General features: G+C 39.3%; 1 protein-coding gene across 1 annotated transcript; it reads right to left on the bottom strand.

Annotated features, from left to right (window-relative positions):
• Positions 1-25,338: 25,338 nt before the first annotated feature.
• Positions 25,339-139,964, bottom strand: VPS54. The gene is made up of 19 exons (XM_077365554.1): positions 138,707-139,964; positions 134,439-134,501; positions 130,016-130,095; positions 100,217-100,334; positions 98,741-98,815; positions 94,255-94,411; positions 94,071-94,159; positions 68,741-69,000; positions 58,378-58,549; positions 58,218-58,301; positions 57,536-57,960; positions 57,246-57,399; positions 55,540-55,621; positions 50,737-50,816; positions 42,862-43,023; positions 40,284-40,351; positions 39,286-39,366; positions 38,615-38,880; positions 25,339-25,694 (listed from the first exon to the last, which is right to left on the bottom strand). The coding sequence occupies exons 1-18, from the start codon at positions 139,598-139,600 to the stop codon at positions 38,742-38,744; spliced, it is 3,183 nt and encodes a 1,060-aa protein (XP_077221669.1). The 5' UTR covers positions 139,601-139,964; the 3' UTR covers positions 25,339-25,694; positions 38,615-38,741.
• Between the last annotated feature and the right edge of the window lie 4,215 nt (positions 139,965-144,179).

The following is a 144,179-nucleotide window of genomic DNA, read 5'->3' as shown; positions in this document are numbered from 1 at the left end:
TAGTGAAATGACCGTTAGTGGATATAGGACTAAGTGTGGAGTTTAAACAATGCGTTAAGCTTTTATTTCGCTTAATGAAGCTTATCGCAGAGAGATTAGCAACACGGCTGGATCTGAACTGATTCCCAAACTAGCCGGCCTACTTGTCAATGAAAATGAAATTGGCAATAAATTCGTCCAAAGTTGGCTGGGGTTTTGGTGTCATCTCTTACATGGACATATCGAGAATGTGGGTCCAAATGATACGCCATTAGAAACGCTAGCTTCATAAGGATAAGTTCACATCCCATCTCTTTCAACTTGACATAGAACCAAAAACCTTTGTTGAGTACAATAAAAAAGTTTTCCAGCCTCAGAGAGACCAAACTAGCTTCCTAATTTTAGGACTAATGTTAGGCGATGGTGTGGTTGGCATGTGCTAAGATGATTTATGTCAAGAAAAAGGGGCTAAAGTTTGCATGACCTTGTTTTTATTCATTTTTTTGTGCTTACACTGTCAAAGTTCCAATACAAGAAATAACAGCTTTGAGTCTTTGACGACCGAACATTTCGGTCGCCTGTTACATATGTTATCACTGTATCATTTTCGTAATGGTCTATTCCATACCCAAATTCATTGTCGCTAAGGAGTTACAGAGCAGGAAGCACGATGATATCTTAATCGTCCCATATTGTGTGCAATGGCGACGGTATTAAGTATTAACCATCATGAATGGTTCATAAATTTTTTTTTTTTAAATGAAAAATAAGCACCGCTAGGAAAACGGGAATTTGTTTTGGAAAAAAAAATGGAAATGATTTCAGCGCCACAATGTTTTGATAAACATGCGCTCCACTTGTTTGTCGTGTAGCATTTAAAAGGTTTTAAGAGCTTTTTGAGAACCGTAATATCCTCTGACATCCCTTTAAATACTACACGACAAACAAGTGGAACGCATGTTTATCAAAACATTGTGGCGCTGAAATCATTTCCCAAAAACAAAGGGGCATCAATCAATAGAGCCACGTCCACTAAAAGACAAAAGAATGGAGTTCAAATCCCCATAAAAGCAATAAATAGACCTTTAAAAAGGTCAAATCAACGATATCTACATCCCCTTTTTATTTTCAACATGGAATCCAGTTTTCAAAGTGTTTTCCATGAAAAGTTTAGCAATGACAGTACATATCTGTTGCCACAAAAAAGTCGTCGCTAATAATAGAAGTTAATAAGACGCATGTGGCCGTCACAATTTCAGCTAAATAATGGTGACTGTCACGAATCCGTTGCGAATAATGTAACTTATTGAGTCGGCTTAGAGCCATCACAAATTATATGTAATGTAGCAGTGGTTAACTATCCGTCGCAAATATTAATAAGGAAATGATAAATTTGCAACCGTTGTAGGATTATCCGCACTCTTTTTTGATGCTTGATGTCAAATCACGTTAAGGGGTGTGAATAATCCTACAGGGCGCGTCATCTCCCATCTATTGATGATGGATGTTAACCGTCACATTTATTTATTTTGTTCAAAACATATATGTCGACGGAGAAAAAAGTTGCCAATTGTTAATTAAAAAAAAAAAAAAAAATTTACCCATTGGATCACCAAAATTCTACTGCCCTTGCAAAATAATCAAATAATAAAATATTAGTATAACATTACATGTGATGAATATAAATAAAAATTAATATTGAATGCACATATTACATAATTGTTGTTAGGGGTGCAAGTTTGGCCCTGTCAGCCCTGACCCGCCCTTAGCCCGAACAGGGTCTTGACTGTATTTTCCAACCCTAAGGGCGGGTCAGGGTTCATTTTTTAGGCCCTGACTCAGGTCGGGTCGGGTTCTGGGTTAATCGGTGACCCGTCCCGACCCTAAGTTTTCTATTATAGAATTGAACCATCTGTGCATGTTTCCTTTGCTAATATGTTTCTCTAGATTAATATTATTGATTGTCTATGCTGCCTGTCATGTTGTTGAATTCATATTGTCTTACTTCGTTCTCTTTCTCTGTTTATTGATCATTATGTTCGATATTGTAGACACCCCATTTTGACCGTACCCTAATCTCTCCATGTTTGTGCAAAAAACCTATCAAACCAATTCTTTAGGACCCCAAATTTCTCCCCAAGGTAGGGTAGGGTCCCGGCTAGCTACCTGCAAAATTTCATCGAAATTCGAGCGCGTTTGCCTAGCGAACGAGTCGAGCAAAGTCGTAGTGCAAGTTCATATAGGGGGGTGGATTATCCGAAAGGTGGTTGTCCAAATAAGAAAAAGAGGTCGAATTTATCATTTCAATATAAAAAGAATCCATCGTAAAAAAAAAAAAAAAGGAGGAGAGATTATTCTCAGATCTGAAAAATAGCAGAGAGAGAAAGAAACCCATTTTCCTTCGTTCTTCTTCTCCGATCATCTTGATCGGAGATCCGGCCTAATTCTGATCCGATTCAAATCGTAGATCTGCGCAGATGAGAGAGAGAGAGAGAGAGAGAGAGAGAGAGAGAGAGAGAGATCTGCAATTTGTCTTCTCCGGCATCTTCTCCGGCAACACCATAGCTCCGGTGAGTCTCTGTACCGAAGTAACTTACGATCGATCAAGTATACAAACCTGGTTCGATGATGGCAACAACACGTGTCCGACCACGATGCAGATTTACAATCCAAAGATCTCGTTCCAAATCACATTCTTCAGCGTTTGATTCAGATCTGGTCTGACTCTTCTCCTTCTTCTTCACCTCGATCTCGTTTTCATCCTTCTCAGTTATTGTCTCAAGAAAACGCTCTCAGATTAGTTAAAAATCTCTCTCAAGATCCTAATCTCAAACCCTAGCAGAGCTTTTAGGATTTTTCTTCTTATTCTCTTCACCAAAATCACAGACTCTAACCGATCATCTTCTCCGGTAAATCATTGCCGGAATCCGGTCATAATCCAGCCATCCTTCGATCATTTTTACACTTACAGATTTTTTTGAATCTCATGATTGTGGTGTTCTTGAAAAAATCGAGAAAAATCTGAGCATCAAATCTCCTACATTCTTATCTGCTGCTTCAATTTTTATTTATTATTTCATCTTCATCTCTGTTTTTTTATTTTTTCCCTAAAACAAGCAAGAGCTGTATATAATTTTTTCCTACAGATCTATCTCTCTTTCTACTTTTGATTTCTCCGTTGTCTTTTGATATTTGTGTTATGAATACAAACAGTTCCATGGGAATTTCCACCATGAAACCTTGCTGTAGAATTTTAATCTGAAACTCGTCCTTCTTCGGATTCCATTCCCTCGTCAACCATCTCTCCAATCGTGGATCCAAATTAGTCCGAGATCGGCGATTCCGTTTCCATTCTTCTGGAATTTTAGGGTTTCAACGTGCAATCGCTTCGAATCGCACATTTTTTTTCCTTCCTGATTCGAATTTGGGCCGATCTAGGGTTTCTGTAGGCCATTCTGTAATTTCAAATGTGGCATCTGAAATTCGGTATCTATCTGTGGAGCCGCAGATTGGAGAGAATACTTCTGAGAGGATTTACATTCAAAATGGTATGAATGTGAAGCCTCTAGTTGCAGAGAAGATTCAGAGTGGTGTTTTACAACAACAACAACAAGAAGCTAAGGTTAATGGGAGTAGGTTTGGTGTAGATACAGAGAATTTAGGGGAGTTGGAGGAGGAGAATGTGGGGAGCCATAAGAGAGAGATAACAGAGAGCGAGAAGGAGAAGATGTCTATTGATCCCAGCAATTTTGCCGGAGAGGAGATCCCAAACAGGTACATCAACATATCCAGAGGCATTGTATGACTAATCTGCTTATTCATCACTCAGGTGTGGCATATGACCTTTTATTTTATTTTTTTTAAAAAGTGCCATCTCATATCAGCAGCGAATTTACATTGGTTTAGCATGGGTAAATTAATGGTTAAGCATTGAGTTTTCACAATTTTATTCTTTTAAGATCAAAAGGGCCTTAAATGATTCATGTCTTGCTTGTAAACCTATTTCAGTTGTTTATGCCTTGTGATAGCAGATAGATTTGGCCAGCATAATGGGTTTACAAGGCTGGTTTATTGTTAATGCTTCTAGTTTTCCTTAATGTTTGAAGGTTAAATGCTAAGAAATGAGTCAAAGTTACTGTTGGTATTGTTTCAATGATTGACATTTTCAATTCTATATTTGATGAAAGCCTCAAATGAGATTTGATTCTTGGATTTTATTTTATTTTTTTCTTCTTTAGATCTGTCAAGATCTGTCCATCACTGATAAGTGTCAGGTTTGTGCCTTAGGCCAAGGATACTTCATTAGGCTTACACCTTGATTCCCAGCTGATCATATTCTCTGACCTCCATTCACTATCGCCATTTTCACCGCCTAGTTCCCCTACCGCTGTCACTCTCACCTTCCTCCATTGGAACCTTATTTTCTTTCCCAAGCTATCATCACTAGCTACCCCTTCTTCCACGTCTATATGAAGAATAGTGAGTACAAGATAAGTTGTGATGTTTGAAAATGAATTCTGTATTTTTAATGTGCTTGAAGGAAATCATTTTGACAATATTCCTGAATATTCAGCTGATGGCAGTATTGGCCTTCTGAACTTTGAGAAATGTTATGAAATGTTGTGCTAAGAGTAGCCGCTTGTTTTTTTTTTTTTTTAGTATTGTATAATTCAGGCTGATTAATTACACTGAATTGGAGTGATATATATATTTTTATTTTAGTGAACTAATATATGTACAGCCGTATTTTTATAGAGACTCAACTTTGTGATTTTCACATTAACACAATTGGTTTGGGTTATTGTGTATTCATGTTATAAACTTCATTCCCCCATTTTCCCATTGCAAAAGGGCGATGAAGGAGTTATCCCAAGCCCATCTTTTAGGGTGATGTAAATATCTTTTAGGAGTTATCCCAAGCCCATTGGAAATTTAATATTTCTCTTTCATCTTATAGTTTTGAGTTAGATTCTGAAGATAAATGGATTATTCAGGTGAGATTATATCAAAGTTCATTATACCCATTCCTTTTTTATTTAAATAAATTGTTAATAGGAAGAAGGAGATCAGATGACTACTCTATTCGATATTATCGACATGGGTACTGTCTGATCTCAAGGCGGGATTAGAAATATTATCATGTGTATATGATATCAGATGATTACTTTAGCATCATTTGATTTCATTGGAGTCCCCGTATTGGGGTTTGTGGTTGGTTTTGAAGTGTTTTGATATTGTTTTTACTTTATTAGGCTATCCAGCGGCTGGTCTGGACTAATTAATGTTATTTATCATTTTATGATTGCTATTAGATTGTATATTCTTCTTTGCTTAGCACTTGATTTATTCTTAGAATAAAATTTGCGATTATCTGGTAGCCTTTTCTTCTCTTTTTGATAGACTAACACAGTCTTATAGATTTTGTTAAAATTCTTTGATATTAGAATTCCCTCTCGTTGAAAGGGCGATGAAGGCGCTAGCCCAAGCCCATCTCTAGGGGACTTGCACAGTCCGAATAGCATTCTATTTTCTCAAAAGACTTGCCTAGTCTTTTAGATCCAAATCATTGGAGACAGGCATTGTCTCATTAATAAATCAACCTGAGTTAACCTCTAGAAGACTACCTCTAGTCTCATAGGTCTTAAACCCTCCTTTTTGTGCGTTGTTTAGTTTTGGGAGAACACCCTACCCGGCTTGGCAACATACCCCTTACCCTTATGGGTATTGGGTTGCACATTTGTTGCACCCTAGGGCTAGGTAGCTGTCCGGCCCGGCTGGGTGTTTTACCTTTGCCAAATATGCACAAGGTCTCTTTTTCCTTGTTAGTATTTTTCTCTATCCTACCTCTGTGTCTAAGAGACTTACCCAGTCTCATTCTCTTGCTAAACCTCCTCTTTGTGCATCGTTTGGTTTTGGGAGAACACCTTTCTCGGCTTGGCAACATACCCCTTACCCTTATGGGTATTGGGTTGCACATTTGTTGCACCCTAGGGCTAGGTAGCTGTCCGGCCCGGCTGGGTGTTTTACCTTTGCTAAATATGCGCAAGGTCTCTTTTTCCTTGTTACTTGTGAGTTTTATCTTAGCTTGATAGTCTCACTAGCACCCTTCTTTATCTTTTTTTCTTTTAGGAGACAGGCTTTGTCTCATTAGCACCTCCTTCTTAGAATCCTATTTTCAGAGTCAGTCCCTAGCATAGGAATCCGTCCTTAGTCTAGAGAGTCAGTCCTCTTGTTCAGGAATCAAATTCTATCATCATAGGGGTTAGGATTTTATCCAACCTCTCATCGTATCATGTTTTTTCTATCCGCTCTTGCAAGGTATAGGATGTTGTCCAACCCTTGCAGAGCTGTGTTTCTGTTCTTTTCCCCCGCAAAGCATAGGATGCTGTCCAACCTTTGCGGGATATCAGGAGTATGTCTTCCCCTTATGATGATAGGATTTGTCCCCTTTGAGTCAAAAATACTTAAAAACAACAAAAACATCTAAAAAACCAAAAATCTCAAAAATCTTGAGTCATTAGGAGTAGTTAGGAAATCTGTTCCGAACTACGTTGGCTTGATCCTCTTCCACGAGGTACGTAGTGCAGCTTGGGATCCACATCCCAAGTCCAGCCAAACCTTTAAAGATAAGCATTTTAAATCTTTCAAAATTACAAAAATCTTTCAAAATATTGTTTTTTCGAAAGGATCTTCCTCTAGAGTTAGGAGGTTGTCCTAGTTAGAGAGTTTTTGAGTCGGGAGTTGCTCCCTCGTTCGTTGTTTTGTTTGTTGTGTGTTTTATTTGTTTGTGTTAGAGTTAGGAGTGAGTCCTAGCTAGGAGTTTTACGCCTCCGTCCGGTCAATTGGCGATCCACATCGCCAATTGATGACTAGGTCTAAGATGCGATAGATCCTACTGTTTTTCTTAGGATATACAGCCTAGCTACACATAGATTATAGGAACCACCTGCATTAGCTTAGAGCTAACCTGCATTTAGTTAAGGCATATAGGGTGTCCTAAAATCTACAATCCATTGGAATTTAAATAATCACACAAGAAGCTTTAAGAACTAGTCCGGTCTCTTAGATCGAGTCTAGGATGGAGGTCTAGATGTCTTAGGCATCATAGCTTAGAATAGGTGCGAAGAACTACGTTGCCTTGATTCTCGTGGAGGCGGGGATACGTAGGCTTCTTTGGATGAACATCAGATCATCTAAAGACTCGGGCCTAGGTATAGATTAGAGTTTTAGGGTTGTATGGTATAGAGTCATTTTCTATGTTTTGCAGTGTTTTCTTACTTTATTGCGCAGACCTTATACTTTTTTGGTGTGTCATGCATGTATTTGTTCATCAGAACTTAGACACCCGTTAGGCATGTCACTTATAACCTAGCTATGCTTAGGTGACACATGTTTCTTTTATTTTATCTTGTATGCCCTTGATTTCATCTCCGAGACATGCATGATTAGATAGACGTCTTCTTGGAGATATTCATTCCCATTTCATATGATTTTCGCCCAAAGCTCTTCAAAATTATTAAGTAAATGGCATAAGAGACCAGGTGTTTGCACTTAGGCGGATGAGGTGCTCTTTAGACCTTCCGAATTCGTAACCAGGCACGAACCTTATTTTATATCTCTGGTTATCCGTTGCAACAGAGCATAGTATGGGATCCAAGGCCCATTTGCCTTTTTCCTTGGATGGCGACTCTTCTTTGTTTAAGGCACGCCTCGAATCTGGGCTAGTCCCCGAATCGAGAGGTATCTCACCTTTTATATCGCCACTCATGCTGTGAGGGGCATTTTTCTTTCGAGAGTTCCTTGGTAGAGATCTCCATTCACGTGGATGATCCATAGAGACCTGAGCGCGTGGGGCATGTCCCTCACCGCTCCTCTCTCTCGGATCGGGGTCCACAGATATGATATGTTGTTGCTTTATTTTTAGCACTCTTAACAGGTATTTGCAATAGGGTCAATCAGGGCCAGCCCGGCCCAGCCCTGCCCAATCAGGGACAATCAGGGTGGGCTAGGGCCGCACTGAGCCCTATAGGGCGGGCAATGGGTTTAGCTTTTTCGGCCTTGACCCTAGTCAGGGCCGAGATAATGGGAGCTAGGGTTGGGCTAGGGTTTTGAAAAACCCGACCCAACCCGACCATGTTGCAGCTCTAATTGTTGTTGTTCCTGAGCCTTTTTGAGTGGACAATTGGAGGTTTAGTGTAATTATCATAGTCGTTGCTGGTTGCTACCTTGAATAAAAGGCAACGGAAGATCAACTGAATTGGAGAAGTGCATGTGCGAAGTGTGTTGGTGAACATGAAATTGTTCAATTATCCTCTTCAAACTCTCAACTTTGGTCTTCAGATCTGCCATTTCAGTTCTAGTATTTTCTATTTCAACCCTATTATTGTTGTGAATTCTGCTGTGGAGATGGAGGAAATAAGATAAGAAAAAAGATGCTTCAAGGCGCGATGTCGCTGTCCTTAAGACAATATTCGCCCCCACTGGTAAGTGTGCAAGGGGTACCATGAATTTGCCTCCAAAATACAATGAAGCCCATTGCAATCTACACCAAAATGGTTGTTGACGCTTTGCACTAAGCGAAAACAAACCCATGAATCACCTTAAGAAGGAACAAGTATTTGAGACGCTAGTTACTGTTTCTGCAGAAAACAGTATACTAGAACAAGTTTGTAAAACAGTAGCTTTGGAAAGGCTTTTCAAGAGAGTAATTGCTTTGGAAATTGTCAAACATAAGTCCCACAAGTTTATTTCCGAATTCTATATGCAATGGGTCATTTCTGCTGTTTTTACAGAGTTTCTGGCACCCTTTCTGTACGAGTTGCACCCTTCAGAGCACCTATTCAGAGCGAAGAGCATAGTGCGCCACTAGCGCCCTATAGCACATTGCCTTCGCAGCACGTGCGTGAACAGTGCATTGCACCGTCCCGCGGGTACACCCAATGGCTAAAACCCATTATGCATTAAAGTAATAGAGAGAAGTGGGAAAAGATATAGAAACCTCTCTCTTACTTTTTTCCTAACCAATGTGGGACTATCTTTCCCAAGCTACTTTACTCTCTTTCTTAAAAGCAACCACTTTTACAAAACAAAGGTACTTTTCTTTGAAAACACTTTTCAAAGCTATTTTATTTTGAAAATACACTAACAATTATTTTGTACTAGCCCCAGTAATTCCACTTCCCGAGCATCATAAGTAATGGCCCAAGTGGCAACCAAAGAGGCGAGAGGTCTAAATTAGGATTTTAAAAATTAACTTGGCTCTTTTTAAGAATATTTCAAGAATAATCAATAACAATTTAAATGTTAACAACTAGGAAGATAAAAACTAGATGCAAGAATGAAAGTAAAGATGGAATCACAGAAAGTGCATCGAGTTTTTGTAGTGGTTCGGCCCAATACCGGCTTACACCCACTCTCATGAAGATGTCCCCTCTTCGTGCTTCCAGTATCTCGGTCTTCTTACGGATGAAGACCATATCGGTTACAAGCTTTCGCTCTCTCGAGGTTGATACGGTGCCCCGTCCACCAATCTGAAGTTTATCCCCAAGCTCGACTCCAAGGGTTGATATGGTTCCCTCCATCGCTTACAATAAAGAAATACAGAGCAAATGGTACAAGGGAGAATACACAAATGAAACTCTCTACAAGATCTCTCAAGATTTACAGGTAAATTCCTACTCTAATCCCTCAGTGGATATACAAATAATGGCACAAAGAGTTTTCCACAAGTAAATATGTCAAGATAGGTCTTAGGGGTGTTCCATCCAAGTTTAGGAATCAAAGAACGTCATTTATAGAAGTTTGGAACAAAAAAGTGCCATTATAGGGCTCTAACGGGTAGGACGGACGACCCCATGGTCGGCTTTCCTACTAATTGTTGGGACCTAGGATGTCTGTGAGAGTGCTGGATGGTTGGCTCTCTCTGATACGGTCAGCTCCCGCAGCTGGCTCTCTGAGGGGCGTTCTTCTCTCCAGTGTATTTCCAGTTTTGCACCAATTTGCAAAGTTAAATTTATTTTTTTATCAGATTTCGATGTTCGTGTGCTTTCCAAAAACCATTTAAAGCTTACATAAATCCATTATCTTTGTTTTAAATTAGCCCCAGTACGATTATCCACAAATACCATTGAGGAACTAGTTTTACATTCTAACTAAGACTTGGATATTTCAGATCTTCACTTGAATCATTGTTAGAATTTTTGAACAAAAATAACAATAAAAGATTTGAAAACTCAAAGATGCTTTTTCTTTTTGTTTAAAACATTTGGAGGGAAGATTCAAATTATATTTCCCTCTCTTGTTTTAAAGCAAAAGACTTTTGCATGTGTGGGGACTTGAACCCAAGATCTTGGTGAGTGTGCTTGTGGTGTGTTTTCAAAACCAAAGGCAAATTAATAGTCCCACATCGCCTTGGAAGAAAATTCTTCTCATCCATATAAGATGGAGAGTTGGAGAAAGGCTTGAGCCTTCAAGAGGCTTTAGAATTTGTTGGATTTTGGGCTTTTAGAAGAGCACAAGCCCATATGTAAATCACACACGCGCGCGCGCGCCTCGCCTCGCCGGGCCGGGCCGTGGCCGTGGTCCGGGTCAAAAAGGTTATTTTTATTGCCCAAAAACGGTTTTTCTTTTTACCCCATGTTTTTTATAAAGATACACCCCATAATTGCAAAACCGTTTCAAATCTCAACAGTCACAAATATGACTGTTGGAGAGAAACGTTTTTGTCTTTTAATGGTGATTAATTATCCTCCAACAGTCATATTCTCATCTATAAAAAGAAGAGAACAGCACCATTGGAGAATATAGTTTTTACAGAAAACATCAAAGTTTCTGCTTGTCTTCTTCCTTTCCTCCGTTCTGATCTGAGCACAGTTCTACGGTGATTCTGGGTGGACCAGTCAGCGAGTGCACGTGGACTGGAGCCAACTTTGGCTGTTTTATCTTGGAGCATCGGTTCGCGGATCCCGGTTTGCACCGGTAGGGGGCGGATACGATTCTTAAGGAGAGTGACCAGTGGCACGACTCGGCCTTCTTCTTCTCGATCTGTTTTACAGAAACGTTTTCTACAAAAGCTAAGTACTGATTTATTTACATTTCTAATTTCTGGATTCAATCAAACCATATACCAGACCCTACTGGACAACATCTAATTTGTCCAACAATCTTAAGAATCGTATTTTTCAAATCTGATCATATGGCTTCTGATAATCTGAACCCAACTTCTGTTGATACCATCTCTGTTGAGAATTCCAATCCAACGGTTGTTCGCACCTCTGTTGTGAACAGAATTCTCAACACCATTCCAGATTTTTCCAAGATCGAACGCCTTACTGGATTGAACTATAAAAGATGGAAACAACAGATCTTGTTTGCTCTACAACAAATTAGTGCCGCTTTTGTTCTTACACAATCAAAATCATCTGAAGATTCTGCTGATTTTGAAAACTGGAATAATGCTGATTATATTTGCAAGAACCATCTCTTGAATGGTTTGTCAAATGACCTTTATAACGTATACTATTCATTTGAACATGCTGCTAATCTTTGGAATGCATTGGTAACTAAATATGATTTAGAGGATGCTGGAAATAGGAAATATGTGATAGGAAATTTTTTAGACTTTGCTATGGAAGATGGGAAACCTATATCTGCTCAAATAGATGAGTATCAGTTCCTAATTGGAGAATTGGCTAAGGAATGTATGAAGTTACCTGACACATTCGTGGCTGGTTCTCTTATTGAGAAACTGCCTTTGTCTTGGAAAGATTTTAAAATCGGAATGAAGCACAAGACAAAAGAATGGACCTTAGACCAAGTAGTTGTTCGGATTAAAATCGAAGAGAAAAACAGACTAAAAGATAAGCAACAAAATGCCAAAGAGTATACCTCTAAGGCAAACATTGTTGAGACTAAGAATGATGGGTCTAAGAATCTGAAACCGAAGAAGGAAAAGAACTTCAAGAAATTTGGACCCAAAAAGAAAGGAGTCTGTTTTGAATGTGGAAAACCCGGACACTACAAGAAGGACTGCCGACACCGAAAGACTGGTTTGTCAAGTGCCAAGGTTAATTTAACCGAGGCAGATGTGATTGCAGCGGTTGTGACTGAGGTAAATCTGGTGGAAAATCCAAAGGAGTGGGTTATGGATACTGGTGCTACCAAGCACATTTGTGGAAACCGAAACTCCTTCTACAACTACACCTTAGTTAAGGAAGGGGATCAAGTTTTCATGGGGAACTCACAGACCTCAAAATTCGTTGGTAAGGGCAAGGTCTTGCTGAAGTTAACTTCAGGGAAAGTACTTGCACTTCAGGAGGTGCTGCATGTGCCGGATATACGGCGTAACTTGGTGTCTGGTGCGCTCTTGAACAAGAATGGACTAAAGCTCACTTTTGAAGCAGACAAGGCAATCATTAGCAAAAATAATGTGTTTGTAGGGAAGGGCTACAATGCAAATGGTTTATTTGTTCTTAATGTACTTGAAATCCTAAATGAAAAAGTATCCTCTTCTTCTGCTTACATTGTTGAGTCATTTGATATTTGGCATGGTAGATTAGGACATAGAAGTGCACCTTACATTAAAAGACTTTGTAATTTAGGTTTAATAAATGAAAAAATTGAACCTAGTAAAGAAAAATGTGAAATATGTGTTGAAGCAAAATTTACAAAGAAACCTCACTTTAGTTTTGAAAGAAAATCTGACTTATTAGAGTTAATTCATAGTGATCTAGCTGATTTTAGAAATCTTGAATCTAGAGGAGGTAAAAGGTACTATGTGACCTTTATAGATGATTACTCTAGATACACTAAAGTATATCTTCTTAGAACTAAAGATGAGGCTGAACAAGCCTTTATCAAATATAAAAATGAATTTGAAAATCAGTTAGATAGAAGAATTAAAAGACTTAGAACAGATAGAGGTACAGAATACCCTATAACTAAGTTCTGTGATGATAATGGTATTATCCATGAAACCACAGCCCCGTACCAACCTGAATCAAATGGTATAGCAGAACGAATGAACAGAACATTAAAGGACATGTTTAATGCTATGTTGATAAGTTCTGGTTTACCCTTGAAACTTGTGGGGGGAAGCACTTCTTTCAGCTTGTTATATATATAACAGGATACCTCCAAAGAAAAAGGGTCAAATATCATATGATCTGTGGCATAACAAAATGCCTAGTTTATCTCATTTGAGAGTTTGGGGTTGTTTGGCTAAGGTTGGAATACCAGAACCTAAGAAAAGAAAACTAGGACCTAAAACATGTGATTGTGTATTCATAGGATATGCTCAAAATAGTACAGCCTACAGATTTCTAGTTTTGAAATCAGTTGAAAATATCCTTGAATATAACACTATAATTGAATCTAGGAATGTTGAGTTCTTTGAACATCACTTCCCTATGAAGAAAGAAATTCCTAAAGAACCTAGTAATGATTCAAGAAATCAACCTGAAACTAAAAAGGAATTGGATTCTGAGTTTCAAGAACTCAGAAGAAGTAAAAGACATAGAAAAGAAACAAATCTAGGAGATGGGATGTTCACCTATCTAATAGATATAGATCATGTAACTTACTCTGAAACTGTAACATCTCCAGATGCTGTATTTTGGAAAGAAGCTATTAAAAGTGAATTAGATTATATAATAGAAAATCACACTTGGGAACTAGTGGACCTTCCACCTGGAACAAAAGCACTAGATAGCAAGTGGATATTTAAAAAGAAGCTAAGACCTGATGGGACAATTGACAAGTTTAAAGCAAGACTAGTAGCTAAAGGCTTTAGGCAGAAAAATGAGATAGATTATTTTGATACCTATTCTCCTGTTGCTAGGTTGTCCACCATTAGGATATTATTAGCTATAGCTTCTATTCATAAATTGGTAATACATCAAATGGATGTAAAAACAGTTTTCTTAAATGGAGATTTAGAAGAAGAAATTTACATTAAACAACCTGAAGGATTCACTGTGTCTGATCATGAAAACAAAGTTTGTAAACTAATTAAGTGACTGTATGGTTTGAAACAAGCACCTAAACAGTGGAATGACAAATTTGATAGTGTCTTAATTACAAATGGGTATAAGATAAATGAATCCAACAAATGTGTTTATAGTAAGTTTAATGGGGATAAAGGTGTAATACTTTGTGTATATGTAGATGATGTACTAATTATTGGTACTAATTTGGACATAGTAAAATCTACTAAGAGATTTTTAATGTCAAACTTTGAAACCAAAGATATGGGTGAAGCTGATGTAATCTTAGGGATGAAGATCATCAGAAAAGAAAATGAAATAATATTGTCTCAATCTCATTATGTAGAGAGCATTCTAAGGAAATTTGGACAATATGATAGTTCACCTGCAAAGACACCTTTAGATTGTCAGGTACACCTAAAGAAAAACAAAGGTGAGATGGTATCCCAAAAGGAATACTCAAGGATTATAGGTTCAGTGTCATATTTGATGAACTGTACTAGACCTGACATTGCTCTAGCAGTTGGAAAACTTAGTCAACACACTCATAGACCAGGACATGAACACTGGCAGGCTTTGACTAGGTTGTTAAGGTACCTAAAGGGTACAATAAACTTTGGACTGTATTTTAAGGGGTATCCTGCTGTCTTAGAAGGCTATATTGATGCGAATTGGATCTCTGATTCAAGAGATTCAATGTCTACCAGTGGATATGTATTCACCCTTGGTGGTGGTGCGATTTCTTAGAAATCGGTTAAACAAACTTATAGTACAAGTTCCACTATGGAAGCAGAATTTATAGCCTTAGCCCTAGCAGGAGCTGAAGCCGAATGGCTCAGGAATTTTATGGCAGATGTGCCTTTATGGCCAAGGCCGGTTCCCTCAGTGTCTTTACACTGTGATAGTCAAGCTGCTTTAGCCAAGGCCAAAAGTAAGACCTATAATGGCAAAAGAAGGCATATACGCCTGAGGCATAATTTGGTAAAGCAATACTTGAGTGAGGGAACAATAGCACTCGACTTTGTAAGGTCAGAGAGGAATCTGGCAGATCCTCTGACAAAGCCACAAATAAACAAGGTGGTTTATGAGACATCGCAAGGAATGGGGTTAAAGCTCGTGGCATGAACCATTAGTGATGGACACCCAACCAATGTGAAAGGAGATCCCTGGAATTTGGTTCAATGGGTACTAACAAGTCACCGGATGGTTTGTTAACACTATCACCCCCTACTCCTAGATGCAAAATGATGAAAGATAGTGTTCACTGCAAATGAGAGAGGATTAGTTATAGACTCTTAATCAGATCATAACCTGTATTGGGTGGTATGTTACTTGCAGTGCACACTTGATGACTGACCTAAGTGAATGTGGAGGTAAGGCCGCTTCCTATGAGAATTTAACGAGTAATTCTCTAGAACATTCATGAGAACCAAGAGGGGAACAAGGCCAAAATGTTCCAAAACTGTGAATGAATCACCAAGGAATCGAATGTAGAGTGTGGATAACATGTTAGTCAGTTACACCCACGAGGAAAGGTTGAAGGAGTCTAACTCTACCCGTACTCGGTAACGTAATCTGTTTATCCTAAATATCGGTTGAAGTCCAAAAGACACCGGTATGAATCCACTCTATTTTCTAATGTGCTCAGATACTTCCGTTTTCAATTTTCAACTGTATTTTGAATCTTGTGGGGGATTGTTAGAATTTTTGAACAAAAATAATAATAAAAGATTTGAAAAGTCAAAGATGCTTTTTCTTTTTGTTTAAAAAATTTGGAGGGAAGATTCAAATTATGTTTCCCTCTCTTGTTTTAAAGCAAAAGACTTTTGCATGTGTGGGGACTTGAACCCAAGATCTTGGTGAGTGTGCTTGTGGTGTGTTTTCAAAACCAAAGGCAAATTAATAGTCCCACATCGCCTTGGAAGAAAATTCTTCTCATCCATATAAGATGGAGAGTTGGAGAAAGGCTTGAACCTTCAAGGGGCTTTAGAATTTGTTGGGTCTTGGGCTTTTAGAAGAGCACAAGCCCATATGTAAATCACACACGCGCGCGCGCGCCTCGCCTCGCCGGGCCGGGCCGGGCCGTGGCCGTGGCCGTGGTCCGGGTCAAAAAGGTTATTTTTATTGCCCAAAAACGGTTTTTCTTTTTACCCCATGTTTTTTATAAAGATACACCCCATAATTGCAAAACCGTTTCAAATCTCAACAGTCACAAATATGACTGTTGGAGAGAAACATTTTTGTCTTTTAATGGTGATTAATTATCCTCCAACAGTCATATTCTCATCTATAAAAAGAAGAGAACAGCACCATTGGAGAATATAGTTTTTACAGAAAACATCAAAGTTTCTGCTTGTCTTCTTCCTTTCCTCCGTTCTGATCTGAGCACAGTTCTACGGTGATTCTGGGTGGACCAGTCAACGAGTGCACGTGGACTGGAGCCAACTTTGGCTGTTTTATCTTGGAGCATCGGTTCGCGGATCCCGGTTTGCACCGGTAGGGGGCGGATACGATTCTTAAGGAGAGTGACCAGTGGCACGACTCGGCCTTCTTCTTCTCGATCTGTTTTACAGAAATGTTTTCTACAAAAGCTAAGTACTGATTTATTTACATTTCTAATTTCTGGATTCAATCAAACCATATATCAGACCCTACTGGACAACATCTAATTTGTCCAACAATCTTCAATTTGATCTTATCCAAGTCTTAAGATCTCATCTTCTCCTCCATCCTTTGGCCCATCTAATCTTTCCCTTGATCCATTGCCTTTGTCCAAGCTTCAATGCTCTTTGATGTGATCTTCAAACAACTTGCTCAAACGAACTTAAACACATTTTACACATAGTATAAAATACTAATATAGTGTCAAATTGTGTTTGGAATCCTCAGAGTATGACTTGAAAAGCTACCAAGGTTGAACCTTTGGTCTAAAAATAAGTGGATTCTTACGTAGGACCTTCAGAACTAGCCTAATGGTTACACGTCTGCTCCCAGTGCTCGATCGATGTGTAATCTAGTGGAACGTCGGCCTACGCTATTGAAGTAGAACAAGACTTGGCTCTGGTCGGGGTCTGAGGAACTTTCCTCATACCCCCTATAATAGCAAAGAGTGTGGGGTGTGGAAATATCAATTCCACGCTTACTTTTTATTTTCAGAAGTAATTGATATTTCCACACCCCTTGCTATTAGACTATTAGCAAGTTCCTCAGACCCTGACCTGAGCCAAGTTTCATTCGAGAGTCACTTGCTGCTAGGGCTTTCGTCTTCAACTTGTTCTTCCTTCCTTTTATGCCAAGACTCGTTGCTTTAGAAAGAACGTATGATTTTCTTGAATTGTCCATTGAAAATTTTCCTAACAAAAATTCAATTCAAGTCAAACAAATATGCGTAATAAATACAAAGATCAGATTCGTACCTGGCAAAGTTTGAAGGAAGTGTGTCCCGTGAGACGATTCTCCAGCTAGTCTTTGGTAAATAAGGGGGACAAGTTCGCCTTCTTGGCCAATGTCTCGAGAATGGTAGAAAAATCCTTTGCTCGTTCATTAATTGCTTGGCGGTATTCGTTAAACCCTAAGTTGTGAAAGGGTTCAGTCTTACCCAAGGTTGAAGCTACGATAGTGGGCCCGGCCCTCGACCCTTCCTTGTGGAAGAGACTATGTGTAATAAGGGTGTCAATTTTGGCTCGGGCTCGGAAGCTCGCTCGAGCTATGCTCGGAAAAAGCTCGGCTCGAATCCTAAACGAGCCGAGCCGAGCCGGCTGGCCAGGCTCGTTAAGCTTAACGAGCCGAGCCCGAGCTAGGCCAGGCTCGGCTCGGCTCGGCTCGGCTCGGCTCGTTAAGGCTCGTTAAGAATTTAATATATTTAAATATATATACACACACACACACACTAAAAGGGTCGTCCAGGGAGTGAAAGGGGGAGCCAAAATATGTCACTTCTTTTTTGGAACCCCATTTGTTACTTGGACTACCCCCCTAAGTGTAAAAAGAGTAGTCAAATTACACTAGAACCCCATTTGGCTTTGGTTTTCTAGAACTAGAAGAGAAAAAAAGGAGGAGAAATAGAGCAATAGGGAAAGAGAGAGCAAGAAGGAGGTAGGCATCCAATTTTCACTTTGAGTTGGACGTCCCCTCTTCCTTTTATAATTGTTGTTTCCTTTTCAAAATCAAATTGCAATTATAGAAAAATAAAATTCTTTTATCTTTAGTGAGTAGAAATAAATGCAACTTCTCTCTCTCTCTCTCTCTCTCTTCAAATTCAATCCAATAGGATTTTAGCTTGCTAAACAAGTTACCAAAATTTTGAAACTTTTTCTAAAATCACTCGCATTCCCCTTTTTTATCTCAACCAATAGGATTCAAACTAATTTCATCAAATAGGATTCAACATAACTTTCAGCCAAAAGGATTTAAGCATCTAATTAGCACATGCTTAATTAATCACAGTAATTAACATGTACTCACCATAAGTATGGTGCACCTCCTTTATGTATTTCATATAGTGGATCATATTCGCCCATGCTAGCCATTAAATTCGGTACCTAGATCATCCAACAATCCGTACAGGTCAAGTAAGTCATGAGAGGAATCCGACAATCGATCTTGCAGAACCCATGATGGGTGCCACTACAATCTAACACAATATAGTCATACTATGATTGCATAGGGCAAGTGGCCCCACCAAAACATTACCCAGAATATGACCGTCAGATCGTCATACTAAATCTCAATCCCTAACCCCTAAACCACTAACCCATAAAATTTTGAAGCCCTGACCCCTAACCTAAAAATCCAAACCCGAAAAACTAAAACCCTAAATCCCAAATCCCTAACCCTGAACTCAATATCACACTCTTAAACCTATTTCAAAACCACTCACCCATAAAACCCTAAATCCCAAGCCCAACGACATAACCAAATCCTAAATGCAATAAACCCTAATGCCAAATATATTTAATATATTTTCTTAATCTCAAACCCTTTTTTTAAAGCTTATCAAATATATTTTCTTTAGATTGACACTAATCCTTAAGCCAGTTAAATATAAAGCATCAAAGGATTAATGTTTCCTAAATCTAGCATACATAAACAAATTTAACATACATAAACATATATATAAAAAGAACTTTAATATGGGTCCATGAAAAATTTAAGACTTTTTATGTTTTCTAATACTTTCTGTCCTTTACATCAATGGTAAAAGATAGCAAGTATGTTTAGTAAACACCAGAAAGTATGTTCTTTTTTATGTTTTGTAAAGAGGGATTTGCTAGCGTCCATCGCAACAGGCATTTCACTTGCATGTCAGAGCAGCCACCTCTTGAATGAAGACAAAATCTGCTGAAAAGTGAGCCTATGTGGCTGCTTTGACATCCAAAAGACCATCTGAGAAATGCCTTTTGTGATTAACGCTAGCAAATCCCTTGTAAAGAACATGAATCAAATTGTAAAATAAAGAATCAAACTCAAAAATTGATAAAAACATGAATCACATAATATTTGACACAAAAATCACACAAACAACTATTAATCAACCAAATTACATGATCATGAATCGAACTGAAAATTACAAAAAAATAAAAAAGTATGTTTTGTTATGTTTTCTAATGCTTTCTGTTTTTACATATTAATAGTAAAAAACAGAAAGTATGTTTTTTATGTTTTGTGATGAACATAAATCAAATCGAAAAATCATGAATCAAATTCAAAAATTAAAAAATCATGAATCACATAATATTAAACTCAAAAATCACACAAAAATTGTAAATCAAACTAATATTTCAAACAAATAATCATGAATTAAATTGAATAATCATGAATCAAATTCAAAATTCACACAAGAAACACATAATATTTGAAAAAAAAAATAGATGATATTTCACACACAAAAGTCACATAATATGTACCACAAAAAATTAACAAATTAAACATTGTTTTTCAAATAATGACAATTTTTTCAAAAAATGAGAAAATGTCCCCCAATGTTTATACAAAGGATGACGTAGGGGCAATATTGAAACTGTCCTTGCCAGTAGTATCGTTGTTGCGTGAGCTGGCGCAGAGAAGGAAAGGCCAAAAGAAAACTGGAGCATTTTCTATGCGCGCATCGGTGGATTGGGGGAGGGTGGCCTATCTCATTTTCTTATTCTCCTCATCTTCTCTTCTTCCTCCTCCTCCTCCTCCTCCTACTTCTTCTGTAGACGCCGACAACATCGAGAGACTGGTTGGAGAGAGACTGACCCGATGGGAGGGATCCCGGAAAGGAGAGAGAGAGAGAGAGGTTTGTTTAAGTTAGTCTTTTTTTGTGACGTCATGGTTGCTAATATTTAGCGACGGTTTTCTGACAACTATCGCCACTATTCCCGTGGTTCCCGTAGCGTATATATTACATTCGGCATTTTCTTTTAGGGTGGGTTTATGATAACCGTCACTAATCGGGATTTACCACAACGGTATCTGTTTTTTCTTTACACAAAAATAAGAAGTGGCGAAAACCTTTGGCACTAAATTGAAAAAATAATTTGCGATGGTTATTACCCGTTGCTAATCAGGAATTGCTGGCAGGAAATGTGATGTACTCAATGCGGAAAGGTTTGAGGGACGGTAAATTTTATCCGTCGCCAATAAGTTTATGAAAAATACATTAAATATATTTTTTGATTTTCTACCATGACGGCTAATAAGTAATTGTCAGCATAAAAACTCATGTAACGATGGTTCAAAATCAACCATCACTAAATATGAATAAATAGGCGACAGTAAGAAATGCTTTCCCCATTTATTATGTTTTAGCGATGGTTAAATAGCAACAGAAATATTATCATTGCTATATAGTCCCTTTTTCTTGTAGTGTTCACTGAACGTATTTTGCTACAATTCATATGAGATAACAAGGGGTGAAAACACTTCAACTATAGAACGAAAATCACTGAAAGAAACAGTTATTTAATAAATCATGACTTAAGTGATACATGTTCTTTGGAGTACAGGACAGATCCTCTCTCTCTCTCTCTCTCTCTCTCTCTCTCTCTCTCTCTCTCTCTCTCTCTCTCACCCGGCCCCACAACGAAAATAAAACAAAATAAAATTTCTTGCCCGAAAATCAGTTGTTTTGAGTCAAACTACAATTTTTATTTGAACACAAAAGAGACCTTGCATGCTTACGGGGCTGAGCCCATAGTGGTGCGGTCACGGCCACGGACCACGTCCTTCACTTGTATTGTCGGGTTACTTTCTCTTGTTAGGAAAGTATTGATTGGAGCTCACTTGCACTACAAGGTAAAAAGAGACCACCCTGCTGGTTGAATCCAAATTCCTCTTCTGCATCTTGAAGAAGCCCCAAGAATGCTGGTTTCGCCAAATAACTCAATTCCACGAAGAACTTCTTCGGTGTACCGTCATCAATGGCGAACACTGCAAAGTGCCCCTCCTTTATTTCTTTCGACGGCAAGTCGATAGTGTCGGAAAACTCTTTGACACAGTTGGTTTCCATGTATTCTTCACCATGAAAGGCAGAGAAAACCCTCCACAACTTCGCCATTGCATGCTTCATTACGCAATTCTTTGCCTTGGTTTTCATGTGGGGAGCCATGTATGAGAATCGCATTTTCGTCGGTGAAGTAGTAGAAATCTATGGGTATTTGTAGAGAGAGAGAGAGAGGGGGGGAATGAGTAGTCATTTCTCCCAAGGGATTTGGTACAAGACCAGTTCATGTGATGCTTCACCGACTTTTCATTGGTACACTTGATGTCATTTTATGTGACCCCTAGCTAGCCCACAATATAATAATGGGCCCACAGCCACATGACAGGGTCCATGAATTGATGCGGCTAAGTATTGAGGTGGTACGTTCGTAACGCAGGAGAGTCAATAGAATTTTGATTGAATTTGTAGTGCAAAATACGAACTCGAATATGAACGAGGCCAAGGTAAAAGTGAACAACCTTGGACGAGTCATGATGATGTGGGGGTGTTTTGAAGCTATGATCTCTGTTCGGCATCTGCCATGGACCCACATGGGTCACCTTGTGATGACCCACAAATCAACAATCCCAATCGCCATGTACAAATATAATGTGTTTATGGCATCATGGTAGTTCATCATGATTTAATTATCTTGCTACATATTTTTCGGTAAGTATTTTTTTTACTAGAAAAAAGGTAAGTCCAAACAGGATTAGGCAGAAGTAGGCAGAAAGGCAACCTTATATCATACAGTTCTAGCCATGTCTAATCATATACTGTGTGTGGCTTCTCCCACCAGCATCCTCATCCACAATTAAACCATGTCTTATTGACAAATAGTTTTCAAATTACAAGGATGCATGTACTCAGCAACTTTCCTCTCCTTTTCTCAGACTGTTCCATTCATTTTCCGGAAAACAAACAGAGGGGTGAAATAATGCAGACATTTCTAGAAAAGAGAAACAAAAACAGGTGGAATTCTAGAATAGGGTTTCGAAATGAGGTAAATGTGCCATCTTTGTGGTTTTAGATAATTTTTGTAGCTAAGATAATCCGATCAACAAGATCTCTAGGCTTTGACCCATTTTTCGAACCGATGACTCAATAGCGGCAAACATGGTAGATGTGTGCCACGTGTACAGTGGAGATGGTTTAAGTTTTCAACAGTCATACCGGGTAGAAGAGACATGTAGAAGTCAAACAAAATGAAACATCTTGTGTCCTTGAAATTTCAATGCAAAGACACTTTCCAAAGTCTAAAGAGCAAATCCAATGTATCAAAACTACTACTAGTCACTCAAGCAAAAGAAACCACTGTGTATTCACTGTAGACCCATTTGCGTGGCTGACTTGAAGATTGCATGCATGTGCTGTCAAAGTCGTTTGGAAGAGAAGCAATGCATCTAAGAAAGAAAAGTAGGCTTTCACATGGTGCCTGTATTGAAAAGAGATCATGTAGATATTTTCTCAAGATAACTAGAATTAGAGGGAATTTAAAGAACCAATGTATAAGACATTAATGTTGTTGGGATTTGGTAAATTGATGGTGTATATTTGACTATTTGTGCATGCAAACATTCAGTGGCACTCTTCAATCTAAAGATCAAATCGAAAAGAACTACAAGAACTATTAGCGGCACACGAGAAGGCTTTGATTATACGCCTAACTCCATGGGTGTGTGAAGCATATATTCAGGGAAATGTTATCAGCGAAACCCTATTTTGATATTTGCACAAACCCCGCTGTCTTTTCTTCTTTAATTAGCTCGGGAGAGCCTGTTGAGAAATGTAATAACCTTTTGACAGAGCTTTAAACAATAAAAGACAAGATAGTTTAGCGAAAATGTCAAAACATGGTCGTGCTAATATAATTTCCCTATATTTATCCTACTATATATGTGTCGTTGGGGGTCTCTATATTCAGTGGCCACATTTTCTACATCCACTTTTTCATCAAGTCGGATGTTTCCCGTGTTTTAAAATGTGGACACAGGCCAAAATGCGGCCTTTAGTAAATCATAATCGACTCGGGGGCGGTGCAACCAAGTACTCAGTTGATGCAGTTCAGTACTCAGTTGATATGGTCGTAACATGTGGGAGAGTCAAAGGAGTTTTGATTGGCTGTGTAGAGCAAAACGCGAACACACAAACATGGGGCCAAGTTAAAAGGGCATTGACTTGGACGAGTCAACAACTGATGTTTCAATTGCAACTGGATCCCAAATAATGGAGGCATGTTTTCGAGTGGTACTCCTTGCTCTTTTAGAGAAATGACCTTCTTTAAATGTCATTCTTCTCATACATTATGTGTAGGAGTACTATGTTTAATTTAATAATTTTTATAGAGGCTACATCTCACATTAGAGGTACTCACCATTTGCCCAGAGACTGTAAATACCAATTATTAAGATTCATTTTAGAAGATTGCTTTAGAACTGCAGAATTTAATCGGTTGTGATGATAATCTATAATTTTCTCATGGGTAAAAGATGAATGATGTAGATTTTTCGATCTTAGAAACTATGCAAATCTCCATACAAGTACAGTTATAATCTTGCCCTGGATCGGCTTCTGTTATTCACTTCTATTTGATAATTTGGTACACTTTTACGCCTTGTTCGGTTATATTTAGAAAAATAATTTAAATTTTCCATTGATATTCACACTACCATGTTTTGATAATTGCACCAACTCACCTTGTCCTTTATTATTTAAACAGATGTCTAAGGCTATCACAATTAAAAAAGAAAAGACAGGTTGAGTTACTGTTATTATCAAAACATGGTACAGCCAATATCAATAGCCTTAAATTTTCTCATATCTTAACATATGTGGGAGATGAGAAGTATATACTCAGAAGTTAGCGGCGAAAAAAATATATGAGCCCCGCCGGTCCCGCCCCTTAGTCGTTAAGTTTTAAAGGCAAAGAAAAACGTTAAAGCCTTAAAGGGGTGACTTTATCCTTAAGCAGTGAATCATTATCATTCTCACAGAAACAATTAAAGGGGGGGCATTTTATCCTTTTAAAAGGGGGAAATATCATTTCCCAGCAGAAAATAGGAAAATCTGAATTTAAATTTGGGGCCTTTGATTATATCATCTATGTCAGTTCTGAGGTCTTAAATTTCAGTTTCGGGGGTAATTTCGGCCCTCAACGAAACCAAAATCCCAAAGTTTTGGCCGAAATTCAGTAAAGGTGCTTGAAATGTCGTTTTTTTGGGCCAAAATTTCGGCTGAAATTCTGTAAAAGGAATATCTAATATTTTATAAAAAATTTCGACCAAAATTTGGTAAATTTCAACAATTTCGGTCTCGGTCCTCACTGAAATCCGAAATTTAAAACCTTGGTCGTTTCTTAATTTGCTAGTTTTGGCATATTACAGCGGATTGAACCCTAGCAGTTCAAAAAATACATGTCATTGAGTGAGCCAGGTAACATAGATCCAAAACAGATCCAATCAACAGGATAAAGCCACACCTGCCCTATCAAATAATCGCAACCGTCCAACCGTTAGTTTTTTTATGGCAATCGAGGTGAACGGCCTAGATCAATGAGTATGCGCCCCTGTTCGTCCTGGGATGGGACTAAGCACACACCAATTGGTAAGTAAATATAATTCATACACTGAATCTTAGCGTATAGTCTATACATTCTTATCTGCAATGTAGTTAATGTGAGACCTAATAGTCCTAATTCAATAAGAAAAATCATAAACTAGGAGAATGTCTAGGCAATCACGCAAAAGGCATTTCGTGGCTCACTTTCGCAGGAGAGAACAGCCACCTTGTAGCAGATTTCGTCTTATTCACTTAATTCATCCGAGGTGACAGTTCTCTCCTGCAAAAGTGATCCCCCAAATGGCTTTCTGCGAAATTGCCAAGACAATCCCACAACCTAGATGCTTGTAACGATTCATCAGCCAACGATTCACTATGAGAAAATTCAATTTCGAGAGACAAACTCAGACACACAATTACTGTTACAAGTTCTCAATGAGGTTAGAATGAGTCAAAAATCTAATCTGAAAAAAAACTAAGAAATCAATGAAGATCTTTTTTATTCAATAGAGCAATCGATTAAGCAAAATTTCAACCACAAATATAAGAACAGCCGGGTAACGGCACTGATATCAAGGAAGGTGTATGTACGTTAATTTGAAATTCCTACTAAGATCATTAACAGTTACGGCCACGACGCTTACCACGATAATCGAAGTGACATTGAGGCCACCTCGTTTCCCCATCCAACAAGGAAGCAAAACCAACACCTGTAAAAATAATTCAATGTTAAGAAAGCAAATCAGATTAATTTAAAAGTATATCCTATCATAGTCACAAATATTTGCCTCAAGAATTTCCCAATTTCCTCAAAAATATATCCTATCTCAGGAGAATTAAAAAAAATTGTGAGCCTTGGAGCAACGGTAAGGTTGCTCCATTGTGACTTGGTGATCACAGGTTCGAGTCACGGACATAGCCTCTTTGTAAAGCAAGGTTACGGCTGCGTACATCTAGCCCTCCCCAGACCCCACAACGGCGGGAGCCTCATGCACTGGGCCGCCCTTTCTTTTGCATTTATATGAGGAAAAAACTGGACAAAAGAATATTTAAAAATAAATAATTTCAGAAAAATATAAAATAAAAATATTTTCAAATTACCACAGTATTGTCAAGATATTTCTCATTGTAGATGATAAAAAGAAAAAAGGAGAAAATATCACGATATTTCTTAAAATCTTGAGATTATTTTGGGTTTTGACATTTTATCAAAATGTCGCAATAAAATCGAGATATTTTGGAAAGGTTGGAGTCTTGGAGATATTTGTGAGACTATGCTTTTAATAAGCCTATAAATAGACGTCATCATAATGATGTATTGGGTTGATTAACATGGTGTAGTTAGAGAGAAGAGAGAGAGAGAGTGGGAGAGAGAGTTAACGAGAGAGAGAGAGAGAGAGAGAGAGAGAGAGAGAGAGGCGAGACAGGACAAAAATTTGTTCTCTCTCACCCATACGAAAGCATATATTCACTTAATGGGGATACATTGACAAGTAGATCCTTATTGCATTCAGTGTTGACAAGAATACCCTTATTCCTTCTAACACTCACCCTCAAGCTGGAATGTATATATCGTACATTCCAAGCTTGTTACAAGAATCCTCAATTTTGCATACCCTAATAGTTTTGTGAACATGTCTGCAAGTTGTTCTGTAGATCGAGTGAACACCGTACTGATTTCACCACTCTGAATCCGATGACGAATGAAGTGACAGTCTACCTCAATATGCTTGGTTCGCTCGTGGAATACAGGATTTGTTGCAATATGAATGGTTGCCTTATTATCACAATACAATCGTGCTGGAGATGTCGAAGAGAATCCAATCTCTGATAATAAGGAGCGAAGCCAGATCAGCTCTCCACTTGTATAAGACATAGCCCTATACTCAGCTTCTGCAGTTGACTTTGAAACAACATCTTGCTTTTGATTTCTCCACGACACCAAATTACCTCCTACAAATGTGCAGTATCCAGTGGTTGATCTTCTGTCCGCAGGAGATCCTGCCCAGTCTGCATCACTGAATCCTACCACCTTTTCATGCCCATGTCTTCTAAAGCACAAGCCTTTGCCTGGAGTTCCTTTCAAGTATTTGATTATCTGAATGACCGCCGCCCAATGGGAGGTACGAGAACTCATGAAGCGACTGACCATACCCACTGCAAATGATATATTCGGCCGAATGACAGTCGGATAGATTAACTTGCCAACCAGTCTTCGGTATCTACCTGGATCAGTCAGCAGCTCACCCTGGTCAGGAAGAAGTATAATATTTGGATCCATAGGGGTAACTGCAGGTCTCGCCCCCATTGATCCAGTCTCTTCTATAATGTCCAACACATACTTCCTTTGAGACAAAGAAAGACCATGACGAGAACGTGCTACCTCAATACCCAGGAAGTATCTGAGCTGGCTCAAATCTTTCGTAGAGAATTCCCCCTCAAGAAATGATTTCAACTTCTGTATACCAGATCTATCATCCCCTGTAATCACAATGTCATCAACATATACAATCAGAAGGATATATCCAGCTACTAATCTCTGACTAAACACAGAATGATCAACAGCGCACTGCTTCAATCCAAACCGCAAAACAGCAGTACTAAGCCTCCCAAACCACGCTCTCGGTGACTGCTTTAGACCATAAACTGCCTTCTGAAGCCGCCACACTGAGGAGCACATCTCCCCCTGAGCAACATACCCAGGAGGTTGCTCCATATAAACTTCCTCAGAAAGATCGCCGTGAAGGAAGGCATTTTTTACATCCAACTGATATAGAGGCCAACCACGATTAACAGCAAGAGAAACGAGAATCCGTACGGAAGGAATTTTAGCGACAGGGGAAAATGTCTCCTGATAGTCAATACCAAACGTCTGAGTGTACCATTTAGCAACAAGGTGAGCCTTGAGGCGTTCTACAGACCCATCTGGATGATACTTAATTGCAAATACCCAACGACACCCAACAGGTCGGGCTCCAGAAGGAAGAGGAACCAACTCAAAGAAAATGTGTCCAAGATGAATAGTATAGCACTGCAATCACAACAACCGGCAACGCTACCGACCACCGTCACAAGCAAAGTCAAAAAATACCACAAACTCGACTAACAAGATCATTAACAACAGCCCACAACAGCATGACTGACGACAAAATCAATCACATCAACACTCAGCCATGGGGTTAGAATCCATATACCAACCCGTCCATGAACAACTCCACCAACATACTCGCACGACAACATCAATATTCAGTGTCGGGACAAGAAACAATGTATAAAAGAACACCACCCAACCATTGACAAAGCAAGAATAAACTAGTAACCAATGTCCCGGAACTAACTACAGAACAAACAAATAGAGGAAAATTTTAGATCATCGAAAAGAAAAATTTAGGTATCACTGGTTTACATGAATGAAAGTTATTGCGGAATTAGGGGTATAAAACTGAAAGAGGAAGAAGAGTAGGATAAACTGATGGGTATGGACAAGGGTTAGGGTTGATGGCTAGGGTTAGAGATGAAAACCTAATGGAAGAATGCTAAAAAGGAAAGAAAAAAGGGAGAAAGAAGGGACTTTGGATGGGGCGGTTTTAAAGGGTTAGGGTTGATAGAAAACCGTTCTATCAGAAAAGAAAATAGGGAAGAAGATGATAGAAAAAGGGAAAGAATGAGTTAATTCGAGGAAACTCAGGCCTCCAATGAGTTAATTCGAGGAAACTCGACCTCCAAGATGCAGACTGCACTTAATTTGATTATTCCCTCCTCAAAAGCCATACGGCATCTACATTATATAGAAATTAGGGAAAGTAAAATATAGAAATAGAAATCAGCATAATAGAAAAAAGGAAATAAGGAAACCCTAAATATGACAATAACCTAAATAAAGAAGACAATCTAAATTAGCAGAATAGGAAAAAGGAAAACTGATTCTAACATTCCCCCGCCCTAATTTCAACCTTGTCCTCAAGGTTGATTATCTTGTGAACTTTCCAAATTTCTTCTCTGTTCTCCTTTTCTTTCTTCTTGCTCCCTCCTTTTTGTTTATTTTTTTGTCTTGTAATTAATCACCATCATCAAGGGTTGAGGCCACTCCAATTGCAAATTGATCCTACCATGCCGTTCATCAAAGCTTCTTTGATGTAATTTTTTAGATTGATTCACGAATGGTTTCAGGTGAGAATCTTTTCTATGGCGTTGAAAAGGTTGAGAGGCATGAAAAATTTTTCGGGGTCGACGTTGTTGGATTCGAGAACGCTGATAATCATTAACCCCTTTCTTTTTTGGCTTTTGTGCTTTTTCTTCAATCCGCCTTGTTTCTCATTTTTCCCTGTTTCGTCTTTTCTTTTTTATTGTGTAAGCCTTCTCGAAGGCGCTCTCGTTGAAGTGTTCACTTAGAGGCTCTTCTAACTTCACGCCGGGTGACGGACGGGTTTGGAGAAGAAGATCCATGATCTTTTGTAACTGTGTCTCAATGTTGTTGAATCGTGCCTGATAAACCGCATCGAGTTCTTCTCTGATTTTGGCTTTTAAGGTATCGGCCATGGCATAGATGTTGAGGTCCGTGATGCCAGAAATCTCTCTTTTATGGCGAGTCAGTGCCATGCACCAGGAAAGTGCTCTGATACCAAGTTGATAGAACACCGTTCTATCAGAAAAGAAATTATGGAAGAAGATGATGGGGAAAAGGGAGAGAATGAATTAATTCGAGGAAACTCAGGCCTCCAATGAGTTAATTCGAGGAAACTTGACCTCCAATATGCAAATTGCACTAAATTTGATTATGCCTTCCTCAAAAGCCATACGACATCTACATATATAGAAATTAGGGAAAGCAAAATATAGAAATAGAAATCAGCATAATAGAAAAAAGGAAATAAGGAAACCCTAAATATGGCAATAACCTAAATAAAGAAGACAATCTAAATTAGCAGAATAGGAAAAAGGAAAACTGATTCTAACAAGGGTTGAGGGTGTTGAGGGTGATGATGGGGAGGGAAAAGGGATTAGGGTTAGGGTTTAATAAAAAAACCCAAAAACTGATTTTTTTTTAATTAGGGTTTAAAAAAGGAAAAAGAAGGAAGAGGAGTGAAGAAGAACCTTGTAGATCTTCAACCCGAATGCTCTGATACCATGTTGATTAACATGGTGTAGTTAGAGAGAGAGAGAGAAGCAGAGAATGCGTTAAAGGGAAGAGAGAACCAAAATTCGTTCTCTCTCACCCATACGATAGCATATATTCACTTAATGGGGATACATTGACAAGTATACCCTTATTACATTCAGTATTGACAAGAATACCCTTATTCCTTCTAACAGTTATGACAACATGAATATCACCAGAATAAAATCTGTGAAACATCTTTCGCCTCAAAATTCAGCAGTCACAAATCGGATGATGGACTTATTCTTCTTGGCATATACATAATGGAAATATAAATTTGCAAATGAAAGTGTGTTTCCAAGATCCATATTGGAATATGACATAAAAGCCTGAATACTACCTCAACCAAAATCTAGCAACCCTGAATGCCTCCAATTAATATTCCTAGCCTGAGGTTTTAGTTGGAAGAAAAAACACTGCTTTTAGGAGACAAGCCAAATGGGTTTTTGGATAAACTTTTGTAGGAAGCAGGCATGAATTGAATACGGTATGACTTGCAAAAGATGAAACGATTATGTAGGTAATTCCAGCATAAACATCCATGTTGAGATTCAAATATGTGGCATTGTTGTATAAACATCTATGTTGAGATTCGAATATGTGACATTGTTTTACTCGGTGTTTAAAAACGTGGATGTGATGCAGAACACGGCCAAGAAAAATCCTTGTCAACTCGGCGCAGACGCGGCCAAGAATGCAGTTGACGTGGTCATAACTTGGGAGAGTCAAAGGAGTTTATTGACTCTATAGGGTAAATCGTGGAATGTGGATGTGATGCAACGCAGAACGCGGCCAAGGTAAAAAGGAGTCGACTCGGGCGTGTTTTTAAACACTGGTTTTACTAGGGGAGGTCTACCTGTTGCCAATCATATCTACACATAACTGCATCTATAGCCTGCGATTTGTCTTGTTGCCACTCATCTACACATAAAAATATTTTTTTTGAAAGGCGACAAATATATATATTATAAATCTAACCAAAAGTTTACAGGAAATAGGGACCAGTAGTCACCTGCATATTTACGGCATCAGGGATGCCAAGAAACCAAAAAATCCCAAAACATCCTTATAATTTGTCATTCGTCAAGGGCCACCCTTCCAAACTCAAAACAAAAAACACTAAGAACCAGAACCCTAAAAAAAGAACCTCTTATAGAGACTCCCCTTAAGATGAGCACCTTTGTAAGTCCGTCAGGAGCCCAACTATTTCAGAAGACAATACCTCCTCATCAAGACTGATGACCGAGAGTTCCTCATCCGATTTATCTCTTGCTGCCTTCTTCTTAGAAATCATAGCCTCCAATATTTGGATCCCCACCTCTTTATCCTCCTCCCATCGAAGAAGTCTAGAGGTCTTTTCCTTTGACAGGACCTTGATAAAGAAGGGATGTTAGTGCATGGGAGAGTGAGTTTCTTGCACGCTGCATGACCCAGTCAAACTGAAAAATACTTCCGGCCTTTTGTTGGATGTCTCTTTAAATAGCTTCCATTGACGTTTTAGAAAATCTCTAATGACTTCTCTATGAGTGGGCGATTGTCTGGAAGCTAGTTCCTCATTATACACCATCACTTTCAACCGTCTCAAAGAGTCCTCCAACTCCGATAATTCCACCGCTCGATTCCTCTTCCGGCACGAAACCATGGGATTTGAAGAAGACGGGCGATATGGGGACAAAGCGTTCTGGTTTTCCATCTTGGGTATGGGTGTAATTTTTCCTTCATTCGGATATATTAGAGGAAAAACGAAGAGGCAAGGAAGGTGGAAATGATGAACCGCCTCGGGAAGATTACTGACTATATGCCAGGTGTCCAAACTCGCAATGAATATTGCGTGCAAGATCTTCTTCTATCATTCATGGATATTAATAGCGTCGTAGTAGCCATTTCCGGCCCATAAAGGTTACAGCTTCCCATCATATATTAAAGTTCCAAGAAATGAATATTTTACTCATATCTCGAAGATTTCCTTGGGGTTCATCCCAAAACAGGTGTTTCAGTCATTCCTTTGTTAAATGAGAGTAATCATTCATTCAATTGACAGCGACACTACGTCGCCAATATCAGAATAAAAAAGATTACCTTCCCAGACACAATACCCTAACTCCAACCAAGACTTGGGCCACCCCCTCATCCACAAGCGACACATACATTGGGTATCAAGGGGGCTCCAACAAACCTCGTTTTATTTATCTTTAAAGCTTCGACCCCTTCTGATGTGAATTTCAAGGGGATGCCCCTTTTGTCCTTGGATAATCTTCCACAAGATGACCTCCCGACGGAATCATTTACAATACTAATTATCAATCGCAGAAGATCAAGAAAATTGATCTTAGTTGTTGGGATTTAAGCATTGTAATAATTATTAATCAGAATCACTTTTGAAAAGTTGCTGGCATGAGTAGGATGTCATTGACCTTTATTGTTGCTACCAATGGGGAATTGATTATCATCTCAAATTGAGGTGATTGTACTTGCACCAACCCGACATTTGGAGAAAAAAAATGTGTGTGGGTGGTGGGTGGGGGGGAGGGGGTTGTGTGTTGTTCTCAATAATCTTTGCATCTCTTTGGTTTAGGTTGTTTACATTGCTGGCCCCCTGATGTTGCTCCCTACACCCAAGCAGATCTGGAATCAGATCATCCTCCTCTATTCTGGTGTGTCCAACATCAGCCGTATCTGCTCTACATACTGAGTGGAAACGATTTTGATGAGGGGATCTCTCCATTTCCTCTCACTACAGTCAGTCTGTAGCTCTCTGCCAGCAGTTTGATGTCTTTATGCCTCTCACATCTAACCTCACCGTTGCTGCTCGCAAGAGGGACCATATGCAAGTTGTTCATTACCATGAGAGCTTGGGTCCTAAGTACACCCATCTCCGTCAGCAGATTATTGGCTTTGGATCCATTCCGTCTCTCACAGAGGTTTATTCACGGGTTCAGCAGTGTTCTCTCAGTGACTCTTCGACATCTATCGTTGTTGATGGCTCGACTCTAGCAGCCTATGATAGTGTTTCTCGTCAGAATCGTGGTGGTGCATCTTTTCGTGGAGGTGGCGGTGGAGGTGGCCGTGCCAGTGGTGGATGTGGCCGGTCATTTTGTACTCATTTCCAGAGAGAGGGCCACCACATTGACATTTGTTACACTCTTTGCCCTGAGCTTCATCAGGCCCGCTCGACACACCTGAGTGCTACTGGTCCTTCTGAGATACCACAGCCCTCTGCTACTTCTCATGTTTTCGCTGATGATTCATACACCTTATCTCGTGCCGACTATGAGGAGTTTCACGGCCTTTGTCTCAGTGCCCATCCGCCTACTGCAGGATTTGCCCAGCCCGGTAGCTCACCCACCACTCTCCTTTTGACCTCCGGGTCATGGATCATTGATTCGGGAGCCTCAAAGCGCACAATCGGTAACGCCTCTCACCTGTCCTCATTTCAGTCTTTTCCCTCTGGGTCTCAGTCCATCACACTGGCTGATGGGTCCACTACTCATCACCGATGTGGGTACTATTTGCCCTCGCCCCAGTCTCGCTTTATCTTCTATATTATGTGTACCTAGATCTCCTTTTAGTTTACTATCTGTTAGTCAGATTACTCAAAGCCTTCATTGCTCTGTCTCATTTTATCCTTCTTATTGCCTTTTTCAGGATCTCTCGACCGGGAGGACGATTGGATTGGGTCGTGAGGTGGATGGGCTATATCGTCTTGACTATCGACAGCCTACTGCCTTGCATAGTTCAGTGGATGCCTATCAGTGGCACTATCGTTTTGGCCATCCTCGCTTCAGCAGACACATCTTGTTCCAGGCCCTTTTTCATCTTTTCAGTGCAATTCGTGTGAACTCGGGAAGCACCATCGTGTGTCCTTTCTTTCTTAGGTTGTTAGTAGAGTATCTAGTCCGTTTCAGTTAGTTCACTCTGACGTATGGGGACTCTCTAGGGTCACGTCTGCAACTGGTTTTAAGTATTTCAATGTCTTTATTGATGATTATTCTCGTATGACATGGATGTATTTACTTAAAGACCGGTCTAAGGTCTTCTTTGCCTGTTGCACTTTCCATGCTGAAATTCAAAATCAATATAATTGCAATATTCAATGTATGCACACTGATAATGCTAGGGAGTTTTTCTCTGGTTCACATGGCTTTCAGGACTACCTCTCCACTCATGGCATCCTTCATCAGTCCTCTTGTGCTTACACCTCTCAACAGAACGGTGTTGCTGAGAGGAAGCTTCGTTACTTGAGGTTACCCGCACCCTACTCTTTTAAATGCGGGTGCCTAAGAAGTATTGGAGTGATGCCATCCTTACTGCCTACTTCTTGGCTAATCGCCTTCCCTCGTCCATTCTTCATGGTGAGTCAAGATTCATGGTCTTACATCCTGACAAGGATCTATTTCCTCTCACCCCTCGTGTATTTGGATGTGTCTGTTTTTGTACATCATCTAGGTCAGGGTCGTGATAAACTGAAACCTCGTTCCAAGCGTCGTGTTTTCATGGGGTGCTCGCGTACACAGAAGGAATATCGTTGCTACAGTCCTCATCTCCGTCGCTGGTTTGTGTCTGCCGATGTTACATTTTTTTAGTCTGATCCCTTCTTCACTCAGGGATCTGAGTCTCGTACTTCACTTCCAGACCCAGAGGTCTCCCTTCCTCTCCTAATCCAGCCGGATTCAGTCGTGATCCCATCTATCTCACAGTCTGTCCCTATGGCTCCACCAGCTGTGGATCCTTCGACTACTCCTTTGGTGCCGCCAGCTCCTCCCGCCACTACGAAGCACTATCAGCGATGCCGACACAAGAGCGATCCCATGCCACCTCCTCTCAATCTATCCTCCTCTCAGGCGGTGATCCCAGCTAGGGGTGGACATGGGTCGGGTCGGTTCGGTTCTGCCCCAAACCCAGAACCGAACCGATCCCTTTCGGTTCCGAAATTTGGGAACCAGAACCGAACCATGGTTCCACGGAACCGAACCGAACAAATATCGGTTCGGTTCTGGGTTTACCCTTTTTTTTTGTTTAGTGACTACAATTTCAATAGAAGTAGCACCAAGCTGAGAATGGGGTTGAGTTTGTCCATTTACAGTTCATGCATTCCCACCTCAATTATATTTAGAGATTGTTACTTTAGGAACAAAGTTGAGAACAATAATAAAGATATTCCTAAACCCCTGTTATTTAGAACAATAAAGATGAACAGGGCCTCACAAATCGGTTGTAATAATCTAAAATGAACAGGGCTCACAAACGGTTGCTATAATCTTAAATGAACAGCAGAACAGGGCTTACAATCGGTTGGACTCACAGTCGATTCTCAAAATTCAAAACAAACAAGGCCCAAGTAATCACAGATTTACAGTAATGAACAGGGCTCTACAATTTTATTTTTTTAATTTTTATATATATATATATATATATATATATATATATATATATATAATAAAATATTAAAATATATTAATATATTCGGCGTACCCGAACGTACCCGCACCCGATTTTTTTGGCAAATCACGTACCCGTGTCGTGTCGTACCCGCACCCCGTACCCGTACCCGTGCTTCATAGACTATCTGGTGTTCTCCATTAAATACTTGTCAGATGGCACTGTTGAGCGCTTGAAGGCGCGCCTGGTTGCAAAAGGGTATATTCAAACCTTTGGTGTTGACTACATTGAGACGTTCTCTCCAGTTGCTAAGATTCCATATGTTCGAGTACTTCTTTCCCTATCAATATATGGTGGTTGGGCTCTACATCAGTTGGATGTGAAGAATGCATTTCTTCATGGCGATCTCACTGAGGAGGTGTATATGGAGCATGTTGCTCAGGGCGAGATGTCCTCCTCTGTGTGTCGCTTGCAGAAATCACTCTATGGCCTCAAGCAGTCTCCACGCGCATGGTTTGGGAGGTTCAGTGAAGCGGTCATGCACTTTGGCACGAAATACTGTGCAATGGACCACTCAATGTTTGGTCATCACTCCTCAGCTGGTTGCATGTTGTTGATCGAGTATGTCGATGACATCATAATCACAGATAGTAATTTAGGAGGGATACTTGATGACTTTCTTAAAGAAAGAATTTTCCACTAAGGATTTGGGTTGTCTCGGGTACTTCCTTAGAATAGAGGTAGCACACTCTTCTAAAAGGCTTTCTCTATCACAAAGGAAGTATGTTTTGGATTTTACTGAAAGAATCAGGCAACCTTGGGGTCAAGCCAACATCTGAACCTATGGATCCGAATGTGAAGCTTGTTCAAGAAGAAGATGACTTGTTGGAGGACCCTGGTAGATATAGAAGATTAGTGGGTAAGCATGGTTTTAAATTTCGGCCGAAATATTTCGGTTTCGGCCGCGACCGAAACGAAATTTACATGAAGTAGTTTCTTTACAAGATTTCGGCGAAATTTCAAAAATTTCGGTTGAAATTTCGTTTTTAGCCTTTTTACAAAATTTCCACCGAAATTTTAAATAGATCCACCAAAATTTTAAAAAAGTCCATCGAAATGTTAAAATTCACACCGAAATTTAGGAAATATTCACCGAAATAGCCAAAATTTTCACTGAAATCGCCGAAATTTACACCGAAATTTTAGACATTTTGGTCGAAATTAAAATAAAAAACGAAATCATAATCAAATTTTTACATGATTTCGGCTAGAAACAGAAACGTTTCGGTTTCGGTGGTGACCGAAACCGACACCGACACCGAAACCAAAATTTGAAACCTTGTGGGTAAGCTCATATATCTTACGGTTACTCGACCAGACATATCAAATGTTGTAGGGGTAGTCAGTCAGTACTACATGAGCTCTCCACATACCTCTCACTGAGCTGCAGTCGTCTAAATTCTCAAGTACCTGAAAGGCGCTCCAGGGAAGGGTCTGTTGTTTAAAAGGCATGATCATATAAAAATTGAAGGTTTCCCTAATGCAGATTGGGGTGGATCTCCTACAGATAGGAGGTCAACAATTGGGTATTGTACCTTTATAGGAGGTAACCTAGTGTCGTGGAGAAGCAAGAAGCAAGATGCCATAGCCAAATCTAGTGCAGAAGCAGAGTACAGAGCAATGCACATACAAGTACTGAACTCATTTGGTTGCACTCACTTCTATCTGAGATTGGTTTTGGTCCATCCTCTCCTTCACAGTTGTATTATGATAATAAGGCTGCGATTCACATTGCTACCAATCTAATTTTCCATGAGTGCACCAAACACATTGAGGTAGACAATCATTTTATCCGACAAAGAATTCAAAAAAGGGAAATAAGGACTGAGCTTACTCGTTCAGTGAATCAGTCGGCTGATATGTTTACAAAGTCGCTAAGCAAAGCTAAATTGAGTGATATTTGTAACAAGTTAGGAATGTATGATATATACATTCCAGCTTGAGGGGGAGTGTTAGAGTGTGTAATATGCCTAAAGGCATAATAGACTTTCTACCTACACCTCTTTAATATAAATATCCAAGTGAGGGGGAGATCCTCTCAACTCATTTCATTCTTCTCTAAAACTCTTGCTCTCAACAATGTAGATAATAAGAGCACCACTCATATTGCCACTAATCATATTTTTCACGACCGGACGAAGCACAATGAGCTAGATGTCACTATATACGTTAGTGTATGCTCATTGTTGGATTTCCCTTCCATATGTTCAGTTTTCATATCAATTGGCAGATTTCTTTATGAAAGCTATTAAGCATGCACGTCATAACTTGTTAGTTCCCAAATTGATGCTATCTTATGTACTTTGTTTTTTTTTTCCCATATCACTTCAGGATAGTCATCATTAAAGAAAAAAATCACTTTAGGATAGTTTTCCTCATGTGCCTTTGAGCCATTGTATAACACTGTAAATAACGTATAGGTATTTCTATAACTTGAGTTATGATTATTATAAAGGCAGGAAGTGAGAAGTCATGAGACAAGACGAACTCACATTCCCAATTTTCATATGATTAATTTATGCCCAATTCTATCCTCCACTTATCTTGCTTCCATGATTCAAGGGATGTTGACAAAAAATATAAATAAAATAAGATATTCTTACCATTCAAAAAAAAAATGAAGATATACTTGACCAGGAAAAGATGTATGATTTTCTAACTTTCAAGGCACCAACTAGAGAACCTTTACATCGGAAACTGAATCACTACAATGAAATTTCCACATGACTGGATGGAGTATTCGTTCGTGCACCCAATTTCTATAGTTTTTTATAGCGTGGATATTTTGGTAAATCACAAAATTATCCTTGAAAATAAAAGAGTGAGAAGGGCATTGCAGATAAAATAAAACTTTTTGCAACATACATATATGGTGACAGCTACAAACTTATGTCATTTGTGTTGATGCAAAATATATGCATCATATGGATATAAAGATAATATTAGCATTCCAAGAATATAGAATTGTACCAGTTCAAAAGTACATTAGGAGAAGTACGACAGACATCAATTGTAACGCATGCATTCTATTACCTTAACTGAATTGTACAATGAATGCACAGGGGTCGAAAATTCCTTTCCTTGGATGCCGTAATAAAGCTTCTTTGGAATTGGGTAATCCTTGATACAGATAGAGTTGGTTTCTACTTTACATTGACAATCATTGACCGGCTTCCGCTCCAAATCTTTGCATGAAAAATTCATCAAGTTTCCCCACATTTGGCATACCGTCTCTACTCAAATTTCCAGAAGGCAACTTGTGAATCAACACAAGAATGTGTTGAATATCCCGCAATAGTCTGGCACATAGGAAGTAACATGCATTTCAATAAACGATAAACTATTTCAAAAAAAAAAAAACGATAAAGCAATCTGCTAGGAAGGAAATGGTGCATTAAGAAAAAACCAAAGATGCTAAGAGTGCTTTTGCCAGGTTTCAAATTATTTTAAATATTAGTTACTAATAAATGATGCCATATGGCAACATGGCATAAAAAAAGTTGTTACCATCTTTGCAAACACATTAATATTACAAAATCACTATCGCTATGCAAAAATGAGGAATACCATAAGGGCAGTTGTTAAAACACTTGTGTTACCATAGTATTAATCATACTAGAAAATTATCTTATAAACAAAGAACGACGAGATAAATGAGACATTAATAAACAAAATGATGTGATGCTCAAGACGAGTAGTAGTACCTATTCTTTGCTTGGGGAGTGGTAATCTCCAAGTTTGAAAATGCATCTGTAATTTGTGAATGGAGGATTTGAACCACTTGCCTACAAATAGAATACAAAAATTAGTTATTTCATAGAAAGAATAACTGGGAATTTGATGTCAGTTGAGAGTCTTTTCTTTTTTTTTTGAAATGGTTAGTTGACAGTCTATTTAGGTGACATATGGAAGATAACTATCAGATTCACCTCCTAACATGGCTTAAGTGCAAATTATTGTTATCAATCAAAATATACAAATAGTGGCCAACCTTTGACAGTTCATGGCACAAAAACCATCCAACAGGATAATCTTGGCAAAAACCAATCATGAACTAACAAATGCATTGTGATTCTATAATGGAAGGATTTGTTTTTTAAAGTATCAGTAAATCAAAATCTCCCTCTCCCTTATCTTTCATTTAATGCATTTACCCTCCTGGACTTTTGTGATTCCACTATGAAAGGATTCGATTTTATAAGTGCCTGTAAAAAAAAATCCACATCTCCATTATCTTTCATTTTCTGTTGAATGTATTTTTCCAAAAGAAAAAAAAAAAACTTTGTTTCTCATCTCTCCCCCCGCCCCGGGGGGGGGGGGGGGGGGGGGGGGGGGGGGGTGTGTGCACACACACACCGCCATGTGACAATGCACAAAGTTTTTTATTCTTAGCTTTTCTTTTATCGAGTCGTGGAGAATGCAATAGAATAAAGGCCTTCTAATTATAAGGTGTCTATTTCTGTATAGAATAATCTATTATATCGTAGTTTGTTATTGGTTTTTAGGAGAAGTTTTCTTTCATGATTCTTTGAGATTTTAATGTTTCTTGCAATAATATATCCTCCTTGTAATCCAGATAAAATCTGGAGAGCATGCTAATAATAACAGGACAATGCACAGTAAATGAGAACCAATAATGAAGCCTTACTTCAAAAAGAATGACTGCAGATATTTAACCTGTGAATATATATATATTCCGTACCTGAAAATTGCTTGAACATCTATCTCAAGTAGTGTTCCAGTTAAGATGCGTTGAAGATAGGTAACTTCCTGAAGGCAAATTAAGAAGAGAATGAATGATCAGAAAGGTCCAATTGATCAAACCAAATAGTTTTAGAAAAACCGACGGTATAATTTTCTCCATTTAAACAAAAGAGGTAGTAAGAACATTACAACATAGGTGGAGGTTTAAGGCATTCGTAGGCAGATCCTCTTGCTAAAAGTATGTGGTCAAATCTAAGCCCCTATTCATAGGAAGATAAACCTATTTCATGGCATATCAAAAAAAAAAGAGTAGAAGCATCTCCAACTAAATTTGTAAAGATGACACGAAAGTGCAATGGTACAGGAGAACCAGTATATTTCTTTTGACAATTATTCCATCATTCATCAAGCACAACACTGAGAGGTCTAATGCACGAGGCTCCCGCCATTGCGGGGTCTGCGGAGGGCTAGATGTACGCAGCCTTACCCCTGCTTTGCAGTGAGGCTGTTTCCGTGACTCGTACCTGTGACCACCAGGTCACAATGGAGCAACCTTACCATTGCACCAAGGCTCGCCCTCTCATCAAGCAAAACACTCAGATCAGAAAAAGATTCATAGTTTTCAACATGTACGGAGTCTCCCTGTTGAATCTGATCACAAATACGAAAAAGGACTGATATTGATGTAAACCCAAAAATGTTTTTGGTGAAATAGACCAATGGTATCAAATTAAATGAGTTGAAGCTAAAAATACCATCAAGTCCCAATGATCATATTTCTCAAGAAAATGGTCCATTGTATTGGCCTGGGGCCGTAGGTTTTCAATGAGTCTTGATAGATACGTGTTTCTGTATGGTCACTAGGCAAAAAGCAATCTCTAAAATACTTGGCTACATAGATGAATTGCCTCAGCTACATTCATTGGCAGAAGGGGTTCTTGAAGCATCACTTTGTTATTTTATTTCTTTTTGAACAATAGAGAATTTATTAAGGCAAGAAAAGAATAGAAACTGCGGACAATGTTTTAAATTTCAGTTTCAGGTTCAGTTTGTCGCCACGGAAAAAGAAACGTTTCGGTTTTGGTTGGAAATTTAATCCTGTAAAATCATGAAAACATATGGAAATATATGGAAATGATAGAATTTTAAGATGAAACTTCAAGAAATGCCAGATTAAGAACAAATATATAGTATGAGACATCACATAAGCATGACAGTCATCCATACTGGTTTAATAACATCAAACACTTACTAATATGCATTATTGCGCATGTTGGATAATTCAGTACAAACAACATTTCACATGTAATTCCTATAAGTATTTACACATAATACATACACTACATTTCACATACAATTCGTATAAATATAATTATATAACACATCTCGATATAGTATACCACTAATGCACTGGCAATTGTGGTTCCAGTATGCGTTTTGGTTTCAGTATCGTTTCGGAATGAATGAAAACGGAAACATTTTGGTTGTATCCGGTCGATTCGGATGGAAATTTAAAGCCGTAACTACGGACACTAAAGTCATTCCATTACTACTAATCAAAGGCTTCCCCTTATCTATAAAGAAGTATTGTAGGATTACCTAAGGCGTACTTAGTTCTCTCTTTTCAATAAATTTTTAAGGTATTAGTGATATTTACCATTCCTTTGCGATTATAAACACATTTATTAAACTAGTCTTGCATGTATTGTAGAGTTAGAGATGGCCCTTAAATGAATTTCTTCTCTTTGACAACCAAACAGAAGAAAGAAGGCCCCTTGGTCAAGGGACAAAGGAATTGCATGGTTCTTGAATGAGTTTATTCTGATTGCGACCAAACAGAAAAAAGAAAGCCCTTAGTCAAGGGACAGAGGAATTGCATGGTTCTGGCTATTTATAAAAGTTGCATGACCAAAGAAAGATTTAATAATAGATACCCCATCCCACTACATGCATACATATGAGAAAAACGTCAGAATACGATTACAATTAGACTCCTTCCTAATGATCACTTTTTTCACCCAAATTGTGTCACATGGATATGATCGGTCCATTAATCCGATTGGTAACGCAAGTTCGGTCTTTATTGTTGTTACCCCAACCTTGATTGGATGGTCCTAGCAGCTGGAGTTATTAGGCATCCTTTAGGGTTCTAGTAGGAGAAGCTAAAGCCGTCAATTTTTGCAGGCCTTAATCTTGCACATGAGAGTCACATTCGGCATGAGACCAAGACGATGGGGGTCGCCTATCCCTGTGTTGACCAATTGCACACAAGTGGTGGGTCCCAATGTTGATCATTAGAAATGATTCTGACGGGGATTGTATGTGTAGCTCTACCTACCTATCTATCTATCTGTATAAAACATTTTCCAACATTTTCCAAAAAAGCAAAGAAATGTATATCATGCCCAGGCTTGAGAACATTGCCTTGCCCTTAGCTTGAGAACAATGCCTCGCCCTTACCAAAAACATAAATTTACGAAATTTATAACCCTTTAAAACAATGATTCATCCACACAAAATTCATATTAAGTAAAAAAGCTAAAAAAAAGAAAGGATTTAAATGAACAGCAGCACACCTTCGTAAGTTGTCGAGCAAAGTGACTAGGTTGTGGATCATTATCCTCTGGCTTGTTCCAACTCTCAACAATCTGGGGCAACCCACGTAAATTTACAAACACCCTTTCCCGCATTATCTGGACTAGCTTCGTATGTATCTCATCTCGATGAACCTTATAATCCTGAAAAATGGTAGCACAAGTTTAAAAGAAACACTATAAAAAACCATGCCAGAATGCAAGCCACAAAAGCATTATGAACATAGATTTTATGCTAGGAAGAGATTATTTCAAAATAGACACACTGATTTGCAGAAAAATGATAGAAATTATAAAAATGAGAACCTCCCTTGAATATAATCTTTCATAGAAGCGATGAAAGATGAAGTAGCATTGGACCAAAATATGAACCTGTAATTTAACATGGTAACTAGTTCAAAGGGATCCCAATTCGATGGACCAGTTAAAAACTTCTGGCCAATCTAAGTACTTGGAAACATGATACAAATACAAGAAAATAGAGCAGCTACTCCTTTATTTGAACTCCAGACATAAAGATCTTTAACATGGCAAAGAGTTCAAAGGGATCCAAATTCGATGGACCAGTTAAGAAATTCTGGCCAATCTATGAATTGGGAAACTTGATACTGATACAAGAAAATGGAGCAGTGACTCCTTTATTCGAACGTCAGACATAAAGATCTCTCTTCTTCATCGTATATGTTGTCAAAGTTGATCTCTCTCAGTTCTCTAGAGGTCAAAGTGGTAAAGTCTATTGGGTTGTTTCTGGTCCGTTGAGTCGGTGATTTGCGATGGTCTCTTAGGAGTTGGAAGCTAGATTAAGGGAAGCTGGGAAGCCTCAGCAACTGCCACTACCACCACAACCTCTACTACTTCTCAACCAGAGAGGATAGCTTCGTAAGCAGAGTCAGATGGAGGGGTTAGATCCAAGGTTTTAAATGTCAGCTTTGGTCATAAATTTTGGTGAAAATCTTGTAAAATCACAGATGTTCACAGAAATGCATGCAAATCATGGAAATTTAAGATGAAACTGCAGGAAACGCTAAAATATGCACAAATGCACACTTACAAACCATCATATAAGCAAGACAACTATCAATAATGGCTTAACAAGATAAAATCCCTAATGTCATCTGTTGCCATGCATGTCTGGGACAGTAAGCCCAATTTAAACTAGAATAATATACAACCACATATGCATATGCTTCAAATGAATATAAAAGGCAGGAAGAAATCCACTCCATTCATAAATCATAAATAATTTACAATGTAATGAAGCAGTACAATACCTTAATGAAATTTAAAGAATTTTTAACAATAAATAAATCAAATAATTAATCGTTTAAATTAAAAAATCTGACTCCATCAATCGATAGAACGGGCAAGAATAACTCACATATAAAAAATTAGAAGATAACATGCATCTATAATAGGTTTGTATGGAAATATATTTTTAAATTATTTTTATAGGATTTTCTAACAATAATCAATAAAATAATTAATCTTTGAAATGAAGAGAAAAATCTAACCACCTCAATCGGTAGATCGGGCAAGAACTCATATATAATAAAAGTAGAAGGCAACATGTATATATGATTAGTTTTTATTCAAAAATATATGTTTTCCAATTTTCAAAACAATATCCATAAAAATGAAAATTTGTGCACTAATCCATTTGTAAATGCATCAAATCAAAAATTAGTCGATGCATTTGAACCTCAATTGTAGAATAAAGCAAGAAAATATATAAAATAAGCACTCACCAAGCAAAACTGTGAAAACACAAGTTTTTTATGCACTATGTTCGAAATTTTGATATGTAGACCGCAGATTTACATACTAAAGTGGTAGCATTTTGGTCAACAGGATCAAAATGTTAGTGAAATCTATACATGTCAACCAAAGTATCTCATTTCAGTGGGGTGGAAATGGAAACATATCGGATGTTTCATGTCAGATTCAGCTGAAATTGCAAAATATGGTTGGATATACACATCAGGTCCAACGGTTCCTTCTCTATAGCCTACGGGTGGAAATGATGGTTCAGACTGTTGATTGTAGAGGAGGAATTGTGAAAGTGACAGATCGCCTAGAATAATGCCAGGTCAGCATGATCTCTTCATCCATACTGAAGTTCGGCCTTTTTGATTGATTGGAGTAATCACTTCATTTACCAATTTTGAAGGAGAGAGGATCATGATTATGCTGATGTGGAACAATCTCTTCATTTACCAATGTTCCACAATTGAGGACAAGCTATTCCAGGCATTAAAGATCCCTTAGAGAATATGAAAATGTCCCCTATTGTTGAGGAGACAAGAGAAGATCATTACCTAGAAGGCAGAGCCCGCTCTAAAACAATGAAAGGGGGAGGAAACTGTACTTGGTTGTGGGTGAAAAAGAAACCAAGTCTCACATTTACGGAAGCAATTGTTGTCTTCATAGGCATAGAGTAGAAGGTCAACCTTAGGTTGCGGGGGTGACAACTTTTCCCTAAAAAATAGGCAAGTAGTAGGCAAAGTAGAACATCTATAAGGAATGGATCAACGCTTGACAACCATCGACGAACTTGCCCCAATAGTTTTTTACTCAAAAAAATAATGACCTCATTGGCCAAATTTAAATAATAAAAACAAGAAAAGAGAGCAAGAATTTAACAGATGATGAGCAAAAGAAAATGAATGGAAGTTATCCAAGAACAGGCATTAGAAGTCAATGCGGCATGTTAGAAAACCATTGAACATTATTCAGATGCATTAAGTATTTATAGGGTTACCACAATGATTTTGAAGCTCGTGAAGTACCAAAATATGATTGGAATGATTATTTATAAGAAAAACAGTGTAAAAAAGTGTAAGACTTTCAGATAATTGTAGACACCCCCATTTTGCTACGCTTTAAAAAGTGAAAGGTTTGGTTGGTCTGTTAAATCCCAAGTTAGTCTTCTGCATTAGGTTAAGCATTCTCGCATTTTAAGGGGAATTTCATCTCATTTTAAGTGTTTTAATGTTGGTTCGCAATCACGAAGGTCTCTAGGGGGTTCCATTAGTCTCCAGTTGATGGTATCTTATGTTTCCAATCAAGTGTGAAAACCTGATATTTTTTGAATTTTTTAGGGTTTTCCCCGGTTTTATCATTTTCTGCATCTTAGAGGTATTTTGGTCATTTCCTGTGTCCAGATTATCCCGAAAGTTTGTTGAATTGATTTCAAGTATTTTGGGAAACCTGCTATTTTTAGAATTTCTCAGGGTTTCTATCTTTCTTGGAAATTTTGTATTCTAAAGGCATTTTAGGCATTTCCAGGGAATTATATATGGTCCTGTTTGATGTCATCCACCATCTTAAGTGAACTTTATTACTTTCTATTTTTGAAGTTTCACTCCCATACTTGCTATTTTTAACTTCGCCCTTAAAGGGGTATTCCGGTTCGAAGGCATTTTTGTCACTTTTTGATGTGTTGATCAAACGAGGTCATTTTAGGCAAAAACGATTTTTCCAACGGGTGAATGAGGTTAGGCCATGTGGGTATGACCCACCATGTGCATCACATGGTGTAGGCCCACCATTATAAATTTCGAATTATTCTTTGAAATGGGTTGGATTACATAAAAGATGAGAAAGAGAAATGGCTAATATGATCAGATCACTAAAACGACTATAATTTTTTAACCACTCCAAAAAATTCGTAAGTGTACTTGTTGGAAACATCTCGAGAAGGGCTATAATTTTCTAGTTTACAACTTTTCGTGATTCTTCCACAAAATAAGTAAAAAATTAGCTTTAAAAGCAGGCAGTGTCATAACTCTTTAACCGATAGGCCAAATTTGAAGTGTAAATATGAGTTGGAAAGATCTTTTAAAGGGCTACAACTTTGTAGTTTACAACTTTTCGTGATTCTTCTGCTAAATAGGTCAAAAACGAGCTTTAAAGTTGGGCAATGCTTTTTGGACGGAAATCACCATGATATCTTGCATTGTTTTTTTTATTTTGGAAAGTACAATATTTAGAAATGCAAAATAGAATACCTTGGTCATTAAGATAGCCTTTTGTATAGAATTTGGAAACAATCACAATAAAGAAACAAAAGGAAAAGCAAGCCAATAGAGCGAATTAGAAAGAGCTAAAATGGCAACTCTCACATGGGAAATTGCTATTCTTGCTTTTTGCCCTAGTTTTCTCTACAAATATGGATCAAACCAACCTTTGTGGCTCTCTTTGAAATTCGTCCAGCCCATTTCCTCTCCCAAAAAATTCGTCCACCCTTCTTTGTGAAGGAATTGGCTATATCTCTTTGAATTTTAGTGAAAGAAACCTATCTTCTTCATCTTATCTTGGCTATTATTCGAAGCGACTCATCTTTTCGGCAATTTGGGTTTTCTCTTTGCATATCAAAAGGATTGTCAAAGCGAAAATCTCGGATAACAAGCTTTAGAGACATCGGATTAGCGATCAAAGGTTAGTACTCAAACCCTTTTTAGAGTAGAACTAGTAACATGTTTAGGGGTGTCCTTTTCTTGTTTTTCCATGGTTTTTTGTAGAAAATTCATGAGATAGTCTTGCATCAACATAATATGATTTATGATGGGCCAATTCATATTATTACTGATTTTGGTGAAAGAAAAACCGTTTTACATGTAGAAAATAGGATGTTCAACGAATTAGGGTTTCAATTGATCTTTGAGTTAATTTTCAAAGCAACTAGTTCAAAACCAAGGATTTTTTCTAAGGTTATATTTTCTGAGTTTTAATTGAGTCAAAAGAACATTATAAATCCAAAAATTTCCGTAGAATTCTTTCATCTTGATGATTTAAAAATTCGTTTAGAAAATACCTAGAAAAAGGATATTTGGCGAATAAAAATTCGTTTACATGTCAAAATAATTCAAACTTTGACGAAATTTTCTTCTCAGAAGCCTTTTGATATTTTAAGATCACACAAAAATTTTGAAAGGATTTCGTGTTTATTTATTATTTTTACTGGATTTTTTAATGAAAATCAATTATTTTCCACATGTATAAAGGAGATGTTATCAAATGAACTCCTTGGAGGCTGAAATTCAATAATAAGATGGATTGGCCCAGACAAATCATATTATGAATTTTTCAAAATTTGTGTGCATGTTTTGATATTTTTAGTGATTTTTATTTGAATTGGCCAGAACATAAATCTATTAAAAATAATAAATTCCAGAAATAATGTGTGAAATTTCTACTGTGATTTTCTATTATTATGAACATGTTCCTGTTAATTTGGATTGATTTGGATGATTTTTGCTATAGGTTGCTTTAGAACTCCAATAAATTGCATAATTTGTAAAAATCATTAAAAATCACATAAAATTCTTAAAATCATGAAAAATTCCAGAACATCACAAAATTCAAGAAACATCATAATCCTCATGTTGAGTAGATAAAAATTGTTAAAACTTACTAAAAGTCTTCACAACTTGCTAAATTGGTCAAAATCCTAGTCTAGGTGAAGTTACCCTTAGAGCTTTAGAATTCGTTGATTTCTAGATGATAAAAATCCTTTAAAAGATGAAAATTACCAACTCAATAACTTGGGTTTGGCAAACCCAAACTCAGATCAAATCTGGAACTGTTGGATCGCGGTCCCACATAGTAGGAGCCTTTAGATCCCCCTTTAGGAACACTTACGTCACGTCAAGTTGTAGCTCTTAAGGAGTCCTAGAGTTAGGAGTCCAGTCAGGCTTATCACGGCCGATTGCTATTATTAGCAACTAAGCGATAGATTAGGTTTCACTAGTTAACCCATTTTTCCTACAGAACAAGCCTAGTTAACCTAGGATGTAGGTCCCACCTCCATTAGTTTAGGGAGCGTCTTGCAGTTAGATAGGATCATATAGCATCTTAGATGAAGTCCTAGGATAATAAAATATAATCAACTTGAATTAAATAATTTCTCTAAAACTGTTGAAACACAGTGAGGCTTGGGTACGTAGGCAACTTGGATGCTTGGATGGCATACCAAGCACGAGTTGACCCTACACACACTCCAGTAGGGTTTCAGGATTTTATTTTGTTTATATCTTTAGCATTTTTCAAACCCTAAATCAAATTAATTAAATTACTTAGGATTTCCCCCAAATTAGAATTTTATGAGAACTTTCACATAGATTGAATCTGAAAAAATCAAGAAAATCAAAAGACATATCTAGGAATCACAATGAAATTAGATCATCTAGGTTACATGTCTTATAGTTTGAACATTAAGAGAGTTTAAATGAGCCTTTTAAAGAAATTTAGATGAGTTATTCATTGGAATTGAAGACCGAATTATCGGATAAGAATGGTGCATATGGTGGTAATCCGCCATACCTTCCATTCTCGTAATAAGGTAACGAATCTAGACTTCTAGGATCGCAAATCATTGCAGTGTCACTTATGGGTCTTAGGTCCGTTACCTAAGTGGCGACTCTGGTCATTCTCTTTTGCGTGAAATTCGGATTGCTTTAGTGATTCCAAGTTCACGGAAAAGATGATTTATATCAATAATCAAAAGCACACGTCATTCGTGTGGGTAAGAGAGACCAAGAGAGAGGCGGGTCACGCCCCTCTCGCGGGATCGGGTCCCACATGTTACCCAAAATGTGCATATTGAAAAATTAAATGCTTTAAGATGCGCATATATGAACCCTGTTTGATCCATGATTTTATCAATTACAATGAATAAAGGCACATAAAAAAGTCAGCATATAAAAGAGCGGCAAAGGTTTTTCTGGTAGATTTAGATGATAAAAGTGGTCCCAAGCATTGTTTTAAATTTCGACCAAAACCAATACAAAACAACCAAAATGTTTATGTTTCCACCCGGCCTAAATGTATACTAAAACAAAAACTGTAAGCATATTAATATGTATTACATAAGTATTATTAATATGAATTACCTTTGAAATGTGGTGCATAAATTATGTACTATAATTATTTATATGAATTACATGTAAAATGTGGTATGCCATGAATTATAAGACATACAAAACAAGACATGTCACTAGGTGTTCTATGTTGTTAAACCATTATGGATGGTGGTATTGCTTATGTGATGGTTTTTTAAGTGTGTAGTTGTGCTTATTATAGCATTTCCTGATTTTTCGTCTTAAAATTCTATCATTTGCATATGTTCCCATACGTTTCTGTGATTGTACATGATTTCCACAAAAATTTCAAAACAAAACCAAAACACTTCCGTTTCCGTGGCAACCAAAACCAAAATTTAAAACCATGGTCCCAAGTCGACTTTTAAAATAAAGTGAAAGTGCTTAGCTATAATAAAACCACGGCTAGGCAAGTTTGACTGTGACACAATTAATTGCCTTGATATAGCTGCAAGTACGGGCGTCGGCCTTAGATGGGAGTGAAAATTCACCCCCTACATGCTCCCCAATTTTTCTTCCTCGTTACCATTCAGAAGTTAACAACAAATAAATAACATATTGGAAATGAGTGATAAGTTCATCAGAACAGGAGATCACTGTCCATTTCAGTACCAACCACGTAAAAACAAGTCTCATGCTTTGGATGAACCCAGTTCAAAAGAAACTCATGTGTTAAGTTTCAGAAAAATCGGTGACACATTTGTCAAAGCTTCATTGGCCAGTTCCCAATCCCATAAAAAACAAGTTTCGCGATTTGGATGAACCACACAAGTGGCCTGTCTTTCTGGTTCAAAAGAAACAGATGGGTTGAGTCCAGTTTCAGAAAAATCAGTGACACATTTGTCAAAGCTAATGACTTAGAATTGTCTCTCAAAAATGCTGTGTCAATATAGTTCACATTCAGTAAATAAGTAATTATTAAGTGCAAAATATGATAAAACTGTGAAATTTGAAAATAAAGCATCTAGAATTATTTTACCTGAGCTACTCTATCAATTTCAGACATCAGCAATGCCTTTCGCGATTCCGGTATTTGCAAGAAAAGAATTCGCCTGATTTCTGCATTTCCATATAAATGAATAATGTCAGATTCTGAAATATGAACCAAAGGATAAACAACTAACAAATGCTCATAAAGCTATACGTTTAATTGTCTTAATTACATAAAAGGAGAATATTCTGACGACTACTTTGAATATCAGCATCAAATTGAAAGATGAAAAGAAAGAAAACAACATGAGATGATGTCTTAAGTATAATCAAAATGTCACAGATGCTCAACCTTTTGAACTCAGATAGACCAATTAGAAAATAAAAGCAATAAACAATGAAAAGTAAGACTTACAATGGTAAATGGTAAAATTGAATAGAGCATACTATATCATATTCTAAATGTTTCGGCCTATGAGCAAATGAGTGCAACTGTTCATCCAAGATGATAATTAGGCAGGAGATACTTGTTGAAGCTGCAAGTGAGTCCATATTCCATGCCCAGGATTTTTATTGAGAGCTAAGATTCAGCTCATGAATGAACAATAGTTGCGAAAAAAGATTCACTTGGCTCAGTGAAGCAGCAGATGGATGTCAAAATTAGGGAAGAGGTAGTTCAGATTTGGCTGGAATTTTCAAGGAACAACCCAGTTCTATATTGAAGTATTTATTATCATTTAGGTTGAATCATGGACATACTTATGCCATTCAAAAAAAATCAGACGTACTTATATTAAAGTATTTATTATCTTTTTAGTTGAATAATGGACGTACTTTATACGGGTCGGAAATGGGCTTATACGAAAAGAAGTTATATCCTCCAATTTCTGTTTTAAAAATCAAATTGGGTGTGCTTGTCTCGCAATTTCTTGCGTAAGCTCTCAATGGTGGTGGTCCGTGGAAGAGAAGAAAAGGTAAAGTGCCGCATCAACTCAACGACTTTAGAACCCAACTGTTCGAGTACATTCATGAAATCAATGATCTCAAATCTATCCTTACGAATTCTGATATCTTGCCATCATGATTCCAACAAGTTCTTGTCATCCAAATCGCTGTTGTCAATCTCCTAAGCTTGTAAGCTTTGACCTCCGACCTGTTGTGATTCCCTTCCGGTTGGAGCCATAGCTGTCTGCCAGAAGCATCACAGTACATTGTATCAGCAACAAGGAATCGAGAAATCATAAAGGTGATTTCCAAGAGCTCGTCAGAGACTGCATCGATGGAGCTTCGCCAACCGACCCATAAATAAAAGAAACTCTCACAAATGGCATCTGAAAGGACGTAAAGGGTAGAATGGCATCACTTTCCTGTGATACATAAACCCTTATTATTGGAGTTCTAAACCGTCAGATACCTCTGTTGTGCCACTTTTTCTGATATTTTGGGGGATTGGAGTCTAATAATCCAAACCCCAAATCATTTGCACAAGTTATCAATGGAATTGCACCTAATGCCCATGCTCCTTACATGGACAAGGTCCAGGGAATTAAAAGAATTGTTGTGAATCCAAAAGCTGTGAGACCTGCACTAAAGATTCTGAAGAAAAGAATATAGGCAATGTTTTACCCAACTAAGTCCGATCTAAATTTTAATTTCGACTAGATGCGAAGAGTTTGGAGCGTTCAAATTTCAGTATCTTCGCATGCAGAGGCATCCTATTTACTGCAATGTATCTGAGGGAGCAGCTCTCCTTCTGTCCAAGCTGCAATGGAGAGTGAAGAAAAGGATGCTCATGGTGAAGAAATGGGAGGATTCTCAAACCAACCAATCAAATGAATATTCTAAATCGGTAAATATCAGAGGGTTACCCCTTCCATGTTTCACAACCAATGTTTTCTCATGGTTAGCTTCCAAGATGGGGAAACTTGTTAGGGTGCTTCCAGTAATGGCTACCCCAAGTAGGCTAGATGCAGTGTGGCTGTGGATCAAGCTTAAGACCAATGCTACGCAGGAATTATATGTATTCATGGAATATTGTGCTGTGGTATACCATGTGACATGAATGGTATTTGGGTCTTCTTTTGAGAAAATTAATGCAGTTCGTCATGCTACTTAAATCAAGGAGAATTACAAGTCGGTTGCAGGCAGAAGCATGAATAGTGGCTCAGAGGGTGCCCCTATGAAGGCGGTTGAAGGTAACAAGAAATCCCTAGCATCGAATCTAAAATTGAAGCCAATTGTGGAGTTCAACAGGGATAAAATGAATTTAAAGTTGAGCCAGGGAGTTTCAAGAAATGACCAGTCTTCATCTAACTATATTTACATTGTCTTCATTTTTTATTAGAATAACACTTAATATCTCTGGGTTGGTATCGTTGCTAGCAATGATTTGGGTATTGTGGAAAGAAAGAAATCAAAGAATATTTAAAGGAGGGACCAAAAGTTCTCAGTGCATATGGGTAAAGGCCCTCCCCAGTTTCAGATTTGTTTCGGCATTTGACTCATGGCACGGTTGGACAACAGTGTGCGTTAGGTGGAGATCGTATTGAGTCTGTGGTTCAAAGATGGGCCCCTCATCCTCAACCGCTGGGTTTCTTCGAGATAAATTTTGATGATTCTAGCGTGGGAAACCCAGACCCCGCTGGAGTGGGCGGCCTTCTTAGAGACGAGGCGGGAACAACAAAGTGGGCCTTCTCCGGTCCAATAGGGCAGACTCGAATGAAGCAGAGACCAGGGCAGTTCTCCAAGGTATTAGGTTGATGGAGCCATCCATCATGGCTACGCTAATAGTGGAGGGAGACTCCCTCAATGTTATCAGATGGCTGAAGGGGAGTTCTTCACAACAATGGAGGTTTGCCCGCTGGATTGATGAGATTATGGATTGGGTTGGGGGGTCTGGGGTTCTTTTCCATCATCTGAAAAGAACGGCAAGCTCGGATTCAGATAAATTGGCAAGAGTGGGAGTGGCAAGAAGGTAGCTAAAGCTTTTTTATTATATTCCTCCGTGAAGTCTTGCCGTAATGGAGTTTCTTTTTCTTATGTACTTTTCCCCTCTTTGCCGACCTTCTCGGTCCGTTTGAATTTTCTTCTTTCTATTTAATACATTGCCATTCAAAAAATATCTCTGGTTGGTGTATTAGGGAAGAAATTGGTTCAAAGTTAGGAGTCAGGGATCAGAATCCTTGTCAACAGTGTTTATTATATACCAAATATTTTATGGATTTTTTTCATGTTTGATTAGATTACCAATGGGTTTCTGGGTCTGGAAACTTATACAGGGTATGGAATTGGTTCTACACTTAGGGGTTTAGATGTCTAATCCAGCAAGTTTTTAGTATGTATAGAATCCTTGTGGAATTTTAGTGGTTAGATTTTTAGGAATTTAGATGTCTAATCAAACAAGTTTTTGAGTATATATTGAATCCTTACAGAATTTTAGACTGGTTAAAGTTCAAGTTAACATTTCAGTACTGTTCATAGAACAGTTTTTTTTTCCCCTAGCAATGATCAAACCCTTCCAAAAGGATTGGGATTCAACTTTCTTCATGTATCATTATGTGACTCTTTGATTACCTGATTGATGATTTAAAAAGTAAAGTTGAGTGGGATTCAAGAACGAAGTTAAAAGTTATTTTGAAGACGTCCCAAACTCTACTAAAGCAGTACTCAAGCTGCTGTGTTGATAGATAATTAACAGTTATTTTGAAGATGTCCCAAACTCTAATACTAAAGCAAGACTCAAAGCTATTGCGTTAGTAGATAATTAAAACAATACAAGGCCTTACAACATTCCTTGGGCCTTACACTCGAGACTCGTGTTATGTGAGACTTATTCCAGTGAAAGGAAACTCTAGGGGCTTATAACATTCCTTAGCCCAAACAACTTAGCCACATATGCTCATTCTAGTATTCCTCTTTTCACATCAACACCTTTCGTTTCCAATGTGATATTTGAACTGAATCAACATTAAAATTAGGAGACTACTGTATCTATAGTTATTGTGCATGACACCATATCTCCTGTGCATGACACTATGAGGGAAACAGAATATGCAGTGTGTTTAAATCTGTGGCAGAAAGTGTTCGTATTAGGAGTGCAACTCGGTTTAGTTTGGGTCAGGTTGAGGCCAACCCGAACCCGACCCAAGTTCCGACCCGAGGAACGTTTTTTTCCAACCCGACCTGAGTTCAACCCGACCAAACCCTACTTTTTAAGCTTACTAAAACAATAAAAATAATAATGTCAGGTTTCACTCAGGTCGGGTTGCCCAAGCCCTCAACCCGGGTTTGGAAAACTCAACCCGAACCCGAACTCAACCCAACCCGACTTTTTCCGGGTTGAACCCAACCCGAGTTGCACCCTAGTTCATATGGTGCTTCACCCCTGATCAACTCTAAGCAGTGGAGCCATGACCTTATATTTCAAATGATACTAAGAAGGCATTTTGGAAAGCATAACTTTACGGCTATAGGCAGGTAGGTGGAGGGGATCAAGTGTTCCAGGGACAAATCAGTGAAAAACACAAGCAATTGTGTTGGGAGGCAACCACATATATCCACAAATGTGGTCCTGGTCTACTCAAGGCACATTACATGTGTGATACTCCTTATTTAGCTCTACGAAAGACACACCTATATTGCAAAAGGTTGCCTTGTATGAAGCCTGGAGATTCATCTAGGATCTAACCTATACACTGCAATAACACTTAATCCCCACATGCTGAATTAAAAATAAACTGACCCTGTTCAACTTAACACAAACATAACCAAATAACAATAATACCCATTAGTAAAACATCGTCACAGTGATACTTGCCAAAGAAGGGCTAATTTGGAATTACATATAGTATACCTGGTATGATGGCATATATAAAACTGATAACCTGACTAGCCAGAGCCAAGTGCCTAGATGTAATGGATTTCAAACCAGAAACCTGAAATGCAATAATACACAATCAAGCAGGACAAAGCCAATATTTGATAAGAAAGCCAACAAAAATATCAAGGATGGTTATGGAAAGCATAAAATGCTTACAACAAAATGTTGAACACAAATTAGTATAAGAAAATTGAATAAAATAGAATTCATAAATAAATCTTGAAACAAATAATTTTAAAATAAGATGTAGATGCATAAAAGTGTCAAATCTCAACAAAACCATAATGGACATGGCATGTGAAGAAAACAGTATAATATTCAAAAGTATGAACAATAACACTCATAAGCTCTACAGGAATGGTCATCTAACTTTAGCTTTTCCCTTATCTCAATTAACCCAGTCTCATTTGAACCAAGTTATCTCAGGAACTAATAAATGGATTGACGTATAGGTTTGGGATTCTTTGGAATTTATAGTAGACACGTTATAATAGAATCTCAGACCGATCTGATAGACGGATTTGGATATACAATATGATCAAAGTCCTTAGTTTGATCAAAACCTTCAGAATTTAAAAGAGTACCACAATTTGATCATCCCATTACCCGATTGGTTCCAAAAAATTTATTGTCTTAAAATAAAGGATTCCTACCAAACATCCAAATTTTGAAGAGATCCAATAGTCGGATCTCCATAGATCCTCTAGACCCATTCTTAAAATTAAAAACATTTTTCCTTATCTGAAAATTACTTTTGTGATCCATTAGTCACTTTCTTATTGCTAATCTTGGTTTTAGAATCCGAGAAATCCCCCTCAACAACTCTAAATCAACTAAAACCCTTAGATCAGTCCCATTGCCTTTGATTCTCCAATCTTCCTCGGCATCCGCCCTACATCAAATTGGTATCAGAGATACCATAGATAGTTTTTTCCCCTGTCCATCTTGTTGCATGAGTAATGATCCTTTTTTACATGTCCTGCACCAAAGAAGCTTACAATCGGGCAAGATGATTCTACAGCACCACTATGTTAGCTGCATATAAATTGGCTAAACGTAAGTAAAAAATGGAAAAATGTCAGTTGCAAGCTCAACTCAACTCAACTCAACAAAGCCTTTGTCCCAAACTAGTTGGGATCGGCTAAATGAATCCTTTAGAAAAAATTCATGAAGAAGGTAAAAGGAATCTACCCAGCTCTAATCCTGGTTCTAGTTGGGTTCTTCTACGTGGATCATTTTCTTCCATTCTATCATATCCAAGGTCATGTTCTCTGTTATGTTCCTAGATATCAAGTCTTTCCTCACTGTTTCTACGCAAGTTGTTTTCGGTCTGCCGCTACCTCTTTTTACATCATCAATTTGGCATGAGTCGCCTCTTTTCACCGGAGCATCTAAAGGCCTACGTTGGATATGTCCAAACCATCTTAAGCGGTGCTCTCTCATCTTCTCCTCAATTGGTGCCACCCCCACCTTTTTACAAGAAATACATATGTATTGGTCCCATATATGAACAGCAAGTTTTAGCACAGAATCTCATTAAACCAAATGAGTTGAAATCTTCGTTTCTGCAAACCATGGTACATAGAAGTATGTAAAATAGCATAAGTTTTATAGAAAATATGTCCAAGTATGCAAAAATATGCTAGTTAGAAGGCAAACAAAAATCAAATAAATTCTACCTGCATGGCACCAGCCCCAAGAACGAGTTGACAAGCTCTTGTATTGAAAAGCTTCAAAATTTCCACAACGCGGTGGAGAACCTCAGAAGACAATGCCGGCAAACATTTATTGACATCAATGTACTCTGACAACATCTTCAGCAATATTAAACCACTGAAAAATGATAACAAAATTGTCAAAGCGAATCCAAGACGAGAAACAACAAATAAATAGGGAACAAGTGCAACAACCAAGTTTGAAGAAACATGACATCACTACTAAAAGTTTCACAGGGATAAAGAAAACTAACCAGTTAACCATGTGATAACTGATGCCCCTACACACAAGTGTTTTAGAGTTAGATCTTCCATGCTCATTCAAGTTACCATCATCATTCTGAACTGAAGAAGTTAAAGCGTCAGATCTATTTTCGGGATTTTCCCCAGCAGGTGGCATAGGCATAATTTGAAGGGGATGATCTGCAGAGGTCTCAACAGAATCATAAACCCTAAGAGGCTGTTGCCCACTAGGAACTCCAACATCTACCATGAGTGAACCATCGTCCTTTGAGACTAGCTCAGTATCATCGGATGCTCTATTACCATGACCATTTATCTGGGTCCCATTGACTAAAATTTCAGATGAAAGTAGCGAGTCAACAATGGCCTGAAATTCATCTGGGACTTCAACTGCAACCCATGTTTCTTGATCAAGAACAGCCCTAATCTTTGTCATCTGCCAAAACCAATTTAGCAGTTAAAACCATGGATTTAAATTTAGGTTTCAGTCCCTACCAAAACAAAATTTATTTGTTTTTTGCAAATTTCGGTCATTTCGGTCAAAATGACCAAATTTCATCTGAAATCCGAAATTTCGGATTTTGAACCCAACCGAAATCCGAAATTACCGAAATTTAAAAACAATGGTTAGAACTATGCAGGAGTCTCTATATATGAACTAAGCAGACATAAGCGGGGTATCAAACAACTTACTCGAGACTCGTGTTGAAAATCAACGAAGGCTTTGGATTGAGATTGCAGAGTTCCTCGTATACTATAGCCCAACCTTCCACCAATCTGTTAGAATGAATGACCATAGTTTAGTATATAAATCATGCTGTGGAAGAAATGCTCCCCAAGGAACAAGGTTTACCTTCTCAGTAGCTGTTATGAAATCCTGAGTGATGTTGTAAATGCTTAAAAACTCTTGCAATCTTAACCTAGGATGAAGAAGAGCACGGACACCAAGGAGCTTAGCCCATCTTCCATGAGCCGTATCACATGCTGCAAACAAAGCTTCTGTGTTCTCCCGTAATACATCAGCACTGCCAATTATAATACAGAAATAAGACTCAATTAACTAATCTTATATATATATATATATATATATATATATATATATATATATATATATATATATATATATATCAGAAAAGTGTTTCTGCCGACCGAGCAAATACACTATTTGCTCCGACGGCCCAAAATACAGTGGTGGCCCACATTGTTTGGGTGATGCAGACCATTCATTTGATGGGCCCTGATATAGATAGGGTGTGCCCAAAAAACCAGCTCCATAGGATCATCCCAACCCTTGATTTCTAGAGGTTAAAATGGACGGGTATATTGTAACCTCCACAAATCGAGACTTAGGGTGATCCTATGAGCTGATTTTTTGGGCACACCCTATCTATGGCAGGGCCTATTGTTGTACGTATGAGTGGAGATGAAGAAGAGATTTAGAGAAGAGGAAGAGAAGAACAGAGTATAGAAAACAGTGGAGAGAGAATCTATTTGTTAGTTCTCTCAAACGCACCCTATATATTATTATATATGTATGTGTGAGAATGACATAACTGCCCCTAGAGGGGTGCTCACATACACAACTTTATTCAACACTCCCCCTCAAGCTGGAGTATGTATATCATACATTCCCAGCTTGTTACATAAATCGCTCAATCGAGCTCTACTCAATGGTTTTGTAAACATGTCTACTATTTGATCCTTCGACCTTGTAAATACAGTGCATATCTCTCCTTTTTGAATTCGATGACGAATAAAGTGACAATCCACCTCTATATGTTTTGTTCGCTCATGAAAGACTGGATTCATGGCTATATGGATGGCAGACTTGTTTTCAAAGTAAAGCTACGCGGGAGACGAGTAGGGAAGCCCAATCTCTGACATGAATGACCTTAACCAGATCAACTCGCAACCGGTATAGGCCATAGCTCTGTACTCAGCTTCTGCACTTAACCTTGATACAACTTCCTGTTTCTTGCTTTTCCACGACACTAGGTTACCTCCAACAAAAGTACAGTAGCCATTTGTAGACCTCCTGTTTGCAGGAGATCCTGCCCAATCTGCATCTGAATATCCCTCAATCCTCATGTGATTATGTTTTCTGAAGAGAAGACCTTTACCAGGAGCTTTCTTCAGATATTTCACTATCTGAATAACTGCCGACCAATGAGATGTCCGTGGAGTACTCATGTACTGACTAACCACGCCCACTGCATAAGCGATATCTGGACGTGTAACAGTGAGGTAAATCAACCTCCCAACTAAACGTCTGTATCTGCCTGGATCCTCTAGTAACTCCCCTTGATCAGGTGAAAACTTGGCGTTTGGGTCCATGGGAGTCTCAACAGGCTTTGCTCCCAGAAAACCAGTCTCCTCCAATATATCCAATGCATACTTTCTTTGAGATAGAGATAGCCCTCCACGTGAATATGCTACCTCTATCTCTAGAAAGTATCTCGGACGACCAAGATCCTTGGTATAGAATTCCTTCTGAAGAAAGTCCTTCAGCCTTTGTATACCTAGGTTGTCACACCTGTGATTATGATATCATCAACATAAACAATCAGGAAGATCCTCCCATCTTTGCCCTGAGAGCTAAACACTAAGTGGTCTACTGCACACTGTTTCATTCCAAATCGAATCACTACTTCACTAAATCTTCCAAACCAAGCACGAGGGGATTGCTTAAGACCATATATTGCCTTTTGTAGTCATCCTAATCGTCCACAAAAAAAAAGAAATATCGACCTCCAAATAGAGAAGGAGTCCTACATGGACCCCACACGTCAGAATGAACCAGCTCAAATGGACGTAGGACACGACCAACTGAACGTGGCTTATATAGGAAACACGATGGTGTTTTCCATACTGACAAGATTCACACTGAAACTGACTAATTGGACCAGACACAACTGAAGTATACTGCATACGATCAGCTGGAGGGTGACCAAGACGGCAGTGCCACTTGAATGAATCAACCGAAGTACTCAGCGCAGTAGGTGTAGTATCACCGTCAAGGTAGTAGAGTCCATCCACTTCATGACCATAACCAATCCTCCTCCCAGTCGCTAGATTCTGAAAAGAACAATAAGATGGAAAGAATGTCACCGAACAATTAAGATGACGAGTTAGTCGGCTAACAGAAAGAAGATTACAGGGGAAACTAGGAACACATAAAATAGACGAAAGAGATAAATGAGAACTGACAGATGTGTCCCCTGTACCAGAAATAGGGCACTTTGCCTTATTCGCCAAAGTAACCACTGTAGAAGAAGAATTAGGCTTAAAGGGGCTAAGTAGGCTACTGTTACCAGTCATGTGATGAGAGGCTCCAGAGTCAATTAGCCATGAACTGGAATGACTGAGGGAGCAAGATGGGTTGCTACCTTCGCAAGCAGTTGGTTGGTTCCTTTGTCTTGTAGTCGTAGAAGAGCCTCATATTCAGTGCGAGAGACCACTAAGGTGTCAGAAGAATCAGTAGGAACAGAAGTAGGAGTCGCTGAGGTAGTCCCTGAAACATGATGTGCAGCTCGAGAGGGTCGCACAACTCTGGATGTAAATCATAACAGAAATCAACGGTATGACCCTCCATATCACAATGGGAACAATAACGGACTCCACGACCATCAGTGCTACGGCCTCCCCCTGAATCACAACCAAAACCACGACCAGTACCTCTGTGACCACGACCACGACCCCGTGGTCCTCTTTTGTACCCAGACTGAACAGTCAGGGCAGACTGCTCACCCATAGAATCACCATGAGCATCAACCCGCAACGCTCGCTGAACACGAGAGAAGACCTCATCCATGGCTAGTAAAGTACCAAGACCTAAGATCTGCTGACGAATAGGCAAAAACTCACAACCTAGTCCATCTAAAAACCGAGTAACATGTAGCTCATTTTTCTGCTTTGCTAAAACAGCAAGATCGGTAGATGGAGGATGATAGACGTCCAGCTGCTCACATAGACCAACAAAGTCAGAATAGTACTCAGAAACAGATCTCTCGCCCCGCTTCACACTGAAGAAATCAGTGTAAAAATCACAGATCCGAGTGAGATTGTTAGTTCCCGAATAGAGAGTCTGCACGTAACCAAACTACACGAGACGTAGCGAGAAATAACATATGACTTGCAATCTTAGGCTCCATACTCTGACACAAGAGTGACTGAAGAAAGGCATCCTCCTGACTCCACTTGTCGTAGGAGGAATCCTTAGGATTCGGTGGATCCGCTGTGATAAAACTCAACTTCCCCTGCCCACGAAGATAAAGCTGAACCGGTCGACTCCAGGCAGGATAGTTCGATCCGTCAAGCTTGACGGATGTCATAGATACAACAGGAAACGCACCTGAAATGGTAGAGGAGGTAGACGAAGTCATTGCGAATACCTACTCCAAGGGAAAACAACAAGGATCCACCAACAGGCAATAAACTAAGAATCTTCACCAACACACAACGAACAACCACGGACAACACCAACCACACCAACCAAATCACAATGTCCAAAACCACATCAACAATTAACAACACAACATCAGCAACACAAAATCAACTACCACAACATCAACAATCCAACATTAGTAATCATATACCAATAACAACTATAGCTCTAATTGCCACCGAACAACAAGAAGGTCTGCAGCCACAACGACAATCAAGAACAACACCTACAACCAATGCCCTACGATCAAGAACAGCACCAACGACAATCAAGAGCAACACCGACAACATCAACAACTGATGAGCATCAACAAACAATCACAACTGATGCCTTTCGATCATAAAAAAAAAAATTGATCAACACAAATTACAACGAGCAGCCCACAACATGACTGCCGATAACATGCCTCGATATAATGGGTGGAATGAACTGGTGGTGATGGAAACACCACAAAATAAAGGAAATATGTTGGGGCGGTTGGCTTGGGAATGACAAAAGGATGGAAAAAAAATAGGGTTTAGGGATTGGAGGGTGCGTCCAGTTGGATTGGGAAGAAAACCCAAAGTGGTGGCTAAGGTTAGGGTTGCAAAAGATTGACTTCGATTAGGGTTAGGGTACGGCTAGGGTTAGGATTGAATGAATGAATGATTCGGTTAGGGTTGAATGAATGATTTAGTTTGATGAAGGTTAGGGTTTGAAAAGAATCGATTAGGGTTAGGGTTTCTTGTTTCGATAGATTCAAATAGGGTTGATGAAGTCGTCGCGATCTTCTCTTCGTCTTCACGGAGAGAACTCATCTTCAACCTTCAGCTTTGATACCATGTTGTACGTGTGAGTGGAGATGAAGAAGAGATTTAGAGAAGAGAAAGAGAAGAACAGAGTATAGAAAACAGTGGAGAGAGAATCTATTTGTTAGTTCTCTCAAACGCACCCTATATATTTTTATATTGTATGTGTGAGAATGACATAACTGCCCCTAGAGGGGTGCGTACATACACAACTTTATTCAACACCTATCAAATGAATGCTTTGGATCATCCAAACAATCTGGGCCCACTGTGTTTTGGCCGTATAATGTTATCTGCTCGACCGAGCAGAAACATTATATATATATAGGAAAAGGTTTCATACGGAGAACCTTAAAAACCAACACACAGAAACAACATAGATATGAGATGTGGGCCCAATCAACTGCCATAATGAAAAAGAAAAAGATATCAACATATGATAGGAAGTGCTGGAAAACACCAAAATGCAACCAAACAATAACAACCCATGCAATGCAAAGCATTTAGTTTCAAAATCCAAAGTAACCAGATGACAGCTAAAGTCCCCAGCTATTGCTTCAAGAGCAGGTAAGGAAAAAAGATTTCTGTTCAAGACAAGGACGGAAAGCTTTTATGCCTTTAACTAAAATAGCTTCCTCAAAATGAAATTAATCTTTACATTAGTCCTAAAAGAATGCACTACTAAGACTTTTGAGAAGGTCCATACTCAAACCGTCCGTAAAATATTTTTCAGTACTGAATTTTCTAAAACTCATGCAAACAGTATTTCACAAACATTTAATGATTTTTAAGGTCTCACGGTGTCTTGTATTTTCACAAGAAGTACCTCTGAATGGGTTTCCTAATGCAGAGCCATTCTTGAGATATTAAGCAAGAAAGTTATTGGTTAAATGCAATTAAACATTTGGAGTAAATCACCACATCACCGCATACACTGATACAAGTGGCTGTAAGGTCAGATGACCCAGATCAGGTTTAACAGTATACACTCCCACTCACATTGATCAAACCAAATAGTACGACATTTTGATCTGGAATGGTAAAATCTATGCTCCATACCTTCTCTAAAGAGCTTTGTTTATGGTCTATACTCTATACTACCAAAACAGTTGAATTTCAACTCTTTTATCTTCTTTTTCAATTCCTTAAGTTTTCACTAACATTTCTTCACATCACTTCCATCATCCCCAAATTCACTTCCTCATTTGTCAAGGAGCTCTCTAACACCCTGGATCTCCAAGCAAGGTTTAAGGTTTTGGTTTCGGTATGTGTTTTGGTCATGATGGAAATGCAAACATATAGGTTTCGGATGGAAATTTAGGCGGAAAACCTGTAAAATTAAAGAAACATATGGAGCATATGCAAATGATGGACATTTAATATAAAACTTCAGAAAGTGCTAGAATAAGCACAAGTACACATTAAAAAACAATCACATAATGATTTAACAACATAGTAAACCTAGTGATATACGTTGTCGCGCATGCCTGATAATTAGTATATACCACAATCCAAATGCAATTTATATAAGGGAAATGATATCAGCACTCTCATGTTTTGATACTCTGCAGAAGCTTCTTGTCAATTAGTGTTTAAAGGGCTTTGTCAGAGTTTTTTGGGAACTGTAATAGCCTTTTGACAGCCCTTTAAACAGAAAAACAAGAAGCTTCGGTGGAAATTTCAAAAGAAAGCAGTGCTGATATCATTTCCCTTTATATAAATATTTGTACGTAATACGTACACCACAGCTCACATGCAATTCATATAACTATGTATCACATACTACTAAAGTATACCACTAATACAATTGAGATTTTAGTTTCGGTATGCATTTCAATGGGGATGGAAATGGAAACAATTCAGTAGTTTCGTATTGGTTTCAGTGGAAATTTAAAACCATGTCTCCAACCATAAATTCTTGAGCACATGGTGACCCCATCCAACTCCAAACTAATAAGGGACTGGTCCAAGACAGTTTAAGAGCAAACTGGTAATCCCCCGGAAGTGGGTTTCCAACTCTTTTCAAACAAGAAACTTAAACAATCTTCCCAACATCAGCCTCACCGTATAGCTTGATCAAGTATAACAGTTTCCCCCCATCGAAGACCCGCCAAATCATCTACGATAACAGACTTGTTGAACTTCCTCAGCTATCAAGCACATCCAAGCAATTGGTATTTTGGTATCTGATTGAAATATAGAAACCAACGATTCGTGTTGCCTACTTGCTGAAAGTACAAATGAAATGGCATGCACATATTAAAGTCCCACCGATGCTCCGATGGTTCAGCCAGATAATCTTAGTCCAGTCTAATTGCCATCCAAAAAAAAAGTAAAAAAAAAAAAGGAAAGAAACCAACGATTCGTGTTGCCTACTTTCTGAAAGTACAAATGAAATGGCATGCACATATTAAAGTCCCCACCGATGCTCCAAGGGTTTAGCCAGATAATCGTAGTCCCGTCTAATTGCTCCCACAGCACACTACTTCCTCACAGCCTCTCAGGTTGGTTGTCTCATAAACCGCAGACTGCACCCATCTAGAAGAAATTAATTTCCACCACTCAGAAAAACAAAGAGAAACTGAACTAAATTGTGACAAAGTCTTTCTCATCGAACAGCTCCATATCCCATACACCAGTTGATCCTCTAGCAGATGAGACGTCCCAAGCAACTCCTCTCCTACCCCAAACATGTTCAATAATTTTGTCTGAAAAAATACCCCGCAAGTTTGGAGTTGTAGATAATTGAGATGTAGATCCTCCTATTACCTACGAAATCTTTGACAGCCCTCCAATACTTCAACCCCAACCCCTCATGTCAAAGACATTAACTTCATTACACATCATTGGTAGCACCCTTCCTGTTACCTTTAGCCCCCTTTATTTTGGTTCCAACTTCAATTACACAATTGGACGAAAAGCACAGAATTTTTAGTTCTCTGGGAACTATTTTGTCTCAATTTCTCTTTACTTAAACGCAACACCAACTAATCTTTCGATGTTGAAAATTGTCTGCCAAACACGCACCTCCACATCTCCATCGGATGAGTAAGCAGAGACTAATGGAGGTTGAATCGGAAGAAAGGATTCCATATATAATACATTGAATCCACTTTTCCTTTTCTTCAAGTAGACATTCTCTCCATTGTCCCCTCCTCATCCATTTTGATCGACAGCCTAGGGACAGCAAATACAGCATTGCTTGCAAACCCCACTTAACTCGTTTTTTTCTTTGCAAATACCATCGCCGCCTCCTATCCATGGCCATTCATTTTTTTCTCCCATCCTCCATACTCGCTTGTTGTTCCCCAGCATCCTCGTCACCACTGCAATCTTGATCTTGGACCATGGTATCAGAAAAGCAATCGGAACCCTCTGCACCGTCCCTAATAGCTACAACTTCTAAAAGCCCAGCAAAAGCAAGACCAAGACCATTAAACAGTTCCCAAGACTGTTATCTTTATCCACTGCTTCGGACTTTTAATCCATTACTTCCAAAAGCCCATCCTCTAATTGCAATTTTCAGGTCCACTCACCCTCCTCATGGCAGACAGATAATCCGACATTCAGAAACAAATGCACAGAGAATACCTAGCCCATCCTTTAACTCAAGCTCTCAAAGATTTGAAAGAGGACTGAAATAAAGAAGAGAAAAATACCTCAAACCAAAGGTTTTCAATCTCCAAACTAATGTAAAATCTACACAATAGAATTGAAGAAGAAATTGTCTTTTTTTCGCAAAAGGAAAAAAATACAGCATGTGCTGGTTTCCTCTTATTTAATTTTCATATATACATTAAGCCCTAGGCAAAAAGAAGCACTATTCACTTTTTTCAGTGAACTTTTTGAGAAATTTTTAAATACACAAAAATGCCTTGATTAAAAAATCTTAAATATTGGCACGCCTTTGTAGATATTTTCTGGTCGAGAAATCTAGCTTCTTTCTCCAAATTTTTTATACATGCTTAATGTGATTCTGTCACGTTAGCCATTAGATTTAGTTTATTTTTCTATTGCACTATTGGACATATGTTATTTTCCTCTCAGGTAGTATTTTATTTAATTTATTAGCATTTTTATTTGGCCTAGATGTGGGGCTGTCCACATCAGTCTACGGCCCACCATATCCCTTACCCCCATAGCCCACTTACCTTTATTAAAACTCTATGATTTGTGGACACGGACACGAGTGTCGGACACGGCGAACTCCTAAAATTTAGAAACGGGGACACGCCTACAATAGAAAGTACATATAATCATGGTTTGTGTACACAGATTTGTGTGCCGAGTTTCGACATAGATATGAGGCATCTAACATGGCAACCCCTAAAAATCTAGAAATAGTGTCACACTCATACACATGCATGTATGTAAAGTTACTGACACTTCTAGCAGTACACTTAAAAGTGTCTACAGGAGTGTCGACACATGTGGACACAGGAGTCGTGTCAGACACGACACGTGTGTCGGACATAAATTCAAAAAGTCGGACAAATCATAGTTAAAACTCTAATTTATACCCTTTTACCCATGGGCCACTTTCCTTAATCCAATTGGCTAATCCTCCTAACCCTTAAGTGAACTAAGACTTGTATCATATTGGCCAACAATAGAGCCCATTGCATAAAATAATTCCCCTCCTTATAAAAACACATTCCTCCACCAAAAAAGAGAATCTTGGCAAAAAATGTGAAAGGAAGCCTCTCTTGTGTCAAGGTACGCCCTCCCCCCTCCCTCTCTCTCCCCTTTTTCTCCTCTCCTCCGGCTCCCGTCATCCACTATAATTTCTCCCTTCTCTCTTCACTTTCCAACATCCTCCTCCGTTCTTTTATTCTACTCTACCACTCCCCCTCTTACCTCCTAGATTCAAACCACTCAAACACTTCTCTCGTCTGCAATTTTGGGGTTTACAGCATTTCATCAAAGCAAGATCATAGGTCATGTTTTCTCTACTCACTTACTTCCAATTGCACTACACTAGTAGATTTAGGACCTTAAGACCTCCAATTCAATGCAAGACTGCTAAAACTATAATATGGCAGCGGCACTATTAGTAATTGTGCAACTGAAATTATCCCTGTCAAGAAGACCAACCTAGAGAGATATACATTTCACAAGATTAATAATGATTTTTCATTGAAACTTGGATCATGTTAGAGATTAGTTTTGACAAGTTGGGGCATTATTTTTATTATTATGAATTTTTTAAGGGTTTCTCAAAGAAAATATGCAAATGAAAATTTTCACTTCAATGAGTGAAATTATTTCAAACTAAGATTGATTAATTTGATCAAGTATTGAATTTGTTGATTTTTTTTTTGTCTTTTTCTTTTTCTATGAATACATGACAAAGGAACTTTATTGAAAATAAAAACAAAGTGCAACCCTCCCCTTGCTCAAGTACGAGGATGACAAAGCCCAACCAAAACGAACACTATTCAAAAAGCAAATGGTGCCGCAAAAAACCAAGTTACTATATTTAGTTCCATGTTTTGCAGCATGAACCACCAAAGAACCTGATACGGTTATACCTAAAACCAAGAGTGTTTCATCAGAAATGTATATATAAAGGATTGTAAACAGATGAATCACCAATTAATTGATTAATCGCAACATTTCACTTATCACGTGGAGATATTGTCCTAAAAAATAACGTGGATATATAAGAATGGGTCATGTGAAACTAAGATAGTAACAGATCGGACACAATACAATGTCGTCTTAAATTATAGCTTCACTCAACCCTAATTTACCCCAAAATATTCTCAATAAGACAATTTACTGAATATATGTATTTATTCATGCAAGAAAAACAAATACAAAAGAATCTCCAAAAGAAGAAACTTAGTGCACAAATTGCATCACTCCGGTGGGATACTTTATTATAACACTAGTGCACAAATCTTCATTGAACAAGCATAAGAAACAAATCTCTATAAGCAATATTAGATAGATAGATGGGACGAGGAGAGAAAAGAGGTCACCGGAAATTTTTTGACATATTTGGACTTGGGGCTTCATTTGTCTTTCCATACAAGAAAGGAAGCTTGGCGGAATTCTTCTGAAGAGAATGTGGGGGAGAAATATGTTGAGCCTCACTCTCTTGAGCAGTTTCCGCGGCAGAAGCAACTGCTGCACCATGTGCAACTGCAGCCGCAACAGAATCAACAGCATAAAAGCCATCAACATTGCCCATGATCCACTCAATCACTTTTTTAACTTCCGCAGCCCATACCAAATGTGCCTGCATTCACTAAAAGAAGAGAAATTATATTGCGTCATACTTAAAGAGTCATTTCAGGGTAGAAAATAGCAGTACAAGGAAAAGGGTTGCTAATAGCAGTATAAGGAAAAGGGTTGCTGCTAACGTTAGCAGGTAGCTTAGCTGCTAATGTTAGCATAAAACAAGCGTGGGGCCACATTGTTGGAGTGATCCTAAGCATTCATTTGAAAAGGCCCATCATGGATGGGGTGTGTACCAAATATCAGCTTCATTGGATTATCATAGGATGTCCATTTGTGCAGGTGAAAATTGACAGATATTGTTTGTCCCTTCATCAGCCCATTTTTTCACCCCACAAATGGACACCCTAAGATGATCCAATGGAGCTGATTTTTGGTGGACACCCTATCCATGAAAGGGCCTTCCAAATGAATGCTTTGGATCCCCCCATCAATGTGGGCCCGACCTTGTTTTATGCTAACGTTAGCAGCAACCTCTCTCTCTCTCTCTCTCTCTCTCTCTCTCTCTCTCTCTCTCTCTCTCTCTCTCTATATATATATATATATATATATATATATATATATATATATAGATTATAATAAAGAGGAAAGGGTTTTTTACTGTTCATCATGCTGACGTGTCAGCCTCCCCTTTAGTCTTAGCATATATTTTCTAGGTTTATTTAAAAAAAAAAAAAAAAAACTTCGTTTTTGCTTAATTAAAAAAATGAAACTTTGCTTACGTGTCAGCCCCACCCCATTGGAACAAAAATTTGCACGCCGTACGCCTAAAATCTCGGGCCGTTATTTTCGAGATTCTCTCTCTCTCTCTCTCTCTCTCTCTCTCTCTCTCTCTCTCTCTTGGTCGAGAGAGAGAGAGAGAGAGAGAGAGAGAGAGATTTTGGTATCCCCATCTATTCATGGCTTTTGGCATTCCCCTTCATTTTTGCTTTTGGCATTCCCCTTCTTTCTTTCTCCGCGTTGACGGTCGAGAGAGAGAGAGAGATTTTGGTGTCGCCATCTATTCATGGCTTTTGGCATTCCCCTTCGTTTTTGCTTTTGGCATTCCCCTTCTTTCTTTCTTCGTGTTGACTCAGCAAGAAGCCGAATACAGAGTTAGGGTTTTGTTTTCCATCTCCTTTTTCTATCTTATTTTCTCTGTCTTTGTACCTCCCATCTCTCTTAAAATTGCTTCGCATGATAAAACCAGTCTGGAGATAACCCTCATCCCGGCATCGCTGTAGCTCTCTCTCTTGGCTTCAATTTCATCTTATTCTTCTTCTTATGTGATTTTTTTTTTCAGGGTTTTCTTTTCCATTGCAGCAAATTTCCTTTCTATTTTGGGTTATTGAAATGGTGATAGCTTCTTCCTCTGTAAAGCTTCGTCTCTTTTAATTTGTTGATGACGTATTTACATTTTTCATTTTCATTTTCATTTTTGCTGCTTCTTTTGTCAAAATCTGTGATTTTTTCCTTTCATGGCAGCAAATGGAGAGACGGTCTTTTTGTGTGATGCACACATGTATGAAGCAGATTTACACCTTTGAAAGTCGGTTGGTTAGTCTTTGGTGACTTCCCATCTCTAAGCTTAGAAACCCTAGAGGTTCCCCTTCCTCGCCATTCTTCATTTTTCAATTCTCTGCATACTGTCTTTGTGTGCTCTACAGGATCTAACAGGTTTAGAAAGCTCTCCCTTCTTTTTCTTATAACATTACACTACCCATTGTGTGCTCTATAGGTAAATACCTTTTTTTCCCTGATTGCAGTCCTCCATTCTTATATCATTACATATTCTTCTTCTTCTTTTCTTTTTTATTTTATTTTATGTTTTTTACTTATTTTACTTAATGTGTTTTTCACTTACATCTCTGTAGAAAGTTACATGAACCTGTAGAATGGAGAGGGGGATTGGTAGAGGAAGATTCTTACGTCTCTGTAGAAATACCTTTTTCTTTTCTCTACAATCCAACCACATTGATGCATATCTTCGGTGCAAGAATAACCTGTTGTAGAAGGCAAGGTCTCAGGTCTAATTCTCTCTCACCATCTTTTATACATTTATTTTCCCTTCAAAACTTTAATTATTTTATCTGCTGTCTGAAACTATGTAGATAAAATGCATCTTCATAGCATTGTTATGAATTTCTTAACAGTGAGAGAAGTATTTGAATATTTAACAAGGGAAATCACAAGATTCAAACATTATATTTTGTATTTCCTTAGATATTATGTATCCTTATCTTTATTTGATTAAATTTTTGTTTTCATTATTGGGTCTATGTATGTGTCCTATTCATCGATATCCACCATTGGGTGTGTTTGGAATATTGCAGTTGAGTGCACATCTAAATGAATCCTTCTACCCCAAATGTTTTGCCGTCCACATGTTCAGAAATTTTTTTCGGTCTTCAATTTCCAGCGTCATTTTTTATGCCGCCAAAATTTCCATCTTTTTAAATTCTATCCTCTTTCATCAGAGATTACAATTATTTTTCTCATTATTCTCTTATCTTTAATTTTATTTTCTACTATGTTCGTGTAATTGATGAAATGGCTTTGATTCTTAGGACAAGGTGGTTATCCTCCTGAAGCATGAGGCTAGATTGAAAAGGGGGTTTTATAATAGCGCAGAATCCGAGATATGTGCATTATTGTCTGTTGTTTATCAACTGAATCCGAGTATGTGCATTAATTTTTTTATCCGCTGTAATTGATGAAATGGCTTTGATTATTAGGACAAGGTGGTTATGCTGCTGAAGCAGGAGGCTAGATTGAAAGGGGGGTTTTATAATAGCCCAGAATCCAGGGTATGTGCATTATTTTCTGTTGTTTATATTCTGAATCCGGGTATTTGCATTAATTTTTTTATCCGTCTTTTTAATCTTCAGATTATTTTTTGCATTGTCTCTTGTGGTTATTATTGCACCAGATGTTTATCACCCACAAATACTAAGCATTCGGACAACAAAAATAATAAGAAGATTTTGGTTGTGGGTTGAAAATTTAATCTTTGTTTTGTTTTGCTGTTTTTTTTTTTTTTTGCATGCAATATGCGGTTTGATGTCCCTTCTGGGTTGAAATGCAACACTATGCCTCCACCACCAAAACAGAGAGGCATGTTTAATATATTTGGTGCTATATTAGAAATCGTTGTGATACCATTTTAATTTCAGTTCACACTATTTAGGTCTGCTTCCGGACAAACTAAGGTTACATATCCTTATAGTGTAATGGGATTTCCCTTCTCAAAGCCAATTAACCGACCGACTTTGGGGTTTCTCAACATTTTGCACTTTCTACCATTCAAAAAAAAAAAAAAAAAAACATTTTGCACTTTCTCAACATTTTACATTACTCACATATGTGCATTTAATGTTGATATAATGAATCTTTCGCCTTACAACTCAGCGACGTCATGTTACAGTTACTAGAACAGAGGTTTTTGTTGCTTTGCAAACTCATTCATAGAAAGTCTGATGTTACACTAAACTGAAATTCAATTATTTATTGGATCAAAGTAATAAGGTAATTGATCTGATTTATTTTTCTCTGGGCTGATTTCGGGATTTTAGCTGATGATCGGACCATGGATTTTCTCCACTAAAGGGTGTTGTCTTTTCTTATTTTCTGACTTTGTGGTTAGGGCATAACTCTTCTTTGTGAAAAGTTGACCATGAATTTTCTCTAGGAAAGGGTGTTGAATTTTTCTTTAAGCTTAGTCCATAACCCCTCTTCATCAAAATTTAGATCTTCGGTATTTCCTACCTTTTTATCTCTGCCTGCCTGATGTATCTGGGATATCACTCAGAAAATTGGCCTTCTTATTCAAGTCGATATTTGGTAAGTGGCTTGGTTTGGATTTGTTACCATTGTTCAGTTTAATACATTATTATCTCTGTAAAGCTTTTCAAGAGATATAATACCAGAAATTTCTTCAAATAAAATGTACCTTACATATAATTCAATAATTTTCAATTCCATTTTTCTTTGCCGATATGATAATTTGAATAATGATATTGGCCAGAACATGTGCATGTTGAGAAATGGGGTAAAATTATTTGTGCCCAATTTACACTATTGCTTATGTATTTTAGAAAGTCAGGGATTATTTGGAAATATGTGTTTTTCCTTACCTATTGGATATTTCATCTCAATGGTTGCCCGAGCTAAAGTCAATCTTTTCTTCGCTGCAGATCTGAGTAAGCATCCCATTGACACATTGTCGGTCGGATTGGTGATAGTTATAGGGTCTTCGCATACTCTATAATGGGCTTCTCATTATTTATTTCATTTTGATTTTTTTTTTGGGTTTTGGGTTTAAGTTCTTCTAAGATTTGATGGTGGTTTTTGAGTTGTTTGAATCAATGAACGTCGACTTTTTTTTTTTTTTGATGACGTAGGATGTCCCCACCCCCTTCGGGAGTAGGACCAGTCCCTTCAATGAACTTCGACTAGAATGGATTCAAATGTTGGAATCCTTCTTTCATCATGCTTTTGTTACAAATTTGGGGATTTTTTTGGTAATGTCTAATATGTTCAGCTGTTTAACTCTTTTGATTCAGTTATTGTTACAAGTATGTGAATTTCTTCCTTAATGTCAGAATCTATCACAATGGTTTTTCTTTTTTTATATGGCTGGTGTTCCAAATTTGAATTATTTTTTTTCTAATGTTGGGTTGGGATCAATGGTGATATGCTTAATGGTTGGTTACTTACCTGTTCATCCATACTCGGTACTTTTCTTTTCCTTTCTTTTTCTTTATGCTTCTTATCAAACATGTTTAAGAAAATTAACCCTTAGGAGGAGATCCATGAATTACAGGGGTTGATATCAATCTTTGAAAATCCATCAAAGGAGCTTCGTAAAGAACTAATGTTGGATTTTTTTCATAATTGCTCATCGCTATGCCAAATTTATTTTCTACATTTTTTTTTTGGTTTGAACATGTGTCTGCACAAATTCCATGCTCATAGTTTACAGGAATGCCCTTTTAAACCCATCCTGTTTTCAGTCATTTACCTTTTTTGTCGTACCCGTGCATCGCACGGAGTTTCTTACTAGTATATATATATATATATATATATATATATATATATATAGAGAGAGAGAGAGAGAGAACATTTCCTACACACTTGCGTAGGTAAGTTACCTACACACTAGCTTAAAATACAGTGGGGGCCCACATTGTTTGGGTGATCCAAACCATTCATTTGAATGATCCTCACATAGATAGGGTGACCACAAAAAATCAGATCCATAGGATCATCTTAACCATTCAAACTATGGAGGCAAAAAATGGACTAATTTGTGAAGGTTTATACACGTCCATTTTACCTCCACAAATCGTAGGGTTGGAATGATCCTATGGATCTGATTTTTTGTGGACACCCTATCTATGTGAGGACCATTCAAATGAATTGTTCGGATCACCCAAACAATGTGGGCCCCTACTGTATTTTAAGCTAGTGTGTAGGTAACTTACTTACACAAGTGTGTAGGAAATGTTCTCTCATATATATATATATATATATATATATATATATATATATATATATATATATATATATATCTGAGAAAATGATTGTGCGGTCGACCGCACCAAGCTTAGGTGCGGTCGAGGGCCCCAAACTCATGCGGGCCCACTTTGTTAGGATGACCCAAAGCATTCATTTGAAAGACCCTTACATAGATGAGGTTTGTACAAAAAATCAGCTCCTTAGGATCATCCTAACCCATCCATTTGTGGAGGTCAAAATGGACAGACACTGTTTGCCACAAATCTGCCCATTTTTGCCCTCCATTTTTGGAGGGGTTAGGATGATCCAATGGACCTGATTTTTTGTACACACCCTATCTATGATGGGACCTTGCAAATGAATGGTTTTTATCAGTACAAAAAATGTGGGACCTAGCTTAGGTGCAGTCGACCGCACAATCTCATTCCTCTATATATATATATATATATATATATATATATAGGAAAACTGTTCGTGAGCTTATATAAGCTTATATGAGCTTGAGTGCAGATAAGCTTATATAAGCTTATATGAGCTCTAGCTCACAAACACTTTTCCCTATGTGTGTAGGTACTCCCTGGACTAATCTACTCCCTAGCTTAAAATAATAGTTGGGGCCACATTGTTTGGGTGATCCAAAGCATTCATTTGATGGCCGCCCGCATAGATAGGGTGTGCCCAAAAAATAGCTCGATAGGATCATCCTATCCCTATGACTTGTGGAGGCAAAAATGGACGTGTGTAAACCTGCACAAATCTGTCCATTTTTTGCCTCCACAGATCATAGGGTTAGGATGATCCTATCGAGCTGATTTTTAGGGCACACCCTATCTATGTGAGGGGCCATCAAATGAATGCTTTGGATCACCCAAACAACGTGGCCCCCACTGTTATTTTAAGCTAGGGAGTAGATAAGTTATCTACTCCAGGGAATACCTACTCTCTCTCTCTCTCTCTCTCTCTCTCTCTCTCTCTCTCTCTCTCTATATATATATATATATATATATATATATATATATATAGAGAGAGAGAGAGAGAGAGAAGGGTTCATGCGCTCAAAGTGCTGGAAAGGGGCGTGGGGCCGCATTGGGGGTGGATCCTAAGCATTCATTTGGGAGGTCCCATCATGGATGGGGGGTGTACAAAAAATCAGCTCCATTGGACCCTCTTAGGGTGTCCATTTGTGGGACCAAAAATGGACAGATACTGTTTGTCCACAAATCTGCCCATTTTTGGCCCCACAAATGGACACCCTATGGTGATCTAATGGAGCTGATTTTTGGTGAACGCCCTATCCATGAAAGAGCCCATCAAATGAATGCTTTGGATCCCCCCCCCCCCAAATGTGGCCCACCCTGTTTCTGCACTCGAGCACATATATATATATATATATATATATATATATATATATATATATATATATATATATATATATATATGAGGAAAGGGCTGCTGCTAACGTTAGCAGCTAAGCTTACCTGCTAACGTTAGCATACAATAAGGTCGGGCCCACATTGTTGGGGGATCCAAAGCATTCATTTGGAAGACCCTTTCATGGATAGGGTGCCCACCCCACAAATGGACACATGTTTGTGTGAGAGAGAAAAGAGTGTCTCCATGGAGTAGATAAGTTATCAACTCCAACAGGCAAAAATACAGTGGAGGGCCACATTGTTTGGGGAATGTAAATCATTCATTCGATGGGCCCTAATATAGATAATGTGTGCCCAAAATATCAACTCCATAGGATCATCCCAACCCTTCGATTTGTGGAGGTTTAAAAATGGACGGGTATAAAATTTCACAAATCCGTCCATTTTTAACCTCCACAAATCGAAGGGTTAGGATGATCCTATGGAGCTGATTTTTTGGGCACACCCTATCAATGTCAGGGCCTATCAAATGAATGCTTTGGATCATCCAAACAATGTCGGCCCACTGTGCTCTGGCCGATGGAGTACATAACTTATCTACTCTCTCTCTCTCTCTCTCTCTCTCTCTCTCTCTCTCTCTCTCTCTCTCTCTATATATATATATATATATATATATATATATATATATATATATATATATATATGAGAAAAGGGTTCCTGCGCTCGAGCATAGAAACAGGGGGGTGGGGCCATTGGGGGGGAGATCCTAACCATTCATTTGGAAGGGCCCATCATGGTTGGGGGGTCTACCAAAAATCAGCTCCATTGGATGACCAATGGATGTCCATTTGTGGGGCCAAAAATGTACAGATACTGTTTGTCCACAAATTTGTCATTTTTTGCCCCACAAATGGACACCCTAAGGTGATCCAATGGAGCTGATTTTTTGGTGGACACCCTACCCATGAAAGGGCCCATCAAATGAATGCTTTGGATCCCACCCAAAATGTGGCCCCACCCTGTTTCTGTGCTCGAGCACAGATAAGCTTATCTGCGCTTGAGCGCAGCAACTCTATTCTCTCTGCGCTCGAGCGCAGCAACTCTACTCTCTCTCTCTCTCTCTCTCTCTCTCTCTCTCTATATATATATATATATATATATATATATATATGAGGAAACTGTTGGTGCGCTTAAGCTCACCAAACTTATGGTGAGCTTAAGCGCCCAATCACATGGGGGCACACTTTGTTAGGATGATCCAAAGCATTCATTTTAAAGTCCCTTACATAGATAGGGGGTGTACCAAAAATCAGCTCCATAGGATCATCCTAACCCCTCCATTTGTGGAGGACAAAAATGGACAAACACAAATCTGCCATTTTTTTTCCTCCACAAATGGAGGGGTTAGGATGATCCTATGGAGCTGATTTTTGGTACACCCCCTATCTATCATAAGACCTTGCAAATGAATGGTTTGGATCACCACATGTGATTGGGGAGCCATGTGATTGGGGAGCTTAAGCGCACCATAGGTTTGGTGCGCTTAAGCTCACCAACAGTTTCCTCTATATATATATATATATATATATATATATATATATATATATTAGGAAATGGTTTCTGGGCTCGAGCTCAGCCTGAGCTAGAGCTCACAAACCACATCTCCCATTATTGTTTGAGTCCTCCAACCCATTCATTCTATAGGTTATAGTTAAGATTATGGTTATGGTTAGGATTCTGGGTTATGGTTAGGGTTATGATTTGTGGAGGTTTAAAATGGATGGCTAGAAATTATGATCCTATAGATCGGACGGTTAGGATTATGGTATGGAGCTGGTTTGTTAGGAAAACCTTATCTATGTGAGGTAGTATAAAATGAATGGGTTGGATGAGTCAAACTACTATGGGAGATGGTGTATTCTAAGCTCTAGCTCAGAAAACCAAGCCCCCTATATATATATATATATATATATATATATATATATATATGGTATGGTATGGAGCTGGTTTGCTAGGAACACCTTATCTATGTGAGGTAGTATAAAATGAATGGGTTGGATGAGTCAAACTACTATGGGAGATGGTGTATTCTAAGCTCTAGCTCAGAAACCACGCCCCCCATATATATACATATATATATATATATATATATATATATATATATGTATATATATATATATATATATATATATATAGAGAGAGAGAGAGAGAGAACTGTTGGTGCGCTTAAGCTCACCATTTTTTTGGTGGGCTTAAGTTGTTATAACGCCTCCCATTCGTTTAAATGTTTGGGTCCCGCTTAAGCGCACCAATGGGAGGCGTTATAACAACTTAAGCACACCAAAAAAATGGTGCGCTTAAGCTCACTAACAGTTTTCTCATATATATATATAAGGAAAGGGTTCCTGCTAACGTTAGCGTAAAACAAGGGTGGGCCACATTGTTGGGCTGATCCTAAGCATTCATTTGAAAACTATATCATCAGCATAGATTACCAACACAATAGATCCTATCTTCGACCGACAGTTGAACACAGAGTGATCAACTTCACATCTTTTCAACCCAAATTGCATTACTGTTGCACTGAATTTACCAAATCATGCAAAAGGAGACTGTTTCAATCCATAAAGTTTTTTTTTTTTTTGAAAGATGACAAATATTTTCATTGATACTATGAAAGGTACATTGGGGACCAGAGGTCCCAGCTTGCATTACATAGTATCGAGTACGTCTGGCCAAGAGCATACTTCTGAGCCAGGAAAGCTGAGAGTAAATATAATGAAAAAATGTTCAATCCATAAAGTTACTTTAAGCAATATACCTTCTGAGACTCCTTGAGCGGCATACACAGGTTGTTGCTCCAAATAGAGTTCTCCATGCAAATCATCATTCAAGAAGGCAATTTAATGACTAACTGGTGCAGTGGATGGTTGAGATTTACAGCGAGAGATAGTGACACAGACTGAAGAGATCTTAGCCATGGAAGAAGGTATTTGAATAATTGACACCAAAAGTTTGAGTGTATCCCACCGCAACTAAATGTGCCTTGAGTCTTTCAATTGATCCATGCCTCAAGCCCACGGGAGGATTTGAAGAAGCCTTTGGGTGACCCGTTAACCAAAATGAAAAACCATGAAAAAGATACACACCTCATGATCTAGGCTCACCATCTCTCCCCAAATCACATTGCAATTCCATTCAACCCTACCATAAGTCTTCTCCATGTCTAGCTTGCAGACCACACCTTCTCTACCGAACTACTGATTGTTCGCATGCGGGGCGGTTGAGCTACTCACGCGAACCGCCCACCTTACTACTTAATAGGGACAGAAGGGAGAAGGTTGTGAAGGTGGCCTCATTATCCACACCTCCGGTCGGATGAATGGAGGCCTATACTCTACTCATAGGAATAGGACTACTTGTATCTTCATGTTAGAGTCATTCCGTTTGGTCCCCCCTCTAACGAGGAACTTTCGACTTGCATGTGCCATCAACGAACTGTCAAGAATTTGTCTCTCCTGGATGAAGGTTGATTGATTATTGGAAATTACCTTGGGGAGAAGTAGAGAACATTTTTAATCTTTCCGATAACAATTTGGCAAGGACCTTGTACAGGCACCCCACAAGGCTGATCGGTCTAAAATCAAAAAACTTCACAGCACCTTCAACCTTAGGGATCAAAGCAACGAAAGTGGCACCCACATTTCTGTCCAATATCAACCAATCAAAGAATTCCGAAAACAGACATATGACATCGAATTTGGCTGAAAGAAGGCCAAGCAAAATCCATTTGGACTAGGCGTCGGATCTCTATCAAGGCTGAAAAGCCCACTCCGATCTCCTCCTCCGAAAAGAGCCTTTCCAGAAAACCAATGTCCTGTTCATCAAGAGTACCAAAATCAACTCCATCCGGTCTAGGCCTCTTGCCTCCCTCAGAGGAATAACGGGATTTATAAAATTCTAGAATTTCTTTAGGCCAAGTTTGGATACCTCATGTTTTTGTATTTGGATTAGGATTTGAGTTTTGGATACAAAATACATCAATCATCTTCATGCTCATGTTGTACGAGAGAGAGGGAGGGAGGGAGGGAGGGGAAAACACCCAAATGAAAGCTTGCAACGGAGAAAATAACATGAATTGAAGACCCAACTTGGTTTCGGTGAAGATCTGATCGGAACTCCGGCGAGCTTCTGAGGGCCCAAGCCTTTCTTGGTCCTCCTTTTAGGGCCCAAGCCCTTCTTGTTCCTTCATGGTTTCAAATTTAATATCAAAGCTTGTTTGAAGAGGGATATTGGGATGAAATGTTCTTGCCACCGGGAGATTGGATTTGTAAAAGATGTGGCTACCACAACTTCAAAAGAAGACACTTATGTCGATGGTGTCAAAATCCGACTATCAAGGTCTCTGCTTCGAAGGTCCCAAATCCGAAGGAATTGCCTGAGGAAGTGGTAGGAGGGTGGCCTGATTCAGGTGAAATTCAAGTCTATGACGAAAGAGTCCCAGTAATATCAATTACTGGTAAGGAGGTGGAGGATCGTAGACAATCTCTAAATGCCTGTCGGATAGGCAGGATGAAGGTGGAAGAAAGGGATTTAGAAGACCTTTGGCGATAGGCAAAATGGTTTTGGGATATACCATCCTTGATCCAACCTTGTATCCTTAGCAACAACGAGGTTCTCTTCATGTTTGAGTCTCCGGAGCTGGCTTCCAGGATATTGAGAAAGGAGGGACAAGCCCTTGGTCACTATCTCCTCTCTCTTGATGCATGGAGCCCAGGTTACCAACAGGGGGCGAGAGCAGTCTGGGTCAACTTCCACGGAATCCCTCTTCATGCGTGGGCAACATCGACGGTTGAAGCATTGGGGAAAATTTTTGGGCCAGTGTTGGAGATCAAAATGGACTGTATGAGATTTGTATCGGCAAAAATATTCACAACTGAGTGGAATTTGGCGAGATCATTTGTTCGTCTCCAGGTCCAAAGCTATTGGTTCACCATTGGGATCGAAATCCAGGAAGAAGAAATCAATGAAGTGAAAATGCCTGAATCTATGAGATTGGAAAAAATGAGAAAAACATCCCGGCGGGAGGAAAGAGATGAATCGGCGGAACCGGAAATAGCGCCCTACCATTCCAAATTGCGCCGGGATGTCGATCCAGCGGGTTATCGCAGATCCATCCAGCAATTTCAAGGCACAAGGCTAAGGCAAATCCCTATCGTTGATCAGGATGCGGCTAAAAGGAAATCTTCAATCGTCGATCAATCTCTCACTAGACATTGTTCAAAAAGCAGGGCTACGAATATTCCCAATGGGCCCCACCAGTTGGGTTCAAATTTGGAGAAACAAGCGGCCGGGCATAATTCAAAAAAGAAGCATATACAGTTGTATGGCCCACTCACTGCTTGAAGTAACTTGGGACCGTTGGAAAATGTAAAGGACATGTGGAACTCACCCTGAAGCTATGGACATGGCGTAAGAGAAAGACGGATCACTCGGATCAGAATAAAATAGGTCTGAAATCAAAAGAGAGTAGATTCTTGGGCTCTCTAAAACACTGTCCGGGTGGCTTCACTCCTAAACTAAGAAGGGGACTGATCACCAAGGTAAGGAGCTAGCCCCACAATAGTACGTTGAAGCGAAGAAAAGGTCGTCTAATTCCAGTGGGCCAGAGCAAGAGATACCCCGTGGAAAAATCTGTCTTAAGTCGAGAGGGGTTTGGACAAAAGAAATTGAAACTTCAATCGCCATGTTGGAAGGTAAAGATGGCAGAATTGGTGGTCGAGGAGGCTAATCTGGCTCACAAGACCTCCAGGGTGGGAGAGATCTTTTGTTAAGAGGAAGTGGGGGTACTGAGGGTTACAAATATTTGTCTCCAATGAAGTGCTGAGTTTAGATATAGATATGTTTTTGTTGTTATTTACTATTAGTGGAGTGGGGAAGGAAAAAGGGATGTTCAAAGGGGAAGTCGGGTGTTTTGTTGTTTAGTTTGTGGAATCCATGAAGTTGGTTTTAGTTCTGTTGGTCGGTGTTAAGGTGGTGTTTTAGAATGGTGGATTGGAGAGATAGCAGGAGTAATTATCCCATATAATGTCAGATTCCAGGTGCGGCGAGGATAGTATTAGATCTCCAATAGCTTGAGAGGCCATGGTCTTTCGCTTGTCAAGGCAATCCGCTTGGAAGAAATTCTTCTACTCTGCTATTAGTAAAGGAATGTGGTGGTGTTGCTGCTAAAGAACTGTTGGAGTGTCTTGAGGTTGTTTGAGGAAGACGAAGGATGTATGATGTGATCCAACCGTTGGATCATCTTTTATTCAGTTGATGAACCATTAGATTGTTATTTTTAGGGTTATTGGACTCATTTACTATTTTTTTGGTTTCTCCTAGATGTGAGAGGATGTCCACATCACTAGGGCCCACTCACATGCACACATACACTAGCCTCACTTACCCCTACCCTTTTATTTCATTGGTTGAGACCCTTTTACCCTTAAAAGGCTTATTTTCATAAGTAGTAGGAGAGGGGTAGAATGGACTTTGGCTCACTTAAGTTCTTTTATGCACATGGGGGAAATAAGGAGGGATTTGGGTCCACCAACACATAACTCACGTATATGAGAGGCTTGGGGGAGAAAACCCTAGTTTTTTTGGATTGAAAGAAAAGAAAGAAGTGCAAAGCACTCCACCTTCCCTTCCAATAGGCCGACGGCCATTCTTCCTCCCCTTCTTCATTCCCTCTCTCTCTCTCGCGCATGGAGCGAGGGTTTCTCCTCCCTTTACCCCTCACGGCTTGGTGAGTTTTCCCTCTTTCTTTCTACACATTTTCTTCTCTTCTTTTCTCTATCATTTTCTCTTGCTAGGTCCTCATATCCTTCCTCTCTTCTTTAACCTATTTTCATCATACCACCACTTCGTCCCTTTCTAGACTCCTTTCCATTGATTTCTATCATCAACCTCAACATTTTCGAAGGTTTCTTGAAGGTTACTGCTGCCCACGCATAGATCCATGCCTACCAACCACTTCCCCATCATCTTGGACCGTTATGTGAGTATTTCCTTTGGTGAATCACTGCTGCGTTTTCCGGTAAGGTTTCGGAAGCCCAGAAATCCATTTGCGTTCCCTCCTTAACCCATATTTTGCACTAGATTTGAGCCATAATCATTTCCTTGTTGTTTTAGGATGCTTGAGCCTTGATTGATGTTTGTGGGCCCTAGTTTTAATTAATCTATTTTCCAGACAGCACACTGTTTTTTTTTAATAAATTCACATTTAGCCATTTTGTGCTCTCTTCAATGCATTGGAATGTTTCTATTCAAAGGCTACTTAATTTAGAATAAGGTTGCACTGATTTTTTTCTCTCAAAATCTAACCATACGTGGGTTTTCCGAGTTGTTTTAAATCATTATGTTTGTGTTGCATTTATTTGGGTATGTTATGCATGTTACTTTGCAGGTTTAATCCCCACGAGCTCCATTAGATCTTGGTAGTTGTTGTAAGCCCTCCCGGGTTTGCACCAAAGTGGTATCAGAGCCTAAAGTTCATAGTTTGATTCGTGTCCATGGTCACACGCCATCTCGGCGTTCCTTGCGTCCATATAGAGTTTATCTTGTCTAGCGCACACTAGGTGTTCGGTTAATGTCTTGATAGAGTCTAGATTAGTCAATCTTGTCTCGTAGGGCATATTTAGGTCATAGTGTCAATCTAGGTTAGTTTCTTAGTCATCTAGTGTCAAGTGTTGTTTTGTGTCAGTGAGTTTCACTTAGTTCCCGCATTTCCGACGCGTTCGCCCATGGCGCATAGGGGCAACGCTCCCGCACGGGGCCAGGGCCGAGGCCGGAGCCATTTACAGCCTAGAGGTGCCTGGCAGCAACAAACCCAAGATACACTAGACCAACAGGCTCAGATGATGGCTGCGATGAGCGCGACCTTAGAGAGGATCAGTACCCATCTAGGGATACCACCTACATGGCCAGCCGCACCTCTTCGACCACAACTTCCTTTGTCTCCCACTGCCACAGGTGGTGAGCATGGTCGTCGAGATCCAGATTTGGAGGGTTTCTCAGACGGACTATCAAATCAAGATGATACCTACAACCCGGATGAGGAGCAGGGCCGGTCCCGGGATGGGTCCCACCAACGTTTTGAGGAGAGATTGGTTAGGGCCTTAGAGCGTTCACGAGATTATGGTGTCAGGGTAGATATCGGGGAATTCCAGGGTCATCTTGATCCCGATGAATTCCTCGATTGGCTTGAGAGCGTCGATAATTTCTTCGAATAGAAAGAGCTTCCCGAGGACAAAAAGGTTAAATTTGTGACCACGAAACTGAGGGGCTCTGCCCTCGTTTGGTGGAAGCAAGTGCAAGCCAGGAGAGTTCAGCACGGTAAGTGCAAAGTTGAAACCTGGGAAAAAATGAAAGGAAAAATGAAAAGTAAGTACCACCTAGCCGATTTCAGATCCGATCTCTACCAGAGATTGTTAGAACTTCGGCAAGGTGCGAGATCCGTGAGGAAATACACGGAGGAATTCCACCTTTTGACCGCTCGCAATAGTATCGTAGAGGATGATGAGCAGGCTGCTGCTCGATATGTTCGCGGTCTAAAGTACCAGATTCAGGATGCCATTTCCTTTCATACTATTCTTACGGTGGACGAGGCCTCACGTCTAGCCTTGAAAGCCGAGAGTATAGCCCAGCGTTCCCAGAAGCGAGATGCATCTCGATCCTAGCCCAGCTCGTCCGGTCGAGGGACCACAGTTGTTCGACCACCACCCACTCCCCCACCTCAGAGTGCGGCTGCGAGGCCCCATCAGGGAGATACGGGTGCAGGTCGTGGGATCCTTGGACCCAAACCACAAACCATGACAGGCAAATGCTTCAAATGTGGTGAGCCGGGCCATCGCTCAGCAGAATGCCCACGCAGGACATTCAATCCTCAGAACACTTTAGCGGAACCAGTACATGTTGAGGGCGAGGATGATCCTGAGTTTGCTGAGGATCATCTCTATGACATTCCTCTAAAGGGGGATACAGGAGCTCGTGAGGCTACACTTGATGGAGACCAGGGCCATGACACACTCATTATCCATAGGGTCATGATGTCTCCTAGGGTGCCTAGTCCAGACAGGTGGTTGTGAAGTAACATTTTCCACACTACATGCACATCAGGGGGAAAACTTTGCACCATCATTGTTGATAGTGGGAGTACGGAGAATTTGGTTTCCCCGTTGATGGTCGATAGGCTCAAATTGAAGACTAAAAAACTTAATCGACCTTACAACATCGCATGGTTTAAAGGAGGAGCCGAAGTACCTGTCACACACCGATGTCTTGTGAACTTTTCCATTGGAAACGTCTACAAAGACGAAGTTTGGTGCGATGTGGCTCCTCTAGAAGTGTGTCATATTTTTGCTAGGACGTCCTTGGCAATTTGACCGTAAGACCACCCATGACGGGGAGCGGAATACGTACTCATTCGTGAAAGACGGCACTCGCATTACATTGAATCCTGTAAAGGATCCACCTAAGCCGTCTAGGAGTGTGCCAGTACCACATGAGCCAGTTAGATTGGGTGCTCCACCCAAAGGAAAGGATTTGACACTATTCCCGTCACGATATGATTTTGAGGATGCCTGTAGAGAAGCGAGTATGGTCTTCGTCCTCGTATCGAAAGAAGAGTCGGATAGTTCACCTATCCCGCCTAAGATGTTGCCATTATTGGAGGAGTTTCGTGATTTAGTTCCTGACGATTTACCTGATGGACTCCTCCATTGCGCGACATTCAACATTGTATCGATCTTGTCCCGGGCTCGAGTTTACCTCATTTACCTCATTATCGTATGAGCCCTACTGAGCATGAGGAGTTGCATCGACAGGTCGTAGACTTGTTGAAGAAGGGATATGTTAAAGAGAGCATGAGTCCATGCGCAGTTCCCGCCCTTCTAACTCCTAAGAAAGATGGGACGTGGAGGATGTGTAGATAGTCGCGCTATCAACAAGATAACTGTCAAGTACCGATTTCCTATCCCAAGACTTGATGAGATGTTAGATATGTTGAGTGGTGCGATCATCTTCTCGAAGATCGATCTGAAAAGTGGATATCATCAGATACGCATACGGCCAGGCGATGAATGGAAGACCGCATTTAAGACCTGTGAGGGTCTATATGAGTGGTTGGTCATGCCATTTGGTTTGTCCAACGCACCCAACACTTTTATGCTTGTAATGAACCAGATGTTACGACCCTTCATAGGGAGGTTCGTCATCGTTTACTTTGATGATATTCTCATTTATAGGAGGGACCCCAGCGAACACACTTCTCATGTGCGTCAAGTTTTCAGTGTTTTAAGGGAAAACAAGTTGTTCGCGAATCTCAAGAAGTGTGTTTTCGCAACTGGTAGTTTAACCTTCTTGGGATATATAGTGTCGGCAGAGGGCATTAAAGGAAACCCCATTAAAATTGAGGCCATTAAGAGTTGGCCAGTGCCGAGATCGATCAGTGATGTGCGACGTTTTCACGGACTTGCCTCTTTCTATCGGCGATTTATTCGCAACTTTAGCTCCATGATTGCGCCTGTCACAGCGTGCCTAAAGCGTGGTGTATGATCAAAGTTTTAACCTCATTAAGACCAAAATGACAAGTGCTCCCATCTTAGCACTCCCAGACTTCAACAAGGTCTTTGAGGTTGATTGTGATGCCTCTCAGGTAGGCATTGGAGCTGTCCTTAGTCAGGAAGGACGCCCGGTTGCTTTCTTTAGCGAGAAGCTTGGTGATACGAGGTTGAGGTACTCGACGTATGACGTCAAATTTTATGCCATCGTTCAAGCTCTCAAACATTGGAGGCACTACCTGATCCTGCGAGAGTTTGTGCTTAACTCTGACCATGAAGTGTTGCGCTATATAAATTCACAGCGTACCTTAAATAAGCGTCATGCCAAGTGGGTTACTTTTCTGCAGGAGTATACATTCAATCTTAGGCACAAGGCAAGGATTCAGAATCGTGCTGCAGATGCCTTAAGTAGGAGGACATATCTGCTCGTTACGATGAGACCAGTAGTTGTCTCGCTTGATTCCCTTAAGGACCATTATCTGACTGATCCATTTTTTGGTTCTATTTGGGAGTCATGTCAGTCGACAGGCGCGGATCCTAGTTCGGCATATGTTGTCCACGAGGGGTTCCTGTTCCATGGCACTCGCTTATGCATTCTAGAGAGATCTTTACGCGAGACATTGATTCAGGAACTTCATAGTGGTGATTTAACAGGTCATTTTGGGCAAGCAAAGACCCTTGCTCAGGTCGAGCAAAGGTACTTTTGGCCTAGATTAAAATGGGACGTGATTTGCTATGTGCGTCAGTGCCGGACATGTCAATCATTTAAAGGTCAGGCCCAAAATACAGGTTTATACTCTCCTTTGCCCATTCCTAGTAGACCATTGGAGGATGTCAGCATGGACTTTGTCACAGGTTTACCCCGAACTGCTAGGAAGTTCGATTCAGTTTTTGTTGTTGTCGATAGATTCTCTAAAATGTCACATTTCATCCCATGCAAGAAAACTTCTGATGCCAGTCACGTAGCTGATTTATTCTTTAGGGAGGTTATTCGTCTGCATGGAGTCCTTAGGTCATTCACTTCAGATAGGGATACTAGATTTTTGAGTCATTTTTGGAGAACTCTATGGAGCAAAATGGGGACTAAACTTCAATTCAGTAGCGCATATCATCCCCAGACAGATGGACAAACAGAGGTGGTTAATCGCAGCTTGGGAAATCTATTGAGATGTTTAGCTGGAGAGAGACCACATCAGTGGGACTTGATTCTACATCAAGCAGAATTGACATATAATAGTTCTACTTGCAGATCCACTGGCAGATCACCCTTTGAGATTGTTTACGGCTATCCTATTCCCCATTTACTTGACCGTACCACCATACCATATTCCGGACGTAGCAATGCTGAAGCCGAGGATCTCACTCAGCACATAAAAGAGGTACACCAAGAAGTGTTGGAGCGGTTGCGTGCGAGCACTGAAAAATATAAGGCAGCAGCAGATCAGCACCGCAGAGAGCAGACATTCAGCGAGAGTGATTGGGTGATAGCGTACTTTCGACGAGAGGGTTTCCCAGTTGGAGCATACGACAAGTTGAAGCAGAAGAAGTATGGACCGTACAGAATCCTCAAGAGGTTGGGTCCCAATGCTTATTGATTGGACCTCCCTGGGGATGTTGCGACTTCTCCCGTCTTCAACAGTGCCGATCTCTACCAGTTTCACGGAGACCCACCAGAGCACAGATCAGACGACATCAGCTCACTACCATTTCGAGCGAGCACTTCCGCCGATGAGCAGATTGAAGACAATGTTGATGTACGGACGACAGATACTCGCTACGGATCACATCGACGATACCTTGTTCGATGGAGAGGCCGCCTGCTGACAGATTGCACTTGGATTGATGAGGCAGAGTTACGCAGGCTTAGAGAGGATTTATTTCAGCGCCTTAAAGATGTTTACTCGACAGAGTCGAGTTCTTCCCACCAGGGGAGAACCTGATGTGATCCAACCGTTGGATCATCTTTTATTCAATTGATGGACCATTAGATTGTTATTTTTAGTGTTATTGGACTCATTTACCTTTTTTTTTGGTTTCTCCTAGATGTGAGAGGATGTCCACATCACTAGGGCCCACTCACATGCACACATACACTAGCCTCACTTACCCCTACCCTTTTATTTCATTGGTTGAGACCCTTTTACCCTTAAAAGGCTTATTTTCATAAGTAGTAGGAGAGGGGTAGAATGGACTTTGGCTCACTTAAGTTCCTTTATGCACATGAGGGAAATAAGGAGGGATTTGGGTCCACCAACACATAACTCACGTATATGAGAGAGGCTTGGGGGAGAAAAGAAAGAAGTGCAAAGCACTCCACCTTCCCTTCCAATAGGCCGACGGCCATTCTTCCTCCCCTTCTTCATTCCCTCTCTCTCTCTCGCGCATGGAGCGAGGGTTTCTCCTCCCTTTACCCCTCACGGCTTGGTGAGTTTTCCCTCTTTCTTTCTACACATTTTCTTCTCTTCTTTTCTCTATCATTTTCTATTGCTAGGTCCTCATATCCTTCCTCTCTTCTTTAACCTATTTTCATCATACCACCACTTCGTCCCTTTCTAGACTCATTTCCATTGATTTCTATCATCAACCTCAACATTTTCGAAGGTTTCTTGAAGGTTACTGCTGCCCACGCATAGATCCATGCCTACCAACCACTCCCCCATCATCTTGGACCGCTATGTGAGTATTTCCTTTGGTGAATCACTGCTGCGCTTTCTGGTAAGGTTTCGGAAGCCCTGAAATCCATTTGTGTTCCCTCCTTAACCCATATTTTGCACTAGATTTGAGCCATAATCATTTCCTTGTTGTTTTAGGGTGCTTGAGCCTTGATTGATGTTTGTGGGCCATAGTTTTTATTTATTTATTTTCCGGACAGCACCCTGTTTTTTTTTAATAAATTCAGATTTAGCCCTTTTGTGCTCTCTTCAATGCATTGGAATGTTTCTATTCAAAGGCTACTTAATTTAGAATAAGGTTGCACTGATTTTTTTCTCTCAAAATCTAACCACACGTGGGTTTTCCGGGTTGTTTTAAATCATTATGTTTGTGTTGCATTTATTTGGGTATGTTATGCATGCTACTTTGCAGGTTTAATCCCCACGAGCTCCATTAGATCTTGGTAGTTGTTGTAAGCCCTCCCGGGTTTGCACCAATGTAGGTTGGAATGATCGTAATGCGGGGCAGATAGCTGGGCATGGGCAGGGGAAGCTTCTTTTTGAACTGATTGTAGAGTAAGACCCGCCCATGGTATGGTGCAGGAAGAAAGGACCCAGATTTTTGCTGTTTTTGTTTCAGTCTTTTTGGCTCAGGGTATGCTCTGGCTAGCTATATTCGATACTATGTAATGCCAGTTGGGACTCCTGGTCCCCAATGTAATTTCCATAGTATCGATGAAAATATGTCAACTTTCAAAAAAAGAGGGAGGGAGGGACGTCTTGCTGCTGCTACAGCAAGGTCGAGGAGTAGAGAGGGTGAAGGTAATTGCCACAAATATGGATTTCCAAATAATCTCTTGGATTTTCAAATAATGTCTTGCAGAACAGACTTGAAAATAAGATCTTTTTTCACTGTTGTAGCTAATTTGGAAATTTAAGGACTTGATCCATATCCAAATCTCAACTACCAAATGTGAGAACTCCAAATCTATATCTTGTGGGTATCTAAACGTGGCCTTAGTGATTTCCTCCTTACTTTCGCTCAGCCTCCCATTCACCATCAAGGTACTGATCCGATAAGATCTCCTTCTCGTGGTAGCTATCCCATGGAAATAAGATGTGGTTTTGTCCCTCTCCTTTAGCCATCTAACTCTAGACCTCTGTCTCCATAATATTTCCTCCTGCAACATAAGGCGATTAAACTCCTCCTTGAGAACCCCTGTCTCCCCTACTTCTTCCCTGCTAGTCGCTCTTTTAATTTCCTGGATCTTAGAGATCAAGCATCCTTTTCTTTCCACTTCGGCATGATTATATTAACTAGACCAATGCTTGATTCCATAAATGAAACAAAGTTACTGTAACGACTCGAATCCGTCGAGCCACTACAAGCAAGGAAAGCTACTAAAAACAAAAAAAAATTATTTTACTTTTTTTTTTTTTTTATGAAAAGGGTCATAAAAGAGTACACACACAAGGTTCAAATTTGCCTCGCTTTGGGGTTCAAAACCCCCAAACAACATGGCACCATTACTGCCCAGATTTAGTGTATAAAAGTCATACTCAAAAAAGTACAGCTGCTGCCCTGATTTTGGGCATAAAAAGACTCTATATACTGCCCTTTCTATGGTATAATTACAACACACAGACCACATTACTGCTGCCCTGTTTTTGGGCATAAGAATATGCACTACTGCTGCTCATGTTTAGGTGCTAAAATCACCTAACAAACTGACCCAAATGCTGTCCCGTTTTGGGACCAAACATACGCACATATATACATATATATACTCTAGTATATGCATATTAGTACTATCAAATTAATTCACTTTATGGAGCATCCAAAACTGACAATATAGACTATGAAAACTATTATTTCTGTATTTGAAAACAGATGTTATCAATTTGGGAATTGATATCTGCTGAAAACATAACTGTCTATGTATATATATATATATATATATATATATATATAGAGGAAAAGGATTGTACGCTCGAGCGTACCAAGCTTATGGTACCCTCGAGTGCCCCAATCACATGGGTCCCACATATTTTGTGGTGATCCAAAGCATTCATTTGGAAGGCTCTATCATAGATAGGGTGTGTACCAAAAATCAGCTCCATTGAATCATCCTAACCCCTCCAAAAGTGGATGGCAAAAATGGGCAGATTTGTGGCCTGTCCATTTTGCCCTCCACAAATGGATGGGTTAGGATGATCCTATGGAGCTGATTTTTGGTACACACCCTATCTATGATAGGGCCTTTCAAAGGAATGCTTTAGATCATCCTAACAAAGTGGGCCCGTATGTGATTGGGCACTCGAGCATACCATAAGCTTGGTACGCTCGATAGGATCATCCTAACCCATCCATTTGTGGAGGGCAAAATGGACAGACCACAAATCTACCCATTTTTGCCATCCACTTTTGGAGGGGTTAGGATGATTCAATGGAGCTGATTTTTGGTACACACCCTATCTATGATAGGGCCTTCCAAATGAATGCTTTGGATCACCACAAAAAATGTGGGACCCATGTGATTGGGGCACTCGAGCGTACCATAAGCTTGGTACGCTCGAGCGTACAATCCTTTTCCTATATATATATATATACAATCACAAGTGGACCCACTTTGTTAGGATGATCCAAAGCATTCATTTGAAAGGCCCTTACATAGATGGGATGTGTACCAAAAATCAGCTCCATAGGATCATCCTAACCCATCCATTTGTGGAGGTCAAAATGGACAGACACTGTTTGTCCACAAATCTGCCCATTTTTACCCTCCACTTTTGGAGGGTTTAGGATAATTCAATGGAGCTGATTTTTGGTACACACCCTATCTACGATATGGCCTTGCAAATGAATGCTTTGGATCACCACAAAAAATGTGGGACCCATGTGATTGGGCACTCGAGCGTACCATAAGCTTGGTACGCTCGAGCGTACAATCCTTTTCCTGATATATATATATATATAGTTAACTATTGAAGTTCAGGTATTTCTACGTATTCGAAATTTGTGATTTTCTTTACAGAATTACAACTATAAAAGCGAATAATCATTAATGACTATATAAATCACTAATTCCCACTAAGGATATAATTGTTAAGACCCTTTATGATCAACTACAGGAAGACTCAAAATTCTCATATCGATTATATTTGTTAAATCATGCATCAAAGTTTCCATATGTATCTAACTGTTAGGGTCCATTATGACTAGTTACAGGAAAAATTCGAAGGCCTTTTATATGTGTCGTATCTGTCAAAATTTATTTAGTGATACTTATTATAAAATTTTATATATACCTAGTTGTTATAACCCTTTATTAATATCTATAGGAAAATAATTGAAAATTCCTCAAATGGTTTTTAAAGCTGTCCAGTTTTACACTAGGAATAGGGGGTCACGTAACAGTCCCCATAACACAACTTAGCAAGTTTCTTTGATAGAGATGATAGAGGAAGGAGTTTTGGGGTACTTACTTGGAACTTGGAGATTGGGTGGGCAACAAGCCTTTCTCCTTCCCTTCTTCTCTCTTCTTCTTCTTCTCCTTCTTCTTCTTCTTCTTCTTCTTCTTCTTCTTCTCTCTCTCTCTCTCTCTCTCTCTCTCTCTCTCTCTCTCTTGGCGTGAACAAAGAATGGGAGGGAGAGAGTGCATGTTTTCCTTTTATGTGGAAACATAAATCCCTCAATTAGTGAGGTGAAACGATTGTTTTATTTCCAAAGTTATCTCTCTATTCATGGTAATATTTAATTAACGTAACTCCCTTAATTGGTGAGGGAAAATATAACTCCTTATTGATGGTAGGACTTAACTTCTATGTTAATAAATTTGTTAGAGATTAAATTTTTAAAACAGCTGACTATCATAACTTAGCATGTGGGACCACCCACAAATTGGAGGATGCACATGTCATTCTCTTCCAAATCACGCCCACTTTTTCCCTATTTAATCTCTTTCCATGTAATTTGGTTTTCAAGTAAAATAAATAATTAACTTATTTAAAATATTAAATAAAATAGGTAATGACCCTTGATTCTTAGATCATTCGAACCAAGACAACTAAAGGAAGATCCAACGACCAAATCTAAGATCGAGATTCCATCTAAGGTGGATCGATGATCTCGACCGTAAAATTTTGATCTAATGGTCAAAAATTCAAAATTTTGAGATCAACAAATGGAAATCAAAGGGCGGTCTTTACAGTTACTGAACATGAACGCTCTTCAGGCATTCTATCCATCTGGTTGCGATTATCATTTAGTATTAAACTGGTATTATCATTTAGTATTAAATGTCAATACTGAACAGACATGCGGTGGTAAGTTATGTCTTTGCAGACATTTAGAGGGAGGGAGGGAGGGAGGGACCTCTGGTTAGTATTATCATTAGAATTACAAATAAATAGTGTATCGCTTTGCAGACATTATTGGACTCTCTAACATTTAGATGATGGGATAGAGGACCTCTTAGATCTCCTGAGCAGAGATATATCCTTTCATCAAGTATGAATGGATGTAAATGTAGATGCTGATTTTCTAGCCAAGAGTGGTGTGGGTAGACAATCTCTAGTTAATGTAGATGCTGATTTTCTAGCCAAGAGTGGTGTGGGTAGACAATCTCTAGTTATGGACATTAATTTCCATTTAGATGACTGCTGGTTTCACTTTCATGTATAATTTACATCAACAGTTCTAACCATCTTGTTTGAGACTGTAACACACTTTGTTTTCCACTTTAAATGAAACTAATTTTACCATTCAAAATAAAGGCAGTAACTAGTTCTAGTAGAAGGGTCGACAATTGTTGAGCGTAATCCAAGCCAATATGTATAGGAACGGACAGTGAATCACAGTTCTCACCCAGTAATATTTCACAGAAGGTATTAAGGCCCATTCAATTTTAATTAAGAATAAAAAAAAGTTGTAAAGCATTACCTTACCTGTACAACCTTGAAAATAGCAATCAAAAGTTGAACGAAGCTTTCAGATGAAAGGTTCCGTAATTTGCTCGCAAGTGACAAACCTCCACCTGAATCATACTTTGTCAGGCGGAATCAAAATTAAGAGCCTAGAGCTGTAAATTAAACAAAACGACAGAGGAATCATATCATAACAAATTCAGACCATCGGCATCCGTTGTTCGTTCTCCAGTCGTGAAATCAGACTCAAGGAGGCGAGCAACCAAAACTCTAAGCATCTCTGCAACTGTGGTCTTGATTGCAGTTTTCATGTCGGCAATGAGTGTGTCACGGTAAATCCTCAACACAGAAGGAAGCTTTGCCTAAAAGAAAGAATGATAATGTGAGAAAATGATTGCCTAGCACAAATCATATACTGTAACTTCCACAACATTAGAAACATGAAAATTTGTTAGCTACACCAAGACTGACAAAAGATGGTAACGATATGGTGGGTGGTTAGCAGTGATGAGAATGAAAATTTAAAATAAGAGATCAATAGCACAGGAAACAACCGTAAATGTAGGGGCCGTTTGGATAGGCGGATTTAGAATGTTGGATTTCTTCAAAATCCGAAATTTCGGCCGAAATATTTCGGTTTGGATTTGGACCGAAACCGAAATTACATTGAATCGGATTTTTAAATGATTTCCCCGAAATTTCGCCGAAATCCGAAATTTCGGTTGAAGTTTCAACCGAAATTTTGTTTTTCACCCTTATTTACAAAATTTCTACCAAAAATGTAAAGATTTCCACCAAAATTACCAAAATTTCTACCAAAATGGCTGAAATTTTGTACTTTTCAGTGGAAATTTTAAGAAAATCGAAAATTTTGTCAAATTTTTACATGATTTCGGTCGAAATTTCCACCGAAACAAAAATATTTCGGTTTCGGTGGTGGCGAAACCGACATTTAAAACCTTGGAAAAAGGAGACCATCCTTCGTTTTCTGATTTCTCGCCCTTCTTTCCATCGAGCGAGAGCGTAGGAGGTCGACCGATATTTCCAGGTTTTAGAAATCTCGGGATGGGGGAGAGAACCTAGATTTCTTACTTAAAATCCTAGATTGTGGATTGCAAAATCCAGAATTTTACACCACTTTCAAACTAAAACCTGGATTCTAAAAGCCATGTATCCAAACAGCCCCATAATGTACAAACATTTCGACACGCGCATGGTTCATGATAACATTATCGAGGACAAAGCGAGGGGCTACACTGATATGATTATTGTTCACTCCTATGGTGTGGGGTAATACTAAAATCAAGTACATACAAAATCGAACATTTGCATATCCAAATAACAACAAGAGGGATGCAAGTGGAAGCAGTCACCATGAAAACTGATATCCATCTCTAATATAGAATAGAACCATATTTGATGGTGAAAGATGATGTTCCACGTCTATAAGAAGCAACCATTAAAAAAAAAAGAAAAAAGCTTGTCGCTTCTCCAATCATTTTTTTTTTTTGAATGGTTCCAACCATTTATTCCTCCATGGATGCAGGGAAAATTCATCATCATCATCTACATAGTTACCAAATAGACTGTCAAAATGGAGCGTCACAGATATGAGTATCTATTTCACAATTTTATCTGCTGCTTAGTGCCCACAATGTCATCTACAACATGAAATATGAACACCTTTAAAAGAATATGGTACAGGAAAACTATGCAGGAGAAAGGAAAGGGTGGGATGTAAAATGACATACACATATCAAATGACTCAACAAAGGAGGCTCCACAATTCACAAAATGATAATGTCAAGTAAGAGTTCCAAGTCAGTATATAAACATAAGGAACATACGACAAATGTCATAAGACGATAGTTCTAATTTAAATCTATGAATTAGCCTCGGGGAAACGAATGAGCTGCTGTAAGATCATCAGCCTTTGGTGTTAATTGTACAAATGATGTATATTGGCATTTCATGACAGCTACTTAGTTTCTTTTTTTTTCTTTTTCTTTCATTTTGTGAGCCTGCTCCAAAGCTATTCTTATTAATGTCTTTTTCATTTTGTTTCAGGCCTTGACTTGAAGCCTGTCTTTCTCTTGGTTCTATTTTCCTTTGCCTCTTTAGTTATATCTAGTTTGTTAACAAAAAATCTCAACCAAAGCCAAATAACTAAGCAACATATAAAAGACGAAGGATAGTTCAAATAGCATGGAAGAGAAGGATAGTTCAAATCTAGGGTTTTTCAAGAAGTGAACTAAGGAAATCAGAGCAGGGCACTTGTGAAGCTTGACTCAATACCATGTTAATATAAAAAACGAAAATAATATTTTGAGGTAATCAGCCAAGATGCATAGAAAGAAGAGAAAAACTAAGATAGGAAAGGAGAATGGATGAAGAATGTGGAAATAAGAAGTTGGGGTTACAAAAGTAAGATCCAAAGCATTCATTTGAAAGGCCCTTACATAGATAGGGTGTGTACCAAAAATTAGGTCCATAGGATCATCCTAACCCATACAAAAGTGGAGGGCAAAATAGGCAGATACTGATTCTCCACAAATCTGCCCATTTTCCCTCCACAAATGGAAGGGTTAGGATGATCCTAACCACCTGATTTTTTGTGGACACCCTATCTATGTAAGGGCCTTTCAAATGAATGCTTTGGATTGCCCAAAAAATGTGGGCCCACACTGTTTCTGAGCTCGAGACCACCTGATTTTTTGTGGACAGCCTATCTATCTAAGGGACTTTCAAATGAATGCTTTGGATCACCCCAAAAATAAGCTCGAGCATCAAAAACTCATTTAGGCCCACATTTTTTGGGTGATCCAAAGCATTCATTTGAAAGGCCCTTACATAGATAGGGTGTGTACCAACAATCAGGTCCATAGGATCATCCTAACCCATCCAAAAGTAGAGGGCAAAAGGGACAGATAGTGATTCTCCACAAATCTGCCCATTTTTCCCTCCACAAATGGAAGGGTTAGGATGATCCTAACCACCTGAATTTTTGTGGACACCCTATCTATGTAACGGCCTTTCAAATGAATGCTTTGGATCACCCCAAAAATGTGGGCTCACACTATTTCTGAGCTCGAGCTCAGAAACAGTTTTCCCAAGTCGGCCGACTAGAAAAGGTTTTCTAGTTTGTCGGCTAAAAACACATGGGCCCACATTGTTTGAATGATCCAAAGCATTCATTTAAAAGGCCCGGACATAGATAGGGCGTACCCAAAAAATCAGCTCCATAGAATCATCCTAACCCTTAGATTTGTGGAGCTAAAAATGGACAGATTTGTGCAGGTTTAGAGCCGTCCATTTTAAGCTCGACAAATCGTAGGGTTGGCATGATCCTATGGAGCTGATTTTTTAGGCACACCCTATCTATGTCAGGGTCCATCAAATGAATGGTTTGCATCACCCAAACAAGGTGGGCCCCCACTGTTTTTTTGGCCGACGGGCTAGAAAAGTGTTTCTTTGGCAGACTAGACACACACACACACACACACACACACATGGGCCCACATATGTATATATACATATACATATACACACATATATATATATATATATATATATATATATATATATATATATAATGGCAATGATTTTTTTTAAGGTGGCCAAAGCCCGAGGACCAAGATGGTCATGTTGGCTTAAAAATTATTCAATCATGACTAATGACAAAATACGATTATGCGATGGACTTTTATCATAATAGACAATAAATATAATGAAAACAAAAAGAATTTACCCTATTCCTGTGGTGTCAACGGTACATGTGGAACATTCTATAGGCCACAGAATCCAGTATTTCAAAAATCATACTAGGACGAGAGCTCTTCCGACTCAAATTGAGCAAGTCAATGATTGATATGGTCGATTTTTCATTAACTCAGGTAAGTCAAAGGAGCTCTAATTGACTTTGAAGGGCAAAATTTGGACTCGGACAAGAACTCATCCAATGTAAAAGGAAGTCTACTGGGGTATGTAGACAATTGATGCAGGGAGGATTTTAAATAGTACATGCTACCTTATGTGTCACTCCTTACTATGAACTGTGCAACCAGATTGATTATAACAAGCCCTTGTTGTCCTTCTATAGTGGGTCCTTTTCTGCTGCAAGTCAATTCTTTCTCTATTTCTTTTTGAATGGTTGCTTCATGGAAATTCTCTCACAATGTTGTCTTAAATGTAGGTGCATTTCCAAAACTAAGTTTGCATCAGCCTAAAACTGAAAATGAAAGTTTCAAGGCTTTTTTCAGGATCCATACCAGAAATTTCATATACAGATCCCCTAAATTACTTCATGCAAAAAATATTCCATCAGACAATGCAGGTCATTTAATAGCAAATAAGGTACTAAATATAAAAGTAAATGTCCCACTGTAAAGCTGATAACATATCAGTTTTGATATTTTATAATCGTTATGGAACTTTCTAGTGAATGAATAATGATGATAAAAAAAAATTGCACAAAATTTGGAAATCTATATAACGCACAAATCATGACCTAGTCACAGTATGTATGAATCACTGTTACTAAACTTGACACTGGAGATTTGAACCACTTGAGATTCAAAAAAAAAAACCACTTAGATACGTAAAGATTGTGTTTTCATCGAAATGCATGACTTAATCATGATGACAATGTAGTGAGCATGAGACTTGCAAATTATGTCCAGCAGAGAACTCACTGTTCTTAGCAACCCAATGATAAGTGGGAGAAGGCGATCTCGAAAAGCAGCACTTTCTTCTTCATCTAATTTAACCTACAAAAAAATAAACTGCTAGTCACAATCCAAAACTTACATAGCTATGAATATTTCAGAAGTCGGGAAACACATGCAGTGTGAGCAGGAAAATTAAACAAGCTACAAAATAAAATAAAATGGTACAGAAAACAGTAACCATATTCCAGAAAGGGAAATGATATCAGCACAACCATGTTTGTTATTTGCACGGTCCTAGCTTGTCTTTTAGTATTTAAAAAGCTGTCAAGAGGTTATTACAGTTCCAGAAAGCTCTCACAAGCCAATATAAAAGAAAAGAAGAAAAGACAAGCTAGGACCGTGCAAATAACAAAACATGGTTGTGCTAATATCAGTGTTTAAAAATGCGGATGCGACGCGGAACGCGGCCGAAGAAAATCCAAGTCGACTCGGCACGACGCAGTGGAGTACTTGATTAACGCGGCTGGATACTCGGTTGGCGCGGTCATAATTCGGGAGAGTCAAAAGAGTTTTTATTGACTTTGTAGGGCAAAACGCGGAGCGTGGATGTGGCACAACACGGAATGAGGCCAAGGAAAGTGAGCCGACTCAGGGGGAGTCGCAGGGGAGTTTTAAAACTATGGCCAATATCATTTCCCTTCCAGAAAATATGTATGATACAATTTGATTGCTTGGAATCCTCAAAGAAAAAATAAACAATCAAATGTTCACTCAAAGAACAAACAAGTAAATAACAATAAATATAATCCAAATTATCTAGAAAGGAATCATAGACCATGAACTTGCTGCTCGTTTTCTTGCTGCTCCATTTAGAAAACGAGCAGCAAAACAATAATAAATCAACAAAAAATCATAACTATGCCAAAAGGTACATTAAAACCCGTGAATTGAAATCCAATATTAGGAATGTTTGGGCTTTTTAAGTCAACAAATTAATGGAATTGAGTTTCTATAAGTGCTGCAATTAAAGTTTATCAAGTTGTTTGGGATTAGCGAAGGGGTCTAAAGTTAGTAGTTTTGGTAACATAAAAATTAGTGAGTCTTGGTATTTTTATATTGAAATTCCATGTGTAGATACTAGAGACACTTTTTCATTATTCAAGTTACTATTCGTAAGCATGATACTTTCTTCTAATGATGTACAAACAATTATATAAAGTATAAGTTATATTTTCTTCTTGTTTACCATTGCTACTTGTTTGGATTTCTTCATATCCTTTGCATTAGTATGGAAGCATCCAGGTATAATATCCTCAACATACTACCCAACGCATATACAAAATAATAAGTTAACACATTGCGATAATTCAAAAAATGTTCCGCGCAAGGTAATCAAAATAGGTTAATAGAGGGATAATGTACTAGATCGCAGCAATATAATAGCAGTTTGAAAGATATATGCCAATACTTAAAAGTTTCAACAGTAACAACCATACTCACTTCATCCTCTTCTCCAAAGATGACATTGGCACCCCTTGCCTTCAGTTTCGACATAATAACAGAATCCACACTATTGGCATCGTGTATAGATGCGCGCATGAACTCTGCTGAAAGAATGCTACAAGAATGAATTTAACAAGTTAATCTGCCAGCTAGACATCTTACAATTCACATATTTCACAAAATATATAGGTCAATATGTCTAAGTAAAATATGGAGGTGCATTCATTGGTAAAATTAGTAAAATAAAAGTTAACACAAGGAATGCATGACACCATAATTTTGAGATAAAAATAAGGGTGAGCATATCAAATGACTGAAGTCACTGAACCAGGATTGAAAAGAAAAGATTTGAGAACTTCACAAAAGCATCACAATGGTAAGCAACAGTAATTAAATGACTTGGGTCAAATTGCAATTGGGAATTAGAAATTTCAAACATTCTCACCTCATCTCATACAAGCACAAGAAGGGCTATGCTAGCAAGTTCCATAAACACCGTCCAGTAAAATATTTGTTATAATTAGAAATCAAGAACCTGTTTGTAGTTTGAACAAATTAAATATGATTATATTTCCTCAACAAATTATGGAAAATTAGATCCAATGAAATTAAACCAATAGTATCAAAATGGTTGAAATTGGTTTGCCTCTTTCCTCTTTTTTTTTTTTTTTGAACGGTGATTTGCCTCTTTCCATATAGAATAACCTTGGGTCAAGTCTATGAAACACCCTTTCGGAGTCCACAATTTTGCTAAATCCAAAGTATCATGCATGAAGCCTTCCTAGAGTTTCACTTGTCTAACTCTATCTTGCATTGAATCATTTTCTGAAGTTAAAAAAGAAAAACATGAGAGGCAAATTAGAAAATTAAAGGACAACCCATTCTGCTAATGAAGCTGGTGAAAAACTGCAAGGGATTCCAATAGTCAATGGATAAATCTGCAACCAATCTAATCTCTTCACAGATATAACCCTCGAGAATCAGTTCCCATTCGGATAGTAGTAGGGTATGATTGAACCCAGAGAAGGGAAAGAGAAGGAAAACAAATTGGATCGTGCTGTCTTCTTGCAACGGAGAGAGGAAATGAGGAGGGTTTGGTAGAACCGAAGCATTACAAGGAGGGTTTTGGAAATTTTCTAAGCGGAAGAAGAGCAGTCATTCATTTTTTGAGGGGTTTTGTGGAAGACAAAATGAAAATTGTTGCAGCCATTTTTAGAGAGAGGAAGAAATTTAGAGAGCCACGTAGAGAGAGAGAGAGAGAGACGCATGTGGCTTTGAGTGTGCGCTGTCGATTTTCAGTCGACAAACATCGCACCACGTTCTCCGCTTATGTTTCAGGGAGTGGGAAGGCATTGTTTCAGCCATTTCAATTGAATGACTTGTGGACCTTAGTAGGCTTGGAGGAGCACAGAGTGGCTACACTTGACTTCGCCTCCAGGTGACTTTAGCTATTACAGTTCATGACATAGATATATGCCTTGGACAGTTGGGTAGTGAGACTTGGCGGACTAGTGCATGGCAAGAACATGCCTCTCACTTGGATGGACTTGCACATGACTAGCAAGCCTTGTGTTCAGATACTCCTGATGTCTCACATTTAGATGATCAAAAGTATCCATTTAGATCAGTGGAGGATGAGGTTTTTCTTCAGAGAGGCTCAGCGCTTAGGGCTAGTTACTCGTTCAGTGCCTAAGTTGCAACATCCCTATTTGTATCTAGCCTCGGAAAATAAGGGTGTGAGGGAGTCACTCGCTCGAAACTATCAGGAAGGTGTTAGAAGAAGTTCCGGATCATGGGGGAAGAGGAATCGTAGGACCACCTCCTCACACCAGTCAGATTGGAAATGCCCAAGTTGTGGGTATAGAAATTTTGGAAGTCACAGCCTATGTCAGAGGTGTCTGATGAATCGTAAGGAAGGAACAAGGAAGGAGTCCCAAAGGAGTTTCGGGGATTTGATCCATAAGATCGAATTCTGCAGAGGCCCACCGGAAATCAGAATCTTGATGAAGCAGGTTGAAGATCAAACATTGGCTCTCAGAAGATGCTTGGTGGGTTCAATGACCAACAGTAAATGGAGCCTAGAAGAGGTATGGTTAAGGGCCAGAAGTCTTTGGAATATGCCTCAATTACCAAAACCTTTTCACATTGGCCCATTATTAGTCCTCTTCAACTTTGAGTCGGAATCCCAAGCAAATCGGATCCTTGACAGAGGAAACAGCGTCTTTGGTGATTTCCTCTCTTCGTTGAAACCCTGGAACCCAATGTTCACCTCTACTATGAAAGCCAGATGGATCAGATTCTATGATATCCCGCTACACGCATGGACCCCCTCAACAATTGAGGCCTTGGGGAAGTATTTTGGGCAGGTAATTGAAGTTCACTTGATGGGCAATCACGATCATTGCATGAATTATGCCTCTGCTAAAGTTTTATCCTCGGAATGGAAATACCAGATTCCTTTCATCCGCCTTAAGGTAGGTTCAAGAAGCTTCTTGATAAATACTGAGGAGGTAGAAGAAAAGACGATAACTAATGAAAACCAGTGCCCATTAAACAAAGAAGGAATTTCCAGTATTCTTCAAGAGAAGGAAGATAAGCACAGTACAGGCATGCCATTGCCAAAGAAAAAATCAATCCGAGAGAGCAAAGGAAAAGCTTTTCCAGGAAAAGGAGTAAGAGAGGAAAAAGAGCCGTTGTACCAACGTTTTGAATTTGAACCAAACTGAGTGTCACGGATCGAACCGCAGGAATCAGGGACTCGTACGATGAGTCAAAAAAGAAAAGCAGGAAAATCCTATCAAAAGGATTTTCAGAGAGCATTAATATCCAGAATAAGTGGCTTCCAAACGAAGGTTATCAGAAACTGTTCAAGGAAAGGAAAGGATATACAATCAGGAATTTTGATGAGCTCAAAGAAATCTAATGAGAGCTCTAAAAAGATAATTGGGAAACTTAATAGGGCCAAGGCGGGCATGCGTCACTACCGAAGGATACGTGTCACTTCTGTGCGGAATTCGAAAAGTTGTCGTAAAGGAGAAGTTTCCTTCTCGAGAGGTGGCATCCAACTCGAGAGGAATAATCATTACCAATGAAGCACGGATACGGATACGGGGTGTGGGTACGACACGATACAGGTACGTGGATACGTGATTTTTTTTTTAAATAAGATATAGGTACGTTGGGGTACGCTAAACATAATATATTTTATTATATATTTATAAAAATTAAATATGCTGTTAAAGAATTCAAACAGTTTAATTGGAGAACATTCAAATAACAATAACATCACCAAAATCTAATATTACTTAACCAAAATCTAATATTACTTCTAAGTTGTTAGGATTTTAATTACAGGACACACACACACACACATATATATATATATATATATATATATATATATATATATATATATATATATATATATATAAACACACATATTAGATACCTTTTGTTAATTGGGACAGCCCCTCTATTGTAAATCTGTAATTTTCGATTTAATTCGAACCGGGTGCGCACCCGATACGTACCCAAACCCCCAAACTGGATTTTCGTTTTGTCTGTTGTTTGAGTACCCAAGAGCACCCGCACCCGATACGCACCCGACACGGGTGCGTAGACCTCCGGAATGTACCCGTGCTTCTTAGATCATTACTACAAACCACCGTCGCTTCGGGCCACTAAAGGAGGTATATCCATCTTTAAAAAGGACGCTTCAGGGTCGCCAAAAAACAGGAAAGAAGAAGAAAAAAATTTCCTTCAGTGATTCAAAGACATATGGAAAACCTCAACTCATCAGGTAAAGATAATAGAGAGGACAGAAAAGGGAAAAGGAAGATTGGATGGGAGGATTCAGCAGATGAAAGTAAAAAACAATCTAAAGTCGAAGGACCTCCAACACCAAGGGAAATAGAAATGGAAATCCTAAAGAAGGATTGGAAGCAATTCAAGGCATATGCCAGAAAGAATGCAGAAGAGTTCTTCCTTCTAACATGAAAGAGAAATGTCAAAGAAATCTCTACCCCAAAATACAAGCTTCCGTATTTTAAGAAGGCCTTAGAATAAGAGAGAGAGGAAAGGAGGCAGCGCTAGGTAAACAAAGGGCGAGAGAGGGGGTTAAGGTAAGTGCTTTGGAGAAATCTATGCTCTGTCGAGCTGAGGAGGATGTCAGCACAGCGGATGGTCGATTTCCTGGTGTTAGACGAAAGTTTAGACAGAGAAAATAAAATGAGTTAGGGTTATCTCCCCCTGACTCATATCTTTATACTAAAACATAAAGGAATGTACAAAGTCCTAAATGCCCTTAAGCAAGTTACACATTCCAACACTCCCCCTCAAGCTGAAATGTAGATATCATACATTCCTAGTTTGTTACATATATCATTCAATTTTGACTTATTTAAGGACTTTGTAAACATATCAGCTAATTGGTCCCCTGACCGAGTAAACACAGTGCAAATCTCTCTTTTCTGGATTCTTTGACGGATAAAATGACAATCCACTTCAATATGCTTGGTGCGCTCATGGAAGACTGGATTGTTGGCAATGTATATCGCAGCTTTGTTGTCGCAATAAAGCTGCGAAGGAGAAGATGAAATGAAGCCAATTTCAGGAAGAAGTGAACGTAGCCAAATAAGTTCTGTGCTTGTCTGTGCCATTGCTCTGTATTCAGCCTCTGCACTGGACTTAGCTATAACATCCTGCTTCTTACTCTTCCATGAAACAAGATTGCCACCTACAAATGTACAATACCCAGTGGTGGACCGTCTATCTGCTAGGGATCCAGCCCAATCTGAATCAGAGAAGCCTTCAACTTTCATATGGCCATGTCTTTTGAACATCAATCCCTTCCCTGGAGCCCCTTTCAAATACTTAAGAATCTGTGTCACCGCAGCCCAGTGAGAAGTACGTGGAGAGCTCATATACTGACTGACAACTCCAACAGCATATGAAATATCTGGCCGAGTAACCGTGAGATATATAAGTTTACCGACAAGCCTGCGATACCTGCCAGGATCCTCCAACAACTCTCCTTCTTCTGGAACGAGTTTTACATTAGGATCCATGGGTGCAGAAGCTGGTTTAACTCCAAGATTGCCTGTTTCTTTTAGCAAGTCCAAGACATACTTTCTCTGTGATAGGAACAAGCCTCTAGAGGAACGAGCAACCTCTATCCCCAAGAAATACCTGAGCTGACCCAAATCCTTAGTAGAGAATTCCTTTTGCAAGAAGGTTTTCAAACGTTGTATACCTTGTGAATTGCTCCCTGTGATGATTATGTCATCCACATAAACTATCAACAAAATACACCCAGCTGAAGAGTGATCACTGAAGACTGAGTGATCTACTGCGCATTGTTTCAAGCCAAAGCGCATGACTGCCTCACTGAATCTCCCAAACCACGCACGCGGAGATTGTTTAAGGCCATATAGTGACTTGCGTAGGCGACACACGTAGGAGGAAGTCTCCCCCTGAGCAACAAACCCTGGTGGTTGCTCCATATACACCTCCTCAGTTAGGTCGCCATGGAGGAAGGCATTCTTCACATCCAGCTGATGAAGGGGCCAGCTATGATTAACAGCAAGAGACAGGAACACACGGACAGAGGGAATTTTCGCAACGGGACTGAATGTCTCAGTGTAGTCAACACCAAATGTCTGAGTGTATCCTTTCGCGACTAACCGTGCTTTTAAGCGCTCGACAGTACCATCAGGGAGGTATTTGATAGAGAAAACCCACCGACAACCAACAGGACGGGCACCAGCGGGTAGGAAAACCAGATGCCATGTATCATTACTATGAAGAGAGCCCATTTCTAGGTTCATAGCATCACGCCAGCCAGGATGGTCAAGAGCCTCAGCCACTGAGTGTGGTAAAGGGATAGAAGACAAGGAGGAAACAAAGCTCTGGAAGGTACTGGTGAGCTTATCATAAGAAACAAAATTCGAAATAGGATGTGCAGTGGAACGGGATCTCGTACGAGATGCAATAGGAGAATCAGAAACAACAGAGGAAGGCGGAAGAGAAGATACCTGAGAGCGGGAGAGAGGGATCATCGGCTCAGAAGATGATTGTGCGAGAGAAGGTAGAAGAGACCTATCTGTAACTTGGCGTCGCTGCTACTGCTGTGTAATTTTAGGTGGAGCTGGCTTCTCCAACGTGGCAGAAGAAGTAGAAGCTGCAAAAGCTGGCCGCACGGAAATAGGAGATGACGGAAGAGAAGCAGGTAGATCCGGTAACGGAAGCGAGACCTCTGACTCGAGAGAAGGGGTGAAAGATGCCGCGCCATGTTGGAAGAATGCCTCAGACTCAAAGAACGTAACATCGGCTGAGACAAACCAGCGACGCAGACGAGGGCTATAGCAACGATAGCCTTTCTGCGTACGGGAATACCCCAGAAAGACACAACGCTCAGACCGAGGATCGAGTTTGTCACGGCCAGGTCCAAGGTGATGAACAAAACAAACACATCCAAACACACGAGGTGTCAGAGGAAACTGTTCCTTACGAGGAGATAAAATCTCGAAAGAAGAGGCACCCTCTAAGACAGAGGAAGGAAGGCGATTTGCTAAGAAACACGCCGTGAGAAGGGCATCACTCCAGTATGCCTTAGGAACACTCATCTGAAAAAGAAGAGTGCGACCTACTTCAAGCAAATAACGAAGTTTCCTCTCAGCAACACCATTCTGTTGAGAGGTGTACGCACATGAAGACTGATGTAAAATCCCATGTTGGGAGAGATAGGATTGAAAGCCATTAGTATCAGAAAAATATTCTCTAGTATTGTCAGTACGAAGACATTTAATATTGCAATTATATTGATTCTTAATTTCAGAATGAAATGTGCGAAAAGCAAAGAACACGTCGGATCGACTCTTAAGTAAATATACCCAGGTCATGCGTGAGAAGTCATCAATAAACACAATAAAATACTGAAAGCCAGTACTAGACGCGACCCTAGAGGGTCCCCATACATCAGAATGGACTAATTCAAATGGACTAGACACTCGACTAATGATCCGGGACGGAAACGACACACGACGGTGCTTCCCGAGTTCACAGGACTCGCACTGAAAACTAGAAAAAGGTCCGGGAACCAGAGAAGTCTACTGCAGCCGCTGAAGTGAAGGATGCCCCAGGCGACAATGCTACTGAAATGTATCCACAGAGCTATGTAAGACAGTAGGCGGCCGGCAGTCAAGACGATAGAGTCCATCTACCTCACGACCCGTTCCAATCGTCTTCCCAGTCGAGAGATCCTGAAACAAACAGTAAGATGGGAAAAATGAGACAGAACAATGAAGAGATTTAGTAATTTGGCTAACTGAAAGTAAATTAAATGGTGATTTTGGGACACATAAAACAGAAGATAAGGTAAGAGCAGGATGAGGGGAGATATGACCAACACCAGTGATAGGTGTAGTGGACCCATCAGCAAGGGTGATAGACTGAGAGGGAGATGAGAAAGAGCGAAAAGAATGAAGCTGAGAAGAGTTACCAGTCAGGTGATTAGATGCCCGTCAATGAAATATGACCCTGAGCTAGATAGAAGGGTAGTGGGTGAACTACCTGGCTGGGCGAAACCTGCAGAGGGAGGACGAGAACTGAGCCGCAGACGCTGGAACTCCTCATAATCGGCACGGGATAATGTATAGGTGGAATCAGCTGGTGCAGGAACAGAAGCAGAGGGAGCGCAATCTGAAACCGAAGCAGTAGTAGCACCCATGTGAGCCGAGCGTGCCTGACGAAGCTCAGGATGCAAGGTATAGCAATGGTCAATATAATGTCCCTCGCGCTGACAGTGAGTGCAAAAAGAACGGCCACGACCACCACCAGAACGACCACCATCACGGCCGGTACGACCACGGCCACGACCAGAGGAGGCTCCATCACGAGGCGGGCGAGTACTGCCATTATAGGTCGCGAGAGCAGAACCATTAATAGGAACAGATATCACTGGATCACCAGGAGAGCACTGTTGGACGCGGAAACCTCAGTAAGGGAAGGAATAGCGCCAGAACCGATAATCTGCTGACGAAGATGCATGTACGCTGGACCCAAACTCTCAAGGTACTGCACAACACGGATCTGATCCCTCTGACGGGCAGCCTCTGTGAGATCCGTGGTAAGTGGCATGTAAACATCAAGCTGCTGACAGAGGCCAACGAATTGGCTGTAATGGGTGGCAAGAGGAAGATCATCACGGCGGAAACGCACCCACTCAGAATAGGTAGAGCAGATCCGACTAATGTTTGCCACGCCAGAGTAAAGAAGAGTAACCTGATCCCATATCCGTTTCGCAGTAGGCAGAAGCATCAAGGGCCCAGAGACGTGAGGGGCCATACTCTACCACAGAAGGGTGCAAACAAGAGCATCCTCATGTTCCCATCGATCAAAGGTGGGATCCGTCGTAGGAGGAGGATCACGACGAATGACATGGGCTTTCCCACGGGCAATAAGATACTTCTCGCCGGCTGCTTTCCAAGTAACATAGTTTGCCCCATCCAACTTAACAGTAGTGATATGTGGGAATGATCCATCCACAGAGAGAGATGATGACGAAGAAGACGCCAAAGAGGGTGTCAGACGAACACCAGGAGCCACTCCTGTGGAAGGATTGTCAAGCACCTCCTCCATAACAACAAGCAAGAAAGAAACAGACAAACCAAACCAAGACGAATAACAGGAGATAACAGAATAGGTGGGCAAACTAGGATAGGCCAAGAAAGCTAGACGCGGCTCCAAGAATGACGGGCATCGACGAAGCTTGACAAGAGGGAAGCCATGAGACACAGAGGGGAGCCGCAAAGACAAACAAGAATCAAAGTAGGGTAAGAGATGAAGATCTAACACATAATAACAGGGAGAAAAGAGTGGTGGGGTTTACCAAGGGATGAAAGGAAGAGGCGGAAAAAAGATGTGGGGTGTGAGGCTTACCAGCAGACCTAGGAATTGGGGGCTGGCAAAAAAAATTCTGGTGCGAGACGAAACACAGCCCTGGAAACTTATTTCCGGGAAAGTGATTTTGTTGGGGGGGGTTAGAAAATTTTTGGGGGGTGCAAATCCTCGGTCCTGGAAAAAGTTTTCCAACCTGGACAGAAAATATTTTCCTGGAAAATTTTGGGGGGGCTGCAAATCCTCTGTCTTGGAAAAAGTTCTCCAAGCTGGGAAGAAAATATTTTCCTGGAAAATTTTGAGGGGTGCAAGCTGGGTAGAAAATGTGTGGGGGGTTGCTGCGCGCGGGGGTACAGGACCAGGAGCTTTGCGCAGGGGAAGAGAGGCGTGGCGGGCGGGAGGTAGGGCCTGTGCCTTCGGCTCGGACAGAACGACTCCTCCTCGGGAGGAAAAAGATGGCATGCCGGTCTGCCTCCGATGAAACTTGGCCCGGAGTTGGGTTTCGGGGCAGGGGGAGTGACGGAGAAGATGGAAGCTGCTAGAGAACCCTAGGGATCAGACAACCCCAAGGCTCTGATACCATGTTAGACGAAAGTTTATACAGAGAAAATAAAATGAGTGAGGGTTATCTCCCCCTGACTCATATCTTTATACTAAAACATAAAGGAATGTACAAAGTCCTAAATGCCCTTAGGCAAGTTACATATTCCAACACTTGGCAATAGGGGATGTCTTCGGGACAAGACTAGAAGACCAACCAGCAGAGGAAAAATGCAAGGAAGTGGAAGAAAACAAAAGTCAGGGTCAGGAAAATGGTTGGTCTTCTGACCCTAGTAATTAAAAAGTTATCCCCCCTTTTTTGTTTTGTAAATATATTTGGGTTAGGTCTTTTGTGTTTTGTCTTGCTGCTCTCTGGCCATATCTGTCTTTTGGATAAAAGTTCTTGGTGGGATAATGAAGAGTCATTTTCATGGTTTTTAGGATTGGAAGGTTCTCGCTAATGGATTCTGAGTTGAAGGAGTGTCTGTTCTCTGCCTCTAGTATAGAGCTATGTCACAAATATCTCCGATATTTTCAAAATATAGCGTTTTTATCACGAGATTTTGATAAAACGACAAAATCCCGAGATTTTAAAAATATAGCGAGATTTTCTTTTTTATCATAAAATATCCCGATAATATCACGATATCATCCCGATATATTTACGATATTTTTTCTTAAATTTAATATTTTTATATATTTTTTTAAATAATTTTAATTTTACAATTTATTTCCCGATATAAACCCGAAAAAATTAATAAAAATTAATATATCCCGAGATTTTCCCTTGCATAGAAATTCCCGAGAACGACATTTGTGACATAGGTATAGAGAGTTATTTAGGAGGTTTAATGATTCTTTTAGAAGTTTCAATGCGACAGTGTTTAGTGGTATCTTTCTATAATCTGGGGTCTTAAGTTAGTTTTAATTAGGAGGTTTGGCATTGTCTGTATGTTTTCCTCATCACAAATCCTGAAGATTTGCTTTAAAGTTCTCTAGGTGGGATCAAACTTTTTCGACCATCGATGGCTGGAGAGACCTTGGTCTTTTGCTTGCGAAGACACTTTTGCCTAGTAGCTTCTTTATCTTCTGATGGTTTGTGAAGGAGGTCTGTAGTATTTTCTGATGGCGCGTTGTCTTAATGTTTTTCTGTCTTATTGGTTCATATGGTGGGTTTCAGTGCCTTCCAGGTGGGATGCATGATAGAGTCCCTTATTGGCTTGAGAGACAACGGTCTTTCGCCTAGCCAGGCATTTTTCCTGGAAGCTTTCTAGCGGATGTTTATGTGGGAGATTTAGTTCTTTTTGAGGAGGAGTGTTTTGGTTCGTGTTAGAAATGATAGGCAATGAAGTGTGGTGAAGAAGGGGAGTTAAAGTGGGAAAGATGTTGTTTGATACTATCCATCCTGATCTTTTCTATTTTGCTTTTTCTTCATGGTTTAGAAGTACGCTTCTAGTCATGCTTCTAGATGGGACATCTGGTCCCCAATGTACCTCTCACGGTATCAATGAAAATTTCTGTCAAATTTTTAAAAAAAAATAGAAAATTACTTCGATGCGTTACACCTTTTCTCAAGGTTTTAAACATAGGAAAAATAATTAAATATTACAAATATTTTATTAAAAGGACAAAAATATATATTTCCAGACGAATTTTTTTATAAAATGAAGAATGGGTTGCAGATCTATGGATTGGCACGATTTCACATTTTTATTGTTGTTGTATTGTGTGTATGGAATTTATGAATGGAGTTGCCTTTTCATACATTTTGTTTCTTTGAACCATATATTTATGTGATTGTATAACATTTTATGTTTAGAATGAATCTTACTATTCCAAACATGCACTCTCACGCATGTCACTAGGTGTTTGATGTCGTTAAATAATTATGGATAGCTTTTTTGCTTATGTGATGGTTTATAAGTGTGTTTATGTGATGGTTTATAAGTTTCATCTTAAATCTCCATCATTTGCAAGGACTTCCATGATTAGTACAAATTTACAAGATTTTAATGTACTTCCAGGAACCGCCACGATGTACTTCCACTTCCATAGGGACTGAAGTCCATGCCAAAACCGATGTTTGAAACCTTGGTCAAAATACACATTATCCTTACAGATATAAGGTGAAGAGAAATTGTATATCGCTCTGGACCAAGAATGAAGACTTCTTTTTAACTCACTTTTGGGAACAAGAGATGCTTCCTACATTTGTTCATGACCATTTGGGTGGACCAAGCTTCAATGTTTCGATTTCGATACGCATTTTGATCACCACAAAAACTGAAACCTTTCAGTTGCGACTGGAATTTTCGATGGAAATAATGTAAAATCACATGAAGACATGGAAACATATGCAAATGAAAATAACAAATATGCCATTCAAAATAACATATGCAAATGATGAAGATTTAAGATGAAAATTCAAAAAGTACTAAAATAAGAATAGATGCACTTATAAACCATCACATAACCACATAATGGTTTAACAACATCGAAGCCCAAGTGGCATGTGATATCTTAAATGTTTGGACCCAATAGGGTTCATTCTATAGGAAATAACAAAAATGTTGAAAATCACTTCTTTCATTAATTCCATAAAGAAAGTACATTGTAATGAAGTACTACAATATGAAGACAGATTAATACAACATAAAGAAGAAATTTACACGGATAAGATGTGTTTGTACTTTCTTTTTATTCTCACTTTCATGGGGGAGTTTTCTCCACTCTCCCATGTTATTCTATCCTATGAAAGCCTTAGTGGGAATTGTGACACTGCAAAGGCAAAAGTTTGCGCAATATGCAATTAAGTTAGGCGTATTCCCCCAATTAGTGTTTTTAAGTCATGGGTGGAAGGTGATTCGCTCAACACTATTTGGTGGCTTCGTATAGAGTATGCCCCCTTGGAGATTTAGACATCTTTTCATGTAGACCTTCAAGACTTAGAGGGAAATGGAGGACTTGGTGTGCAATGTCTACTTCGTAGTTTTTAGTATTTTTTCTTGTATTTTTTATTTCAGTGGGGTTGGGTTGTTTGTTGCTCCTTCCCCCCAGGCTGAGCTAAACTTGATTGGATCATCCTAGGCCCTTGATCCATCAAACCTCATTCATGCTCTGCCAAGAATAGGGTCGGTTGATTTCCCATGACCTTGATTGTACACATGGGATGCCCTTTCAGGAGCGGCTCAAGGCCCTTCATGCATCTCGCGATTCTCTATAAGATCAACGGTCTTGATCAGAACAAACACAATAAGGCCAGCCCAACGGCATTGAGATCACCCTGATCGGATGATCCTAGGCCCTGAATCCATTAAGCCTAATTCCGGGTTCTACTAAAAACAAAGACCATTGATTTCCTTTGTCCTTGATCACAGCTTAAGATGTTTGTTCAGGATGGATCAAGACCATTCGAGTCGCCTCATGATGCTCTACAAGATCGACGATCTTGATCCCAGTTAATCTCCACCTTATACAAGAAGCAATGGCCATGATACTTTTTTAAAATCAAAATTTTGCAACCATGTTTATGTGATCAAATCCGTTAATCTAAATAGACAAAATAAGGGCATCCAAATGATGTTGAGATCACCTTGATCAGATGCTCTTAGGCTCTTGAACTTTAAGGCTCATTTCATGTTTTGGCAAGAACAGGGATCATTGATTTTCCTTGTCAGGATGTCTGTTTCGTCAAGATGGGATAGAGCCTCATTAGGAATTTTATGAAGCCTTTAGTTTAGGCTAATTCTTAAAGAATAATCAAAGCCTAATCAAAGAGGTTAGGTTTTTACTGGTTTTAACATAAAAGTCTGTGGTTTTTAGGGTTGGCGGATGCTACGGAAGCAGGGGTGCACGCAGTTCATCAAGGCTTGAAGTTGTTGGCGAGAGATGGCCTAGATAATGTGGTGGTAGAAGGGGACTCATTGAATTTGATCTGATGGCTTAATGGATCATGGAAGCCTCCTTGGAGATTTGATAGGTTGTTCCATGAGACGTTGGATTGGATGGGATCTTCTTCTGTGGTGTTTCCGCATGTTCGCCGCTCTGCCAACAAGGTGGCAGATAGTCTAGCTAGAGATGGTATGACTAAGGAAGCTTTGGTGCTGTTTGGCTCTCTCTTTTCTTTTTTTTTGAAATGGCAACATTAAATATATTAATATACATAACCGAGATGGTCCATAAAGATTAGGCGATCAAAAAATAAAACAAAATCAAGGAGGAAGGAAGTCAAACCACTCCAATTCTAACCTATTCACACCCGCTCTCGCTAGAGAGTCTGCTTCACTATTAGCATACCTCCTTACATGCTTAAAAATAATAGAGGAACCTAACACTAGATCAGAGATTTCCTCAATTAAAGATAAGAACCTCCAGGGAGGAGCTGCAAGTCCCGAAAGCCAAGAAATAACATTTGAAGAGTCGCCCTCCACGATGACCTTATCATAAGACCCACTTTCCAGATGCTTTATCCCACAGTATGCGGCTCTTACTTCCGCCTCATTTGAATCCGAGAAACCAATGGGCCCCGAAAAGGCCCACAGAACCGCACTCTCTGAATCTCTGCACAAGCCGCCAATACCTGCTGGACCGAGATTACCTAAGCTCGATCCATCAAAATTCATTTTTACCATATTAGTCGTAGGTGCTTCCCATTGTTGTGATATTTGAACTTTCCTCCCTCCTTCATTACAAGTAATCCGCCACCCTTCCCAAAGATCAAAAGCTGAAACGAACCTAAAGAGAGGAAGACTTCTAGCCCACAGAATACAAGCAACTATGTTCTTTACATACAACCAATAGGGGGTTTTAGACACCCCTTCAAACACCCTAGAATTCCTTTCTTTCCAAATAACCCACCAAGTGGCTAGAAGACAAATCTTCCAAAGCACTTTCCCTTTCTTTTTACACGGACACAGCTCCCACCTTTTAATCAAATCAAAGATGGAGTTGGGAAAAACCCAACACACACCAAAGCGCGATAAAATGAGGCCCCAAACCTCTCTTGTAACTTTACAGTGAATAAACAAATGGTTAATGGACTCACCCGCAGAGAGACACAAGGGGAAGTGAATAAACAAATGTTTGGCTCTCTTCCGCCTTGACTTTATCTTCTTTTAGAAGGGATTAGTTCCGTTCCCTTAAGTTTCTCATTTCAGTGTATCGACCATCTCAGTCTTCTTTATTTGCAATAAAATTGGCTACCATTTTCCAAAAGGGAGAGGGGGGGTTATGGTTTTAGGTTAAAGTGTTAAAGAATAATTAAAGGATTCAATATAGTCCTTGTTAAAATATTTACATTTATAAGTTATTGAATAGGCATAAGAATGATTTTACCATTTTAATTACATTTTGAGGAATCAAGACTGTTGATCTTGTTGGATATCATGAGGTGATGGCTCGAATGGTTTTGGTTCCAAGCCGAATGAGCATTCCCTCAGTAAGATAAAAGAACTAAAAAAATTCAACGACTTTAGATCAATGCTGACAATTGCTCTTTGGATCCCACACAATGACGTCCATGTATAAAAGAAATTGTTGATTTTGAAGGCCATCATTACATAAGCACATGGTTTTAGTCCCATGTCAAACAGGCATTTCATCAATAAGATAAATTACACAAAAAATCAAAGGTCATGAATCAATGCTGATGATCAATTTTTTAATGCCGCATGGGGATAGATATGTACGTCTAATCAAGGCCATTGATCTTGTTGGCCATCACGAGGCAACCCACATGATTTTGCTCCACGCCAAAAGAACATTCCATCCATAAGATAAACAACTATATAAGCCAACGGTCAAAACACTTTAATATATCATATAAAACATAAATTAATAATAATTTATAAGAAGAAATTTTTGAATAATACAAGGTACTTATAAATAAATAGCATGAGTTAATCATACCTAATCTAGGTTGATTTACCTAAAAATATGCCTAATTTACAAAAATATCTTATTTTGGTAAATCTACATAATTTATGTTCCGATTTTTATTTTTTTTGAAAAGTAAGATAGGATTGAACCTCCGACCTACATGTTGAAAACCAAAGCCTTAACCAGTTGAGCTAGAGGCTCAACCCCTAATTTATGTTTTAATCATGGTTTTAATTTTCGGCCGAAACGTTTTGTTTCGGCCGAAATATTTCAGTTTCGGTGGAAAACGAAACAAAATTCACAGTGAGTCGGAAAAGTACCAAACTTCGCCGAAACGTTTCGGAAATTTCGGCCGAAATGTTTCGTTTCGGTAAACGTTTCGGTGAAGTACAAAATTTCGGTGAAATTTCGGTGCAACGTTTCGGAAATTTCAGTGAAATTTTTACAAGATTTCGTACCGAAACCGAAACAGAAACCGAGATTTAAAACCTTGGTTTTAATTAGTTAGGTAAATTTTCCTGATTTATGTTATTATTACCTAAATAATGTATCCAATAATATATGTTGATATTAGATAACATAAATGTAATCAAATAATACAATTATAAATTTGTCTATATAATATTATCCTTATACCATTATTCACACCTAAATAACATAACTTGAACCCGATAATAGCATCAATTGAAGTTCGTGTCCACATGTTTCTATTCTGTTTCCTGCAGACTTTACAACCACAGCTAGTATTCTGCAACTTAATAATATACTCGAATATGGGGTGGGATGGTGTGATTCATTATTATATCACGATAGGTTTTCAATGTATAATATTACATGGCATGACCAATGTAGGTTTTTTGAGAACTTCATATCCCAAAACCTGTGCAGTAGTTGTGTATTAAACTTGGAAAAATATATGTTAGATGATGTAACTCCTTTATTCGAACTCAGATACTTAGCAAAATATATGTTAGATGTAACTCCTTATTCAAATTCAGATCATTTTCTGCAATTTGCAATGCTTCAATAGAGTAGGGAAGTCCTTCATGTTTTAGCATGTGAAAGTGTGAAACAGCTATGAATTATATAGATTGCTATGATCATATCTTGCTACTTTCACATTGGAATGCTAAACTTCAGAAAACTATGTTTAACAGCAAATGTATACGTGTGAGTCAACGCCGGAATCAAATTTTTATGCCAGACACCTATTTTTCATATGATAGAAGGAAATTATTCCTCTATTTTTTTTCATCTTTCAAACCCTGTAGCTATAATTCAGCTAGATAAGAAGTTTGAGGAATTACTGACCAAGTATGCTCTACTAGAAGAAAGGTTCATTGACAAGTCTCTCTTTGGAGGTGGTAAAAGGTCGTGATGCAGCACCAAATCTTACTAAATACAAGTCAGTGTTGCATGAAACAGATTTTTAGTGAGTCTTGAAGGCTCCATCAAACAAATACTCCGACATCTCAGCTACTATTTGCTTTGAGAAACTAGACCTAATTAGACTGAAATTAATCATCTTCGAGGATCACGCCCATAGTTGTCAGGGTGGTAAACAAGTGCGAGAAGAGATGCGGGAAGCGGCGAGGGGTCCAGAATAGAGAATATATGGGAAATGAAAAGCTCTAAAAAGGTTAAAAAGAAAATATGTGGGAAGTGTCATTGAAAGTCAACAGAAAACATGTAAGCATGGTTTTAAATTTCGACCGAAATCCGAAATTTCAGTCCGATTCGAGACCGAAACCTCGGTAATACCTGAAATGGTAGTTTATTTCAGCCGAAATTTCAAAATTTCTTATCCCGAAATTTTGTCGAAAATTTTAGGGATTTTCACCCAAAAATCTAGATTTTAGATAATTATTGAATATTTTCCAGAAATTTCCGCCGAAATTACCGAAATTTCAGTAATTTCGGCCGAAATTCCATAAGAGATAAAATATACATTAACTTGACTTCATTGGATTTCGGCCGAAATTTCAAAATTTCGGCCCAAAATTTCAAAATTTCGGCCCAAAATTCCGTTTCAGTGAGGACTGAAATGCATTCCGAAACCGAAATTTAAAACCACGCATATAATTAGCCTCATTGGAAGCAAACAAGTACGTGCTTAGAAAAAGTAGGATTGTAGTAGGTTAGGGAGGAAGGATTAATATATGTAAGTATTACAAGAAGAAAATAAGACTTCGTGACTAATTAGAATTACAATTTTTAGGAAATGATATAATATTGTTTTGGGAAGAAATAATCACCTCAATCGGAAGCGTACTTTTAATCGAGGTTTTAAATTTAGGTTTCGGGCCGAAATTTCGGCCAAAATCATGTAAAAATATGATTATGATTTTGTTTTTTTTTTATTATTATTATTATTTCAACCGAAATGTCTAAAATTTCGGTGTAAATTTCGGCGATTTTAGTGGAAATTTTGGCTATTCCGATGAATATTTCATAAATTTCAATGGGAATTATAACATTTTGGTGGACTCTTTTAAAATTTCGGTGGAAAATTTCTAAAAAAGGCTAAAAACGACATTTAGGCAAAATTTCGGAATTTCAGTGAAATTTCAAGAAATCTTGTAAAGAAACGACTTCAATTTCGTTTCGGTCGTGGCCGAAACCAAAATATTTCGGCAGAAACAAAATGTTTCTGCCGAAATTTAAAACCATGCTTTTAATTAAGAGGAAACGCGTAAGAAGCCTATGGGCTTCCCCTAAATTGGGAAGCAAGAAGAACTTAGCTTCTGAAGCGATTTTCCGAGGAAGAGAGTGATGCAGATAATAGGCCAATAAATGGCATATTTGCCCATTAGGATTTATCTCTATGTTATTTAGTTTCTAGGATTTTATTTTCCATGTTATTTAGATTTAGGGATTTTATTTTCCATGGAATTTTATCTCCATCCCATTGCCTATATATAGGCCTCATTGTATTAAGAATTAAGAACTTTTGGATGATTAATTGAATTGATTGGCTTCTCCCCTCTACAGGTTTCTTCTCCTTCCTCTATTCCTCTTCTCTTCACCTATTCTTCTTCTACTTCTCCCTAAATTCTTCTCTTCTACTCATAATCTTTTCTTCTTCTTCTTCTTCTTCTTCTTTCTCCTCTTTTTTCTATTCCCCTTCTCGGTCCTACATCAAATTTGGTATTAGAGCTAAAGATTCAATCGTGATGTCTGTGAAAGTGGCATGGAACGCGAAGTAGTGATATAGAAGACATCATCCATGTTGAACTATAAAGAAATGAACCTCTCCTGACAAGTAATGCGGCAGGGAATATAGCAACGTACTCCTCCTGTACTGGAGTGATGGCCATGGGTAGCATCAATCCCTGCTCTACAAGGTGAATCTCTAGCAAGCCTCGGCAAAAAATTTCAATAATACGCTCCTTTGTAGTCTCATCTGGCCCAGCTGAACCCATCTCTGCAAATGCTATAACCTCCTGATCAAACTACATAACATGTTCCTTTGTGTCAGTACAAAGATTGACAATCTGATCAATCGGCTCAAAGATAGGGCAATCCTCAACAATATGCTCTCGATCATCCGTCTCAGGTAATGGATCATCAGTTAGGTCACTCACCTCTGACACATGACGGTGCTCGGTCGACTCTGTCAAAGAATCAGCCTCACATGGCTCTGCCACAATAACTGTCTCAACTGTGGAAATGTCAAGCTATCTCTCTTGATGCTCGACAACCGGTGCTGGGGAAATTTCTGAATCGTCATGCTCGTCGACATCGCCCTCAACAATCATTGGACGCTTTGGCTCTATATCGGACATCTCTGACTAAGTATCTGCCATCATAGACTCAGTATCTGACATAATCAAGGACTTAACTATAATGATCTCATCAACACTAGCATATGATTCCTCAATAATATCATCAAGTGGTAACGAGGGAAAAAGTAGTGAAGTGGCTCTGCAAATCCTACTCACGCATGCGACACTCTTGATATCTGGTGGCTGCTGCATTTTCGGCTTCTCATGCACCACGGGCTGTAGCTTTTCTCTCACGGCGGGCTGCGACTTCTTGTTCACGGCGAGCTGCCCCTTCGCGTACTATCCTCAGCTCGTACTGATAAAGAGCTACTTTCGCATAAGCATAGAGTAACATCTCATGAACCTCCTCCCATCGACAAAGTGGAGGTTCGCCTAAGTGACGGCGCTTCGCCTCCATGTGTCTCTAATAATGTGAGCTTGTCCTCTCACAGTTTCTCGGGCTTGGTAGATGGGCGCTCTGTCATCATAGTCGTAGTACACATAATATGCATCAAAAGAATAGATTCATTGTAGATATGCATCCTCATAATAACTATTGTAAGTGTGGCCCTGCCAATAGCTTTCTTCGTACCCATCAAAATATGAAACAAATGGTGGAGCCATAAGGATCGGTGTCGAAAACTGAAATCAACAGTTTGATTTGTCTGTCATGTCGAAAGGAACACAATGCTTGTCGCGAAGCTCTAATCGAGCTGTCGGATAGCCTGGATTGAGGTTCGGACCAAAATCGACGAATGCCAAAAGTTGGTTGTTGTAGTCTTACACTCGCTGCTGGCTACGGAAAATATGCTGGATAGACTCTACTTTTGTGTTGATGGCGAAACCCAATTTTGAGCGGAAGTAGCCCGAATGAAGAGAGAGAAAATACTTGGAGAGAGGAGAGAGAAAGTTCTGATTTTTTTGGAATGTCTATAGGTAAAAGGGCGGGGTAAAATCGAACTTCCTAAATGGAAGCGGGGGTAAATTGGCCTTTCCTAAATGGAAAGGGGTGTCCGCGGAAAGGCGGGGGGGGTGAGAATATAACACTTCTTTTTTCTTCAATTAATAATCTCAGCCACGCGATTGATGTCACGTAACTGAGAAGAGGGAAAAATAAAGGGGTAGCAATAAGGCAGTTAATGAAAGGGAAAGCAACTTGCCTTCATTTATTTTCTTTTGACCCGTTACCTACTACTGTAGGTTACCCAGTAAGCATAACTTAAGTAAAGAAATGCTAAGTCCGGCCAAAGGCAAGTGGATATTCTAGAAAGCTATCTCATAGGAAACCCTTCGGTAAAAAATAACTTACTATTTAGGGCTGCCTAGAATGAAAATCCTGTCAAGTAGAACAAGAAAGAAAGGGGAGAAAAAGAGAAGACGAAGAGAAAATTAGAAGTAGAAGAGAAGAATTTAGAGAGAAGTAGAAGAAGAATAGGAGAAGAGGAGAAGAGAGGGAAGAATAGAAGAATAGAGGGAGAAGAAGAAGAAATTAGGGGACGGAGAGAAGAGGAATAGAGGAAGGAAGAGGGTTTGGGTTTCAGGTTAGGGTTAAGGCTTGTGGTGAGGGGTATTGTTTTGGGTAGCTGAGTTTTGTAATCGAATTGATGGGGTTGGAAGGTTTTTGGGTGGTTGCTAGGTTGAGGAAGAAAGGTTGTCAATTTCTAGAGGTTGGAGGTGGGTTTGGGGTTTAGGAGTTGCAAAGAAGGGGGAAAGGGGTATATACGCAGCTATATATATATATATATATATATATATATATATATATATAGAGAGAGAGAGAGAGAGAGAGAGAAAACGGTTCCTACACATATGTGTAGATAAGTTATCTACACACTAGCTTAAAATACAGTGGGGGCCACATTATTTGGGTGATCCAAAGCATTCATTTTTAAGGCCCTCACATAGATAGGGTGTCCACGAAAAATCAGATCCATAGGATCATCCTAACCATTCGAATTGTGGAGGCAAAAAATGGACTAATTTGTGAAGGTTTAAAGACATCCATTTTACCTCCACAAATCGTAGGGTTGGGATGATCCTATGGATCTGATTTTTTGTAAACACCCTATCTATGTGAGGGCCTTTAAAATGGATGGCTTGGATCACCCAAACAATGTGGACCCCCACTGTACTTTAAGCTAGTGTGTAGAGAACTCTCTACACATGTGTAGGAACCGTTTTCTCATACATGGTTTTAAATTTCGGCCGAAACGTTTCGTTTCGTCGGAAATTTCGGTGAAACGTTTCGGTGAAGTACAAAATTTCACCTGAAATTTCGGAAATTTCGGTGAAACGTTTCGGAATTCGATGAAATTTTTACAAGATTTCGTCCGAAATTTCATACCAAAACCGAAACCGAGATTTAAAACCTTGTTCTCATATATATATAGTAGAAGAGAAAAGAATAGAATTTTTTGAATTTTCTGAAAATTCTATGAGAATTACACATCACTTTTTTTGACTTTTTTTAACAAATGCACCCATTCAACCCACATATTTTCAATCCTACCCCCTGAAAATTCGATGAGAATTACACATCACTTTTTTTGACTTTTTTTAACAAATGCACCCATTCAACCCACATATTTTCAATCTTACCCCCTCCTTTATGCTTTTTAACAAAGGCACCCATTAAAGCCACATAATTTCAATCTTACCCCCCTCCTTTATGCTTTTTTAATAAAAAATCTATAGGGTGATCTTAACCATCCGATTGAAGAGGAATTATGGAAACCTCTATAGATTGGAGGGCTAGGATCAGCCTATGGAAAAAAATTTTGGGGCACAACCTATTTATGTTGTGTTCCATCACATGGACGGTTTAGATCAACCTATGATGTGGTCTATACAATTCTTTGTCGGCCCTTTTTTGCTAGTATTATATATATAGCAGAAGAGAAAAGAAGAGAATTTTTTGAATTTTTTGAAAATTCTATGAGAATTAACACTTCACTTTTTTTTACTTTTTTAACAAATGCACCCATTCAACCCACATATTTTCAATCCTACCCCCTCCTTTATGCTTTTTAACGAAGGCACCCATTAAAGCCACATAATTTCAATCTTACCCCCCTCCTTTATGATTTTTTAATAAAAAATCTATAATGTGATCTTAACCATCCGATTTAAGAGGAATTATGGAAACCTCTAAAGATTGGAGGGCTAGGATCAGCCTATGGAAATGATTTTTGGGGCACAACCAATTTATGTTGTGTTCCATCACATGGGCGGTTTGGATCAACCTATGATGTGGTTCGTACAGTTCTTTGTCAGCCCGTGCATCGCACGGGGTTTTTTACTAGTATATATATATATATATATAGGGGAAACGTTTTCTGAGCGATACCGCAGATAAGTTATCTGAGCAAGAGCTCAAAAAATCATGTGGGCCCATATTGTTTGGATGATCCAAAGCATTCATTTGATAGGGCCTTACATAGATAGGGTGTGCTCAAAAAATCAGCTCCATAGGATCATCCTAACCCTTCGATTTTTGGAGGTTAAAAATGGACAGATTTGTGGAGGTTAAATGTGGAGGTTTGTACCCATCCACTTTAACCTCCACAAATCGAAGGGTTAGGATAATCCTGTGGACCAGATTTTTTGTGCACACTCTATCTATCTTTGGACTATCCAAATGAATGCTTTGGATCATCCAAATAATGTGGGCCCATATGTTTTTTTGAGCTCTTGCTCAGATAACTTATCTGAGGTATCGTGCAGAAAACATTTCACCATATATATATATATATATATATATATATATATATAGGACTCGGCTGAGTTGCGATGGGGTGAAGAGAGGGAAAGGTGTTAGGGTATCACAAAGGGTGAAAGGCGGAACCGAGAGGGACTGACAGTGGCCGTTTTCTTCAAAAAAGCAACGAGGATAAAGATCGGAGAGCTTCCCATCAGACAAGGAAGTTTCCGGTAACAATGATCGGGCCAACATTGCATGATAAACGATCGGTAAAATTAGCAGTTTCAAAGGAGTTATTTCCGGTGACAGATGATCGGTAAAATTAGCGGTTTCAAAGGAGTTATTTCCGGTTCAATTCAGATATGAAGATGCAGCTAAGTATATCAGCATGATAATCATAAAATTGGAATGCATGAAAAGAATATCAGCATAGTAAAAATTCGAAACTAGAAGTACAAATAATCATAAAATTACGACATGTTTATTGTGAAAAGTTACTTGAACATAGCTTGTATAGAATCAAGCCATTCAGTAACTAGCATCACACAACAAAGGAACTAAACCTCACACTCAAAGAAGACGAAATGCTCTATTCTAATATCAAAAACTACAAAAGTTACAGCAGAAATAATTGCGTAAATATATGTATATAGATTATTGTTAGAAATGAGATTAGGGTTAGAAGAGAGGAAGAAGAACAGAGATGGAGAGTCTCCACGAGGGAACTCCTCATGAATATGATGTATATATAGGTCCATCTAGGGCAACATGAGTACAAACACAATAATACCCTCTAATCTATGTCTAATGCCTAATCTACACTTACATGTTATTCAACAATTATAATATATAAGGATACGTCTCAGACCACAAAGCTCTTAAAACCTGATAAATCTTGACCCTTGATCAAGCAACTCAAAAAGACCCAACATAACATGAATAATAAATTTGTCGAATTGTGGACCAACTCCTACTACATTGCAAAACCGCTCGACTTGTTTGGAGTACGATCCTTTGAAGGTTTGGATTGCATTGGATGTTTCCAGCTCATTTGGCGGATTGTGTTAGTAGTTGGGAATTTTCCCCTTGGCAAAAGAAAGGCAAGGTCCTTTGGAATTTATCTATGTTGGCTACGATTTGGACGTTGTGGAAGGAAAGAAATGCTAGAATGTTTAAGGGGATGGTAAAAAGCCCTTATTATATCTCTACCATGGTGATGTAGATAATAGGCCAATAAGTGACATATTTGCCCATTAGGATTTATTTTTTTTGAAAAGGGCAAAATAATATTGAATAAACAGAACCGAGGTGGTCCTGAAGAAACATGGAAAGAAAAAAAAATTACAATCAAGGAGGGAGGTAATCAAAAAATTCTAAAGCTGTCCTATAGACCCCTCCTCTAGCTAGAGCATCTGCTTCAGCATTGACCCATTAGGATTTATATTTCCATGTTATTTATTTTAGGGATTTATTTTCATGTTATTGAGATTCTAGGATATTTATTTCCATGTTTTTAGTTGTTAGGACTTTTATTTTCCATGGAATTTTATTTCCATCGCATTGCCTATATATAGGCCTTATTGTATTAAGAATTATGAACTTTGGATGATTAATTAAATTGATTGAGAGCTTCTCCCTCAGATTTCTATTCTTCCCTCTCTTCTTCTACTTCTCTTCTCCTATTCTTCCCTCTCTTCTCCTCTTCTCCTATTCTTCTTCTACTTTTCCCTAATTTCGTCTCTTCTTCTCTACTTATTCTTCTTCTCTCTTCTCTTTTATCCCCTTTCTTCTATTTCTCTTCCCGGTCCTACGGCAAATTTGGTATCAGAGCAAAGGATCCAAGAAGTCTCCGAATTTCGAGCCACGAATCGCCCGAAAATTTTACAAAATCTGCTGCCCAGAAACTTTCACCTGAACAGCCCCAACCAGTCGCTGTTTCAGCCCACATCTTTCCCCTTAACCCTTGTGTCTTCCACCTTTTCCTCATCCGAACCACAATCACTCAAACCCCACAGATCCCAAACAACATAGCCACCGTCCCAATCTCGTTCTCAGCCTTCTTAACAAATAACAGCCCAACCTAAACCCACTAACTTCCCTTTCCAATTTCAGCCTTCCCTAACAGCCATCTCCTATCCTCTCCTTTAACAAATAACAATTCTCACGAAACACAAACCTTAGTTTAACCCAAAACCCTAGTTATTAGGCCTGAGATTCCAATCCAAACCATTTTATTTTTGCCGAACACCATCACATTCTCTCCCTAATTTTGGGACCTGTATTTCAGCCCTAGAAAGCCTCTTCCCCACACCATATCAACAGCCCAATACACCATCCGAACCCTATTTCTATAATTGTGCCCAGCCGTGCCTTTCTTCTCCAGCAAAGGTCCTCGGCAAGCTTGCTCCGATTTTCCAGCGAGACTCCATCATCTGCAGAGAAGTCGGCATCTTCATAGGCGTTTGATTTTGCCGTACAGTTATTTTCGGGAGGAAAAGGGCTACTCTTGAGTTTCTATTTTCAAGGTGTCTACAAGTCAACTTTACCTCTTTATCTCTTTGTCACGGGTAATAGAGGTCTGAGGTTTATGGAAATATTCTATTAACTCAGTTCCTATTAAAGCACAGCAAAAGGTAAGTTGCCTTTCATTGCAAGCTGGTAACTTAGGCTACTATAATATGTGGTTCCTTGCTAAACTTGTTGTAGGAGGTCAAAGTGATTTTTGAAGTTGGTCAAAGTTACCATTAAAATAAGATTACTTTTTAGAAAAAAGAAGCTAGTCTCTATTGAGAAGTGCAGCCACCTTATATGCAGGTACGTGAAAAAAAAAAGGGGCAAGAAAGGAATCTTTCTTAAGTAGGTCACGCGACCACTTTGGATAGAGAAGAAAAGATTAGTTCTCATCTTATTAAAAACCCTTCTTTTTCCCTGGACACCCCCCCCCCCTCTCCTTTTAAGTATATTTACTACCTTATACAATAAGGTAAATTCATACCCCACTTTTTTCCGTGGACAGCCCCACCACTTAAAAAAAAAAAAAAAGAAAGACTTACTACCCCCACCCCCATTCCTCCTTTGGGCACCCTTTCCACATTAAGGATGGCAAATTTCACGCCCCTCTTTTACCTTTAGGCACCCCCACCAAAAAAAATTGAAAAAAAAAATACATAAAAGGGAGTTTCTTTCTCTCTCCTCGCTCCATCTCATTTTCTCTCTCTTCACTCGGGTGATTTTCGCTCAAAATTGGGTTCACCATAAATGCAAAAGTTGTTAGTATTAACTTTTCGAGTATATCCAGCCCACTTTCAGCAATCAACAACAAGTGCAAGCATTACAACGATCAACTTCCATCGTTCATCCGTTTTGGTCAAACCACTGTTCCGAACCATCCGGGAGTCCGATTTGAGATCTGAGACAGGCATTGTGTTCCTTTCGACATGACAGATATATCAGATGGATGATTTCATTTTTCGACGCCGGTCCTAATGGCTCCGCCATATATTCCATATTTTTACAAGTACGACGATCAATATTTCAAAGGCCTCACTGACTATAGTTATTATGAGGATGCATGTCTGCGATGGATCTATACTCTGGATCATATCATGAGTACTACGGCTATGATCACCGAGCGACCAGCTACCGAGCCAAAGAAATTGTACGACGACAAGCCCAGAGGTTACGGATATGTCGAGTCACGGACTGTCGTCACGGAGGCAGGCCTCTATTCCGTCGATGGGAGGACGTCCGTGATGAGTTTATGGGTATTTATGCATTAACGGCATATCGGTATGAAAAATAATTGATGCGTGAAGACGCTACTCGTCGTGAACAAAAAACTGCAGCCAGACGTGCACGACGCCGAAATTGAAGCAGAGAACAGATACCAAGAGCGTCGCATGCGTGAGTCGCATTTGCAGAGCCACTTCACTACTTCCCCCGTACCACTTGTTGATGATATTATTGAGGAACCAGATGCTAGTGTTGATGAGATCATTATAGTTGAGTCATTGATTATGTCTGATACTGAGTCCCTGATCCTGATGGGAGATACAGAGTCAGAGATGACAGATATAGAGCCAGAGAGTCCAGTAATTACTGAGGCCGACGTCGACGAGCATGACGATTCAGAGATTTCCCCAGCACCAGTTGCCGAGCATCCAGGAAGACAGCTTCACACTTTCGAGGCAGATATTGTGAAAAGACCACGTGAAGCTGATCCATTGACAGAGTAGACCGAGAATTGTCATGTGTCAGAGGCGAGTGACCTGACTGATGAGTCATTACCTGAGACGGATGATCGAAATCATATTGTTGAGGATTGCCCTATCTTTGAGCTGATTGAGCAGATTGTCGAGCTTTGTGTTGACACAGAGGAGCATCGTGGCAGTGTTGCGTCTCCCATGGATATTCCGACAGAGGATTTTAGCACACTGGTCAACAGCATTGAGCACGATACACCCCTAGTAGATGATTTTTTTTATGCTCCCATTGAGCCTGATGAGATACCAGCGGGTGTTGATCTTTTGGAGGATAGTCATAGCTTGATACAACCTATTGCTGTCATGCCGATCAAGGAGGAGTACGTTCCCATCTTCCCAGCTTATTTGATTGTCAAGACAGGCTCGCGTCTTTATGATTCTGCATAGATGATTTCTTCTGTATTCCTACGCTCACGTTCCAACCCACTTTCACAATCATCACGAACGTTGTACAGCATTGAGAGTTCAAAGGATTACGACTCCTACTGCTTGATTGGGTCGTGTATATATTTGATCGAGGAGGACTAGATCTCGAGGTCGAGTTCTTTTCAAGTGGGGGAGAATGATGCAGATAATAGGCCAATAAGTGACATATTTGCCTATTAGGATTTATATTTCCATGTTATTTTAGTTTAGGAATTTATTTTCATGTTATTTAGATTCTAGGATATTTATTTCCATGTTTTTAGTTGTTAGGACTTTTATTTTCCATGGAATTTTATTTCCATATCATTGCCTATATATAGGCCTGATTGTATTAAGAATTATGAACTTTGGATGATTAATTGAATTGATTGAGAGCTTCTCCCCCATCCTCCATCACATGGCTACTGCATTAATTGTCTCTTGGGCTAGAACCCTCCCCAAATTTAAATTTATCTCGGCTCATGACCTCTTGTATGGCTGGAGGGAGGTGTGCTCCTGTGCTGATTGTGCGAAGATGGGCGGCCCTCAATGAACCCACCGCTCCCTGGTTGGCTCAAAATGAACTTTGATGGATCTAGTCTTGGTAACCCCGAACCTTCAGGGTTGTAGGTCTCCTTAGAGATGAGGTGGGAACAACGATATGGGCTTTCTCCGGTCCAATAGGTTTTACGGATTCTAATGAGGCGGAAGTCAGGGCGGCTTTGAAGGGTATCAGGTTAGCGGAGTCTAATGACTTGGCTAAAGTGATAGGGGAGGGTGACTCGTCAAACGTCATTGAGTGGTTGAAGGGGCGTCTTACCCATGGAGATTTGCATGCTGGATGGATGAGATTATGGATCGCATTGGAAGGCGAGAGATAGTTTTTCAGCATGTTAAAAGATCTGCAAACTCGAAGGTGGACCGTCTCGCCAAGGAAGGAGTAGGGAAGCAGGAGCTCGAGTTATTTGATTTTCTTCCGCCTAGATTTTTTTTTTTTTTTTTTTTGTTTGTTTTGTCATCGACTTTCTCGATCGGCTTTGTATATTCTTCTTCTTCTATTAAATGATATCCTGATATTCAAAAACAAAAAAACATGAATAATAAGACAAAGTTACACCAGATCTTCCTTCCTGATACTAAAACCCAAGTTTCAGCCTCATTTTTAGTATTCACGTATTTTCTTGATAGAGGTCATAAAAACCTACTTAAACCTAATCTAACATTCAAATAAAATTCACTGAGAATCCGTATAAATCTTAAGAACACCACGTACTAAAATTCATCCAAAACAAAGAACTAATAATTTAAAGAATCACTCCTTGAGTTGTTGTTTTGCTTTTTTATTTTTTGCATTGGTGTTGTTGATCAGCACGGTCTAAGTGGCCCTGAATTTAATAAAAAATTTACCATTTCAGAAAAAAATCAAAATCAAAACGAAAAAGAGAAAGATACCATTCACGTTATTCCAAATAAACATAATCCAAAACCAACATATACTCATCCTAAAATCAGTTAAAATAAATGCAATTCTCTATGAACAAAACTAAAGAAACCATAAAATTTCAGACAAATGAAGCCCCTCCAGAGCCCTTCTCTTCCTGATGGATGTTCCAACATCACCTTGGATGTGCAACAAGACAACTAATGATGAGGATATATATCATTACTAGATTTCTTACATCATAGCTATATTTCAATTTCAGTGTTGACGTTGTCTTTCACTCTTTAGTTCTTTTGTAGTATGCTGGATTGAACCCACGAGGACATCATATTTGTGACAAAAATCACATTCAAACTAAAATACAGGCTCAAGCCACTGATGACATTGCCACGTCTTCATATCCAATATGGGAAAACTCATCAAATTGAACCCCAAAACTGAGAATATAATGTATCTCTTCTTTCCCAAAAAAAGAAAAAAACTGACTAGAAGTGGAAGTGGAAACGTGTTCTTAGACCATCACAATTCTTTACAAAGGTCAAGGATGGATATACCAAACAAACTGCTCTCTGAGATGCGATTAGATATCGCATGGTTGCACTTGGACTAGCCAAATGAGTTTTGAAGGAAACCTATTGGAGTAGACGGACATTGATATGAGAGGAATAAGATTCCTACAACCATATGGAAAATTCAATACCTAAATCCGTTTTTATCCATTTGAAAGTATAATAGTTGAGTACCTAGCTCAGTTTCATAGATTTTCGATGTTTCAAAGTCGATTTTACTACCAATTGGGGTTTGCCTAACTTTTGGGAATCAAAACAAAACGATGCAGATAAAAGACTTATCCTTTACACTTGCAATGGCATGAAAATTTTTCTAGAAGTCTAAAGGCTAATCTATGCAAACCTGTTTATGGCATCTACAGACATGGCCAAATGATCCCGAAGGTGACGAAAGCAATGGAGACCAGCAAGCTCATCGCCATCCTGTCAACCATAAAGACGATGATCTTCAGAAGAATACAAACTAAAAAAAAAAACCTGCCTTATCCAAGGCATGGCCACTTTTTTTAAGTTGGACAAGCTTGAGAATATAATAGTAGTCAAAGATTCTGAGCAGAAAGTCACAAGGTGCACAAATCTAAAGAGCTGTCAAAGAAAACTCGTAGCAGCAGACCAAGAACAGATTGTAGCTCGCATCCATCTAAACAAACAAATGAAGGTGATAAGTATAAGTTTGTTTCCCCCCTTTGAATATAAACTCTCTCAAAACTTGAAGAGAAATGACAGTGACAAGATCGAGTGCAGATTCCATTTATCTAATGAAGTTCGTTAACATTCACTCGATGGCTGGAATATGTAAGCACTTGAAATTTTTTTCCCATGAGGCTAAAGGTGGTACATTTGTATTTTTTCCCGTCACTAAAAAGTAACACAAGGCCATTTTTTGCTATTACAAATAAAAAGGGTATCTTGACTATTTGTCAGCTAAATTAAAGGCAAACAGGACATAATGCAGTTCACAACCCCATAAAGGCAGCATAAATCTTAATTCCAATTAACCTCATAATAGAAATCATATAATTTGATCACCGTAACAGGTTAGTTGTCATAGTTTCCATATAGCCACAGTAGTTTAGTACTTTGAGAATTTCCAAATATCCAGACATTAAGAACTTCAAACCTCTAGGGAAACAATGTAAAAGACTCATAAAATGGATTTTTGTCCCATATGGTTTGAACTTTCAATTAAGTGCTAGTGCAACAGTCCCTATTTCTTTTGGTTGTTTTTCCGTAAGTTTTGCAATCTTGCCTATTTTTGCTATTAACATGCCATTACCTATGTAATCATAAAGCATTCCATTCAATTAAAATTAAATTAGTGCATTCCATAACATGTCTAATGTTTTCCTGGGGTGGATGATGCTAAGCTCAATTGCTCAACTCACAAATTTTTCCCCATATTGCACATCAGGCATGTGCAAGCAGTGGTTGAGGCTTGATATGGTGGGCCTGCATCAAGGCATACATCAAGCCATACAGACAAAACCTGGGGTGGATGATGCTAAGCTCAATTGCTCAACTCACAAATTTTTCCCCATATTGCACATCAGGCATGTGCAAGCAGTGGTTGAGGCTTGATATGGTGGGCCTGCATCAAGGCATACATCAAGCCATACAGACAAAACCAGTCCCACACCAAACATATGATCCTAACACCTGAAGAGGCTCCTGATTTTTTTGCTATATTGATTTTTTTAATTGCTTTTTTCTAAATTGATTGACCACTGATATTTGCAGCCTTTGATCAAGCAACAGGATCTCCACTTGGATGGGACAGAAACCTGGCAGATCAATAGCCCTGATCACCCCACACATGTACCACATGTAAAGTAGGCAGGCAATTGAAAAACAAAAAAGTAAATTGTAAGAAGAGAAACTGGCTGAACCGTTCAAAAAAACAGAGAGAGAGAAACTGGCTGACGGCCAAAACACCAAACTTTTATTTTTCTAATAATAAATACATTGACAAAGAAAGAATTTCAGCTATTGATTCTATTGAACACTTAAAATGGCTGACGTTTGCAAGCATCACATAGAAGTCTTGAAACAAAAATATATAAAGAAATATACATTATTTTCCCTTTTTCCATATTAGCAAAGAAATTTGTCGAACATATGAAGGTTGCGTGTTCGATCCACGCTCAACGCATTTTACAGCAGCCACATATATATATATATATATATATATATATATATAGAGAGAGAGAGAGAGAAGTGTTTCTGCGCAGCTGTGTAGAGAGCTATCTGCGCACTATTTTAATAGTTCCATTCAATTGGCGCTTACAGTGGGCCCCTACTTACGTTTTTGGGTTTTCATTCTTCTTTTGAAATTACAGTCGAGCCCCCCTGGTTTCAACTAAAGTAAAAAAAAAAAGACATTCGTATCCTTTAAAAAAAAGATACAAAGGTCTCTCTTGTCGAGCGCAAAACTCTAACATTCAGATCGGAGGGTTAGGATCAACTTACGGAAATGATTTTTGGGGCACAACCTATATGGGTTGTGGCCCATCTAATGGACGGTTTGGATCATCCAATGGTGCGGTCCATACCGTACTTTTAATAAAGTAAGAGTGCCCTCATCAGAATACAGTAGTGCTGATAACATTTCCCTTTTTTCTTTTTACAGGAATTTGCTAGCCACCTTCGCCGATTCCACTTGCTTGGCTTGTGGCCCGTCCGGATGCAAAGATTGGAAGAAGTAAATGGGTGCAAAGAGGTTGCTAGCAAAAGTAGAAAAAAAATAGTAATCATTACGGTTTATTAGATTTGTGATAGAAATGGTAAGTTTTAAATGAAAAATTACCGAAAAAGGGTAACAAAGTATGACAATTACAAAAAAAATACGAAATAGGTGTACCGACATATGACAATTACTAGCAAAAAAGAAAAATAAAAACCCTAGTTTTTTGGGTATTTTGTGCTCGACAGAGAGAGACCTTCGTATCTTTTTTTTAAAGGATACAAATGTCTTTTTTTTTTACTTTAGTTGAAACCAGGGGGGGCTCAACTGTAATTTCAAAAGAAGAATGAAAACCCAAAAACGTAAGTAGGGCCCCACTGTAAGCGCCAATTGAATGGAACTATTAAAATAGTGCGCAGATAGCTCTTAATAGTGCGCAGATAGCTCTCTACACAGCTGCGCAGAAACACTTCTCTCATATATATATATATATATATATATATATATATATAGACACACACACACACACACTAGTGGGACACCCCATGCGATGCACAGGGAGTGGGAAAACATTATATTTAGCTTCTCATGATAGACAATAGAGAAACTGCATATTACGGAAACCTTATAGATCGGAGGGTTGCGATCATCCCATCGAAATGATTTTGGGGGCACAACCTATTTGCGTCGCGGCCCATCAAATGGACGGCTTGGATCATCCTATGGCGTTGACCGCAAACTTAATTTGAAAAATCGGGGTGGGGCCTACAATTTGGCCTTAATGTTAATGCACGACCCACACCATAGGATGATCGAAACCATTCATTTGATGGGCCACAATGTAAATAGGTCGTGCCCCAAAAATCATTTCCATTGGATGATCACAACTCTCCAATCTATAGAGGTTTCCGTAATATGCAATTTTTCTTTAGATCGGAGGGCTATGATTATCAAATGGAGGGTTTGAATCATGGGGTAGTGCGTACAATTCATTTTGAAAAATACAGGTAGGGCCTACCTCGTTCAAAGATTTGAAGAAATTAATATTTGGGCCCACCAACTATGGGGGATAGACCAGTTCAAAGATTTGAAGAGATTAACTTTTGGCCCATCGAAAAGATTTTGAAAAATATGGGAGGGTTTGACCGACCCGTAAGGGTCCGGGTGACACGGGCCAGGTCAAAATGACCGGGGAAAATTTACGGGTCACGAATTATGGACCCGTACCCGGCCCAACAACTGTACGGACCACATCACAGGTTGATCCAAACCATCCATGTGATGGAACACAACATCAACAGGTTGTGCCCCATAAATCATTTCCATACGCTGATCCTAGCCGCCCAATCTATAGAGGTTTCCATAATATGTTGATCCTCTTACATCGGATGGTTAAAGATCACCCTATAGATTTTTTATTACAAAAGCATAAAGGAGGGGGGTAAGATTGAAATTATGTGGCTTTCATGTGTGCCTTTGTTAAAAAGCATAAAGGAGGGGGTAGGATTGAAATTATGTGGCTTTAACAGGTGCCTTTGTTAGAAAGCATAAAGGAGGGGGTAGGATTGTAAATATGTGGGTTGAATGGGTGCCTTTGTTAAAAAAAGTCAAAAAAAGTGATGTGTAATTCTCACAGATTTTTGGGAGAAATTGAAATAATTCCCTTAGTTTCCATTCCTATATATATATATATATATATATACACACACACACACACACACACACACACACACTAAGCAGCTAACTTTCCAAAATGTCATTTGCTTTTTCCGAGGAAAGCAATTTTGGAAAAGTTTTTCCACCCCTGCTCATGATAACTCTATCTATTAGCATTTAATGGTCACGTGAGTGCTTTTTAGGAACGGTAAAAAACATGCCTTTTTTGGGGAAAAAGCAAGCTAAGAATTCACGTAATAGTCATAGTTTGATGCATTTTCTTTGTAGTCTCCTATTTTACACCAGCCTGGGTCCAGCATACTAGTGTGTGTGTGTGTGTGTGTGTGTGTGTGTGTGTGTGTGTGTGTGTGTGTGTGTGTGTGCAAGTAACAACTAAAAAATGTAACAAGTTGGAAAGTTTAAATCTTACCAGCAAATTTTGCAAGTCATCAGTAACATCTAGAGCCCCAGCACAATCACCTGCTGCAACAAGCTGTATGCAGATAACTAAATCAATTCATGTGTCATTGGGGACCAACCACCACAATATTTTATTTTTATTTTTGAATCGTGCCACATTATTAATCAATAGATAGAAACCAGATAGACTAATTTGAATTTTCAAGCAAACCAAGATCATCATTTGCTGTTCAGAGTTTGGAGCAAGAATGAAGCAGAAAGAAATCTAATGATAGAAGGCATGTAGCATGTAAACGGGTGAAAGAATTAACTCCTTCACAAGTTTCGGAAAATAGGGGCCACTTCAGACTTATTTGGGTTGGTAAATTTTGCTAGTAGTAGTACAGAATAAGCTCTTTTTGTAGTATTTTTTAAATAATTGAACCTGAAAATTATCTAGGAACCCTGGAAGGCACCTTAAATTTTATTGATATTATGCAAAAGATACAATAGGAGGGCATGCCAAACCCAAAAAACAAGAAAGATACCACTTAGACCGAATATTAGGAATTCTCAATGCATCACGCCCCCCTTGCATGACTAAGGATTTGCTACTTTATCACAAGCAAAATTAGCCTCCAGATCTTTCCATTCCCAAAGACTTGATTACCTTTCATATCACAAGAAAAATTAGCAAGATAATCTGCTATTTAATCCCCTGCTCTAGATTAGTGGGTAAACCTCAGCTTGATCTCAGCAATGAGATCCTTTAAATCCTGCCAGTATTAACTTAAAGACCATGGAGGCTCCTTATTCGCATTGATCATCTCAATTAACAGTCACCTTCAATTCAAACCACAATGAAACCCAAGGTCTTAGAATCTCTAGGGTCATCTAAAATACCTCTCAATTCAGCCTGCAGATTAGTATAAACTTCATAAAAATGAGAAAAGCCAATGATAAGTTTACCCATATGATCTCTAAAGATACCTCCAACACCGAAAATGCCCAGATTGCCTCGTAATTCACCACAGGTTATTTTTGTGAAACTTTGGGCTCTACAAAAGAGACCGGATAATATGCTGATAATCAGGACTGAGATAGCCCACCTTACACATGGCAGAAAGAGAGTGATTTGGTTGGCCACCACTAGCAAATAGTGTGCCATGGTCCCATGCCAAATGATGCTCCAATCCGCTAGATCAAGGCACAAAAAATCCATGGTCAAAATTTTTATTAGAAACATGCCCTTTTGATCAAGCCTGATAAGTATCATCCATTCATAGTCGGACTGAAGGGATGGACAAGAGTGATGACTGCCCACATGATCAACAGTGCCAATCAACATTCACCTAATGTGTGGCGCATGCACCGTGGGGCCATATCACTTCTTTTTAATCAGGGATAGGTTGGTGCAAAATCATTCTTCTCTTTGGAGTAGAGAATGAGCAACATCTCGTTATCTCCACGTAAGACATGTTTCAAGAACAGATCTTTGGTATCCACGTGAGCGAGGAGGATGTAGAAGGGCTGGAGGGGATTTTGGGGTTTGAAGTGGAAAATCTCCCCTCGTCTTATCTAACGCTTGCCTCTGGGTCTCGAGAGACCAAAAAAGAGGAGGGGGACCCGATAGTGGAGAGAGAGTGGAAAAGAGGCCGGACACTTGAAGCAGAATCTAGTATCCCAAGGTGGCCGAATAACTCCTTTTATGGGCGGTTCTGGCGAATATTACAATATGCCAATTGTCCCTCTTCAGATGCCCTATGAGCATATTTAAGAGAATGGAACAAATTCAGCGAAGATTTTTTAGGGGAGGGTCAGATGAGAAGAGAAAAACTCCTCTAGCATGTTCGAGGAGGTTTGCAAACCATTAAAAGCAGGAGGCCTGGGCATAAGGAAGTTAAAGGAAGTGAACCAAGCCCTTCTAGGAAAATGGCTTTGGAGATTTGGGCAGGAGAGATTGCACCTTTTGGTCAAAGTGATCGGGAGCAAAGACATATCCTTCGGCATAAGCATAAATTCCAAGAAGGAACTATATTCAGAGTGTACTCAGGCGACAGGATCAAATTCTGGCATGAAAGCGGTGTGCACAGTAGCCCTTTATGGATATCTTTCCAGATCTTTTCTTAGTGGCAATAAACAAGGAGGCATCAGCGGAGGAGTGCTTTGAGTGGGGTGGGAGTAGCGTGGTGTGGAAGTCGATTTTCAAAAGAAATTTTTTTGACAGAGCGATCCCATCATTGACCAAGCTCTTGGAGGTTTTATAAGGTGCTATATCAAGCGGATCGGCGAGGATAAAAGGGTTTGGATCTGGAACTCTTCTTTACCATCAAGTTTTTCTACCATCAGCTTGTGTCTTGCCCTGTGCCTTCTAGAGTAGCTAGAGTTTGGGCCATCCAGGCTTTTGGATGGGCTGCTCTCCTCGACAGGATTCAGACGGTTAACCACTTGCGAAGTCAGCACATGTCGATTGTAGATCATTGCGCGCTGTGCATAGAGGACGGGGAGACAGATGATCAAATGTCAATACATTGCAAACTGGCTAGGAAGATATGAAGCAGCATATTGGGCTGGTTCGATATGTCCTGGGTCTTCCCAGCAAAACTAATTGATCTATTACAGTGTCGGTCGACGGTTACATGGAGAAAAAAAGGGAAAGATCCTTTGGAATGTTTCTCTCCTCGATACAATATGAGTCCTTTGGAAAGAGCATAGCGCTCGTATTTTCAAAGGATTCTCTAAGAGCCCCTCATTTATCTACTTCGAAGTGATTGCTCTTACAATCTCTTGCGTAAAGACCCCGTGCTTCAAGTTTGTATCGGATTTTGATCTATGGAATGGGTGGAGGGAGGTTTGCTACATTTCGGAGCAGGAGCCCATTATTATACGGGAATGGGAGCCTCCCGTCTCTGGCTTCTAAAAGCTAAACTTTGATGGGTCGAGTATGGGAAACCCAGGTCCTGCAGGTATTAGAGGTGTCCTAAGAGACGAGAAGGGTATAGTGAGTTGGGCATTTATGGGCCCAATAGGTACCATAGACTCTTCTGAAACGAAGGTGAGAGCGGTTCATCATGGAATTAAGCTTCTAGAGAGGGAGATCTTGGACAAAGTGATTGTAGAAGGGGATTCCTTGAACGTTATTTGATGGCTTCAGGGATCCCATGCTTATCCGTGGAGATTTGCGCCTTTTTTATGAAATCCAAGACCGAGTGGGAGACTCTTCTATTTCCTTCAAGCATGTCTGTTGATTCCACCAATGGGGTTGCTAAAGAGGGCTTGGAATTGTTTGGCTTCCTCCCTCCTTGAGTCCTTGTCCTTAGGTCCTTGGTCTTTTCAAGGGGGTTGATGTGTATCTTCTATCCTTTATTTTATTGTATTGTGTCTCACCCTTACAGTTGTATTGACCATCTCGGTCTCCTTCTCATTCTTGTAATGAAGCTTTCGACCATTCAGAAAAGAGATTTCAAGAGTCCATCAAAAAACAGGTATCAAAAACCCCTCACTATAATAGTCTTAATCCTCCCTCTTTAATGCTATCCCTTAATTTCATCTAATGTGAACCTTAAATATCATGTAGAACTTTTCTATTCCTGTTAGAATTCCTCACGCGGACATAGAAAGTAAATCAAATGCCCAACTGTATGGTTTAGCAAATATAGCCTTCATTGAACCATATTTAAATAAGGGGGGAAAGGCTCTTTTGTAATTTAGAGCCAACTAAGGTTTGGGCTCATATCCTAAACCGATGATGATGCTATGATGACACTATCAATTCCTAATTGTGGCCCTTTTGCACACTTTTGTTGCTCCTCTTTCCATATACGAATGCTTGGAATGGATTGTTTTGGGTTGCATCAGATGCCTTAATACCTCCAACGTATTAATGAGTAATCAATGCTCCCAAAACTTATTAACAAACAAGACAAAGGATGAGGCCTTTAATTGATTCCTCTATTTCATATCATATTGGCAAATTTATGACAAAAGTATAGAATCCATAACGGGTTTTGCTAACGAGTGCCCTTAAGGTGCATTGGAAACTAAATTTTGCAATCATTCTACATATGTTTTGAGACTTTTGCACATGTTTTGATAAAGAAAAAGTCTCAAAACATGTGTAAAATTAAGTTTCCAATGCACCTTAATGGGCACTCGTTAGCAAAACCCAATTCATAAACCCTAAACAGTGTCATATCCTAGCTAATGTAGCTAAGAAACAGATGGTATATATAATATAGATCATAGCAAGGTAAAACGAATGAAGCATCAAAAGATGGAAAAAAAAAAAAAAATAGCTACCAGTTTCAAAGCTGCAAGTGCTTGGTTGACATATAAAATAAGCCTCAGCTTTTGTTGAAGTGCCAACAAATTGCTCCTCGTCGCATTCAACTCTTGAATCTGCTGAGCAGACTCAACCAAATCAACATCCAAAAGCCTTATCGTCCCCTTCAACTCTCGAATCTGACCGCAAGCCTCCACAATCTTGACATCTAAATCTTGAAGTTGTCCCTGAGCCTCAAAGAACGAATCCGACCTTAACGAGATCTCCTTCACCAAATGCAACTCAACAATATCCAAATAATGCGACAACTTCTCTTGCAAAACCATGTTCTCCGACACGGTCGAGAATGGGCACGCCGCACGAAACGTCGCCCCCTCTTCTAAAGCAAAATCCTCTTTGAAATACAAAGATGGGACTTCTCTCAAACATGCAACCAATGCTTCTCCTTGACCCCTAAACGCGCCCTCACTCAAATTCGAAACAGAACCCAATTCCAAATCACTATTCTCCTTACTTGTATGGTGCCGAATATCTTCGAATTTACTATATGAATCCAAAATTGAAGCCAAGTAGGGCTGAAAATCTACTCTACCCACATCAGAAAAAGTCTTGTTTACAGTCAGGGGCGCCAATTCAGACGAATTGGTGGTCGATGAGGACCACCAACTGCCCCAAGAAGCCTCAGAACTGTAAACTCCAGATTTTCCAACATGAGGATTGTTCAAAATGGATGCTAAACTATGATCTACACCATATGAAGGAGAATCAGTCTCAGAACTAGACTTATTCGAGGAAGAACTAGTTCGTCCGATAACGCTCTTCGAGCGGGATATTTCGCTATTGTGATTGCTGTTATCACCGACTAAACTAGGGATCGAGAGCCTTCCTGGTTGGGAAGGCAATGCATCCATGGTTAAGATCTAAAAATCATGAATTGTATACTCAGTTCCATTCATAATCACATGAGTTTTTTATTGAAGAATGGAGATCCAAACCCTAGAAATCAAGAAAATGAAGTTCCTTGAAAGTTACCGAGGGATTGGGGGAAATGTGATCTGAGATCGATTGGGGCAAATCAGAGCAGCGAGATTGTAGATCTGGTCGATCTAAATGTGGGAGAAGAGAGGTTCTTGAGAATCATAGGGTTTCAAATAGGAGAAAATCAAAATTCGTGTGGGAGAAAGAGGGATAGTGGAGTAGTTCTGATGGCGGATTAAGATCTGAATATCTGATGAGAGAAAGCAGGGAAAGTTTCGCACCCTATAAAATATGAGTCAGGTTTTGCTAACATGCGCTTGTTTGGATCTAGGGGGAAAAAATTGCGTTTTGACAATTTTCTTTGAAAACAGATAGGGAGAATTTTCAATTTTGTAAAAACTTTTCCATGGAAAATGAGTTTTCAGAAAGTACATTTTACATAGAAAATTCTATGCTTCCAGAGGGACAATTAAACTGTGACACAAATTGACAACGAAGGACTTGTGATTGGCCCCCAACATGAGGGAATTATACACACCACGACTAGGAATGTGAAAAATCACGGGGTGGGTTCTATGAAAATGAAGTGATTCTTTGACCTTTCCATTCATCAGAAGGGAGGTCAAGAGGGAAATAAATTGGGAGTAGGGTGATTAATCCATAGCGGGTGGTCGATCCATAAAAGGGAGGGCATCACAGTAGGGAGACGAACGACGGGCGACTTCTACTTTTCCGCTAGACCAAACTATTGGCCTTCGATCAGGCTACGAGCAGGTATGCAGCTGGGAGGAGCGACGCTAGGCTGGGAAGGAAGGGGAGACCTTTCCTTTTTGCTTCGTGCCAGATGAGATGATGATGAGTAGGTCACGGGAAGTGCATGTTGGCGTGGACGTGGTAAGATCAAGTCTCTTATACTGCTCATCGGGTGGGGAATAAGAATGCATAAGCCAGTTGAGGAATCCCAGACTCTTCGTTCTGTGCTAGCTTAACTTATTCCCCCTCTCTCCGGATCTATTCTACTGCCGCAATTGAGTCAAGATTTTTTCTTACTCATTTGTCTCATTTTGTTGTTGTTTGTTGCTCCCATCTCTCCAATGCTTGTTTGTTTCTCAGACTTCGCAATGGATTGGCAGATGAATTCCCATCCCAATGTGTTGGCTTGTATTTCATCTTTTGAAAAACTGGCTAAATATATTATTTACATTGAAAATGAATATTTACATGTTAATGATCTAAGTCCTTTTTAGGTAATTTTCAATATGCCAGTTTTTAGGTCCCGCGAGAGACAAGTATATAAATCGAGGTCATCAATCTTGTAAAAAAATTATGAGGCGATTCACATTCTCTTGGCAGTGGGCATTCCATGCATGAGATAAATTTTTAAGAATAATGATAAAGTTTTTAAGAACAATAGGGGGTAGAATAACCCTCATTAAGGCGGTTGTGGCAAACATTCTGATATATCAGTTGGCCATCTTCAAATGTCCCATGAGCAATATCTCTAGGTTGGAGCAAATTCATCTGACTATTTTTATGGGGTGGGTCGGACGCAAAGTGGGGGATTCCATTGGTGTGTTGGGAAGAGGTTTGTAAAGCTATCAAGGCGGGAGGCATCGATATTGGAAGCTAAAGGAAGCTAACCAATCTCTCCTAGGTAAATGGCTTTGAAAATACGGGGAAGATGAATCACAACTATAGGCTTAAGTGATTGAAAGCAAGTACAGATCTTTTCTAGGCCATTGGGAGATAGAGGATGGATTCCGACATACATGGGTTACTGTGTGACGTGACATCAAGAGATTCAAGGAGAGGTTTTTAGAAGGAGTAAGATTTAGGACCTACGCAGGAGACAGAATTAGATTCCGGTTTGATAAGTGGTGTTCTCCCATTCCATTGAAAGAGATATATCCCGGGTTGTTTGCATTGGCCTCGTCTAATGAGGTGCTGGTTAAGGATTATTTTGAGCGAAGAGAAAATAAGGTGATATGGATGCCGGTCTTCAAACGGAATTTATTTGAGAGGGAGCTAGAGGCTTGGAGACTCTTGAAGGATGCTACATCAAGCCATCGGGTGAGGATAATTTGTATCTTGCCTTGTGTATTCCAAAGTAGCCAAAGTCTAGAGCATCCAAGAACCACGCAAGGTATGTGCCTTTGCTTGGGCTACATTCCTTGAAAGAATACATGCGATGAACTTCTTGAGAGCCCGGAAGATGTTGATCATCGATCACTGCGCATTTTGTATAAAGACAAGGGAAACAATGGACCATATATTCATACATTGCAAGGTGGCAAGAAGCGTGTGGAGCAAGATTTTGTTTAGATTTGGCCTCACGTGGGTCTTTCCAGCCAACCTCATAGAATTATTGGAATGTTAGCCTAATGCACCTTGGAGGAAAAAAGAAAAAATCCTTTAGAATGTCTCTCTTTTTACAATAATATGGGTCTTGTGGGAAGAGAAAATGCACGCATCTTTAAAGGATACACAAAGATAAATACATCTCCTCTTTAACAAGGTTATAGCCATTTCCATCTCTTGGGTGAGAACTCTACCATGCTTTCAAGTTTGTGTCCGCCTTTGACTTATGGTATGGGTGGAAGGAGATTTGATGTGACCAACAGGATCCTAAGACTGTATAAGAATGGGAGCCTCATGCACAACGTTTCTTGAACCTAAACTTTGATAGGTCTAGCATGGGAGCCTCATGCACAATGATTCATAACCCTCTGGAATTGGAGTACTAAGGGATGAGCTTGGATCAGTGGGATGGGCATTTACAGGTCCCATAGGGGTCGTAGATGTAAATGAACCAGAGGCGCGTTCAATCCACCAAGGAATAAAGTTCCTTGAGAATGAAGATCTAAACAAAGTAGTGGTAGAGAGGGATTTCTTCAATGTGATAAGATGGCTTAAAGGCTCTCATTCTTATCCTTGGAGATTTTCTCCTTTCTTTGATGAGATACTAGACAAGGTCGGGTTAGACCATTGCATTTCTTCTGTTTTTTACCTTTTTATGTTCGATACTTGTATAGACCACCCCGATCTTCGCTTTCTCTCAATGATAAAAGTTCTAACCATTCAAAAAAAAAAAAAAATGATATGGTAACCGACTAGGGGACCGAGTGTTGAACCGAACAAATAGCCTATTCCCACGTTAGCAATCTTGTGGGGATTTGTTCAGTTCCATTCTTGGGCTATTTGATTTCAGGACAACCTATCTTAAATAAGATCTTTTCCAAATTATAAGTTATCCATTGTTTGTCGTACAAATATTGATGGCAAGATCAACCCCATAAAAGCACTTTATAAAGGAAAACAAGGGAAATTGTAATTCCAATCAAAGTAGAATTGTGCTTATTCTTTTACGAAGACAACTTGTTTTCAGGGATTGCAATCATATGTGATAGAATTCATCCTAAGTTAACTTAAACTGGAATACAATGCAACCCAGGATTGGATCATATCCATGAAAATCTATCCCACAATCAAGCAACCCCTCTCGGTCTCAATAGCATCACTCAAGTTTAAATACAAGCAAACCTTAAAACAATTAAAAAAATTGGGCAAAATAATGGATATATTTTACTTGGGATTTGCTAGGCAATTTCAAGGAAAGCCATTTCGCAGCTGGCTTTTACATAATAGAACAACCTGCTCAGATGAATTAATTGAATAAGACAAAATTTATCAAAAAGTCAACCTACGTGGCTGTTCTCGCATGCAAAAGCCAGCCACGAAAGGGCTTTCCATGAAATTGCCTAGCTAAGTCCCTTTTACTTAATGAGTGTACATGGGTTTTTCCCAAAACATCATACATATGATGCTGAAATAGACATGCGGGTCAACGTGCCAAGTATGGTTGCAGGGGTGCCTTAGGGCAGTGCGGCGGAGCCAGGATTTATACATAAGGGGGGCAGGCTTCAAATTTTAAAGGGGGTTGGGCCCAATTAAGTTGGGCCTATTAAGGAGTTTGGCCCTTCTCAACAGGGGCAACTATCCCCCTTATGCTACATGTATCTCCGCCGTGTTCTTTAACCATTCTCACGATTCTCATTCTAAATACCATAATCAATTATTATTCTCTAAAATGCATTCAGAATTAGAATCACATTTTAAAACTCATTTCTAAGAATTATTCTATATTGTTATATAGCCTCTGTGTGTCTTCAATATGTTTTAGATTACCAATAACAAAAAAAATAAGAACTCCATAGCGGTTCTACGCGCAAATAGAAAAATGGTCCTCGTACAAGTTCTGGATATAAAAGCCTGATGAAAAAGATAATTAGAGCAAGAGAACGCCATAAATAAATATAAAACACATATCAGAAATGCTAAAACACAGATACTAATATATATCTGGTGTTGACACTACAATGTCTTACAAAAGAAAAGACAAGGTCAGTTCGTGCAATCATCAAAACATGGCTGTGCCCATATCACCAATCTCAGTAGCCCCAAGGATATGCTGTTTCTTTTACTATTTTTTATGGGAAATGATATATTCACCCC

This window comes from Tasmannia lanceolata, unplaced genomic scaffold, assembly GCF_043159265.1.
Source record: "Tasmannia lanceolata isolate RefF3 unplaced genomic scaffold, GAP_Taslan_0.1 ptg000021l, whole genome shotgun sequence".
In the NCBI taxonomy this organism is placed as follows: Eukaryota; Viridiplantae; Streptophyta; class Magnoliopsida; order Canellales; family Winteraceae; genus Tasmannia; species Tasmannia lanceolata.
This window is presented reverse-complemented; position numbering and strand designations above follow the sequence as displayed.

Excerpts from the sequence above, each read along its gene's own strand:
- VPS54 (XM_077365554.1), bottom strand. The coding sequence starts at position 139,600 with ATGGATGCATTGCCTTCCCAACCAGGAAGGCTCTCGATCCCTAGTTTA. Across the intron at positions 50,817-55,539 it reads TATATATGCCATCATACCAG|AAATCAGGCGAATTCTTTTC; the intron begins GTATACTATATG and ends ATGGAAATGCAG. Across the intron at positions 38,881-39,285 it reads ACTCCCCAAGCAAAGAATAG|ACTATTGCGGGATATTCAAC; the intron begins GTACTACTACTC and ends CCTATGTGCCAG.